Genomic DNA, 144179 nt, shown 5'->3' with positions numbered 1-144179 from the left:
AATCCGGAATCCCAAGGTATCCCTTGTGTAAGTGCTGACCTGACTGAAAATGTGGATATAACAAAGGAACTTGGAATCATCAACTTGTCAAATCATAAACTTTCTGAACCAGAATTAACCATCTTCTCCAAAGGCCTTACATTCTGCCCAACCACCAAATTGGATAATTTACAATTATTGTCAGATGTGGAGGATTTCTTCAGGAGACTAAGGCTCAAAGAATATTTCCACAGTAATGAAAGGAATCCTAGGACAATGGAGTGCTACAGAAAGAAAAAGAACAGCTGCTTCACACATCCACAAGGACACAACACCAAACTGGACACCTATATTGACAGTTTTAGATTGCGAGCTACATCCCTGATATCCACCCAGCAAAAGAAAATTCTGTACAATCTTTCACCACTAGGGCGAAGGGCTATACATGATTTGCGCAATAATCAGGCCATCACCATCAAACCAGCAGATAAAGGGGGAGCAATTGTTGTGATGGATACAAACAAATACATACAAGAAGGCCAGAGGCAGCTGGAAAATGCCATCTACTATAGGATACTGGATTATGATCCGACCCAGGACTTTACAAAGCAATTAAAAGGTCTCATTAAAACACTTCCAGCCCATCTACATTCAGAACTTATAAATGCGATTCTGGATCATCCAGAAATCGGGGACTTCTATATGCTACCCAAAGTCCACAAGCCAGGAAATCCAGGCAGACCCATCATAACAGGTATGAACACACTCACCGAACAAATCTCAGGCTTTGTAGAAAAAAGTTTAAAACCGTTAGTCAAGAATACTGCTAGTTTCCTACAAGACACAACTGACTTTCTGAACAAGATCAACAACATACAGCAATTACCATCTAATACACTTCTAGTGACTATGGATGTAGTATCCCTGTATAGTAATATCCCTCACAAGGATGGATTAGCTGCATGTCACAGATCCTTATCATCCTCACCAAACCATGAATACACTGCTGAGGATGTTGCACAGCTCATTGAATTCATACTTACACACAACTACTTTACTTTCAATAAAGACATCTATCTTCAATGTATGGGTACTGCGATGGGAAGTAAAATGGCACCGCAATATGCCAATTTATTTATGGCTGACCTGGAGGAACAATTCCTGACCAGCGTAAAACAAAAAACATACAGATACTATCGCTATATTGATGATATTTTCATCATATGGACAGAAGGTGAAGAATACCTAAAACAATTTTACTCATTAATCAACAATTTTCATCCATCAATCAAACTAAAAATGTAATAATCAAACACACACGTCAACTTCCTAGACACCACAGTATACATCAGGGATGATACGCTGCACACCTCAATATGCAGGAAACCCACTGACAGATGCAACTACCTCCACATTTCTAGCTTCCCCTACATCTCTTCTAACATTCTGCTAAAACATTGTGATCAGTACTGCTTGGACCTGAAGAAGGGGACATTCCCCGAAAGCTTGTCCTCAAAATTGTATGTTAGTGCAAATAAAAAAAGTGTCACGGACAGTACTCAATTGTTTCAGGGACATATTAAAAAAGTAAAAGTGTTCATACAGTATATACTCAAGTAATATATTGTAATACTTCTATATATATATATTTTTAAAGTTTTTTATATGTTTGTGTGTTCTTATCATCTACTTATACAAAATTTGTATTTGTATAGTATGGTATAATAATGATTTAATATGGTTTTGTATATGGCTTTATTATGTACAGTATAAGATGTTTTATCAGTAATGAATATTGAAATGTATATTGAATACATATAGTATATTAGGTAGGTTTATAGATTTATGTCAGCATTATAGAAGTGAGGTATTAATTATGGTTTTATTAATATTTAATATAGAGTGTGGTACATAACATATCGCAGGTAGGAACAACGTTATCATTATAGAGTGTTTGTATGAGGAGTAATGATTCCTATGTTGCAATATAAATGAACGGAGGAAACCATATATACAGTATGGCATGGAGATTCCCCAAAGAGATTCAAACAGCAGAGTTGTACTATTGTAAACATTAAATATGAGGTTACCATGGCAACTCTACAATAAAGCTGCACATAAGTACTGGCAAGTAAACATGTGCATGCTTTTGCTTCTGATGCATTCATTAGGTAGAATTTTTGTTTGTTTTCATTTTGTTGGTCCTTTTTGTTTTCAGGATTAGCTTTGCTTCTTCAGAATTTGTTTTTGTATATTCATTATATCAGGTGGATTCAAAAAGTTTCAAACAATTTCAATAAGCCTTTATTCTTTTTTTGAATGGATCCAAATTAATTGTGAACAATGGCTTGTTGTTAAGGAGTGGGGGGCCTCGGCATCCTTAACAACCATGACTCATCTTCTCTCAGCAGGATTACCCACTGACTGCAGAAAGTAAACAAAATGCTGGCATTGAAAAAATTACAAAAAAAAACCCCAGCATGGTGGTTCCCCCAGTTCATACCAGTCTGGTATGGATTTTGAAGGGAACCCCACACAAAATAAAAAAAATGGTGTTGGGTCCCCCTTAGGTCTAGTATGCATTTTAAGGGGAACACCTGCCAAAATATAAAAAATTGTGTGGGGTTCCCCCCAAAATCCATATCAGACCCTTATCCAAGGACACAGCCCAGCAGGCCTGGAAAAGGAGGGGGTGAGCAAGCGCCTGCCCCTTCCTGAATCATAGCAGGCCACATGCCCTCAACATGGGGGGTCATTTGATGGAGGGAGACCCCCACCCAAAGCACCTTGTCTCCATGTTGATTGGGTCAAGGTCCTCTTCCTCACAACTCTGGGCAGTGGTTGTGGGGTTTGTAAATGGGTGGTTTATCGGAATTTGTAATCCCCCTTTAACAAGGGGGCCCTCAGAATGTGAATGAGCATGAGATACATAGTACCGCTACTCATTCACCCAAAAAAGTCAAACATAAATAAAAACACAAGCACAGTTTTTGACAAGTCCTTTGGTAAAAGAAAAGTCCTTCGAAGTAGATCCGACTCTATGAGGGAGAAATGTGGAAGAGGGAAACCAATGATGTCAACCTGTCTTAAACCAGAGCCCAGCTGCATTGATACTTATCTTAAAGGGACAGCATATCTGTATATTTGTGGTGCACCAGTTTTAATGCTTATGAAGTTGTGAGTGATATTTTCATTTGTTTAATAAAAGTAGTATATATATATATATATATATATATATATATATATATTAGCAAAAAAACCTAACAACTCATCACATACAGCTGATCCCAACAGTTTACTTAGTCAAATGACCTGAGCAGTCATCGGCTATATAAGGGAAGGGGATAAAGATAGTGGTGATATCATGGCCATACTTAGTCAATGTCATTGCTGAGATATGGCCAGTGGCTATATTTTGGCAGTGATGTCACTGCCACCCCCATACCTTTGCTTAAATGGGAGGGATGCCCCGTGACATCAGTGATTCCTAGGGAGGAAATCACCAGTTTGCTCAACATGTGTTCTTATGTCCACACTCTAGTCCAGGGGTAGGCAACCTTTGAGAGCAGGAGATCTACCTGAACAACATGAAAAAGATCAAAGATCACTGTGGTTCAGCACCATTTTTTTAAATTACATTAACTAGCAAGGCCTGACTAATTAGTTAGGAAAACTTGGAAAAATATAATACTGTAAACAAATGTTACTGTGAAATTATAAGCTCACATAACCATAATAGTGAACAGTGCCAGTCAGAAGAGCAGTGGACAGTATCAGTAGGGCAGTGGATGGTGTCAGTAGGGCAGAGGTTGGTGTCAGTAGGGCAGTGGACGTTGTCAGTAAGGCAGTGAATGGTGCCAGTAGTTTTTTGTAAATCATTTAAAATTGTATTTTATACATATATTATTCTACTATTTTGTTTAGGAGCCCTGTTGGGCGACTTTGGTGAAATGGGAACACACGGGGGGTCAGCAGAAAAAAAGAGAAACAAGGACAGGATGGGGCAGTGGGGAAAGCATTTTCTGGAACAGATCCCCTGGATGTTCTTCCTGAAGCAGCCGGAATGCTGGTGGGAGGGATAGGAGAAGAGGCTGGTGCTGAGGGAGAAATAAAGGGGATCATCAGAAAACAGGTATTTTAAAAATCTGAATTATCAGAAAGTAGTTAGGGATTTGGATTTTACTGCCCCCGTCCCCTGGCTCTCTAATTCAGCTGCCTAAGTAGCCTTATGCTGGCACCAGATTTGACCAAAGTAGCATATTGTGCCCCCTTCACTTCACCTCCCCCCACAGTACTGTCCTCTGCTCCCTATATCAGTGTCCTCTGCAGTGGTGTATTTAAGTTTTGTGCTGCTCTAGGCAACACCAAAATCAGAGGCCCCCCACCCTCCCCAGCAGAGAGAGCCTGACACCGACCAACAACAACCCCCCCCACCGGAGGAGAGATCCTGACACTGACCAACAACACCCCTGCCCCCCCATCCAAAACAGCCTTCCACTAACACCTACCACCCCTTCCCCCCACAACAGAGAGAAAGACACTCGCCTTCACAGCTACGGACATCCCCGGGAACGAGAGTCGGGCTCTGCTTACAACAAAAAGCAGCCCGCAGCCTCTTTCAGATCCCAAATTGTCCCCATGCCTCATATGTCCCTTCTTCCTGGGGGGGTGCTGCCCCCCTGAAAAATGCCACCCTAGGCAAATGCCTTGCTTGCCTTGTGGTTAATACACCCCTGGTCCTCTGCCCTCCTTTCCCTCATAGAAGTGACCTCTGCCCCCCTTTCCCCATAGCAGTGTCCTCTGCCCCCCCATAGCAGTATCCCCTGTCCCCCCATAGCAGTATCCTCTTCCCCCCATTTCCCCCATGACAGTGTCCTCAGCCTCCCCACATTAGTGTCCTTTGCCCTCCCTTCCACCCCATAACAATGTCTTCCCCCCCTTTCCACCCATAGAAGTATCCTCTGCTTCCTTAGCAATAACCCCCACACAAGCACAAGCAGTGTCCTACCTGCACGTGTACACAGAGGAGAACGCTGCACAGTTCTGGACGGAGGGTGGGAGTTACCAGAGTTACCGTTCTTATTACAACCCGTGTATTGTATTGTTACTGTCTTGTCTCATGTTCTGTCCCCCTTGCTATTGTACAGTGCTGAGCAAACCCTTTGGCACTATATAAATACTGTATTATAATAATAATAATAATAATTAACAAGCTGGTGACTGGTTGCTAGGACCATTCTGCTAGGACAGACACCTAGCAGATGGGGGTCATTAATGCTTTGAACTGTTAGTGGTCTACCTGTCACCTGCCTGTAGTCAACGGGTAGACCACGATCAAAGGAATCTTATATGAGCATATGAGAAATCCAGTGGTACAGACTATACACAAGCTGTTTAGCTAAATCACATTGGGGTGTATGTAGTCTCACCTGTCTGTGTCATCCAATATCTCAATACTTGATGTTACCTCAATATATGCACTTCTGGTCTGGGTTGAGTGGTATGTTTATTCCACCTTTCTGTCCTCAATTAACTTCCGTAGTGTGTAGAATGCACTATATGCCATTCTCTGCAGCCTTGAACTGTCACGATCATGCATAGGCAGCCTCCATTCTGACCACACATCCCGGGACCAATGTTAACCAACTGGCCTCCTGCGAGTGACAGGTGGCCACATGTGATGTTGTAGAAGTAAATTGATTGTGGAGGGGATTGCTAATAATCAGTAAAAGCTTTTAATCTACAAGTACATTTATGTTATCACAATGAAAATGCTAAGTATAACAACAAGGTTCATAGTTGATAATAGACTATATTTGAGTTATGTTTTGTAAAATTTCCAGGATTACTGTGCTCTTGTGTCCAAGTTAAATTATTTTCTGGTTAACAAAAATAGAATACACCACTACATACAATTGTTGTTTAATAAAGCTGGTTGCTGAATCTCACAGTAGTCACTCTTCATGCTTTCCACATTCTTTTATTGTCACAGCACTGCTAGAAAAATTCAGTTCAGTTTAGCAACTTTGCTTAGCAACCTGGCATAGCATACTTTTTCATACTTGGTCTCAGCTGCAATTAACTCAAACTGTTGTGAATTTCAAACCAATAGCAGGTGAATGACAGTTAGCTTAGGGTAAATATGCCCAATGTGCCATGCCAATTTTGGGAGTGTTTTCTGAAAATGAACCAGCATGTACTACACTCATAATCACAGAAACAGAAATTATATTTAAAGTGATCCATGGGGAAGCAAATGCAAACTAGGAAAGGCATTATTATTCAAAAGTGAACATATCTTAGCAATATTAGGATAGATAAATGTTTATATTTACTACATTTTAATTTAATATAATTAACTTCTATCATGCTGATATCCATATTAGTGCATTTGCAACAACACAGTTGAATGCTGTCCAAGATATTCTTTTTAATTGGCACTGACAGGTCATTTTTCAGGACAAGCTTTTGAGGTTAAGCCCTTCTTCTAGGTCCAAGCAGTAACGATACATGGAGGCTCAGAGATTTTTCTAAACCTCTGTTTATGAGCAAAGCTTGGACCTAGAAGAAAGGGTTAATCCTGAAAGCTTTTTTTGAAACATTAACTGTTAGCACCAGTAAACTAAAGTACTAATCTGTGTTCTAGTTAACTATGAAACTTTTATCAGACTATAAACCACATGAAATGTAATATACAGTAATTGCTAAACACCTTCTTTGCCTTGTTATTTACAAGAATTTCAAATGTAGAGAAACAACACAGTAGCTATGAGGCTATTGCTAGTTCCATTGAAAAGCTAAGCATCATATTTGGATTGAGGGCGAGTTTACGCTAATACAGTGATTATTGTGAAACTATAAAATTATGTTTGTGATGTAGGCTGGTCATATCAGTTAGACAGGTTTCTCTGTTCTTCCAAATACCTCTGGGGCATGTATGTTTACTGCTGCTCAAGGTAGAGAGACTTGCCAAGCACAACTCCTCCTGTAGGTGCTAGCCCAGCTCCAGTGCTGCACAGATGAGAACAAAAGACACCCAGTTGTTTGCACTCCAAACAATCCACTTTATTGAACCAAGCTAAAACCAATACAGACAGTGAAAATACAGTGAGGGATTGCCCACTGTATTTCCACTGCCTATATTGGTTTTATCTTGGTTTAATAAAGTGGATTGTTTGGAGTGCAGCTGATTGGATGTCTTTTGTTCTCATCTATGTACCTCTGGGGCATGTTGTTGATAACTGTTGAACCTCTCAGTAGAGCTGCTAGAGAATAATTTCCTTTGATAGGGTGACAGTGCTGTTCCTTCTGCAGTGAAATATTGAAGCGTTTTTACCCTTGGTACTGCTGCAGCTTCCTACAAAGCTCTGCCCACAAATCTTTAGATTGACAGCACATTACCCTATCTGCAGAAGCTTAGTGAAATTATGTAAGATTGCTCAGTACACCCCTCCAATTCCTAAGAACTGTCTAGCAGTATGTAGGAAAAAAATCCAGATTCCTGGGTACTTTTACCTTTTAAAAGATCATTTATATTTATTTTACATTTCTTTTAAGACATATAGCTTAACAATTTGTACTGAAAATGCAAAAGCTTTAGCTGGACTGAATTACAAACAGTTGGTGATGATCGCATATAACAATGTACAGTTACTATAAATGTAAGGACAAGTAATATAACAAATAACTACAGAAAACAAATTACTGGCATATAGCATGAAGAAATTATTGATAATAATAGAATGCATTTGTTAGACTATAAAATTTTCATCTTAAATGTTCTGGCTGTATAAACTATTGTACTCAATACACACAAAGTTATCATATGGAACTTTTATTGCTATTGTATTTTATTGCTATTGTTCCCTGGTCTCCTCCTCCCATGCCCGCCTCCAGGACTTCTCCACGGTGTCACCCATCCTCTGGAACTCCCTGCCCCAACCCATCAGATTATCACCTACTCTCCTCTCCTTTAGGCGCACCCTGAAAACTCATCTCTTCAGGGAAGCCTACCCCACTCCCTGCTAACTTGCTGACCTCCTCCACTCTTCCTACCACTCCATCCCCCACAGCTATCTCCTCCTGTACCACTATCCCCTCCCTCCTAGATTGTAAGCTCGAAAGAGCAGGGCCCTCAATCCCCTCATGTTTTGCATTGTATTGTTATTGTTCTGTCACATGTTCTGCCCCCCTTTGTAATGTACAGTGCTGAGCGTACTATTGGCGCTTTATAAATACTGTATAATAATAATATTGTGCTTTTCTTCAATATAATATCATTATTGGACTGGTGGAAATAATATAACAAAAGCAATTAAAATAGAATTTCTGGGGTCATTTATATTACCAAAATTCAAACAAAGTAAATTTGTCTTCAGTGTTAAATCACTTAAAGTTCATTATACTTATTCATCATACTTGCAGAAATGAAAATGCAGCATTTAGCTTAACTACAATGAAATATGTGATCTTTTACATTCAAGAGTTAAAGCGGGAGCAACTAGTCAACTAATTAAAATATCACCTCTCCTCCAAATAAGGGACACTTTAAGGCATAACCTCCCACTATGTATCTATGACTCTAATTGCAGTCACAAGTGCAGACTTGAAGGGGAAAATTCTAATTAATTTCTCAGGGAACAAATACTAAGAGGGCAGCATATTTCAAACACGTAATGCAAATCCAACTATACTTCTTGGTCTGAAAGTTTCAGCTAGCAGTTAATTACTACAGTGTCTCTAAATGTACAGGTGACTCTCCAAGTCCTATGTCAGTAGTCTTGTTTCTCTTTACTTAGCTCACCACGTTCACTTGCTATTCTTCCATAATTCCATGGTTGTGCCATAATGCAATATAATATAGAGATGTGCCTGAATATTTTCATGGTCTGTCTAATCTTTTGAAATTCGCACAATTCAAGAACCCATCATGATATAGGAACTGTATAAAGTCCCAAATCATTCAGCCCATCTCAAATAGATATTGACTTTAACATTATACTTATGCCATACGCAGTTAGGATCACTTGTTGTGGGCATGCTTCCCTGTTCCTGTTTGACCGTTTCATGGTGTGACTCCTTTGACCCCTACATCATCCTGGGAGTTGACAGTGTTTATCATGGCACCACCTCACCATGTGAGAGAGCTTGTAAAAAAAATTCAATCTGATATGTGTCATAGATGTTTACACAATATATAGATTATGTCTAATGATAATGTTTTTTCATTGTATTTAGTGCAATATTACACTACAGTCCTGTCCTGAGGAAATAGCTTTGTGCCTGAAATGTTTGGACAGATAAATACTAAAAGCATGCTCCATGCATACTTCAGCACATTCTGTACAAGGTCATGAAAATTCCAATATCGTCTTATTTACGCTTTTTTTATAGTGTTCTTTCTCTACATATGGACTGTTCTAACTTTTGTTTTCTTTGTTTATACCATCACTGAAACATGTTTTATGTCATTTAGGGCCCTTAAGGGCTTCTAAAAATAAATCTGTAAATAAACTTACATTATTAAAAAAATTAGATATATTTTTTTTGTTTCCTTTTTGGGTTAATATACATATTTTTGCAGGTGGATATAGAGTGGGTGTCCTATATTGACTGTTTGGTGATTGCTTTTAACTGGGAAACTCCAAGCAAAAAAAAAAAGCATGAGGCCCTCCTAAAAATCTACATTGGACCCTTATTTGACCATGCTTGAAAGGAAGGGGATGAGTGTGCAGCCCATCTCCTGAACCATACCAGGCCACATACCCTCAATATGGGGGGTACCTTTTCCCCATGTTGATGAGGACAAGAAACTCTTCCCTACAACCCTATCTTGGTGATTGTGGGGGTCTGAATTAACAATAATGAATTTAACAATAATGGGACACACAGATACTGCCCCCCCCGGGTAGTTTAAACACATTTTTACATTTTTTTTATTTGTAAATTCACCACTTCACAGCCAGGGTCAGGGCATCTCCCGTTTATGTTTTTGGCATTTTGACAAGCCATTTGTTTGACAATCTCTAGCATTATGGCCTAGAAAATGGAAATTACTGTTGTTTAACATTCAGCTCCAATTCAGTGGGGTTTAAATTCTGCAACCAAACTTTAGTCATGTTCACTGAACCTTCCCCAAACTGAACCCAGGTAAGAAAAAAATATACAGATTAGCAGCCCACCTTTGTAGTCCTTATTGGATAGGCCACACTTGCTAAAGGAGAGTGCAAACAGATGGCATGTAGAATTTAAATATACTATCTTGTTTTAAAAACTAACGATAGATAAAGATTACAGATATTTAGCCTGTGCGATATTAATCCACTGACCATTGACACATTTGACCCATTCACTTCACTCGTGCCAAATGACTGCTCCTGGTGCCTACCACTAAAGAAATCAAAGGGGTGGGGTTCCTAAGTGACAAAACTGACCAAAAATTGACATCACCAAATTTGGTAAATTATGTCACCTGGAAGACCCTGTTTATATTTTGTGGTAAGGACTAAGAGTTGACATTTGTTTTGAGCTGTTAATGGTAGGGGATGTGTTAGCTGTCAGCAATTTTTCTTCTTTTGGCAGGTCAGCGTTCATTGTTCAATATGATTGATATAAATGTGCATCCATGGACAATGAGACTGTTAATGGATTTACATCATAGGTAATCAAGGAGGGAAAGAGACACTGGTTGTTAGGACACAGGTTGGTGCCAACTACCTAACAATCAAGATCCCTGAGTAGAAAGTTTCACATTTTCTCTATTGGTCGTATTTTCTGTAACTCTTTTGTTTAAATGTTCTTACGGCTTTGAACTTTTAGGATTGAATGTTAGTATGAAACCCATCCCTGTGAGCCTACCCCATGACCTCCTCCTCCAAAACACCACTATGACAACCATATTTCTTCTCCTCATGTGCCTCCTGTACCTATTGAGGCCTCATAGGAATGGTATCTGGATAAAGCAGGCCCTGAGACATCACGGAGTCTTCTTATTCCACTTATTGCTGTGCCTCCAGTGCTCTCTCTATAGTACCACATTATCTGCTCCAGCAGGATGACCACAGGAATTGAGATGCTGATGCTTGCATTGTCACAGCTCACCAATCTAGTTGCCTCTCCAAATAGTGCAATATGGTGCATACATGATACCGTATGTGAGTAGACACTGATGTGAGGAGAACTCCAGCTGCAGAGAGTGAAAATTACTACAGTGCAGCCAACAGTACATGTGTGGTACAAGGGATACACAGCTGAGCTCTGGCGAGCAGATCAGTAGGTAACAGTGCACTTCACCCATGGAGCTCTGCCATCAGGTGGAATAGGATGGCTGCTCCCTTGGCCTGACTTTGGATGACATTCTGCCTTGCTGATGTTGTGCCTGTCCTTCACATTATTCCTCTGCTATATCTGGCACCAAAGTATGGTCAAACATTTTATCATCATTCCCTTTATCTTCATCATTGGAGCCAATTTGACAGGTTCAGTAGGCTTCAGCAGCAGGAACATCTGTGCTAACTGGTTTTCCCTGACTGTCGCACCTGACACTATGTTCCCATTGCTCTCCTTATCAACCTCAAATGCAATTAACTGATGTGCAACTTGTTGTAGTAAGTGGCTGATACTGGGCTAAATGGGGCAACATCAGGAGTAGCTGTGAATGAAGGAGTTAGAGCATGAGGGCTTGAACAGCCACTCCACCACATCTTCAGGGTATACTGGGTGTATATCATATCCAGTGCCACAAAAGAAATGTACAGTTGACCTGCCTCTAGATGCTGCATTCCCGTTATTGCTTTGGCCAGTGGATATGGATGCTGTTGGCTTCCTGATAACTACATAGGAACCACTTCTGCCTTCCTTTGGGTATACCAGACATGATGTTGTTGCCTTGGGGCTTTTTACATACTTTTATTAGCAAATATGGCAAGAGTTGTACATGGGGAATGCGGTGCTTTGGTGCACTGGAAACTGTGGTGCCTTTGTGGACTAAATTGTATTACAATAATATGCAGTGCTCCATTGCAAACAAAGTGCAGCATTGTGGTTTCAACACTCACTTTAGGTAGCCTGTTTTTGATGCTGGTCCTGTAAAGGAATAGACATATAACCCTAACAAAATAAAAATATAGAGCTAAAGGCCAAGAAAAGGAAAAACACTAAAAAACCCAAAGAGCAACATAAAAGATTACATGCAAAATAAAACCCCTTAGTAAATAAAAACCCTGAAAAAAAGGAAACTCTAAACACAATTGGATCTTATGAAAACACAGTGAATGCAGGTGAGCTTAAACTCCAACCTCTGCAAAGTATCACTGTGAATATTACAAAGGTGTATATAGCACTGTATAGCTGTGTAGCACACTACACTGGAAAATCTAACTCCGCACAATTCTGTCAGCTGGCCCTTACACTAAACTTCCACATAGGACTGCTGGGACAGCAGCCTTTTATAGTGTGTGGGCTGCAACTTTGTACAAAACCATCATTGGCCAAAGCCTTACACCGGACCAGAAGTTATAGTGCAGGACTTTGGCCAGTGATGTTGGCAATGCATAAGGGGATGTTCACGGAAGCAATGCCTGCTAAACATTCCAAAAGTTTGGATTTTGTCTGAACAGCCAAATCTCAGCACTAATTTAAGTTGGGACTGAACTCTCCAGTCATCCCTAAGAAAAACAAATACAGAAAAAAAATACAGGTAATCTCTCCAATACCTACTTTTTATCTGCAGGGACATCACACTAGGTTTTTTCCCTGCAGATAAAGTAAATTATCTCTTGATCTTGTCAGACATTCAGTGTGCTCCTAACTTTCTATGATTGCTGTGCTTAAATGCCAACCAATATTATTAGCCCCACTGCTTAAAGGGTAAATTCACCCTTGGAAAATGTTACTTGTTCCATCCATTTTTATGGTGGAACTTGTAACATGTTCCAGCAGCAGATTGTAACATGTTCCCTAATCTCTGCCTCTATCTGACAGCGGGTGGGAGATCCTCTCCCTTCATCCGCTGTCACAACTTGAAAATAATGTGGCCGTGTGGAGCTCACATGGCTGCGACATTCATTCACAGTTTACTGTGAATAAATGTCTACAAGTATACAAGTACCATCAGCCATTGCAGCTGATGACTTCTCACTGAACTGCAAGGGAGCTGGTGAGCACTCTCATAGTCTATTAAGCTTCCTTCTCTTGAGTAACTGCCTGCCTATATAAGGTATGGCAGACAGCTATGCAGAACGTCTGTCTGCCTGCTGATCATTGGTGCAATGCTCTGCAGGCACCTGAGAAAAACAAAATGTCCATTTATTAATTTTTTTAAAAGGTAAACATATCCATTAAATGCTAAGTTCACCTTTTGTAAAATAAAATAAATAAATGCACCACTATAATTTTCCATGCATAAAACTTAGTAAAAAGGTAAACTTATCCATTAAATGCTAAGTTCACCTTTTGTAAAATACATTTAAATAAAATAAAATAAATGCACCACTATAATTTTCCATGCATAAAACATAGTAAAATGGTTAGTACACTTACCTTGCCCATATGCCATCCCTCAACATTGCTGACAAACTTCATACTGACCTGTTTCCACTCCACTAAGATTTAAGTGTAACCTGCTCAATACTGAACAGTTTCTTTATGAAGATTCCCGCTCTTGGTTCCTGCTCTGCATGTGCTTGCAGGATACTATCTTCATTCAGTTTAGAATAACTGCATATCTCTTGCCTTCACAGGAAATAAACTTTGTATTGGTATAAATGGAGTTTGTGGTAAGATAAAAAATTATGTTTTAAATAAAGTTAAATAAGTTATGAGTATATGAGGTTTTAGTGATTTTGTTTACATCTACTTTTATTTAACCACAAGCCTACAGGGCACTTATACCCCATTCCTGCCAGGCCAATTTCCAGCTTTCAGCGCTGTCACACTTTGAATGACAATTGTGCGGTCATGCAACACTGTACCCATATGAAATTTTTATCATATTTTTGTGACAGATAGAGCTTTATTTTGGTGGTATTTAATCACCTCTGGGTTTTTTATTTTTTCTTAAACCAAAAACCACTGAAAATTAAAAAAAAAAAACTAATTTTCTTAGTTTTTGTTATAAAATTTTGTAAATAAGTGATTTTTCTCCTTCACTGAAGTGCACTAATGAGGCTGCAGTGATGGGCACTGATAGGCTGCACTGATAGACATTGATAGGTGGCACTGATGGGCACTAAAGAGGAGGCACTAATAGGTGGCACTGATGGGCATAGACAGGCATCACTGATGGGCACTGAAAGGCATCACTCATATATGGCACTGATAGGCGGCACTGATAGGTGGCACTGATAGGCGGCACTGACTGGCACTGTTGGGCGGCACTGATAGGCAGCACTGATGGCATTGATAGGCGGCACTGATGCACACTGATAGGTGGCACTGACTGGCACTGATGGGTGACACTGAAAGGCAGCTCAGATGGGCACTGATATGTGGCATAGATGTGCACTGGTAGGCACTGATATGTGGCATTGATGTGGCACTGATGGGCACTGGCAGGTGGCATTGATGAGCACTGACAGCTGGCACTGATGGACAAAGACAGGTGGCACTGCTGGGGCTACACAGATCATCAGGGCACACTGATCATCAGTGCCCTGATGATCAGTGTGCATGTCACCTCCGAGGAATGCTGATTACCGGCTCTCTTCTCCTCACGAGATGTCAGCGTGACAGTCCGTGAGGAGAGAAATGCCGATAACAGGCATTTCCATGTTTACATGTGATCAGCTGTGATTGGACACAGCTGATCACATGACCGAGCCGACATCTTTGGCTCTTTCCGTTGATTGGTGATCCGCACCACCGATTGCCATGCTGCACGCTCCCGGAGCGTTTCGAATGGGACGATGTCCTCCCAGAACGAGAGAACCGCCTTGCGCCCGTCATTGTACTATATGGCGGGCGGAAGGCGGTTAAACAAAAATTCTTCCTGAGACAATCATTTATTTTCAATAAAACAATTATTTACTCATGAAAACTAGTGTTAGATGTATTTAACCTCTTCCTGCTGCGGCCTGTCAGTGAGTGGGCTTTTACGTCGAGCGGCCTCATTTATACATCTGTATGTAAACATTTTACTGTGCTGAGAATGTGTTCCCTGCACACTCCCAGCACAGTAACTAACATGTCACGGAAAGCACCCAGATGCATACTTGCAATCTGGAACTTTCTGATCATATGACTGCTGTGACAGCCAATCACAACAGTCACATGATCGAAATTTACACCTCTGCCTCCCGGCATTTGGATCCACTTAAATGGACAGAAAGTGGTGGCAGGAAGGGGCTATTTACTGGCTTCTCTCAGCACAACATTTATAAAAAAAAAAGAGGTTACAATGAGAAGGTAGGATTAGGATCAGGGTTTACCCTTTGGGGTCTACTTATAAATGTTTTTCACACATGATTTACTCATGGTTCATACATTTTTAAAAATAGATTCTGTTGAAAAAAATCTGTGTATTCTGGGTGAAAGTTAAGTGAATCTTGTCTTAAGCTATTTATAAATAGACCCCTTTAAGTATACAGTAAGTGTTGGCTAATAAAAAATAAAAAAACTGACATATAATTTAAGTAACAGTGGACTCCATTCACTAAAGCAGATTGCATGCGGCATTTGGGTGATCTGACACGTTTTCGCCAAATATCGCATGTAATGCTGAAAATATCAATTCACTATCTTTTTATGCAGTATTAACCTCAAAAACACAAATTGTTGGTAAATACCACATAAAATGGCATTAAAGTAAACTCATTAAATGAAACAAATAAATAAAAGCATTAGTTAAATAAGTAGTGGCCCAGGCAGGCGATATTGAGGGAATGTAAAAATATAATAGCCAATTTGGAGTAGTCTCTGCCTATTTGGATCAGTTCTTTCAACAGTAATGCATAGAAGCAAAAATATGGATAGAACAGAAATGTTATGTTTAGTAAAATATATTTATTTTCTCCATTCATTTCATCAGATTTCAGAGACTTTTTGTGCACAAACAAGTATATGCATCATTTGCTGCTTAAACCTCCCAATATCTCAAAATATAATAATAAATGTCCCAAATATGATACAATGTACATGCATATATTCTTACAAAGGTGTGGAACTTGAGCTGTTAGGAAAGGGATGTCATCAATTTGAAGATTTGACAAATGGATACCAGAGTGACACTTTCCAGAACATCAAAGATAGGGGAGATTTTGTAAAACTAGAGAGTAGGTAATCTGGCACAGCTGTGCAAAGCTGCCAATCAGCTACTAGATGTAATTGTCATAGTTTAATTGAGCAAGCTGAATTTAGATGGTGATTGGTTACTATGAACAGCTGCACCAGATTCTCTGGCCTCAAGTTTTAGTTATGCCGGCCATACATGGGTCGAAATTTGACTGATTTTTTATCCGAAAATCGGACCTAAGACTAATTGGCCAATTTTCGCTCTGTTAGTAGGTCAATGGCATCAGTCAATTTTCGTGGCTCGTCCCCTTTTCAGTGATCAGGCATGTTGGAAAATTTGTGAAAAACGACTGATTTTCGACTCAATGATGGTCAAATCGTACGATCGTTTTTCCGAAAAGAATATCCGCATAAGCTGTGACCTGGGAGGAACAGAAGTTTTGCCTGTAATATGAGGTGAACTTTATGACTTGGTCAGCCGATTTTCGAAAACATTGATGGCACCATCGGATAACCGAGTTAACAACGTTTTCGATTTTCGGACCAAAAATTGTTCAGAATTTGTCCGTTGTATGGCCTGCATTACTCTCCCCCAGTGCCTGTTCATTAGCAAGAGAAAACAGACATGTTCAAAGATATAGCAATGAATTTGCCAAATATCACTGCAAAATTGATTTTAAAGTGTGGCTAAAGGCCATTGTGGATACATTAATTGAGGGTAAGAACCCCCATCAATTGTTTTTTGCCATTTGTTTCCCATTGGGGAGATTTCCCCTCTGTTAGTGTTCCAATGTCAACCCAAAATGTGGGATTTTATTTCCCTTTTAATGATAAGAGTGATTCTCTCTAACAGGGGCATAGACAGCAATAAAAACAGGTGTTCTAATGTCTCTCCGCTGTGACTATCCCAGTGGATATGTTGTCATGTGATAAAATACTGATTCATATAAAGCAATAAATACTGAAAACATTGAGGAAATAATACATGCCTCATTTTATGAGTGTTTTTAGTTAATTGCAAAAAAATATTTTGCAAAACGCTGGGAGGTATTTTACCATGGATCTTAAAGCGGTAGATACTGTTTTGAATGGAGCCCAGTATGCTTAATAAGTTTTAAAAAGCAGAATAGCACAAATTAATGAGAAAAATATATTGCTAGGCTTATATTTTCTTAGGGTTCATATAAGTGGGTGTCTGTGTCAAACATAGCCCCTTTCACTTGAACACAGAATGAGAAAAGGTTCCATATTCCTTCCTTTGCTTGAATTCAAATTCTCTTCAATAGGAAATGCTGCAACTGAAGAAACAAAATGCAAAGTAGGTTAAATGAAGCCTCTGTCACATAGTCAATGGTAACGTGCTGGACTGCATTTAAGGTGCTTTTCAAAAACACATCAAACATAGGCAAACAACACACATCTACATGACCCCTTATTTAAATACACTATTAAAATGGTAATATTTATATAGCTTCAATTATTTTACAATGATGTATCATTTATGTGAAGCTGAATGCAACCTGTTTTATGTTAGCTGTCAATTCAGACTGGGGAGAGGATGAGAAAAATCTGCTTGCTTGTCATTCAGTAAGATTACTCATCAGGGAGACTGAAGAGTGTAGAAAAAGAACCTTAAACCCATATAACTATGATAAGAAATAACAAGCCATTTATAGCAACACGTGCTTATGGTTTACTGTTCCACTAAATAATGGAGAATTTTAATTCCTTTTAATTAATGAGTTACAATTTACATGATATATTCAATATATCCTCAATAGTGGTGTGACCCTCCTGCGCTCCAAATATAGTGTTTTAAATAATACACATAAAATATATGAACCCCAAACAGCTGCTAGCATTAAATCATATACCAGTGATCAAGTGAATATAAACCATATAAATGCTGCGCTACATTCAAAATTAAAGGGAATGTGGAATCCAATAATATAAATCAATATAGTGACAATATTATGTAAATAAATATATAAGTGCTTAATGATAACAAAAATTATCACATCAAACACCCCAAAAAAATTTATAAAAACACAAACTAAAATCTATACGCATGTGCATAAATTACACATACATATAGTTATATCACACGTGCAAATGTGAAGTGAAATAATGGCTTATTAAACGCACAGAAAAACAAATCTATAAATGTTGAAGGTGAAAAAAATGTGAAGTGAAATAATTGCTTATTAAACGCACAGAAAGTCCAATTAAATGTTGAAGGTGAACAAAAATGATAACGGTGTTTCCAATAATACTGCAAAGTGACCACAGGTGAACCAAATCGTGCAGGTATCTGAGTGTAGATAGAGCTTGTGAATCCAACCACCTTCTGGATTAGCCTCTCACCTCATCCCTTCGACCCTTGCGGATCAAAGAGCAATAATGGATCCCTCTCACAGATCCTCCAGGCACCACAGCCTTCCAGAAACGCTTTTCAAATTTCAATAATCCCACTCAAGCTCTTCTCCAGGTATAGGTGAAACATCAATCCCTCAGAACAAAAAGAGGAATCCTCCCATAGTGTAGTATATTTATTTGTTTATACCATAGGAACATAGGAACATAAACTTGTAGGTAGAAAATTCCACTTACATAGCAGCCAGTCCACATGAGACCCTCATGCTCTCAGATGAGGATAAATCTGTGTTGTTGGGTGTACAGCTGAATAACAGGTGTACCAAGATGGCCGCCACGCCGGAAATACGTCACCGCGCTTACGCCGACGCGTTACGTCACAATATCACGTGACTTCATCAGGGCTGTCAATCACAGTGACGATAGCTCTTTATATACCCGGCCAGGATAGAGGGAACCACCCACATCAACATTCCATTCAGCCTAATCACAACTATACTTCCTGCAGCCATTAAACTGAAGACCACTGGGGACTATTATGCAAGGATGCCAGATTTACATCTATATTAGGCACATTTACACAGAAAAAAGAGGAATATGTAATAATGCACCAGAGAAACATAGCAAAAATATAATCGATTCTGCAGCAGGCACATTTACACAGGGAAGAATATAATAATGTACCAACCTGCAATGTAGGTTATATTAAACAGAAACAACCTAATGCCCATTCCCTTTTATAATATTTTAATTAATTATTTAAAAAATATATAAAAATAAATAAAAAATATATATATAAAAAGGACCATATCTCACATAATTATAGACCAACAACTAATGATCCATAACCATGTATGCCAATATACAGCCCATACCTATTATTATATAAATACAATTAACACAAAACGGAAACATACATATACTTCTGCGTATAAGGACGCATACGTATATATATATAATCCTACAGATTAAATAATCATAAAAAAATTAAAAATTAAATTAAAAGAAATATTTTAATATTTCATTAATAAGAATATTTTAATTATTTTTGAAATAATTTTTATATATAGAACAGAGAATATTAATTTTAGTTGATAACTACATCCTTCACCAGCACTTAAAGGACAACTCCGAAAAAAACTCACACATATATATACTATCTGAAAGCATGAGTTTACATGATCAAAATTAAAAATAAAAATAAATATAAAAAATCTATACCCATAGCACCACCTCAAATTACCTCAGAAATCAGAAATAAAACAGTTTACATCAAACTCGATATTCAAACCATTAGGGAAATAAGTATGCATACTATAAATCCACTTGGATTCTAATTGGCTCAAAGTGCGCACCTTATGACTGCCTCGCCAATGTCTCTTGTATTTTGTAATACCCCAAAATTTTAATTCACTAGGGTCTTTGTTGTGACATTTGGCAAAATGCTTAGAGACGCTATGCTTCGGGAACCCCTTCTTAATATTTTGTACGTGTTCCCGGAGCCTGACCCAAAGTGGTCGTTTAGTTCTCCCTATATATTGCATTCCGCAACTACATTGCAGCGCGTACACAACTCCCTCTGTCCTACAAGTAATACATTCTTCAATTTTAAATTCTTTCTTGCTCACAGATGAAGAAAAAGTCATCAATTTCTTATTCTTGCCTTTTGTAGCTTTGCACGCATAACAGGTTCTACATGGAAAAAACCCATTTATATCCAGAAAGGTGACATTCTTTTTATTGGGTGGATCAAGAACGTTTTTAACGATTTTATCTCTTAATGAAGGGGCTTTTCTATATCTGAAACTGGGGAAATCTGATATTATCTCTTTCAGGGCCGGATCAGCTTTCAATAATGACCAATTTTTTCTAAAGATAGTTTCCACTTTCTTATAATGGACATTAAAGTCTAAACATATTACAAGCTGATCTTTCTGTTTCTCATTTTTCTCACGATCTACCAGCAACACGTCTCTATTAGTGTTCCCAACTTCAATATATCCTACTGTCTATGCGTTTGCTTTCACACAGTATATTCATTATATTCCATTGCTTTTCTACACCCAAAAGCAAACTTAAAAACACGTGTAATCCCAACTAACTATATTATTATTAATATTTGTTTTGTCAATAATTACTCATATAAAGTAGTGGTCAGACACCATTATTCATTTATGTATGTATTTATTTATTTAATAATGTATATAGAACAAATATAACTGTTGTCCTCTGATAAAAGCCCCTAATTGGAATTAGACATAATTACACTCTATAAGATACCCAAGGCTTTTCAATCTTTAAATAAATGTAATAATTCTATTTGAATTTGACTCTGCCAATTTATAAAAGGATTTATGAGCTGAAAGCAACACATTTAAATGCCACCATGGCACGGGGTAAGTATTTTGTAGAGATTAGTTAAGCATTTTAAATGAAAGTAATAATAATTAAGTGTAAAGGTTTATAATTCAGCATAAGAAAGAAGGGAAAGTTGAGCTCTCACCACTTCCTCTAAGCTTCCCTTTGGATGCTGTGTTAAGCTGTCTGGTAGAACAAAAGTGTTTATTATAGGTTTAACATTAATTGAAAGCCAAGAGGAAATAGACTTAGGCATTAGACAGGAGCTGAAACTGATGTGTTAGAACTGAATGAATTCATCATTAAGATTTTTTTCTACTAGGCAAATAATCAAATAAGCTAGTTAATGAGTTAATGTTGAAAATATTTATCATGTAATTTTACATTACGGTAACTGTAGTAGCATAAAACAGAGACATATTTTTATCACAACAACATATCCTTTTTCTGGTCATGATCCCAGACCATATGTTGAAATTAATAAACAGCCAATACCAAAATTAATCTTCATGCTCAGTCTCCTTGGAAATGCATTTTTGCCCAGTTGTTAACAAGGCAGATGCCATGTATAACATTGTATGCTGATCCCCATGCCCCATGGCAGCCTCAGGCTTAACACTTCCATATGCATGACACCTATTAACATTCCTTTAAATAGTCGGTCCCAGCAAGAGAAGCAGCTTTCTCAAGCCATTGAGTACAGGATTTCATCTGAGCATGCTCATTCAGCGGAGATAATCATTGGAACCAAGCTGACTTCTTGCAGAGAATGTGACTCCACTCTCAGCAAGAGAGCAAATTGAAAATGACTCGGGGCAAGGTTTGCTAAGCTGGAAAAATGAATTAGATACACTCCTAAGACTAACCTGAAAAGATTACATTTGAAGGAGAAAGAGAACTCTGAAGAGCTGAATTCTGTTTGCACCTGGGGATTGGAAATTGTCTGTAGCTTTAAAATAAGACCTCCCCGTGTTTCACTTCAAATCAATGTGTTTATTGCCATTTTGCTACAGGAATACCACAAATTAACCTATCCAATTGAGTTGTCTTATAGCTAAAGAACAGTTTTATAAGAAGACAGCTCAATATGATCAGTTTTTATTAAAAATGCATTTTAAGAAGTGCACGTTTCTGTTCTTGGCTCTGCATATATTATATTATTGTTGTTACCTAACAAAAAGAAAGTCTTCACAAAGCAGGTATATTCTGAAATGCTATTATACAATAATGAAAGGTTCATTTAACATCCTTTTGTAGACTATCAAAGGTCATCTTTACGCAGTGTAACTAATGCTGAATAACATTTCCCATGATGCTTAACCATCTGAAGGTTTACTGAACATGATGAGAGCTTTTCTGTTTTTAGAGACGTTTGGCAGGTGGTAGTGAGCAGTGCAAGGCAGTTGTATGCATTTAGATTTGAATCATTCTAGAACCCATATTAGACTGGAAAATGTTGACTTTTTCATTTTGAAAAATAAGACAATTTCAGACCATGTCATAATGTCACCTGGAGCATGTCACCTTATGCAACTCGCACTCAAATTGTAAAGATATTTGAATGTCACAAGAAATAGGACAATGAGAGGGGTGATCTTACTTCCTGGATATATTGTACTATATATTCAGTTACTGGAAATTTCTAATACAGATTTAGAATATTTTAAAATTGCATTATCAGGGATGTTACATGGTAAGTGCCACTATTTTTTACAATATATATATATATATACATACATATGTTACTTAACAAAGAAAACATCTTCCCATTTCATGCTGTCAGCAATGGCACCACATGGAAGAGAAATGTCACAAGGCCTGAGAGAGAAAATCATTTCTTTACATAAGAAAGGTGAAGACTACAAGAATATCAGCAAAGCTTTACTTATCAGTCAGAAAAATGTTGCAAAAGTGATACAAAAATTTAACAAAGATGGAACTGCAACCATCTCACAGAGGTGTCCAGGCCATCCACGAAAGTTAACATCTCGACAGGAGCATCTTCTGATGAAAAAGGATTGAATAAAATCGCAAATGCAAGTTCACTGCAGTTAGCTAAAGAAGTAAAAAGCCAAATTGGGGTGATTGTTTCCTGCGACACAATATAACGTACACTGCAGAGGAATGGCATGCATGGGTGTCGTCCATGAAGGAAGCCTCTCCTAAAGCCCGTGCAAAAAAAACATTTTACCATGACAATGATCCAAAGCACACATCTAAGGCCACTGTTGCATTTCTGAAGAAGAATGTAATGAAAATGGCTTAGTGGCCAAGTATGGCTCCTGATCTGAACCCAATTGAACACCTATGGGGAATTCTGAAGAGACTAGTTGAGCATCACTCTCCATCCAGCATTCAGGCTCTAAAAGAGGTCATTCTTCAAGAATGGAAAAGATAGATGTTGCAATATGTCATCAACTTGTTCCTTCCATGCCTGGATGACTTGGTGCTGCCATACAAATCATGGAGGTCATACAAATTACTAGAAGTAGTAGTTTTTGTTGTGGGGTGTATTCATTTTTACATCAACTAACTCAGTTATGTAAAAATTTTGGAAATTGTTCTTGTGTTCATTGAGATATTGACTAAAATCTTACTTTTCAAAAGGGGTGTACTCATTTATGCTGAGCTCTGTATATATATATATATATATATATATATATATATATATATACACTGTACTTTATATATATATATTTATATGCTTTATGCACCATCCTGAGGAAGTGGTTAGTAAAGTTCCACAAAACGTGTTGACTGTGTTTTTATAATATTCTGTGAGCAATAAATTTTGAATTCATGAAGAATTTACTGCTCAGCTTTTTCTTCAGATTTGGACACCTATGACAGCACAACGTTCCCATTTTTGGGCTCAAAGACTACTATTAGAGATGAGGGAATCGAACCAGGCGAAGTGGAATTCGTTTCGAATTTCAGGAAAAATTCGATTCGCGGCGAATCCGAATATTAGCATACTTCGGGTGCGCGAATCGGATTTTTCCCGATCAGCCGGCAAAAGTGTCCCTGCAGAGAGCTCCGCTATTTCTGACAGTTCTCTGACAGTTCCTTCACATGTACAGCGGTTGAAACATTGTATCTATTTGTTTCCATTTAGGATACAGATGTTTTTATTCGGAAACAGATACAATGTTTCAACCGCTGTAAATGTGAAGGAACTGTCAGAGAACTGTCAGAAATAGCGGAGCTCTCTGCAGATACACTTTTTGCTGTACTGGAATACTTCTTCTTTTCATTCTTCTTTTCATTCTTCTCATTCTTCTTTTCATTCTTCTTTTCATTCTTCTTCTTCTTTTCATTCTTCTTTTCATTCTTCTCATTCTTCTTTTCTTCTTCATGAAAAGAAGAATGAGAAGAAGAATGAAAAGAAGAATGAAAAGAAGAATGAGAAGAATGAAAAGAAGAATGAAAAGAAGAAGAAGAATGAAAAGAAGAATGAGAAGAAGAATGAGAAGAATGAAAAGAAGAATGAGAAGAATGAAAAGAAGAATGAAAAGAAGAAGAATGAAAAGAAGAAGTAGAAGAATGAAAAGAAGAATGAAAAGAAGAAGAAGAATGAAAAGAAGAATGAGAAGAAGAATGAAAAGAAGAATGAAAAGAAGAATGAGAAGAATGAAAAGAAGAATGAAAAGAAGAAGAAGAATGAAAAGAAGAATGAGAAGAAGAATAAAAAGAAGAATGAGAAGAATGAAAAGAAGAATGAGAAGAATGAAAATAAGAATGAAAAGAAGAAGAAGAAGAATGAAAAGAAGAAGAAGAATGAAAAGAAACATTGTATCTATTTGTTTTATGGAAACAAATAGATACAATGTTTCAACCGCTGTAAATGTGAATATCAGAGAACTGTCAGAAATAGCGGAGCTCTGCAGATACACTTAGCGGAGCTCTGCAGATACACTTTTTGCCGGCTTGGAATTCTTCTTATTTTCATCCTACTTCTTCTTCTTCTTCTTCATCCTCATCCTCATCCTCAGAAGAAGAAGAAGAGGATGAGGATGAGGATGAAGAAGAAGAAGAAGAAGTAGGATGAAAATAAGAAGAATTCCAAGCCGGGAAAAAGTGTATCTGTCAGAAATAGAGGAGCTCTGCAGATACACTTTTTGCCGGCTTGGAATTCTTCTTATTTTCATCCTACTTCTTCTTCATCCTCATCCTCATCCTCTTCTTCTTCTTCTGAGGATGAGGATGAGGATGAAGAAGAAGAAGAAGTAGGATGAAAATAAGAAGAATTCCAAGCCGGCAAAAAGTGTATCTGCAGAGCTCTGCTAAGTGTATCTGCAGAGCTCCGCTATTTCTGACAGTTCTCTGACATTCACATTTACAGCGGTTGAAACATTGTATCTATTTGTTTCCATTTATGGAAACAAATAGATACAATGTTTCAACCGCTGTAAATGTGAATGTCAGAGAACTGTCAGAAATAGAGGAGCTCAGCAGATACACTTTTTGCCGGCTTGGAATTCTTCTTATTTTCATCCTACTTCTTCTTCTTCTTCTTCATCCTCATCCTCATCCTCTTCTTCTTCTTCTGAGGATGAGGATGAAGAAGAAGAAGAAGAAGAAGTAGGATGAAAATAAGAAGAATTCCAAGCCGGCAAAAAGTGTATCTGCAGAGCTCCGCTAAGTGTATCTGCAGAGCTCCGCTAAGAAATAGCGGAGCTCTGCAGATACACTTTTTGCCGGCTTGGAATTCTCCTTCTTCTCATCCTTCTTCTTCTTCTCATCCTTCTTCTTCTTCTCATCCTTCTCCTTCTTCTCATCCTTCTTCTTCTTCTCATCCTTCTTCTTCTTCTCATCCTTCTCCTTCTTCTCATCCTTCTTCTTCTTCTCATCCTTCTTCTTCTTCTCATCCTTCTCCTTCTTCTCATCCTTCTTCTTCTTCCCATCCTACTTCTTCTCATCCTTCTTCTCATCCTTCTTCTCATCCTTCTCCTTCTTCTCATCCTTCTTCTCATCCTTCTCCTTCTTCTCATCCTTCTCTTTCTTCTCATCCTTCTCCTTCTCCTTCTCCTTCTTCTCATCCTTCTCCTTCTCCTTCCTCATCTCCAAGGGCATTTAAATTAAAGGTACAGTGTTCTGCACTAATATAAAGGCTCTCTGAAGCCTAGAAACCCTTTTTATAAGTTAAATTCGCAGCGAATAAATTCGCATCGAATCGAATTTCTTCCTCAAATTCGGCGAATCAGCCGAATCAAATTTTTGAATAATTCGCTCATCTCTAACTACTATCATCTTAAAATTTATCACACAACAAATACTTTATCTTTGTTTTAAAGGATAAAGTTTTACAACTTCTGTCATTTTTTATTAATTGTTAATATTCGGAAGTACATTAGAGAAATTTAAACTCACTGGCTGTCCTGGTGAAACCTTTTTACCAGACAGGAAGTTAAGGGAAAATTTGCAGCAAGCACACACAAATCTTAGAGATGTTCCAGCCTTATCCTACTTAACTAAGAAAAACATTTTTATTTATGTCTGTGTTGCTGTTGGAGAGTTCCCCTCACGTCTTGTGTGGTAAAATTGTGCCCCAACAACCATTAGAACAGTGGTCCTAAACATTCCCAAGTCTTTACAAAATCAAGAAAATTTTTTTTTACGTTTACGTAAAGAATAATTTATTCTACCATCTGTGCTTCAGCGTCTTAAACTAATATATCATCATGGGTTGTACTTGTACTGTTATGTTGGTTTAAAATATCTGCTATCCATGAAAACAGCTTAGCTTGTAACTAATGCACTCTCATATGACTTTCCTGAGGTTTTTCAGCAATGCTGACTGAGAGTATACTCCCTGTTTTCCTCTTTAAGCACAAGGAACAGAAGAGCACTTTGGTAATGTTTCTGTTTTTATATCCCTTGTGGTTTTCTCCAATGTGCACAATGCATGTCAACACATCTACTCTATATACATCGATCAGTCATAACATTATGACCACCCACAAAATATTTAGTAGGTCCTCTTTCTGCTACATGGACTCAACTATTTTATTTATTTATTATTTATTTCAGGTACTTATATAGCGCCGTCAATTTACACAGCACTTTACATATATATATATTGTGCATTCACATCAGTCCTTAACTCTCAAGGGGTGTACAATCTAAGGTCCCTAACTCACATTCATATACAAGGGCCAATTTAGACAGGATCCAATTAACCTACCAGCATGACTTTGGAGTGTGTAAGGAAACCGGAGAACCCAGAGGAAACCCGCAGGCACAGGGAGAACATGCAAACTCCAGGCAGGAGGTGCCGTGGCTGGGATTCGAACCAATGACCCTAGTACTGCCAGGCAGAAGTGCTAACCATTTAGCCACTTTGCTGCCCAACTAAAAGGTATGTTGTTGTATGTGGCACCAAGCCATCAGTAGCAGTTCCTCTAAGTCCTGTAAGGTATGAGGAGGGGGCCTCTGTGGAGTTTTTCCGGCACATCCCACAGTTACTGTGAAAAAAATGAATCAACTCAAAGAAATGAAAACTTTACATTAAAGACTCTATAGAGAAAATATAGTATTAATGTATTGTACCCAATAACAACTTCAAGTACATAAGCCATAGACTCCAGGTTCATGTTACAGGTTGTCTCTTAAAGGTTCATCTTCTTTCAACTGTCAGTTTGTAAAAAAATGTTGGTGCAACTTAAATGTATGTAATGTACAGTAGTGTTGGTCATCTCCATCTAACAGTCAACGTGCACACTTCTTAGTTCAATGTTATTCCACTAGAGTGTGTGCATGAGAAACCTCCATAAACCTGGGAGGGGGGCCCCAAGGTTTCAACAGAGTTTAATCCAGCATTATTCCTGACAACTGCAGACCAGGAACATTCCACAAGAGCTGCAGTTTTGGAGTTACTCTGGCCTAGCCCTCTAGACATTACAGTTTGTGAAGTTCCTTAAAATCCTTATGCCTTCCCATTTTTTCTGCTTTCAACACAACAACTTCAGGGACAATACTGTATGTTCACTGCCTAATATATCAAACACAGTTTTATGTGAATTTAATGTGGACCCCCTTGAAGTCCTGAAAATCAGTTTTGTCCATTTTAAAGGCTATTAGGAAAGAGATTGCCAAACAAAAGGAATATGAAAATAAGCACTGTCCTAAAGGAAATGGACTAAAGGAAAAAAACAATTAAACCAATCTTCAGCTGTTTTTATAATGTCCCGTAAACTGCAATGCAAAAGAAGCATACATGTCTCTTCTCCATTAGAAAAACCTGCATGTTAGAATTTACAGTTTCACTTTAGAGCACAACATTAAAACACACAATTAAAACACACAAACACACCGAGTGTAGCTTGGTGTAATACTTCAGTACCACAAGCGGTATCCCCGAGCTACACTCGGGCTTACCATGCGGCGTTGCTCAGGGATTCCCTGCAGTGCTTACCTTGTCCTTCACTCCCACGATGCGTCCCCGGCTTCCGTTTTGCGGTCCCTGTGAGCGTCAGGATGCATGGGACGTACGGGGGCTGGAACCGGCGGCAAATGTAAAAATTTTAGAAACTGTCATTTTCTAATAAACGAATATGACATAGTAAAACATTACTGTTTCAAATCATTTCACATACATTTTGTCCCTACTGCTTTGTCCTGTGCCCTGCCTGCATTTTGACTGTTCTTTCTGTCTGGAAACTTAGAAAAGTCCATGGAGTCCAAAAAGCATCCCTTTAGGTCAAAATCAGTTTTAGACCAGCTAGAGAACAGCGATAATAAATCAGAACCACTTGCAGAATTGAGTGATAATGATTTGTGGGGAAATTTGTCATCAGACACTGAAAACGATTCTGCAACTTTGCTCAGCGATGTGCGGACTTGGCGCTATATTTCAAATTTCAGTGTTTTTGGTTTGATTATATTATTGAATTAAATTTATTATTATATTATTGTTGTTTATGATTATTTATTAAATTATAATTTATGATTTCGAGTTTCTAGTTTATCCTAACCGGGATGTTTACTAGACTCTTGTTCGGACAGATATCACTGAGTTATTCCTAAGAATTACAGGCCTACAATGTAAAATGGCAAATTTCCATGCAAAATAATGGTACCGCTTTCAACACCAAAAATCTGAAATAATCATACTGCCAGGGAGGTTAAATGAAGAAGCATCCCTAAAGCTTTTTAATTCCATTCACATTCTGTCTTAATCTGACATCAGTAAAGTGTATCATATCAGCGAGCTACATTGATTCAATTTCTTATCATTTACAAAAGTTATTATTTGATTCCTTTCCATAATAGTTCCTGCAGGGAACTGGGTACAGACTAGAGTACACAGCACTTATTAATAGTTATTGTTTACACACCACTGTATGCTTCTGATGTCATGTCTGTACACTGACTGACTAGGGAATATTTTTTTTCTTGTTTTTTTTTTTTACAGGGGAGAGTAGAGCACAGCAGTGGTAGCAGTAGTAGTAGTACTATTTTGATAAATGAATTGAAAAACCTTTTGTTCTGCTACTTAAATAATCTGTGTAACCACGGCTGCCAACATCTATACAATATCTCACATATGTTTAAACAAAATAAAGTTGTTGATTTACTAAAACTGCAGAGTGCAATATCTGGTACAGTTGTACATGGTAGCCAATCGGCTTCTAGCTTGTTCAATTAAGCTTTGACAAAAAAACTTGGAAGTTAATTGTATTCTATGGAGAGCTGCACCGTATTTAGCTCTCTCGAGTTTTAGTAAATCGGCTCCAATGTGTCCATATACAATAATATCTCTAAAATGATCTTCACTGCCTCCAATAGTACATACTTATTTCACTTATTCACCTCCTGGGCAAACACCCTCCATCAGTTGTATTCTCACCCTATATTTATGAATTATATATGTAATGTAAGGTTATGAAAAGCTTGTGTCCCTTTAAACAGTATACTTTATATTCCAGCTCCTTTTTTTCCTTTTCCACAGCAAGTTGTGTCTGGTCCCTTTAAATGCAATCCTCTTTCCCTCAGCAGGAATTCTTACTCCTCTGTTCCTTCAGGATATTAAGGGATTACCACAAAAGAGAGAACTACATAGTGCTTTATCTTAGAAAAAACTATTTATTTATTCAAATTTTTTATACATACATTACATTACAATGTACATAAGTGCACTACTTGTAAGCAACCACACAATTCGGCTGATTCTAGATTCTGAATTTTCGGGATCCATACAACGTGCTGAAGTCATCCAAAAACTCAATTTCAATGAGTTTCATCACCAGGACACATGACTTCCTAAAAAAAAAAAAAAAAAAAACCACACCACAAACAAGTTTTCTGCCCAATGATGCTTTAACAGAATATGCAGTTTCATACTTTTAAATTTAATTTTACCTAATAAAGGACAGAGTAACATGTAACCCTGAAACTTGTTAACTTCATTACTATGCCTATGGAAAGTAGAACATAGTAAAAGTAAGCTAATTGGTATATAATGATAAATCCATATGTGTGCAGTGCACCCATATACATTGGCTGTAAAATATAATGAGTTTTCTCTGACCCAGCCTGGTGAAACCCAACACCCATCTATAGACACAAGAATAAAAAGAAAAGAACTTTGTCAGCTAAAATGTTAAAGTTGTAATCAATAATACCCACATACCAGGTAAACAGCACAATATTCAAAAGGTGGTTTGTGATGTTGGTTACCACTGACAAATTCCACAGTCCACAGCTTGACTATTTTAACTCCCAGTGTAAAGTCCTAACACTCAACCGGCATGAATGTTGTCAGTCGTGTCATGGACCCACTTTCACTGTGGATACAATTGCAATACAGTAGAACTGGAAAGATCTAATCACTGGTTTCCTTGACTAATGAACTGTATTCCCACAAGTGAGAATGGAATCATTTGGATCCAGGAAAGACAGATAAGTGGCAGTAGATTGATCCTGATGTCAGCTTAGCAACTGGTTGAATGATCTATGGCAACACTTCTAGGGTAACAAGTCTGTTGTGACACAGGGAGGCACAATCTGAGCACTGGATAAAAGTCACACAGCCAAGCTGTTAAATATGATGGCTATCTAAAATTGCAATGAAGGCTTGATGAAAGCAATGTTGCTGCAGGAATTTCAGACTTGCAGTCACTTGGGTTAATATATTAAAGAGAATTTGGGTGTTCACTTTGCAATTCAATTTTCCTTTCCCTTGGTGAATAAGGAGAAATACTTCTGACTTCTCTCATCCAGTCATGTACAAGCAAAAATACAATGTTTTTGTTTGTTTGTTTCATTACTGTTCTATTTCCCTTGCATATGATTGGGTATTCTTTGTGAAACTAATTTTAACTGTATTCAATAAGCTAAGGGAAAGGTCCCTGGCAAAATGAACAGCCTAATTACCTTTAGTATATCTATCCAACTGTATCTTACATTTAAATTTCAACTTCTCTCCACTGTAGTTTCCTGCTATCATTTAGTACAGAGCACCTGATTTGGATGCTGTCCCTTTAAATCACTTGGCAAGTCACTTCCATCCAATTAAACAGGCAGCATAAATGCCCAATATTTATCAACTCTTCGATCTCCTGGACTCACTATACAGGGGTTGAACAACCTACAGTCTAGGTAAAATGCTGCTTCCTTCCTCACTGCAGTTCTCTCTAGATCAGTGTTTCTGTTTACAACTATGATGTCACTATGCTGATCTTTGTGTAATTAGAAATAGAGGGGAGTTGTTGAGCGGCAGCCATTATACGTGTGACTTTTTGCTGCATTTCTCACTTGTGTTGCACCTATTTCACCCCTGACAAAGCCAGTAATGGCAAATCATGTTGGGTTTTGGGATTTTGAGTTTAGGGAAATTTGAATAGCATCTTTAGTTTTATTGGTATTATTGGAGAGTTTGGGGAATGTTGAGACCTTTTTAGAACAGATGGATTATTCCACAGAGATACTATACAATAAAGGCTCATTAGAATGTTATCTTTTGAAGTTGTAGATTGTTTTTCATTTGCAACTTTAGAAAGATGAGAATAGATTTCCTGATTTGGAGTCGGCTGGAATGGAGATTCTTTAACAACTTATCCCTGCACAGTTTAAGCTACAATGTTTGAGAGCTAATATATATATATGCAATAAAAGACCCAGTGGGTTAGAAGCACATCACATTTGCTTTTATACATTATTGCCAATTGCCACTGTAAAGTCAAGTTATAGGATTTCAGAAAATCCAGATTCATTCTGTTTTGTTAGTGTGTCTACTTAGCTGCAGTCTTAGATAACAGTCTCCTTTCTGGACACAGTGACAGGCTGCTCCATGTGTCTCTTTTTCATTCGCTGTCCCATAGAGGTGAAATGCTATCCTATTTCCATGTAACCTGAAATCTGTTGCTGGCAAACTGCTTTGGAACAGATTGGCCTCTGCTGGCAGGACTATAGTCTGTGTGATATAAACATCTCTGCCACATAACAGGTAAACATATCAGTTTTGCAAAAGATAACAAATATCTTCTCTGTTCCCAAATATCAACTATTTGTAGGCATTAAACTGTGTCTGCCATCGCACATTCCTTTATAACTTCTCCCCCCACCCTTAATCAGCGAGGACTCACAACACATATATCACTTTTTGATACAGGGAGTCGCCTCTAGCTCTCTCATTCTCTCAAAACACAGCGTTCGGCGCATTACCAAATATGCTCAACGACTTCTTGGGAGGGGATCTCCTGGCCCGTTCCAACATCATTTTCCCACCTCTTTTTTTTTCCATCTTTTCTCCATACTAGTTTCCTTCTCAACTTTCTTCTCCTTCTGTATAGATCTACCTATCTTCTCTGCTCCTTCTTCTTTGATTATCTCCTCTTCATACGCTTCTCTCCTACTTCAACATTCACATCTTACGCATGACAACTGACATACACTAAGTACCCCAGTTCCCATTCAAAGTTCTGTGGTATGTCCTGCACTTCTTATCTTTGGATATATCATAGCTCACCATTACACATCCCCTACACACTCTACTGAATCACAATGCCTCCCCTCTTTTGTCTCATCTGCTTTCAGAGTTTCTGTTCAGAGGTTCTAACTGCTGACATTTCGTGAATCTTTCTGATCAGTTTTCTATGCAAAATATTGTATTGCTCATATTGGTCAATTTGTCAGTACTGTTACAAAAGTTACTTTGTTGCCAGGATGCATCCTTGGAGTGTTTCATCCGCTCAGTTTATGTAAATTAAAAAACTCAAATAAAGCTTTGTTAAAAAAAAAAAAAACTGTGTCTGCAGTATGCTACAGTGTCTCCCAGACTATTTCTGGTTTGTTTATTGCTCGGTGTTCCTCTGCAGTTAAACCTGCTCATAGAGATTCCTGTTTGTCCCTCTTTGCATTGCTACTTACTCCTAGTTGTCCCATATGTCTACTGTATGTTCACCTATCCCCAATGTCTGTGTGTTTCTATGCACAACTGTCAGCTTGGACTGTAGGTTGTTGAACCCCTGTACAGTAAGTCCAGGAGATCTAAGAATTGATGAATACCAGGCATTTTATACTGTCAGCTTGGATTGCACTCTCTACTGTTCTGTGATTCTTGCAAATAATTCTCCCTGTGATCAACACTGCAAAGTATTCTCACCTGTTCCCAGCATTTAGTTCCCAGTAGCTGAGAACTGCAACTTGTGGATTGCCTGCAGCACAATCCATCTCCACCTTTTAGGAGCTCTGGAGAAGACCAGGGGGTTCTCTAGACTCTGTGCCTCAGCCCTTCCAAGGGCCCTCACCTTGGCTTTACGTGAAGGAAGGCTAGGTTCTCCCCCACCAATGCCAATAGGTACCTTTCCTGTCCTAGACTCCTCCTATACCTCAACTGTATCCTGTATACCTGTATTCCTTGGGAACTTTGTGCACCTCTGTGTTCCTCATACATATTGTTAGTGTTCCTGTACTCTACTTCTGTAAAATACTCTTGAACTTCAGTCTACTCTTGAGCCCAGCACCCCAGTGCTATAAGTATCTCTTACTAGTATCTCTTACTAGTATTCTGTGTCCTGTCTTTAAGACCAGTATCCCAGTGCTGCACTATACTCCTGCCAGTGCTGTGAGCCTGTATTCTATGCTTTCCAAAATCCTCATCTCTCTGCTTTCCAGTACCAGCTGTATTACCCCTGATGAAGCCAGGTGACCCATGACACAATGCATAGGGCATAGCCTGTGAATTGTGGACTGGAAGTAGAGTGCACAGAGGTACCCCTGCATACTTTATGATCTGCCATGCAATTTTTATAATATATGAGTGCGGTTTTATATTATTAATTTGTTTTTACTAAAATACTACACAGTCGGAGGCTGCTTTAGCCCCTTTTTTTAACATGTCACTGGAGCATGTGTAAGTTATCCTGTATATGAAGCTGCCTTAAAGGGACCAAAACTTGACTTTTCCTGCATGAGCTCTAAGGTTGATTGAGGCACCCTAAAGGACAGGAGGAGTGTACACCTAAACCTGAAATACATAGGAGCCACCATGGGACCCACTGGGAGAAACACATGCATTTACTGACCTTACATGTATTGTAGGTCACTCTAATGAGGTGAGCACAGCATGAACACAGTGGTGGATGAGGGCAGGTGTAATCACTCACATTGATGAATGAAAGCTAAAGATTTTTTCACACCATCACAGAATATTTATGAACTGATAACAGCAATTTGAGATTGCTTAGGAACCTTATTAGTGTCGTTTATTTTACATAAGCACCAGTTATAAGTTGCAAATATATGTATTTATTTAATTTTCAATTGATTGTTGGCATATTGCTTATCAGGTCAGCTGTAGCTTGCACAGCTCAATGCATTTTGTTACTGACCGAATTTTTTCAGGAAAGAGGCTTCCTGCAGATGGCTGACAAAATGCATTGAGATAGGGCTTCCAGTAACATCATTTCTGCTCAGCAGAACACATGCTGGCTCCGGGGTTGAGCGGAGCAGCAGCAGTTTTCCTGAATGAGTTAGTCATTCTGAGCTCTGGATGGGCACCTTACTATTGTGAGTGCATTTCTTTTCATTTTATATTGGGCAGATTTAACCGCTTCCACGCTGCCCTATAGCAGAAATACTGCTACAGGGCGGCACGGGTGTGCAAAGACACATATATACACAGGATTTTGCAGTTCCGGGTAGGGGGCGTGCATGCATACGGCCTTGGCTGTCAATCACCAGGTTCTGGGTATCTCCAACGGGGGAGAGACCTTGTCAGCCCCTGCACACTGCTTTGTATGGCTCTACAGAGCCATACAAAGCAGTGTGCTTACAGTGGAAAGCACTCACAAAGCTTATTGTGAAACAGCACACAGTTGACCCTTTGATCACCCACATGTTAACCCCCTCCTGCCCAATGCCATAGGTATAGTGTCCATGCTTTTTATTAGACCACTGTATTGGTGTCACTAGAGATGTCAGTGACACCAAGTCAGTTCCCCTCAGTGTCAGAATACCCGCCACAGTCTTGCTATAATACCCTCGTAAAAAAATAAAATAAATACAATCCAGTATATATATATCGCCATTTGTAAAAGCTACAACTTTCACATAAACCAATTAATTTACATTGGGATTTTTTTTTAGTAAAGACATGTAGAAGAATACATTTTGGCCTACATTTATGATTTATGAAATTTGATTTTTACATTTTTCTTACCGGATATGTTTAATAGCAAAAAGTAAAAAACATTGTTTTTTTCTCAAACTTGTCAGTTTTTTTTTGTTTATTGTGCAAAAAATTCAAAACGCACAGGTGATCAAATACCACCAAAAGAAAGTTCTATTTGTGGGAGAAAAAGGACATAAATTTAATTTGAGTGCAGTGTTGCATGACCGTACAATTGTTAGTTAAAGTAACGCAGTGCCGTATCACAAAAAATGACCTGGTCTGGAAGGGGGGTAAATTCTCGAGGGCACGTGGTTAATAAATGCAAAATGATGCTTTTATTGGTCTGTGTTTCCCATACTTCAAACGTATAAGATTGGATACTCCCGTGGATGGATTTTGTGCCTGTTGGGGGTGACCTCTTTTTGGAGGAGAAAAACATTACATCAAGAGCTCTGATAGACCTCCTTTTTTGATTATAAGGGGTCAACTAAATATGGAGAGTGGGCACTTCTTAAGGGGGCACTCTGGAGCACTCTTCTGATTTTGGGTATTGAAGGTGATGAAACGTTAGCATCTAAAGGCACATGGTTGAACAGATTAGATATTTTATTCACATTCTTCAGCACATAATACTTCAGTTACAGACTTTATGTACATTTGATTAATTGCATTTTGTTTCATGTTCGACTCACGTTATTGAGAATTGTGGAAGTACATTTTAGGGGGTTATGTAAAATTAGGAGATTGGGTAAGGTGTCCCACTACTTACACTGTCTATGCCAGCATCCCAATAACAAGAAAAAATAAAATTACAGATATCTCCCTGGGACTTTGTATGGAAAAGACGTGTGTACAACAATATAAAATAATAAGTCTTTATTACAAAAATTTGATAAAGGAATCAACATATTCATTAAAATTAAACTGCAGTACAGCAATTTATAACTCAACAAATGGATAACATTTTGCAGAATACATATAACCTGACAGTCTGTGATATATCAACTGGCAAATGGGCTGTCAAGCTTGCACAATGATGATAAACAGACAAATCCAACGTGTATTCGGAACTCATGTTTCCTTCTTCATGGAATGTCAGGTCTACAACTTAACAAAACATCAAATAGATACATATAACATGGTAAACAATATTGAATTCAAAATATACAGAAATATCTGATTACTCAGGCATTACTTACAGATTTATTTGCAAATATTGTTTCCAGGGTGGTTACAAAAAACTAGGGGAAGATGCCTCCCTGGTATCACATCTGAGGGGGAATGCGCCTCAGTATACCGCACATAAGCAAGGACCGCACTACATTAGTCAATAAGTGGAGAAGTAGAAAATCTATAGAGTTTAATGGAGTAAAATAAGATTAAAGGGGTCCACTGATTACTGGTCTCCTCAAGGGAACTAAAGCATATGTAGCCCAGGGGAAGAGGTTGGTGCAGAAACTATACAGAAATGTCCTCATCAGTAACAGGATATTATTATTATTATTGTAATACAGCGCCAACAGTTTGCTCAGCGCTTTACAATATAACGGGAGACAATACAGCAACAATACAGTTCAATACAAGAGAGAAAGGAGGGTCCTGCTCCTTGGAGCTTACAATCTAGGAAAAAATAAAATGTGGGCAAGCCAAATACAATAAAGGGGTAAAATCCCACACGTGTGAAAGAAAAAAATGCTCAGAGATAATGCTCACCACTTGTAGTATTGTGGTATCTTGTTGGACTGGGCTATGCTCATCCAGAAAGAGGCCAAGGACATAGAATAACTAGTTTAAATACTGGTTGCATAACGCCTATATGCCAATGGGTGTCCACATACAATTGACACCAAATAAGGTATAAGGGCTGCTGGCATGCCAAACTGGTCCACAAGGGAATAGAGCGGAAGGCCAATTCCATCCACACAGTAGCTAATGGTAAAAACACCACACTAGCCCCTAGTGTAAAGGGGGCCTAGTGCAGCTGCCCAAAACCACTGTCAGTGAACCAATCAGTTGCAAGGGGAGCCTGGGTTTGCTGGGTGATGGGCATCGGCCACACAGCAGCCTCCACTAGTGACACCTAGAGATGACAAAGGAGGCATCCACCCTGTAAATATAAAAAGTCTATATTTGTACAAAGTAGTATTACATAAACAATCATCATGCCTGTACAGTGAAAAGAACTGATGGAAAATAAAAATAAAAGGCACAAAAAATTCATGAAGCATGACAAAAAAAACAATAGAAATTACAAATCTCTTTCACAACCTCCAGAGCAGAAACCTGGTGGAAACGGTTTGAAATTGAAGGCCTCATTTAGGCCAGGTGGATTGGTAGCATTGAGATCATAAATCCACCTCAGCTTCTGCTGTAGGAGGGACTTGTTAAAGTCCCTCCCCCAGGGCTACGGTGGATATGAGCCAGTGCTAAAAAGAAGACTTTGGGGAATATTTCCCCATGAACGTAAGCCACAAGGTTACCAAGAGGCTGCTCAGGATCACTCTTGCGCATGCTGGTGACATGTCGGTAGACCCTGTGCCAAAATGGCATCTTGGTCTTCCCAACATAGCAACACCCACACGTGCAAGAGAGCAGGTAGATGACACCTGGGGTTTTGCAGTTAACATAATGTCTGGAAAAAAAGGTTTTGTCATTGAAGATTCTAATATGCAATCATGTGTCCATGAATTTGCAATAGGAACAAGGCCGAAAGGGAAAAATCCCCCGTCTTTTGCATGGATCTCCCTTGTTGGCCACCTGTGCTCATTATGAACCAGTCGATCACCCACTGAGGAACCCCTCCTGTAGGTAATGGCCAACGCAATGGGCATATAAGGGGCCAACCTGGGGTCCATAGTGAGTAAATGCCAGTATTTTTCTACAATCTATCTGACTTGTTTGTGTTATGTGGAATAGCGGGTAATGATCTGTAGAATGTCTTCATTTTTTTTAGCTTTAGCTGAAAAAAGAAGATTATGGAGTGTAGTTGAACATGTTCTCTTATAAACTCTTTTTAAACGTTTTGGTAATCTTTGTCTCAAGAGGTCAGCTTCCTTTTTGACATTAGACATTTTGACATTATGCCATTAGAACAGTCATGTCTGGCACAAAAGTACTGACTGTAGGGGATGGAGGCCACCAATGCTTTTGGATGAAAGCTGGTGGTATGCAATATGGAATTCCCAGATGTTGGTTTGCAAAATAATTCACCAAATGGCCATTGGCTGTTCTTTTAATATGGACATCTAAAAAAGTAATTTACCATGTTACAGCATATGTATCTATTTGATGTTTTGTTATGTTGTAGACCTGGCATATTTATACCCTGAAGAAGGAAACATAATTTCCAAAAAAGTGTTGGATTTGTCTGTTTATCATCATTGTTCAAGCTTACATGGGCTGACAGCCCAATTGCCCGTTGTATCATAGACTGTCAGGTTGTATGTATACTGAACAATGTTATCCATTTTTTGAGTTATGAATTGCTGTACTGCAGTTTTTTTTTAAAGAATCTCTTGATTCTTTTATCAATTTTTGTAATAAAGACTTATTGTTTTACATTGTTGTACACATGTCTTTTCCATACAAAGTCCCAGGGCGATATCTGTATATTTTTAAATTTTAGGGAGTTAGTGTATTTGTTTTGCATTATTAACTTTATTAATTCAGCACTATATCATTGTGAATTTGGCTAATATGCAAACAATGAATTCATTGGGACATTAAGATTAGGTAGGTGTTTTTTTTTCACACATTCACACAGAACTTTCATTAACTAGCACAGCTCTATGTTTTCTTTACTACTTATTTTCTATTATGCATTGCTCAAAAAAATTTAGAGGAACACTTTTTAATCAGGGTATAGCAACAAGTCAATTAAATTCCTGGGATATTGATCTGATCAGTTAGGTAGCAGAGGGGGTTGTTAACCACTTGCCGCCCTGCACTGCATATATAGGTGTGCAGGGCGGCACTGGGGCGCAAAAGCACGTTTTAAAATGGGCTCCTCGCTCCCGATGTTTTCGCCGGCAGGGGGCGCGTGCGCGCTCCCGCCGACCCACGGGTTACACCATTTGATCCCGGAGGGATCAATCATTCGATTTCAGCCAGTGATGTCTGGCTGAAATCAGATGATCGGTCCCTGTCCTATCCTGTCCTGTGTTGACAGTTACACAGGACAGGATATGATGTCATTCTTCTCTGCCTGGACACATTCCGTTCCAGACAGAGAAGAAGACATACAAATTGTGAGTAAAACAGCACATACCCACAGTTAGAACACTCTAGGACACATTTAACCCCCGATCGCCCCCCCCCCAGTTAACCCCTTCACTGCCCTGTCACCAGTGTCACTGATCAGTGAACCGATTTTTACTGATCACTGTATCAGTGTCGCTGGCGACTTCCGATAGTGTTAGCGCCCCTCCCAGATAGCGCCAGTTTGCCTGCCAGTACACCGGTAATCCTGTTTAACCCCTTAATCCCCCCTCAGTTAACCCCTTCACTGCCCTGTCACCAGTGTCACTGATCAGTGAACCGATTTTTACTGATAACTGTATCAGTGTCACCGGCGACTTCCGATAGTGTTAGCGCCCCTCCCAGATAGCGTCAGTTTGCCCGCTAGTACACCAGTAATCCCATTTAACCCCTTAATCTCTCCCCCCCCAGTTAACCCCTTCACTGCCCTGTCACCAGTGTCACTGATCAGTGAACCGATTTTTACTGATCACTGTATCAGTGTCGCTGGCGACTTCCGATAGTGTTAGCGCCCCTCCCAGATAGCCCCAGATAGCGCCAGATTGCCCGCTAATACACCGGTAATCCCGTATAACCCCTTGATCGCCCCCCCCCCGAGTTAACCCCTTCACTGCCCTGTCACCAGTGTCATTGATCAGTGAACAGATTTTTACTGATCACTGTATCAGTGTCGTTAGCGACTTCCAATAGTGTTAGCGCCCCTCCCAGATAGTGCCAGTTTGCCCGCCAGTACACCAGTAATCCCATTTAACCCCTTGATCGCCTCCCCCCCCCCAGTTAACCCCTTCACTGCCCTGTCACCAGTGTCATTGATTACAGTGAACAGATTTTTACTGATCACTGTATTAGTGTCACTGGTGATTTCCGATAGTGTTAGCGCCCCTCCCAGATAGCGCCAGTTTGTCCGCTAATGCACGGGATTTTTTTTTACCAAAAACACGTAGCAGAATACATTTTGGCTTAAATTTATTACTAACTTTGAGTTTACGATATATTTTTTATAGCTGAAAGTAGAAAATATTGTTTTTTCTCCAAATTGTCGTGTTTTTTTTGTTTATAGCGCAAAAAATAAAAAGCGCACAGGTGATAAAATACCACCAAAAGAAAGCTCTATTTGTGTGAAAAAAAGGACGTAAATTTTGTTTGGGTACAGCATTGCATGACCGCGCAATTATCATTTGAATTAGTGCAGCGCCAAACAGCAAAAAAAGGCCTGGTCATTAAGGGGGGTAAATCCTCAGGAGCTCAAGTGGTTAATCAGTTTCAGCTGCTTTAGTGTTAATGAAATTAACAACAGGTGCACTAGATGGGCAACAATGAGACAATGGTTTTACAGGTGGAGGCCACTGGCATTTTATTTCCTACTTATCTTTTCTGACTGTTTTTCACTATTTTTGCATTTGGCTAGGGTCAGTGTCACTATTAGTAGCATGATGCAATACCTGGACCGTACAGAGGTTTCACAGGCAGTCCAATTCTTCCAGGATGGCATATCAATACGTGCCATTGCCAGAAGGTTTGCTGTGTCTCCTAGCACAGTCTCAAGAGCATGGAGGAGATTCCAGGAGACAGGCAGTTACTCTAGGAGAGCTGGACAGGGCTGTAGAAGATCCTTAACCCATCAGCAGGACCGCTATATTCTCCTTTGTGCAAGGAAGAACAGGATGAGCACTGTCAGAGCCCTACAAAATTACCTCCAGCAGACCACTGGTGTGAATGTCTCTGTCCAAACAATCAGAAACAGACTTCATGAGGGTAGCCTGAGGCCCTGACATCCTCTACTGGGCCCTGTGCTCACTGCCCGGCACCATAGAGCTCGATTGGCATTTGCCATTGAACACCAGAATTGACAGATCCGCTACTGGCACCCTGTGCTTTTCACAGATGACAGCAGATTCACCCTCAGCACATGTGACAGATGTGAAAGGGTCTGAAGAAGCCATGGAGAATGTTATGCTGCCTGTAACATCGTTCAGCATGACAGTTTTGGTGGTGAGTCAGTGATGGTCTGGGGAGGCATATCCATGGAGGGAAGCACATACCACTACAGGATAGACAATGGCACCCTGACTGCCAATAGGTGTCAGAATGAAATCCTTGGACCAATTGTCAGACCTTACGCTGGTGCAATGGGTCCTGGTGCACGACAATGCCCAGGCTTTTGTGGCAAGAGTATGCAGGCAGTCCCTGGAGGATGAAGGAATTGATACCAATGAATGGCCCCCAGGCTAGCATGAATAATAATAAAAATAAAACACCTCTGGGATATGTTTCAGTTCATCTGACGCCACCAGGTTGCACCTCAGACTGTCCAGGAGCTCAGTGATGCCCTGGTCCAGGTCTGGGAGGAAATAACCCAGGACACCAACCGTCGTCTCATTAGGAGCATGCCCTGATGTTGTCAGGCATGCATACAAGCATGTGAGGGCCATACAAACTACTGAGTACCATTTGAATTGCTGCAATGAAAATTCAGCAAAATGGACTAGCCTGCTGCATCATTTTTTCACTTTGATTTTCAAGGTGTCTTTGAATTCAGTCCTCTGTAGGTTGATAATTTTCATTTTCATCAAACGATGGGGCATCCTTACATTCCTAACACATTACAAAGTCCATATCAATATAGATATCCAGCAAGGTTTTTTTCCCCATTGAGATCTCATGTATTTTCAAAGTTTTCCTTTAATTTTTTTGAGTAGTGTATAAAATTATATTACTTTTTAACTCTTTTTCAATAAGAATTAATTTTGGCACAGGTCCATAAATATACATGACAAACCCTTTTTCTGTTCACATCTGTAATATTTGTTGGTTAGAGTCTCGTTTTATACTGTTTCCTCTGCATAATGTGAATATTGGAATTTTGATTGCATTAGACCAGAATAATTTCCACCTTTCCAGGCTCAGCTTTTGTCCTGTATATCATTCCCACTGTAGCATATAGATTGGAAAGGGTTTTTCAGGCAGTGAATGTAGAATGCAATGCATATGTGGGCATTGTGCAGGATAGAACACACTTTTACGATTCTAAAAGGAGAATATACTGCTTGGGCATTTTCCTTTGCATGTACTGTTCACCCATATAACAGCATATTTGAATATGTGACTTGTGCATTCCTAACATGGTTTAAGCTATGGACTATCGTGGGTGTGACAAATACATAAACACAATGGTATTAAAGTGGTAATAAACAGCAAGCAAATGTTTATTATATTGCAGCTTACCAGTTCCTAGATGTGGTGGCAACTATGCTCGGTGTTAATACCTATAAATGTTAGTATCTGGTTATATTTTGTGCATTTAGGAATGTATCCAGCACTATATATATATATATATATATATATATATATATATATATATAAATATAAATAGCATGCAGTCCTACTTGAGAATTCCACCTCTGTGTGCTTCTATCTCCCTTGTGTTCACACTTCATTCCAGTGCACTCACCAGGGTCCTTAACTCAATAAGTGGATCTACTAGTGCTTTGTATTAGATTTGGGTATTCTAAGTATTGTTTGGGTATTTGTTGCACTCTTCGTTCTTAAAAAACACCTTACAGTAGAATTCCCAGTGTCATAGCCGCAGCTTACCCAGGACAGTTACACTGCCCTGCGCAGAGGAAGATAATTCACATTATAATATAATCCCATTTATTAGATCAATTAAACAATGACAATTGTACTTACATTCAAGTAGAGCAAACAGTGTCAAAGCCAATCTCCTTTTTAAAACAAACCACTGGGCTGGCCAGAACTATTTTTTGAGGGAGTCTATTCCATATTTTTTCTCTTGCTCTGAAGAAGCCTTTACATATGCAGAGGTTTAATCTCTAGACATAAAGCGTGCCACTATGTCCTCTGTAATGGCCTGAGAGTGAATAATTCAACACCGTGAAATGATCCCATGGTGATGTCAGGTGCCAGTGGGGCAGGAGGGGTATAAACTAACCATGTCTCCGGTAATCGTTTTCGGGAGCACATGGATAAAGCTTGAGTCCAGACAGTCATTGGAACAATACTCAGCTCTTTCTGTAAGTTTGTGGACCTCCCAGCCACCTACTTCCTATGATCCATTAAGATGGGACTTAATTATTGATGTTTTATCTTACTTCTTTCTCTGTTTTATATTCTGACCTAGTAATTTAGTGGCTGAAATGGAAAATTCTCTTACAGTTCTGTTGTTAATGTTAGTCTTGGGAAGCCCAATTGAGAAACTATTTATCAAGCTTTATATAAGGTACTTAGCATTTTCAACCATGGGGTGTTGTACTAAATAATAGCCCACTGTATATCTTTTTATGGGCTAGTTTTTCACTTATATATTTATGTATTTCTTTTACAATTATCTTTACAGTTAATTGAAGTTATTCCTTATACTCCACCTGTAGCCATACTAATGCTACTTAATGGGTGCATGATTGGATGGTTATATCCCGGATCTCTGCAGTTTTTTGGCTTTATTTCTACCTATGCTGTATTTTACTGGTGAGATGTCTTTCAGCAAATTTACTTCACTTTCATACTGCTGTGGCTACATAATGATGCATGTATATGATTTATTGTCTGCATTTATTTGTCTCTATCTGTTTTTGATACAGCTTGCGGGTTGTAGTGTTAATTCTCCTGAGGAAGCCATATTCAAGGTGAGACATGCTGAGCTGACTACATCAAGCAGATTTTTTAGCGCTAATAAAGTATCGGATGATATAAAAAATCATCAACTATATTTGTATGATTTTAGATTTTTTTATTGGATTGATATGTCTTGTATTATTAATAAAGAAATATGTTAATAAAATAGATATTTTTATATGTATGCACTTTTCTTTGTCTGGCACCTAAAAAAATCCCAATATCTTTGTATTTGTTATGATAGTACAGGGGTGGCGAACACGTGACTCTCAAGCCGCGTGCGGCTCCTGGCCAAAATGAATGCGGCTCTTTGCCTCTTATCATATTTTGTATACTGTGGCTCTTTGCCAAGTTTCATCTTTCTTTGGGGAGGTGGGGAGCGGGTACCTGAATTTGACAGGTACCCGCTCTTACTTCTTTGTTTTTTGATCTTACCTGTTCCTCTATCCAGCGGCGCGCTGTCTTCCAGCTTCTGTAGTGTGGGCACTGGGCATGACATGCCAAGTGCGCATGCGCAAGAAGCGGTGCTTTTTGTGAATGGTAAGGCGGTACCTGGGACACATGACAGATCCCAGAAGCCGCCGGACCAATCACAAAGCGCAAGTGCTTCTCGCTCATGCGCACTGGGCACCCGGCTGTCATGCCGAGCGCCATTACAGAAGCCGGGAAGACAGCGTGCGGCTGGATCGAGGAACAGGTAAGATCAAACAAAAACTCTGCGGAAGTAAGAGCGGGTACCTGTCAAATTCAGGTACCCGCTCCCCACCTCCCCACCTCCCCAAAGGTCAGCAGTCATCTGTACTGTCCGCAGTCTCTGGTCATCCCTGTGCTGTCCGCAGTCTCTGGTCATCCCCTGTACTATCCGCAGTCTCTGGTCATCCCTGTGCTGTCCGCAGTCTCTGGTCATCTCTGTGCTGTCCGCAGTCTCTGGTCATCCCTGTGCTGTCCGCAGTCTCTGGTCATCTCTGTGCTGTCCGCAGTCTCTGGTCATCCCTGTGCTGTCTGCAGTCTCTGGTCATCTCCTGTACTGTGTCTGCAGTCCATTAGTTCAGAATTTTTTTTTTCCTGTTTTCTGCCTCTAAAACCTAGGTGCATCTTTGTAAGGGGAAGAAAGTGTTATGGTGAATAATATGGTTTTAATTATGTGTTTTTGTGTGAGTGTTTGTCTGTTTTGGCAGGTCACTGCGTGGTGTGGCTCTCTGACTTTCACAGTTTAAAATTTTGGCTCTTTGTGTCTAACTTGTTCGCCACCCCTGTGATAGTAAGTCAACATCAAGTTCACTATATGGACCACTTATGTATTTATGTGTACATGGTGATCATATCCCTACTTAATTGCCTCTTCTCAATACAGAATGCATTCAGTTGCTTATAAAGTGTTAGCAGGAGCTCTGCTTCAATGTTTTTAGTGCATATCGATCTGCTAATCATTTTAAAGAAGCCCATAGAGGAGTCATGGCTTGATTCCCCTATCCACAAACTCAATCTGGATGGGGGAATCCTCCCCTCTGAGCTATTGTATTTTGATAGTGGGGAGACTGCCCTGCTTTCAGAATACACTGATCAGTGTTGCAGGCTATAGCTGCTGGCACTGATTGAGTTTGGGAAATCCGACAGGCTGGTTGTACAGAAGTCAACCTACATCCATTCTGCTCATACATGGATCAAATTTTGTTGGTCCCCATGAATCAATCAAATTTCAATCCATGTATGGCTGCTTAACACTATCATCCTCTGACACTGACAGTTCTGCTATCCAAAGGTCTAGCACTCTAACACAGGAGGCGTGTTACTGGCCATATCACAAAAAAAAATGCTTAAAAAAGAAAACTAATGCAGCCACTACATCTAATGACTGGTAAGCTGCAATATATTACATTTTACGTTTTGGATGCAACTTTATACCTATTTGCTTGGTTGTAGTTAGAAATTAGTAAATATTATGAAATTCAATCACCTGTTAGTTCCCCAGCTAGTTCATATGACTGCCACATTTTAACCTCCCTGGCGGTATGATTATGTCAGGAATTTTGTACCAAAAGCGGTACCATTTTTTTGCATGGAAATAGGTATTTTATTTATTGTAGGCCTGTAATTTAGGAATAACTCCCTGAAATCTGTCCGAGCAAGAGTCTAGTAAACATTCCGGAAACACGAAATCATAAATTATAATTTAATAAATATTCATAAAAAATAATAATATAATAATAATAAATGTAATTGAATAATATAATCAAACCAAAAACACTGAAATTTGAAATATAGCGCCAAGTTCGCACATCACTGAGCAAAGTCACAAAATCGGTTTCAGTGTCTGATGAGGAATTTCCCCCACGGATCATTATCACTCAATTCTGCAAGTGGTTCTAATTTACTATTGCTGTTCTCTAGCTGGTCTAAAACCGATTTTGACCTAAAGGGGCGCTTTTTGGACGCCGTGGACGTTTCTAAGTTTCCAGGCAGAAAGAACAGTCAAAATGCAGGCAGGGCACAGGACAAAGCAGTAGGGACAAAATGTATGTGAAATGCTTTGATACAGGAATGTTTTGCTATGAAATAATTGTTTTAAAAAAAATTAAATTTTTTGAAAATTTTCAAATTTGCCGCCAGTTCCGGTGCCCGTACTTCCCGACGTCACAGGGACCGGAACACGGAAGCCAGATGCCGGCATCGGCTGCAGGAGATGGCCGGGGATGCTGCAGGGGACGCATCGTGGGAGTGAAGGACAAGGTAAGCGCTGCAGGGACTCCCTATGCAACGCTGCATTGTAAGCCCGAGTGTAGCTCGGGGTTACCGCTTTTGGTACTGAAACTTTACCCCGAGCTACACTCGGGAATACCGCCAGGGAGGTTAAATAAACTTTTTTTTTAGAGGATTTAATACAAATGATAAAAAGCTTGCTACCCTCACTAGTGAATTATTATTCTGTGCTAATACGTTTATGAGTATTAGGAGTGGCTTCTACCAACAGGAAAAAGTAAACATGCTACCATAGGGGTTATTTTACTATATATGTAAAGTGCTGCATAAAATTGATGCATTATATAAGTACCTGAAATAAATAAATAAATACATATTATGAAATGGCTAAGGGCATTTGCAGTTGGCACCAAAAAACCCTACCAAAAAAGCTACCAGCGAAAAGCTCCTAGTAACAAGAGATACACAGGTATTTTTATTATTATTATAATATATGATTTATATAGCGCCAGCAGTTTGTGCAGTGCTTTACAATAGGCTGAAATCAGCATAACAAGATGGCCACAGGAGTTCAGGACCCCTTCTTTGTTTATTTCACTCATGCGCTTTAGGTTGGGCAGGTACCTCAAAACATTAGATTGCTGCTGATTAGCTCATGATTCGTCTACTTCAGTGAGTCAAAGTGATGGTACAGGTATCTGGGGGAGGTTTTTATATGAAAAGTTACTACCCCTTTCTCATTCATCATAAACACTAGCATATTAAAAAAATAGAAACAACGCCATATTTGTATTATTGTATTAAAAATAAAACGAACCTCCACAAATGTATTTACACTTTTTGTAAAAGGGGTTTAAAGCAGAAGCTTAAATAAGATATTTCACCAGAAGACAAAAAGCTTGTTAAATCCCATAGGGGATCCTGTGCATATAGCACTTGTCCCCATTAAAATTCTTAACAGCAAACTTACATTATCAATGAACAGGCAGGAAACCAGATTTCACAAGACGTGGAATCGATGGATTAATTTTACACTTTCGAGGAGATATCAGACATTCTTTTCTTGACATGGTGGTGTAAAGCACGTTCACTTCCGCTCCCTAAGTGTTTTAAAAGACGTGAAGAAAAAATTTTGGTGGGGCTCCGCAATGCATCCCCGCAAGTGACATATATTTATTGTTATTATAAAGATTATTTTTCTTTTGTGTATTAATTATTAGTTTTAAGGGTCCTGAGCTGAACAGATCTATTAGCCTTATGTACAGTATGTATGTATGTATTTATTTGTTCCTTATCTATTCCTTTTGTATAGGCATCATATGCTATATAGGATATAAGGTCGAGAAGTATATTTATTTCAGGTACTTATATAGCGCCGTCAATTTTGCGCTGCGCTTTACATATATATATTGTACATTCACAATAGTCCCTAACCCTCAAGGGGTGTACAATCTAAGGTCCCTAACTCACATTCATACATACACATACTAGGGACAATTTAGACAGGATCCAATTCACCTACCAGCATGTCTTTGGAGTGTGGGAGGAAACCCACGCAGGCACAGGGAGAACAAGCAAACTCCAGGCAGGTGGTGCCGTGGCAGGGATATGAACCAACGACCCTAGTATTGCCAGGCGGAAGTGCTAACCATTTAGCCACTGTGCTGCCCAACTACACAACACAAGTGTGTTTTTAGATTTTTGATTTGTTATTTATTAAGGCTCAAAATTGTTTGTAACTTTTTGAATTGTCACTTTAAATAAAGAATTATATAAAAGAGGTAGTTTTAAAATGCTTGCCAAGCTCTGCAAGTTATCTTTGTTAGGAAAGTATCCCAAGTGGTTTTTGGATGGGAGAGGGGAATTACCATGCACATCACACAATGCTCTGAGCTCTCCTTACTACCAAATGAGTAAATATTCATCAGAAACGTGTTTTAAAATCAAAGGATTGGAAACTCCTTATTGATGTAAGAAATAGAAGCTCTGAGACTGGACTGGTATTATAAAAATACAAAAAATAATTAAAAAAATCAGAACAGTGAATACTAAACAAAATAAATCAGTTTTTTGCCATTGTTAGCCATAACTCCACCCCTCCTGAAGTCCAAAAATATGGGTACGGGCATGAACTTAATACAAATATTAAAGCTGAATCCCATAGGATCCCATGGAATTGTGTCAAATAGCCTGGGGAGCAGAAATGTAATTTTTTTTAATTTTATCTCTACAAGATAGTTCCAACAAGATATAGAAACACATAAAAATAGATTTTCATGCATTATTATAACATTCTATATTTAACTAGATGGCACCTTAAATGACATCAGTGTTGAAAATAGAAGTAACAGTGGGTTTATCTAGGAAAGGCAAGTCCTTTTATTTTCTTTATTTGAAGCCTGGTAAATGAATCCTCTGGCAGTGACAGGATGATGCCTTTTAAAATTGCACTAACCTTGAAAATTGGCTTTATTGGTAAGAGAGGTAGAAACTAGTCTTGGGGAATCTCTCTCTTGCCCAAGGTTAAGAGGTTTACCCTGACTTTGATAAACTATCCACTCTGTCCAATGAAGACATCATTTCTAAGCTAAATGGTGACTATGTTCCTTTTCAGAATGCATCATGCAAGCTATATTTGTTGCCTTGCTATGTCAGATACTGTACATGTAGGAATATGCCTCCATATATTCTTTATTTTAATATCAAAAACTCTGTATACACTATATCTCAAAGAACACAGGCAAAATCTGACACCAAAATGACATAACACAGACTAAATCATGAACAATTCCCCAAGGCAAACTGAAATATGTTAAACTAAGTAGCGTGTTTGTTTCCCATTCAACTATCCAACATGTTTTCACACTGCTCAGTAAGTTTTACACATTTTTTTTTCTTGTTCCCAAGAAAGCTATTTGATATTCTGGAGAGATTCTACATCCAAATTGTCATCATGGTTCTGTAAATGTGTTTAGCTATAGCTGATTGTTATCCTTCCTTCTTGTACATGGTTAGTGTTCCTATGTTCTATTTTTAAACATTCTTGATGTGTTGTATTGTTTCAAGCAAATGTAGTCAGATAAATAAATTACATTCTCCGTCCTTCCATTTGCATTCCAGAGCTTTTCTTTCGGAAAACAGTTTTTTTTAAGGTGCTCACTATTTAAATAAATAAATAGATAGACCTGATAAATATTCAGGAGGAAGCTGGCAATACAAATTCAAATTAAATGTTTGCACATAAAACAATAGCCTGCAAATAATTACATACATAACTGGGTTGTTAGCATAATAAAGTGTATTTTGCACATATTTTATGCAAATAGTTTAGTCTTGTGTGGGATACTTTCTACTCTGCAAACCAGATGGATCATATATAGAGCATAAGTAAAATCAAACCGCTGGTAAGCTAGGGACTGTTTCATGCTTGAAGGCAAAACAGTAGTTACTGCTGCAGGTTTTTTAAATCTGTCCTCAAGCATTTCACCTGATCCACATCTATGATACACTTCACTATATTTATGTTCCTTAATCTGCTGATTTTTTTTCAATTAAACTGAAAATAAAAAAGTACTGGCAACCTGAATTATAAGCAAGTGGGCCCCCTTCCATTCTTATAACAGTTTTTATTCCTTTTCCTTAAAAAGGGGCCTCTAAATTAGGACCCCAACTCAAAGCATTATCCTGGGTTTCTTTTTTAACATCCAGTGCCCTATATTTTATTACCAAATTAAAAAAGAAAAAAGCGCCACTTACAAAACACACCAAAATTTCAGCAGCAAATCCCACCCAAAATAAATTTTGGCAACAATAATCCTAATTAAAAGGTATGCGCTAATAACAAACTTATACAAAGGTGTACAGTGGGGCAAAAAAGTATTTAGTCAGTCACCAATTGTGCAAGTTCCCCCACTTAAAAAGATGAGAGAGGCCTGTAATTGGCATCATAGGTAGACCTCAACTATGAGAGACAAATGAGAAAAAAAAATCCAGACAATCGCATTTGCTGATTTGGAAAGAATTTATTTGCAAATTATGGTGGAAAATAAGTATTTGGTCACCTACAAACAAGCAAGATTTCTGGCTCTCACAGACCTGTACCTTCTTCTTTAAGAGGCTCCTCTGTCCTGCACTCATTACCTATATCAATGGCACCTGTTTGAACTTGTTATCAGTATAAAAGACACCTGTCCACAACCTCAAACAGTCACACTCCAAACTCCACTATTTTTTATTTTTTTTTTAAGTCCGCAAACGTGCAAACTAGAACAAAAAACCCGTAAGTGTTTCACAAAAAAGTGCAAGTGCAAAAACACTACACAAAAAGTGCACTTAGGGGTGTGCTTTGTCCTACCCCCAAAGGGGTTGGACCACTACCCTGATCCCCCGGGGCACGAAGCTCCTGACATGGACAAGGTTCCCGTTTGGTCCTCCTGGCCAAAAGGCCTGGAGGACCACCTTTCCTTATGTCCAGCCGAAGCCGGACATCCAGTACTTGGTCGGGGGGCTCTCCTGAAGAGAAAACCCCCCAGGGACAGAGGAGGAAGGAACCAAAAGGCCACACATCCTCCCCCTAGACTTCAGGGCAGGCCCGAGGACCCACACCCTCCATCCTGTGAGAAAAACACACACATAAGTAAAAGTGACAAACGTGGGGTGAGAAAAAATAAATAAATAAATAATTAAATAAATCTATAAAAATAATAAAAAGTGTCGTGCCCAAATTGTGCACTGACCAGACCCTGAGGCCCTGAGGGAGTTGAAAGTTGTGCTGCCCAGCGACAGCCCCAAAACATCACTGCTCTAGAGGAGATCTGCATGGAGGAATGGGCCAACATACCAGCAACAGTGTGTGCCAACCTTGTGAAGACTTACAGGAAACGTTTGACCTCTGTCATTGCCAACAAAGGATATATAACAAAGTATTGAGATGAACTTTTGATATTGACCAAATACTTATTTTCCACCATAATTTGCAAATAAATTCTTTCCAAATCAGCCAATGTGATTGTCTGGATTTTTTTTCTCATTTTGTCTCTCATAGTTGAGGTCTACCTATGATGCCAATTACAGGCCTCTCTCAGCTTTTTAAGTGGGAGAACTTGCACAATTGGTGGCTGATTAAATACGTTTTTACCCCACTGTATATCATCATCCAAAAAACATTAGTGTTTTAAATAAATAATTATAGTGTCCAAACATAAATTAGTGTCCAGAAAATATATATATATCTTCAGTGACTTGAACCAATTGTGAAAAATCCACCACCAAAGGAGAATAAATGAACTCACCAGAGCTAATGGCTGGTCAGATTATAAACCAGCAACAGGGCTTGTGCTCTGGGAGCAATGAACCCGATGTCCAAATAGATATGGTGATGTTTCAGATACTTCCAGATAATAATAATCACAGACAAACAACTTTGCAGCCCAAGCTCTTATGATGAACTTCTCCACTCTTTCTCATACCTCCATGAGAGCATGTAGTACACTCAGGGACAAAAAAGAGAACATAATGCTGCAATACGTTTTTTTCATTTATCTCTTTAATAAAAATGCTATAAGGAAACTCACAAACAAGGTGTCCAACAGACACCAGCTTCAATCGCAAAAAAGGGGTGAGATACAGTTAACGCTCACCGCGAATCTCTCCCATACAGCACAGAACAGCTGGTTTATAATCTGACCAGCCATTAGCTCTGGTGAGTTCATTTAATCTCCTTTGGTGGTGGATTTTTCACAATTGGTTCAAGTCACTGAAGATATATATATATATTTTTTGGACACTAATTTATGTTTGGACACTATAATTATTTATTTAAAACACTAATGTTTTTTGGATGATGATATACACCTTTGTATAAGTTTGTTATTAGCGCATACCCTATATTTTATTGTATTTAAAGTAAAGTCTTGTGGTTTAGCCACTAGAAAGATAATGCATAGTGGTTTTGCATGTATTTAATCTAAATGTTTTCTATATATTAAAGGTTAGGTATGGCTTTTTTTACTATCCAGCCCATATACACCTTTCCAGTTTTGCTAATTTTAAACGTATTGTAATGATTGCCATTGTTAATCTGTTGAACTTGGTACAGAGATGAACTGTGGGTTTTCAACTGCCTTGAGCAATGTTAGGCTTTAAATGTTTTGCTGTACCCTAAAGGAGGAAAGTGCTGCCTCCAGCAAACAAGGAACCTGTAAAGAAAACGACATTAAAACTAATAGAGGAACATAGGGGACCTTGAGGAAAATTGTAAAGAAAGGTGAATATATTTATTCCTTGTGAAGAAGCAATAAAGTGGAGGGAGTACTATCACATTGTATAACTATAAATGGTCTATACAGCAAACTCAGGAAAAAAAGTTGTCACCATGAAAAGTGAAACAAGAAAAAGCGGTTTGACCTCTGCTTATAGGCAGGATTCTTCAATGTCTGTAAAAATGATTATAGCTGATTGCTACTAAGATTTGTCCCAGTATTGCCTAATGTTAATCCAGGAAGTTATCTGATAATCTTTAGGGATCAGGAAGGATTTTTTACGGGTAGAAGCAATTTGGGTCACACTTCATAAGAAGTTTTGCCTTCCTCTGGATGATCTGTAAATCTAAAACTTAGATTTTTTAAAATATATGTAAGTCTCTCGTTCTGTATACACCGCATTCCAAATTATTATGCAAATTCTATTTAAGTGTCACAAAGATTAAATATTTTGTTTTTCAGTTTAACTCATGGATGGCATTGTGTGTCAGGGCTCTTTTGATCACTGAAAACAATCTCGGACACCTGTGATAATTAGATTGGCCGGTGAGCCCAATTTAAGGAAAAACTACTAAAGGAGGGTGTTCCACATTATTAAGCAGAGCACCATTTTCAAGTAATATGGGGCAGAAAAAGGATCTCTCTGCTGCCGAAAAGAGTGAAATAGTTCAATGCCTTGGACGAGGTATGAAAACATTAGATATTTCACGAAAACTTAAGCGTGATCATCGCACTATTAAGAGATTTGTGGCTGATTCAGAGCACAGACGGATTCGTGCAGATAAATTCATAACAAACACTAGCTTATTTTGTGATGAATCAGTCTTGATGCTGATTGCATTGTCTGATATATGCAAATAGCCCATTATGATCTCTATGCGGAACTCCACCATAAAGATGTAAAATAGAAAATAAGGGAACATTAACATTGGATCAAAACTTTTCTTTATACAATTTCAAAGATGCGTTCTCACCATTCAGTGTGAAAATCCCCTGTACGGCTTTGATCTGCTTCAGTCATGCAGTCCTGCCAGAAACTGTCAAACCCTTTGTGCTTAGTACTTAGTACTGGCCTTTATAATCAGGTCTAGTTTATAGTCATTTCCTGCAGGGAGCTTAGCCCATCCTAAATCCCTGTAAATAATGGATGAGCTATGAATTCGCTGGTCTGATGCAGTACGCCACATCCTGCGCCATGTGTGCCATCCCAGCAAATGACCAATCAAAAAATATCAAAAAATATCAAAAACCAATCAGCACAATCAAATAATAAAATCTAAACCAAAGCAATTGTAAGCTACACACTAAAGGTACAATCCACAATACCCCACTAAAAATTGCAAATATATCAAGCACAGTACAATAGCAATACAACAAAAAGTTCATAAATAGTTGTATAACAAGAACCCCCAAGGATATTCCAGTGATTCACAATTATTGAGGGTATTCACACATCCAGGTGTAAAGGTGCTCTGTCCCACCACCAGAGGAAATCAAGGCCACTCAACTTATCAATATGACCCTTGAGTAAACAGAAAGGTCATATCACACTTTTTCCCCCTGTGGGGATCAAATTCGATGCCAGATCTTCAGCCTCCTCAGAATATTAGCTATATGTCCATCAAAATATGTAATCATAAAACATAAAAAAGGAGCCACACCTCTGATGTCACCCGCAGCTTTTTTGAGATCGGCTGTATGCCACTGTAACTACACACACTATTTCTATGCACTGCTTTCTTTTTTTTTAAGTGTAATTTTATCTTATCTTTTGTCACCCATCCTCTGGAACTCCCTGCCCCAACCCATCAGATTATCACCTACTCTCCTCTCCTTTAGGCGCACCCCGAAAACCCATCTCTTCAGGGAAGCCTACCCCACCCCCTGCTAACTTGACGACCTCCTCCACTCTTCCTACCACTCCATCCCCCACAGCTATCTCCTCCTGTGCCACCATCCCCTCCCTCCTAGATTGTAAGCTCGAAAGAGCAGGGCCCTCGATCCCCTCGTGTTTTGCAATGTATTGGTATTGTTCTGTCACATGTTCTGTCCCCCTCTGTAATGTACAGCGCTGAGCGAACTACTTTATAAATACTGTATAATAATAATATTAATAATAGTAAATTTTGGCAAGCAGAGAGCATTATGTCTGTCTTGCTTTTATGATTACATATTTTGATGGATACATAGCTAATATTCTGAGGAGGATGAAAAAGTCGCATTGGATTTGATCCCCAAGGGGGAAAAAGTGTGATATGACCTGTTTACTCAAGGGTCATATTGATAAGGTGAGCGGCCTTGATTTCCTATGGTGGCGGGAAGAGCACCTTTACACCTGAATGTGTGAATACCATCAATAATTGTGAATCTCCGGATTATTCTTGGGGGTTCTTGTTGTTATACAGCAATTTATGAACTTTTTGTTGTATTGCTATTGCGCTGCACTTGATATCTTTTCAATTTTTAGTGGGGTATTGTGCATTGTACCTTTAGTGTTTAGCTTGCAATTGCTCTGGTTTAGATTTTGTTACTTGATTGTTTTTGGATATTTTAGTTTTGTAATTTTTTTCACTCCCATTTGGCTGCAGTTATGAATGTGTTCCGTTTCTTAAAACAAAGAGAGATAAAACTTGATGATATCTTTTCTGATGTTAAAGCAATAGAAAAGGATGATTTATCCAATGCCTTTAAAAAGTTTGGCTATGTGTTTGAATAAAAGATCAAAGTATGGTGGGACATTCCTCCTTTGAACAATATATCTCTTCTAAATTGGTTTCTCAACGCTTGAGATGTGATTTACCACCTAATGATGGCCTTATTGATGATTAATCCACAAATGAGTGGTTTGAGTTTTTAATAAGAAAGGCATTGAGTTGATGAAATTCCTTCTCAAGCGCAAACAAAGGAAAATGCGGTCTTTAGAAATACAGAATGAAGAAATGAAGGATCACATTGAACCTTACAAGGACAATAAAGATTTTCCCAAGTTATCAGGTGATCTTAAAAATAAACTTGTTAAATGGGATAAGGAAGCACAAGAAAAAAAAAAGAAAAAGTACATGAGGGACATTAGTGACTTTGAAAATGATGAAGTGTTTGGATGGCAGAGTAATGTGATTGATCCTGCTCCATCTCCTATTGTAGAAAGTCTTAACTTGGGCCAACAGACCCCCAGAATGCCCCCTCTGAGGATTGGTTTCTCATTTTAACCATCAGAGAAATGTCATTCAAGAAAATGGGAAGAATGGACAAAATAGAATCCCACCTTATAAGAACTTTAATAGGGGGTTTAAAAATAAAATAAGAACCAGAACAATAATAGTAGGGCTAATTTTGAGTACTGTCCCCCTTATCTTGGGAATTCGTAATGGGGTCCTAGGGTAGGCCAAGCCGAAGGATCTTGGCAACCTAGGAATCGAACTCCAAGGAATCCATATCAGTATAGGAGGGATTCTCAACGTTATGAGAATGGTCCCTTTCCCATTGGTAATATATTTGCCCCTCTACAAAATAGAGACTACGAGGGCAGGAGGGATTTTTTAGGGAGTCAGTATCTCCCAAGGGGGGAGATCCACAATATATACCAGCTGGAAATACATTTCAAACCTATATTAACATTCATAAAAATGTCACCCTTAATGTTAAGAAATAATTTTTATCTAATTCTGGTAATAGAATTCACTCAGGTTGATGGAGTTCATTCTAGTCTTAAAAATCGATCAGTGTTCAACCCTTTCAATATTAAAAATAAGCATATTGAAGTTTTTATTAATATGGTTCTTAGTGATCTGGATGGTTTGAAAATCAAGAAGGTTAGATATACAGATTCTCTTAGGAATGGTATCAAATCTCTAGAAGCCAAAAAAGAGGTGATAATTCATCCCATGGATAAGGGAGGAGGGTTGGTTTTCGCAAGTAAAACTTATTATAGGGAAGAAGTGAATTGTCTACTGGAGGATAGAGGACAGAATCCTGTTTTTGAATATAAGGAAGAATTACATAAACTGATTAGTAAAGGAAAGAGCAGGGGTATCCTCAATCATAGGGAGGTGCTATCCTTGTACCTATAGCATGCGGAACTCTGATTATTTCTTACCTAAAGGTCATAAGGATATTGAGAATCCTCTGGGCAGGCCAATAGTGGATTGTATTGACTCAGTTACTGCTTGGCTAGGGCAATATATTGATTTCTTTTTACAACCCTTGGTGTGTGATACTAGAGCTTTTTTTAAGGTTACAAAATATATTATCCAGGTTTTGGAAACCCTTTCTAGTACACAAAAGAGTATATTAATAACTGCAGATGTCAGCTCCCTTTATACTACATAGGTCACCAAGATGTCTTAACTTCAGTTGAATGGACTTTGGAGAGATCCCAGTTAGTAAGGAGACATAAGATTTTTTTATTAAAGTGCTTAGACTTTTGTATTTGTAAAAACTATTTTTGGCATGATCAGCAATTCTTTTTGCAAATTAGGGTAGTTGGAATGAGCGCTCATTTCGCTCCCAGTGTAGCCAATATTTTTATGGCACACTGGGAGAAGGAAGCAGTCTTTAAGGATTGTCCCAGTCAGCTAATTTGTTACAAAAGATATATAGATTATCTGTTTATGATATGGGAGGGGGATATGACCAACTTAGAGGGATTCATACAGAAACATAAAAATAATTAAAAAAATTGTTTTGTCTTGGAACATTGATTTTCATTATAAGGTCTTTTCAGATCCAGAAATTTACAAGGATAATGGTTCCTTTAAAACTAGGAATTATTTTAAGCCAACTGATAGGAATGGCTATATTCCACTTGATAGCTGTCACCATTGTACTTGATTGTGTAATATACCCTGGGGACAATTCATTCATCTGAGATGCAACTACTCCTCAGAGGAGGATTTTTTATCAGTCTCAGATCTTTGCTAAGAGATTCCAACAAAAAGGTTACAACTGTGGAGTCATTAGTTAGCAGATACGAAAAATTAGGGGTATTGATGGAGATACTCATATTTCCAATCCTTAGGTTAAAAATACTAATAATGAATTTAAAATGGCTCTAGATTATAACATCCAATATAAGAAATTTGAAAGAATCATTAAGAAACATTGGGGCATATTTAAAAAGGATGATATTAGGCCCTATTTTTCCCCCTCATCCATTATTCATTTTAGAAAGGCACCTAGTTTCGGAGATATTGTTGCGCCAGGGGTAATTGACCCTCCTCTAAGTAATACAAATAGAAATACAATATTTCCATTTTTAGTAGGCTTTTATGGCTGTGGCTGTTGAACAGATTGTAGACATTCTAAAGTGAATAATAGGAAACTTAAATAATTCACTTCCACAGTAACCAATAAAAGTAATTCAATTAAAGATCTTATTACATGTAGTACCCAGGGGCGGACTGACCATTTGGAAACTTGGGCACTGCCCGAGGGCCCAGGGTCAGTAGGGGGCCCCATGAGATGCCCCTGGTACCTTTTTCATAGGTTTTTTTGAGTTTGGGTAAGGACACAGGGGCCCCATGATCCCCTATCACCCATGAGTTGTCAGTCCGCCCCTGGTAGTACCCAAGATGTTGTCTATATGTAGGAGTGCGACTGGGGTCTTCAGTATGTAGGCAGAAAATCAAGACCCCTTCAGGTACGATTGGAAGAACATGTCAATAACATGGAGACACCCATAGTGTCTCCAAACATTTTAGGAACTTTCACAATCGAGACAAAAAAGGTTTGAAATTGTGTGGAATAGAAAAATTTAGCAGACATTGAAGGAGAGGGAACTTTGTAAGACAACTAAGTCATCATGAATCTTTTTGGATTTAGGAAACTAGGGTTCTGACTCCGCTTGGTTTGAATGTTGAATTTAATTGAAACTGTTTTATATCAGATCAGTAATTACTTTGTGGAACCCATTTATATATATGTCTTTGATGTAGAAGAAAGCTGCGGGTATTTTTAGACATATTTATATATATATATATATATATATATATATATATATATATATTTATATATTTTTTAGGAATTTGGCTTGGCTCTTTTTGTGTCTCTGGCAGTTGAAGTAGTTAATTGTGTTCTACGGGGTCACCACCGGCCACTTCCATTTTTACTTTTGTCTTGTGAATATACATGTAGATTGATCAGTTATTTATATTTTTATTCTGGTATACCAATCTTGTATTGGTTCTATAAATTCCTGTCTCCCCAATGGTGTAGTATTTTGCACCTTTCTAGTTCATTTGGAGACATTGGTGGTCCGCGGGTTGCTATGGTAGCTTTATGACTATTTATGAGATGGATGACAGTGTGGCGCCACTCCCACTGACAAAGTCTCATAGGATGTATCACATACAGGAGGAGGACCACACCTCTGACATCACCTGCAGCTTTCTTCGGATCGGCTCTATGCCTCTGTAACTATGCATGCTATTTCTATGCACTGGTTTAGTGCCATTTTATGTAAGTGAATTTGTATCTTATCTTTTAGTAAATTTTGACAAGCGAGCACTATGTCTGTTGTGCTTTTATGATTATATATTTTGATGGATACATTGCTAATATTCTGTGGAGGCTGAAAATCTCGCATTGGATTTGATCTCCAAGGGGGGAAAAAGTGTGATATCAGCTTTCTGTTTACTCAGGGGTCATATTGATAATGTGAGCAGCCTTGATTTCCTCTGGTGGCGGGACAGAGCACCTTTACACCTGGTTGTGTGAATACCATCACTAATTGTGAATCACCGGAATATCCTTGGGGGTTCTTGTTGTTATACAGCAATTTATGAACTTTTTGTTGTATTGCTATTGCGCTGCACTTGATATATTTACAACTTAAAATAAAGACCTTATTAACATAAATTAAAAGCATATGTCCCAAAAATAAATGATAACCCAATGATATAACCACTGAAACTAAAGCCCATTTTTTTTCAAGGGAAGAACTACAGCAACAAAAAAAACACGTTTTTTTTAATGCGATAGTGGCTAAACGTAAGCTCAAATCAATTTCAAAATAAAATGAAAGACAGAAAAAAAACCCGACAGAAAAAAACCCAACAGAAAAAAAGACAACAAAGTGTTAAACATAAGTTCAACTTGAGCATCGGGTGTTCGTGTGTTTTGCAAATTGATGTTTGTTTTAAAGCAATGAGAAAATCTGAAGGATCAGAATTTAAAGTTTGTCCCCAACTAATGAAGTTCTAACACTGAATGTATTTTTGTTCTGGATATACCATTCATACCTAAATTAAATGTTAAATAAAATTTCTTATGAAGTACTTTCCAAGTACATTTTTCATGGCATTGATTGTACTGATGAGAATTTTCACACACATTTCCATAAGAATGTTCTTTCGAAAATGTATTTGATGTGGACATCTTTTAAGATATCTATGCAAATGTCATAAAATGGTTGATCTGTGTGTGAAATCTTTGGAAAGCATTTTTTTCTCTGAATTTCCATTTAAAAAAAAATAGCTTCATAAATTCTTAAAGAAAAAAAATTCTGAAATAACAGCAGATTTTCACAGTGCAAATTGGAATGCGTGGGTGAATTAGGAAAATAGTTTGCAAAGTGAATTTTCAGAATCTGCATATCTCTAATCAGCAGTTCATAACATGCACGTTGTTCCTAACACTCTGTTTTTTCTTGCTGAAAACAGGTAATGTTAATTTAAGTAAAAAACTTTAGCATATGAATGGGTAATCTATGAGTAAGGCTTATGTTTGTATAATTATATTGCCCCACATTCTGATGCTTTTAACATGCCTAAAAGTGGAGACAGCAAAAGGTACTTAAAATGTCAAAATTGCAATAAATGTCCTTTAATGAAAAATGTGAAGTGGAACCATTCAAACATTTTTACAGTCTAAAAAAGAAAAAAAATGTAGTTATGGCAACAAGATTGGTAATGTTAATTTACAGGAACACAGCCTGTATGTGTGAAATAGGAATGGGATACTTAAAAATAATACATCTAACCTGTTGTCTTTCAGAATGTGATGTTTTCCATGTAAAATTCCTGATAACCCAGCTAGTAAAAACAATGGGATAGGATTTTATCTCTTTGCAGTATATACACAAGCAAATTGGGCTTTTGTATTTTCTGCCTGTATCTTCAACATCTCTGTCTTGCTATCTTTTTTTGTGAATGGTTCTTCTGACATACAGTTGTGACCAAAATTATTCAACCCCCAATGCTGTAAAGGGGTTTAGGGACTATAGTGTACATTTGGAATTGTATTCAGAATCAAATCCTACAAGGACGTTGTAACTACCCAAATGCAACTAAAATGACATCAATTGTTTATGTAATACAGTAGTAAATGGTTCTTATGTGGTTTCTTCATTGCCACAATTATTCAACCCCTTAAAGACTACCACTCTGAAGAACAGAGGTTCATACAGGTGCTTTCCATCAGGTATTGAAAACACCTGTGGATGTCACCGAGCAGCAATCAAGCATAATAAGCACCAATTAGGCAGCTTTAAAATGACTGTGATACTCAGCTCCTTCTAGACATTTACTGGTGTGGTTACAAACATGGTGAAGGCAAGAGAATGGTCCAGGAAGACAAGAGAAGAGGTGATTTCTCTTCACAGGAAGGGCAATGGCTATAAGAAGATTGCAAAGATGTTAAACATACCAAGAGACACCTTAGGAAGCATCATTCGCAAATTCAAGGCAAAGGGCACTGTTGAAACGCTACCTGGTCGTGGCAGAAAGAAGATGCTGACTTCGACTGCTGTGCGCTACCTGAAGCGTAGAGTGGAGAGAAGTCCCCGTGTGACTGCTGAGGAACTGAGAAAAGATTTGTCAGATGTGGGTACAGAAGTTTCAGCCCAGACAATAAGACGCACACTGCGTAATGAAGGCCTCCGTGCCAGAACTCCCAGGCGTACCCCCTTGCTGTCTCCAAAGAATAAGAAGAGTCGACTGCAGTATGCCAAAAGCCATGTGGACAAACCACAAAAGTTGTGGGATAGTGTTCTGTGGACTGATGAAACAAAATTAGAACTGTTTGGGCCCATGGATCAACGCTATGTTTGGAGGAGGAAGAACAAGGCCTATGATGAAAAGAACACCTTGCCTACTGTGAAGCATGGTGGAGGGTCAATCATGCTTTGGGGCTGTTTTGCTTCTGCAGGTACAGGGAAGCTTCAGCGTGTGCAAGGTACCATGAATTCTCTTCAGTACCAGGAGATATTGGATGGAAACGTGATGCAGTCCGTCACACACCTGAGGCTTGGGAGACGTTGGACCTTTCAACAGGACAATGATCCCAAGCATACCTCCAAGTCCACTAGAGCATGGTTGCAGAGGAAAGGCTGGAACATTTTGGAGTGGCCATCGCAGTCACCAGACTTAAATCCGATTGAGAACCTCTGGTGGGACTTAAAGAAAGCAGTTGCAGTGCGCAAGCCTAAGAATGTGACTGAACTGGAGGCCTTTGCCCATGAAGAATGGGCGAAGATACCCGTAGATCGCTGCAAGACACTTGTGTCAAGCTATGCTTCACGTTTAAAAGCTGTTATAACTGTAAAAGGATGCTGTACTAAGTACTAAGATTGAATGTCACTTGGGGGTTGAATAAAACTGATAATGCTGTGAGCACAGAAAAGACATTTGTGGTTATTTCATTATAACTGTTATGTTATATTTGTCTGACCTACAAGTGCCTCTTTAATGTAAATGTAAGCAAGATGACTGAATGATCAAAAGCAATGTCAAACTGGCCAAAACACTCAATTTCAGTGGGGGTTGAATAATTTTGGTCACAACTGTAGGTTGTCTTGAGGAATTTATGTAATGATTTATGAAAGGGAAATAGTTTTAGAAAGAAACATTTATTATGTTGTCCATGGGTGTCTAGTACCAGCCTTACAACCTTGATGATATGTGTATAGTTTCTTTGAACATGCAGATAGATTATTTCTGTATAGGGTTTGATTGACTGCTACAGAAAGCAATTTTACATGTTATTTTATGATCAGCACTTACTCTGTTTACTTGATATTTGATTAAAAGGTATATTGGAGCTGAGATCGCATAGATGATGCCTAGATGTTCTGTATATGTACAATCAAAAGTGTGAGTTATAGTGAAACTATGAGCAAACAATAAATATATGATGCAATTTGTCATTATCATTAATCCAGCAGTTTTTGTTTTTCTGACTCCCTGTGTAACAATTTCATTACATGTTAATCTGGCCAGAGAGTCTGTTATATTTCAATGTCCTTTAGCAGACCAAAATGTTCAAAAGTGGCAGTAGAGGATTGAGTCAAAAATGTAACACTGGCATTAAAATGTTTTCTCCGGAATTAATTAGTCATTTGTATAAAGTCATCTTTACTAGTCAACCTAACACTACCCTCCTCACAAGTTGACAATGCTGCTGTCAAAAGGCAGCTATGATTCTTCTCCTTAGATACAATGAAGGGGTGAGGGTAGCCACCATAAGACAGGAATTGTGTGCCAGGCTGGATCATAAGGTAAAAATAAAGGGAAAAAGCCTATTAAAGAATCCCAATACAGCCATTGGATTTAAAGACAGGTAAGCTACAATATACTAGAAAATGTATTACAAATGTATCTAAAATTAATTAATTCAAGTTACCTTTTGTATCATACAGTTTTCCCTATTATACAGACACTTGACAGCAACATATACACTTTCACTTTGTTGGTTTATAGCAGGATATAATTACTTTTGAACTCTTTTGCTGTCGAGCAGGGGTGGACTGACCATTTGGAAACTCGGGCACTGCCCGAGGGCCCGGGGTCAGTAGGGGGCCCCATGAGATGCCCCTGGTACCTTTTCCATAGGCTTTTTTGAGTTTGGGCAAGGACACAGGGGCCCCATGATCCCCTATTGCCCGGGGGCCCCATGAGTTGTCAGTCCGCCCCTGTGTCAGAGTCATTATTTTTTGTGCACATGTAAAAATGCACATTTTTTGTTTGGAGAAAAGGTAAAACTCCTGAACATTATATATTTTTTAAAGGCACAGACCCTGGAGAATACAATATTGGTAGATCCAATTTTTAACACATTAATACAATATTAGCCCAACAGTTTATTAAACTCTTATTTTCTGTATAAAGTACACTACAGTTTAATGGCACACAAATGCAATATACTACCATTTTTAAATATAATATTAAAGATAAGGTCGTGCTGAGTAAAAGAATATGAAACATGTCAAGCCTTTAAACTGCATGGGCCGGTGAAATTAAAAGTCTTTACAGGTCATTAGTTTACAGTTAACCATACATTATTGCCCTAGAATTATTGATCTCACTCTGGTGTGTATGGAATGGGGGTCACATGGGGGACACTCATTCTGGGGGTCCATGGATGTGATCCAGCAGCTGTACAGTAACTGGACCAGTTTCAGCTAAATTCAACAGTTGGTTTGTTAACTTTACACACATTCCTAGTTGATGCAATGTGCGTAGAACTCCTGCTGCTGTGGATGTAAGTACTGTATCTGTGGCAGTAATAGATTTAAAAGCATATATAAACGTAAAAGCAAAAATGTGATACTTTGAACCAGGGGTGGACTGACCATTTGGAAACTCGGGCACTGCCCGAGGGCCCGGGGTCAGTAGGGGGCCCCATGAGAGGCCCCTGTTACCTTTTTCACAGGTTTTTTGTGAGTTTGGGCAAGGACACAGGGGCCCCATGATCCCTTATTGCCCGGGGGCCCCATGAGTTGTCAATCCGCCCCTGCTTTGAACCATACTAGTTCTTAGATGTAGTGGTTACATTCAATACCTTTTTCAGATGATTTTTCTTTATTTTCACCTAGTGATCCTGCCATTAATACACTTTCTAATTTAGAGTGAAGACACTCATTCAGGGCAGAGTATTTGTAATTGAGCAACATGTCAGGTAAAATCAATAGCTTTTTTAGTGTACTACAGAAATGTGGCAAGAGCATGCCTCTGTTCGATTTATGGACTGGTTGGCCAAACAACTCAAAATGTTCAGGATATGTAGGACATCAAATTTGAAATTCTGGTGTATTTTTTTTTTTCAAGTCCCCAAAGGGGAACTACATAAGCTAAATGCAACAAATTGTAAATAAGGGGGGGGGGGGAAACGTGTACATCATTGTGGAGGAGTGGTTTTATGCAGCTTCTAGAACATAGGAAATATGTTATCTTTAAATTTACAATGTTGTGCTGCACAATCTGTTATGGAATTACTATGGGTCATTTTTGGGACTCCAACATGGATTTGCAGTACATAGTTTGCTCTATATGGCAACATTTTGTTAAATACTTTTTTATACACAACATCACCAGCACTGAAAATTTTTTTTTTTTAAAAGAAATGTCAATCAAATTAAAAGGTTTTTCTTGCAGTATTTGCCACAACTTTGGCCAATTCAGCAAATATTATTAGCTATGCACTGATCTGTTACCCAACAACCTGTTATTTAAACACAGGAAAGTTTTTTTTTTTGTAGTTGTAAGAAGGATAGCGAGCTGAGAAATGAACTTCCCAACAGGCATCTCTCACAGTACCCAAAATTTAGAGTTTTAGCCCTCTGGGGTTGTGGGTTAAAAAGTAGTGTGTGAACCTAATTTTTATAGTATGGCATTGTAAAGCACAAAAAGCTGTCTTGCTAACAAAAGTTAGAATGTGAGCTTTTGGGTATACTGTATATGGGTAAAATTTTTCAATTGGGTATTACAGACTGCTACTCAAGTGGTAAGACAAGTCGCTGGAACCAGGGGCAGACTGACCATTTGGAAACTTGGGCACTGCCTGAGGGCCCGGGGTCAGTAGGGGGCCCCATGAGATGCCCCTGGTAGTTTTTTCACAGGCTTTTTTGAGTTTGGGAAAGGACACAGGGGCCCCATAATCCCCTATTGCCAGGGGGCCCCATGAGTCGTCAGTCTGCCCCTGGCTGGAACACCTATAGGCCTAGAAAAAAATAATCAGAAACACAGAAGAATTATTGGAATAATGTTATTGTCAATGTTGACAGAAGCAGAAAGAACAGTAAATTATAGAAATAGCAAAAGAACATTTGCATTCACACCTGGCCATACCATAACAGGAAAGGGCCTTTAAGTCCCTATCAGAAGATACATTTATTAATGATTTGTGGCAAAGAAACAATAAAAGGATGACATAAAAAAGATTAATAAAACACTGTTGTGATGTAGGAAGGAAGCATTGATTCTACCAGATGTTAATCCTTGCAGATTCAGAGGTGACAAGTTTGGTAGGCTGGAGTGGACCTCTACAGCAGTGGTAACTGTCAATAGGGAGCTACTAGCAGATAAAGATACTGTGGAAAAGTAAACCCCATACCTGGCTGATCTACATCAGTAACACAATGATCCTGGCACAACCTGTAATACCTTGCTGGAGCAGAATTTGACATTTCAGGATGACCAACAGTAAGCTTAGATAGTTGCCTTGCTTGATTTAACAACTTAGGATAGCCATCAGGGTGTGTTGCTGGTTTTCTAGAGAATGATGCAGGCCACGTGCCTGAGGAAATCTTCCAGCTTTGATGCCTCGCACTTAACCACTTGCCTACTGGGCACTTTCACCCCCTTCGTGCCCAGGCCAATTTTCAGCTTTTGCACTTTGAATGACCATTGCACGGTCATGCAACATTGTACCCAAACAAAATTTTTATCACATTTTTTTAGACAGATAGAGCATTCTTTTGGTGGTATTTAATCACTACTGGGGTTTTTATTTTTTGCTAAACAAACTAAAAAACTGAACATATTGAAAACAAAATTTTTTCTTAGTTTCTGTTATAAAATTTTGTAAATAAATAATTTTCTCCTTCACTGATGTGTGCTAATGAGGCTGCAGTGCTGTGCACTGATAGGTTGCATTGATGGACACTGATAGTCAGCACTGATGAGGAGGCACTGATGGACATTGACAGGCATCACTGGTGGACATTGACAGGCATCACTGATGGGCACTAAAAGACAGCACTCATTTATAGCACTGATAGGCAGCACTAACTGGCAATGATAGGCGACACTGATTGGAACTGTTAGGCGGCACTGACTGGCACTGATAGGCAGCACTGACTGACACTGATAGGTGGCAATGATAAGCATCACTGACTGACACTGATAGGCAGCACTGACTGGCACTAATAGTTGGCACTGAAAGGTAGCTCTGATGGGGACTGATATTTGGCATTGATGTGCACTGATATGAGGCATTGATATGCACTGATGGACACCGGTATGTGGTATTGATGGCCACTGACAGGTGGCAACTATGGGCACTGAAAGGCAGCACTGGGGCTACACTTATAATCAGGGCACTGATGATCAGTGTCAAACAACAAAAAAGAAAAATTCCCAGCTCACACTTGCTAGCCAGCCTGCAAACAAACCGAATGACAGAGCCTCATCACGGCACCCCAATATTCTGTAGTTCCTAACTCTTCAAATTTTAAGAGCCCCCATAGTATAGGGACGTGTATTTAATGGATAGACCAAGGGCAGGTGGACCTGAGGGAGCCCACCCCATCTTAAAGGTATAGGAGCGCACTGGACACCCAGCATGTAGCACAATGACAGCTAAGGTGTCCAGCGCGCAACCGCGACCAACAATTCAACAATACAAAAAACGGCCACTGCCCCAGTCTATAACTGGCCTTTACAGCAAGAAGCACATGGAAGGGTAATGCATGTCAAACAACAAAAAAGAAAAATTCCCAGCTCACACTTGCCAGCCAGCCTGCAAACAAACCGAATTACCTGTCTAGCAGTATGCATTAAAAACAGGGGTTTACTTAGCACACATTTGCAAATACATGTGTAAGCTACAGAGCCTCGTCACAGCACCCGAATATTCTGTATTTCCTAATTCTTCAAATTTTAAGAGCCCCCATAGTAGAGGCACATGTATTTAATGGATAGACCAAGGGCAGGCTGGACACCTTAGCTGCCATTATGCTACATGCTGGGTATCCAGTGCGCTCCTATATAGGTGAATCTCAAAAAATATTTTAATTTTCTGAGATTGTGGATTTGGGGTTTTCATGAGCTGTAAGCCATAATCATCACAATTATGACAAATCACAGCTTGAACTATCTTGCTTTGCATGTAATGAGTCTATCTCATATATTAGTTTCACCTCTTAAGTTGCATTACTGAAATAAATGAACTTTTGCAAGATATTCTAATTTTTCGAGCTTCACCTGTACTTTTAAGGAGGGGTGGGCTCCCTCAGGTCCAGCTGCCCTTGGTCTATCCATTAAATATATGTGCCAATCTGCTTCTTCTGACTGCTCTGAGCATTCATTGATTTGATTAGGATTAGCTCCAGAACGTTTACTGGTTGTAGTCAGATCATAAGGAAATCAGTCGTTTATACAGTATACTCTCCACAAGAAGAAAACTATTGAAATGAGGATCCCCTCTTCAGGTAAATGATTTCTAAAAAAATTGAATGGGGTATAGAGGAAGAAAATCAACAGCCAGCATAATTATTGCTCTGACTTTTAACTCGCTTTGTAATATTCTGTAAAAAGACGTTAGTTCTTTGTGTAATGGATAATTTTTCTTGGTAAGAATGGTTTTATACTGTATATACCTTTGGATAAATGTCATTCCTTTTTTTTTGTCCTGTATTTTTGTTTGTTCTTGGTATAACCTACTTTCAGGACCCTGGTGCAAATATATTCTTCTCCCACATTTGGAGTATGCCATCCAGTTCTGGTCAACAATCCATAGGAAGGGTGTGCTGGAACTGTTGAGTGTCCAGAGAAGGGCAAAAAAGCTAATAAGGGGACTGGAGGACTTCAGTTACAAGGAATGACTACAAACACTACACTTATTCCCCCTCTAGAAGAGACATTTTAGAGGAGATATGATAGCGATATATAAGTACCTTAATGGTGTTCCCAGCATAGGAAGAAAACTATTCAGCTTCAGGGAGCCTAAGAGGACATGTGGCCACTCCATGAAACTGGAGAAGCAGTTTAAGCTTAACTTCTTGCCGACCGCGCATAGCCGAATGACGGCTTCACCGCGGCCGGCCAGTTCTGAGTGGACGTCATATGACGTCCTCCCAGAACGCGCTCTCCTGCGCGCCCCAGGGGGCGCGCACCCGGCGATCTCCGTGATCGCTGTGTCCTACGGACACAGCTGATCACGTGATGTGGTGAAAGGCCGATCCCACCGGCCTTTTACCACGTGATCAGCGGTGTCCAATGACACGCTGATCACAGGGAAATGCAAGTGCCGGTTCTCGGCTGCACTTTCCTCACGCTGTCAGATCGTGAGGAAAGTACTGCCGAGAACCGGCAGTTGTCAGAGCGGGGATCGGCACCGATCATCAGGGCACTGATGATCAGTGCCCTGATGATCGGTGCCCAGCAGTGACACCCGCAAGTTCCGCCCAGCAGTGCGCCCACTAGCCCCGCCCACCCGTTCCCAGCAGTGCCCCCACCTGTGCCCAGCAGTGCCCCCACCTGTGCCCAGCAGTGCCCCCACCTGTGCCACTCTGCAGTGCCACCTACCTGTGCCCAGAAGTGCCACCTACATGTGCCCAGCAGTGCCACCCACCTGTGCCCACCCACCAGTGCCACCCACCTGTGCCCACCAGTGCCACCCACCTGTGCCCACCCACCAGTGCTGCCCACCAGTGCCACCCAGCAGTGCTGCCAGTCAGTGCCACCAGTCAGTGCCCAGGGGTTGTGCCAGTCAGTGCCGCCAGTCAGTGCCCAGAAGTGATGCCAGTCAGTGCCGTCTATCAGTACCCATCATCAGTGTCACCTATCAGTGCCGCCTATCAGTGCTGCATATCAGTGCCGCCTATCCGTGACCCCTAATTAGTGCTGTCTATCAGTGCCGCCTATCCGTGCCACCTCATTAGTACTGCCTATCAGTGCCCTTTAGTGCTGCCTATCAGTGCCCATCAGTGCCGCCTATCAGTGCCCATCAGTGCCGCCTCATCAACGCAAATCAGTGAAGGAGAAAAAATACCTGTTTGAAAAATTTTATAAAAGAAACAAATAAACTTTTTTTTTTTTCAAATTTTTTGCACTTTTTTTAATTTATAGCGCAAAAAGTAAAGCGCCCAGTGGCGATTAAATACCACCAAAAGAAAGCTCTATTTGTGAGAAAAAAATGATCAAAATTTCATATGGGTACAATGTTGCATGGCCGCGCAATTGTCAATCAAAGTGCGGCAGCGCTGAAAGCTGAAAATTGGCCTGGTAAGGAAGGGGGTATAAGTGCCTGGTAGGCAAGTGGTTAAACTGCGCATGGGGATTCTTTACTGTTAGAGCACTGTTAGAACTCCTTTCTAAAAGCAGTGGTGTCCATGGAAAGTATCAATAGTTTCAAAAGATGAGCATCTTAATGAATTCAATATTCAGGGATATGATATTGACTTAAACACACATATGTGCACACACACAGAGAGGTTGAACTGGATGCACTGGTATCTTTATTCAACCTTACCAGCTATGTAACTATGTAACTATGTAACTATGATATTGCTTCTTTTCTTAGTAAACTGGAGTCAGTGCCTTGCATCCCTCTTGGTATGATCAAGTTTTTGACCTTCACTGGAAAAGTTTAAAATCCTAATAGTAATGGTTACTTGACAGGATGATCACTGCTTATGCCAACTGTCAGATTGCAGGCTGAGCAGGATCAGAGAAAAAACTTTGGCAAGGATGTTTTGATGCTTGAGCATCAAAACGGCAGGGGTGTCAAACTGGCGGCACTCCAGCTGTCCCATCATGCCTCTGCCTTTTGGAGTCATGCTTGTAACTGTCAGTCTTGCAATGCCTCATGGGACTTGTAGTTTGGCAACAGCTGGAGGGTCGCCAGTTTGACACCCGTGCCCTAAGGGGTGTAAAAATCAGTGGGTGACTATGTCCACCATGCTTTACCTATAACTGAAATTCTTTTTGTGAGATGAACATATTGGGGTTGATTTATTCAAACTGCAGAGTGCAAAATCTGGTGCAGCTGTGCATGGAAACCAATCAGCTTCTAACTTCAGCTTGTTTAGTTTTGAAAAACCTGGAAGTTGATTGGTTTCTATGTAAAACTGCATCAGATTTTGCACTCTCCACTTTGAGTAAATGAACTTCATTGTGATTTTCCAGCAACTGCTCTGTTTTCTCTAAAGAAGAAAGACCCAAATGTTGTATCCAAAAAAACCATAGGGGTTGACCTCATATTGCATATTTCAGCATTTTGCATTTTGTAAGGGTTTTTTTTATATTGCAACCATTGTCCTTTACATCTCGAATGGTATTTTTTTTATCATTATAAGAATACTTTTGTTATGCCCTAAATATAGTATGCTAAATCACACTCACTTTGAGAACTGTAAAACTATTTAGAACAAAAAAACAGAATTGCCTTTCATTTAGTGAAACTACAGACACTCAAGGTTCTATGATCAACTATAAACACTTGGGGGTCATCCACACTAGTCGCTGTTAAGGCACGTGGAAAACAATTGTTTTCTATGTGCCTCATTCATACTGCAACACAGCCCAGAGGTGCAGTGCAGTGAGCTGCTGTAAAATGCAGGCATGTGCAGCAGTGCACAGGTAGGCACCACATGTCACTGCACATCAGCACAATGCATTGCACAACTGTGTGGGGACATGAATGAAGTTTTTGGCACTACAAAGAAAGTTAAAAAATGGTGAGATGCCAAGCATAAATGGGCCCTAAAGGTTTTCTTTAAATGTTGTGCTCACAGAAAGCTCTTTCTGCCTGCCTTCCTATCTACTGTATCTACCTAATTATAGTGCTAATATATTGAAGGACTACTATGTCCGTTTAGTCCAGTGAAAACACAATACATTCACATCAATCACCCAGTTACGTATAGGGGAAATAAAAAAAAAAAGAAAATTCTCTTATAGAAAACTGAATGGTTGAGATGAATACAATTACACTTGACAATTGTTCAAAATTAAGATCATCTATCTATCTATCTATCTATCTATCTATTTATACATCTATCTATCTATCTATCTATCTATCTATTTTTATTCTTGTACAACTTCCATGAAAAGATGTCATTTTTTTTTTCTACAATTACATTTCACATATTTAAATGTTGTGATGAAGAAGGATTAACTTTGAGCTACAAAGAAAATCCCCATATGTTTCTGGGCACGATGATATATGTTTAAAAATGATGAGCGAATTTTATTTTAGTAAAGCAGTCAATGCCATGCATCTTCCATTAGTTAGAAGCAATATCATGTTACACTTGGAATACACAGGGGACTGTAATCAATGTCTGAGGGTCTGTTCAGAACATTTTCATCTTCACTTGGCAGCTGTGAGGTACTTGGGTTTCAAGCTGCGCAGTGATTTTAAAGGACCACCTATATGTTTTAAACTACTTCTGTGTACACTGGATCAATTGTGGGCTGTTTGCCTACTTCATCAAGAGATTTTAATAAATAATCCTTTCTTTAGAAACTTCTGTTTCCTGTTCTCCTCCCTTTGTCGCTGATTGCCAAGCATTGCTGCAGATGCAGAAGACAGATGAGAACATTAAATCTCACAAGAGAGAAAGATCAAATAAGCAGCCAAGTCATAACTCATTTGCTGGACAGAAACTGAAATGGTGTCTACTCAGTGAAACAAAATGTGCTAATGTACAGCGAAATGCAGTATGTTGATTATAGACAAATGATATACTTTCATTTCTCTAAGATAAATAGGTAAGTCAGCCATTCAAAAGGTTTTAGACAATTTAACTGATGTATGTCTGTATTCTATGAATTGTGGAGACTGGCCTATGAGAACAGCTTGTATGTCTTCCTGTAATAGACATTGATGGAATTACTAAAATGATTTAGGTCAGGGTGACTAATCTGCTTGACTTTTTATCTTGTTCATCAAAGTAAAATGACTTCTTCCAGACTGCAATATGTTTGAGTAAGATTATTTGTTTAGCAGCTGGGACATATTTTCTGTGTATATTATTTGTGGATATGAGTACCTGCCTCTTTTAGGTTTGGCATAGATAGGGAGATGCAACATATTAGTCATGCAAGCATTCATTGTTTAGTGATACTGTAAAGTATCAGTATGCAGCAAAGGATCTTATGTTGGTGAAACAGGACAGAAGTTGCAAACAAGGATGAATTTGCACAGACATACCATCAAGGAACATAAAAAAGATGACCTCTGCACACCTGTAGGACACCATTTCACACAACCAGGCCACAATATGGAAAACCTCAATGTTTTGGTTCTGAAAGGAAAATTCAAATCTATCCAGGAAAGAAAAACATTTGAACTAAGAATGATAATTCTATTTGACACAAAAGATAACAGCCTTAATTTGGACATGGGATTCTTCAACCATTATCCGACAGTTTTATGACTATCTATTAGCTGAAGCTTGACCCCCTCTGTGTGAGTGTAGTATTCCCCCGCCTCGCTCTTGATGTATCTTATCTGTAGCTTTTTTTTTTCTCAATCCCTTCTAAAATTCTGCTTAAGCTTTGTGATTTGTAATAGTACTGTTTGGACTTTGAAGAAGGGGACATACCCCGAAAGTTTGTCCTCAAAATTGTATGTTAGTGCAAATAAAAAAAGTATCAAGGAAAGTACTCAATTGTGATACCGTAAACAAATTGCAAGCACATTATTGAGGTGTTTGTTCAAAGAAATTAACCTTACATTAAACTGGACAGCTTTATAAATGTAAGTAGTATAAGTACCTGATTTTGACTTGGTATCAGAATTGTGTATTCCAAGTACAGCAGAGCTCAGAAAGAGGGAGGGAGAAGCAGTCAATCAAGGGTTATCACTTGCTATTACCAGATGTGCTGTTGCTTTCCTTGAAATTTTCATCCTTCACCCCCCCCCCCCCATCTCCACCACCATCACCTCTTCCACAGTAATCTTCCAGTTCAACAGGATTTAGTAAAACAAGGGAAAGAGAAACTAACTATGCCTATCCTTTCCACATCCCTCCCTCCTTTATTGATAATTCTGTACTACAGCTTCTATTTATGAAATCTGATCTAAGAATGGAGGATAGGCAGATAGATTGAAGATCTGTCCCCTCCATTCATACTGTAGCTCATGCTTCATTCAAAGAAGCATTCTAGCAACATTTTGCCAGTAGCTTACATCACTTCCTGTGAGACGGAAGTGCGCTAATTAGACATGAATATTTGCCCGGTGACTCTAATTATTGATTCCTGATATAAGTGGTAAGCCCTATGAGTAAGTCAGGATATGACAAATGTGTCAGGGCATGACGGTGTGGCAGACCGGAAGTGCCACAGATCTGCAACCGGAAGTGACGTGACAGTGTTCTGCCTGACAGTTCTGGAGGTGGTGAGAGCACCATGCGGTATCTGCTGGTCACAGAGACATACTATTTGGGCTTGTTTATGTTTTTAACATTGTAAGTGCAATACTTGGAGTAAATAAATCTATCTATCTTGGGTAATATATGTACTATTGGAGCAGATTCTTTGTTCTTTTCATGATATGGTGGAATGGAGTTTTGGATTATCCTGGCAATCAATCATTAAGTGGACTGTCCTTGGAGGAACCTCCTAGTCACACTAATGGTTATCCTCTTGAGTATGCTATAATAAAGGCAATATCTGGTGAGTGCACAGCACAAGGTTATCTATACCTTACCGTTTTTCATCAAGTGAAGTTGTTTCATCACTGGACTTTAATATCTTTTTCATCTTTTATCACGGGACTATTTTTTACTTTATACAGTTGTGGCCAAAATTATTCAACCCCCACTGAAATTGAGTGTTTTGGCCAGTTTGACATTGCTTTTGATCATTCAGTCATCTTGCTTACATTTACATTAAAGAGGCACTTGTAGGTCAGACAAATATAACATAACAGTTATAATGAAATAACCACAAATGTCTTTTCTGTGCTCACAGCATTATCAGTTTTATTCAACCCCCAAGTGACATTCAATCTTAGTACTTAGTACAGCATCCTTTTACAGTTATAACAGCTTTTAAACGTGAAGCATAGCTTGACACAAGTGTCTTGCAGCGATCTACGGGTATCTTCGCCCATTCTTCATGGGCAAAGGCCTCCAGTTCAGTCACATTCTTAGGCTTGCGCACTGCAACTGCTTTCTTTAAGTCCCACCAGAGGTTCTCAATCGGATTTAAGTCTGGTGACTGCGATGGCCACTCCAAAATGTTCCAGCCTTTCCTCTGCAACCATGCTCTAGTGGACTTGGAGGTATGCTTGGGATCATTGTCCTGTTGAAAGGTCCAACGTCTCCCAAGCCTCAGGTGTGTGACGGACTGCATCACGTTTCCATCCAATATCTCCTGGTACTGAAGAGAATTCATGGTACCTTGCACACGCTGAAGCTTCCCTGTACCTGCAGAAGCAAAACAGCCCCAAAGCATGATTGACCCTCCACCATGCTTCACAGTAGGCAAGGTGTTCTTTTCATCATAGGCCTTGTTCTTCCTCCTCCAAACATAGCGTTGATCCATGGGCCCAAACAGTTCTAATTTTGTTTCATCAGTCCACAGAACACTATCCCACAACTTTTGTGGTTTGTCCACATGGCTTTTGGCATACTGCAGTCGACTCTTCTTATTCTTTGGAGACAGCAAGGGGGTACGCCTGGGAGTTCTGGCACGGAGGCCTTCATTACGCAGTGTGCGTCTTATTGTCTGGGCTGAAACTTCTGTACCCACATCTGACAAATCTTTTCTCAGTTCCTCAGCAGTCACACGGGGACTTCTCTCCACTCTACGCTTCAGGTAGCGCACAGCAGTCGAAGTCAGCATCTTCTTTCTGCCACGACCAGGTAGCGTTTCAACAGTGCCCTTTGCCTTGAATTTGCGAATGATGCTTCCTAAGGTGTCTCTTGGTATGTTTAACATCTTTGCAATCTTCTTATAGCCATTGCCCTTCCTGTGAAGAGAAATCACCTCTTCTCTTGTCTTCCTGGACCATTCTCTTGCCTTCACCATGTTTGTAACCACACCAGTAAATGTCTAGAAGGAGCTGAGTATCACAGTCATTTTAAAGCTGCCTAATTGGTGCTTATTATGCTTGATTGCTGCTCGGTGACATCCACAGGTGTTTTCAATACCTGATGGAAAGCACCTGTATGAACCTCTGTTCTTCAGAGTGGTAGTCTTTAAGGGGTTGAATAATTGTGGCAATGAAGAAACCACATAAGAACCATTTACTACTGTATTACATAAACAATTGATGTCATTTTAGTTGCATTTGGGTAGTTACAACGTCCTTGTAGGATTTGATTCTGAATACAATTCCAAATGTACACTATAGTCCCTAAACCCCTTTACAGCATTGGGGGTTGAATAATTTTGGCCACAACTGTATATTTTTTATGTCACAGGACTTTTATTTTGAGATATCACAGCATGGGTTGTATTCATTAATTTTTAAACACATTTTTGTTGTCACGGAGATAATAGTCAGGATATGTATTGATGAAGGATATACAATGCATGGGTGATGATAAGAGATTTATCACTAATGTTTCAATTATAACACTGTGAAGTGTATGTGCCGCTTGTAGTCACTAAATTGGTGTGAAACGTATATTTTGATCTATTTTGAAGTAAGGTATAGTGGCAGCAATAAATTTTCACTTTTTTTTATTATTTATTCTTTATTTTTTATAATTAATTTTTTGCATGTGGCGCGATAGAGTGACATTGGATACATCTTCAAAGTGGGCACTTATATACTGTAGTATACAATTTCCATTTATGCCCATCCATTTGAGTGGAAGCCCATTATGGAAGTTGATGAATTTAAAATCTTTGTTTTACTCTAAATATGGAGCTTACAAAGAAAAAAAAAATGAACTGCAATCCTATTGTCCACAGCCCTATTCACCCATTTACCATATGCTATTGTATGACCAGGATACTCTAAAATAATTATGAGATTCCTGCATTTTATCAACAATAAACCCTGAATCCTCCCCAAAGTCACACGGGCTTTACAAAATGAGACCACTTATTTATTTATTTTATTTATTTCAGGTACTTATATAGCGCCGTCAATTTACGCAGCGCTTTACACATATATATATATTATACATTCATATCAGTCCCTAACCCTCAAGGGGTGTACAATCTAAGGTCCCTAACTTGCATTCATACATACAAATACTAGGGCCAATTTAGACAGGATTCAATTAACCTACCAGCATGTCTTTGGAGTGTGGGAGGAAACCACAGTACCCGGAGGAAACCCACGCAGGCACAGGGAGAACATGCAAACTCCAGGCAGGTGGTGCCGTGGCTGGGATTCGAACCAATGACCCTAGTGCTGCCAGGCGGAAGTGCTAACCATTTAGCCATTGTGCTGCCCCTTATCATTCATTTCCCCCCAGATTTTTTAAATGTATATCTGTATTGATTTATCACTCATACGTTTTACAGGCAGGCTCAAATCAAACATTTCCCAAGTAAATGTGTCAGATGTGAAGTTATATAAACTTTGAAAGAGGGCCACAGGGAAACATAGTCACCTTGAGCCCTCTGGATACCCAACCTATATGGGCGGCAGTGGAAAAATAATGTGGGACCTATGTCACCCTTATTTCTTCAGGGATACCACCTCTATATGAACAATTTTTATACTAGCATGCCACTTTTTAGACATCTTTTGCTTCAGCAAAATGTAACTGGGAGTACAGTGTGACCAAATCACAAAGGCTTTCCACAAAGACTGGCCACAACAAAGTTGAAAAGAGGGGAGTCAACAAGTTTTTGTACTGTGGAACTCTTGGCCCTTAAATAGAAGAGTAAGTGGGATAAGTGTGTCCTTTTCTCATCCGCCAAAACACCTCAGTGGAAATCCAGGGAAGGCAAGGAAGCCATTTACAACTCGTTTGTCATTTAAAAGTCCACAGAAAGACCTGACGTCTTCCTTAACTACACAGGAGGTTATAACAGCCCTTATCTACTAGCAAGGCCCTGCAAACCTTTAATTTGATGCAGTTAGCAGGCTTACTGAGAGACACTTCCTTGATATTCCAGCCCCCACTGGTGTAGGTGTTTCTCTTATGTGTAACTACCTGCATTTTGCCTGTATCTGATGTCCTGTGTACTGATCGTGTGCCTGTTTTCTCAACCATGTTTCTGCCTACTGACTGGACTGACCATTTGCCTGAATACTGACTATACCTTTGCCTGCCTCCTGAATTGACCCTGGTCTGTTTATCGACCACATTTCTGGCTTCTGCCTGGACTAATTCATTGCTTTCATACTGACCACATGTCTGTCTGCCACCTGAATTGACCTTTGCCTGTTAATTTACCAAATTTTTGTCTGCTGAATATGTCTCTGCTTGCTGCCTGTAATGACCCTGCTTCCTGGACCAATCATTTGCCTGTTTTCTGTCCAAGTCTCAGTCTGCCACCACTACTGACTCATTTGCATGTTCTACTGACCATGTTCCTGCAAGACACCAGTTCCATAAATTCTATGTGGACAACTGCAAGGGTGGAACAACATCAAGAGGCAGTGGTGTAGAGAAGCACATCCTACTAACAGCAGTGAAGGGATGGATGACCCTGTTTTTGGCCTAATATAAAGGGAACCATGTGGTAAAAAAACTAAATGGCCATATTTCTTTGAAGACTTTGGCATTGCGGACTCTATGCCCTGATAGAACATTTCAACACCCTCTCTGCTGCTATCGTACATATAGGCTGAAGTGGAAGTGTGGTAATACCTCTATACTGTATATTCCTATGATGTGCCCCCACATTCAAGGGTAGGAAATGCTGCTGGTCTGACTCTCTGACTCTTATGTTGTATGCTCACATTGGTGAAGAAGCACAATGTTTGAAACAGCTGAAGTCTGTACTTGTAGGCTGCAGCTTCCCCAAATTGTATGACACTATGTGTAATGTGTTGGTGATGAAATACCTTGGGCAGGAAGCTGTGTGCTATAAGAAAAGTATAATACCAATGTGATAGCTTGTCTGTAAATATTTGAAGAGAATGCAATATTTTGATTTTGTTTGGCTTTTATGATGTTTTGATTTTTGGAATTACAAATAAATTTTAATTCTTCTGTCTAGTTAAATGCCTAAAAAGTCAATTTTCCCTTTCCTTCCAAAATAACAACTATGTGGACAACTGCACTACTGGATCCACAGGTACTCTTTTGTTCACCCTTTGTCCAGTCTGCTGTGCTTCCTGGCCAGTGAACATAACATTGTGCTATTGTGGGTGTTTCCACTGTCCTGTGGCTCCAGGCTCTTCAAAAGTGTGATAAGTATTCAGGATATTAGATGCTTAACGAAACCATAAAACAAAACAGAGGACACATCAGCCTAGTGCATTATCCTCAAAACTTGACTATATTAAGAAAACAGTGGTAAGTAATATACACTGCTCAAAAAAATTCAAGGAACACTTTGAAAACACATCAGATCTCAATGGGGAAAAACATCTTGCTGGATATCTATACTGATATGGACTGGTAATGTGTTAGGAAAGTAAGGATGCCCCATTGTTTGATGGCAATTAAAATTATCAACCTATAGAGGACTGAATTCAAAGACACCCCAAAAATCAAAGTGAAAAAATGATGGTGCAGCAGGCTAGTCCATTTTGATGAAATTTCATTGTAGCAACTCAAAATGGTACTCAGTAGTTTGTATGGCCCCCATGTCCTTGTATGCATGCTTGACAACAGCTGGGCATGCTCCTAATGAGACAATGGATGGTGCCTTGGGGTACTTCCTCCCAGATCTGGACCAGGGCATCACTGAGCTCCTGGGCAGTCTGAGGTGCAACCTGGTGGCATCAGATGGACCGAAACAAGATATCCCAGAGTGTGGGGGCCATTCAATGGTATCAATTCCTTCATCCTCCAGGAACTGCCTGCATACTCTCGCCACATGAGGCCAGGCATTGTTGTGCACCAGGAGGAACCCAGGACCCACTGCACCAGTGTAGGGTCTGACAATAGGTCCAAGGATTTCATCCCGATACCTAATGGCAGTCAGAGTGCCATTGTCTAGCCTGTAGAGGTCTGTGCATCTCTTCATGGATATGCCTCCCCAGACCATCACTGATCCACCACCAAAACGGTCATGCTGAACGATGTTACAGGCGACATAACATTCTCCATGGCTTCTCCAGACCCTTTCACATCTGTCACATGTGCTCAGGGTGACCCTGCTGTCACCAGTGAAAAAAACAGGGCAACAGTGGTGGACCTGCCAATTCTGGTGTTCAATGGCAACTGCCAATCAAGCTCTATGGTGTGGGGCAGTGAGCACAGGGCCCATTAGAGGATGTCAGGCCCTCAGGCCACCCTCATGAAGTCTGTTTCTGACTGTTTGGTCAGAGACATTCACATCAGTGGCCTGCTGGAGTCAGGCCCAAAGTGGCACAGGTCGCCTGTAGGAGTGCTGTTTGGTGGTCCACCCAGAAACACAGCTGATGTACAGAGATAGGTCTGCAGACAGGTGGCGCCTGTGTGAGGTATGCAAGCCCTTCTGGGATTTAGAGGTTTACTGGATAGCCAGTTCAAGCCAAGGTCAGGTACCAGGTGGGAATCAGAGCAGACATAGTCAGATGGGATAGCCAAGGTCATACACAGAGAAGCGAGAGAGAGAGTATCCGTAAGCCAAGCAGAGGTCAGATCAGGGGTTAAGCAGAGTAGACAGGTTCAAGAGCAAGCCAAGTCGGTATCAGGAAATCACAGGTCACAATAACACAGGAAACAGGAACAAGGCACGGGGAGCTAGAGATCATCCAGCAACTTGAGGAAGTGATAAGCCTCCTTATAAAGGCCGCCTGGCACCAAACTGAGGCTGATGCGTGCTTCTGCGGCCATGCAGGGTACTGGCAGAAATGGCAGATCTTCCAGAACTTCTGCCGTGAACAGGACTCTGACACCATTCCTGTTTTTGGGGTTGTCTCATTGTTGCCTATCTAGTGCACCTGTTGTTAATTTCAATAACACCAAAGCAGCTGATTAACAACCCCCTTTGCTACTTAACTGACCAGATCAATATCCCAGGAGTTGAATTGACTTGTTGCTATACTCTGAGTAAAAAGTGCTCCTTTAATTTTTTTTGAGCAGTGTACGCATAAATCAGCTGGTGAATAAAAGCTTGTCATAGTAAAAACAGAAACTTCCAGTCCACGGTGCATCACGTCACATAGTGCAACGATCACTAAATGGCAGACCGCAGTCTGAGAATGGCCCCAGCAGCACTCCCTTCTGGACCGCCAGCCCACCAGCCTGCTGGCCCACAATGACAGATCCGCTGCTGATCAGGGCGGTCCTCACGGCAACCAATGACATCACGTGTGTGCCCTGCCCCTTGCAGCTAACTGTCTCTCCGACTCCTGCTTCCTGCTTGTACACAAGCATCCTTCAGCAAGGATCCCGGCACAGCTCCTGTCTGCCCTCAAGGTAGGGAGTAGTCTTACAGTGGCACTCTGATTTCAACATTTAATGTTAAGGTGCACTCTGATGGGCACAACATAGCATGTGCCCATCAGAGTGCCCCTTAACAAAATATACCCATCAGCATGCCCCTTATTTTATGTTAAGGGGCACTCTGATGGGCACATTTTATGTTAAGGAGCACTCTGATGGGCGTCTTTTATTTTAAGGTGGCACTCTGATTGGTACATGTTATGTTAAGGGGGCACAAATGGGTACACACTGTGGAAAGGGGCACTCTGATGGGCACATGTGATGGAAAAGGGCAGTCTGATTGGCACATGTGATGGAAAGGGGCACTCTGGTGGGGAATATGATGTAAAGGGGCACTCTGATGGGGAAATATGATGGAAAGGGGTACTTTGAGTGTAAAGAGGCACTCTGACTGGAATACCTGATGTAAGGTGACACTGTGATGGGGATACCTGATGTAAAGGGGCACTCTGATGGGAACAACTGATGTAAAGTAGCACTCTGATGGGCACAGCTGATGTGATGGGAATACATGATGTAAAGTTTCACTCTGATGGTGACACCTAATGAAAGAGGAAAACCCTATGCAGACCTCGGCCAGAAGAAAATATTGGTGACTGGACCCCTGACATAATGGGACATATGCCTATCCAACAGGCTAATGCATTTCAAGGCCTTTCCTCTTCCTCAGAGCTTACGTAGATGAATACGTTATGCCCCAAGAAAGTTTTAGGGTGCTCCTTGGATTTTGGGCCTATTTATGTGGCTAGGCTGTGAAAAAGTCTCACACGTGGTATCACCGTACTTGGGAGGAGTAACAGAATTTGTTTTGGGGTGTAATTATAAGTATGCTTATGCTGTGTGATAGAAATATCTTAATTGTCAGCTTTTTGTGAAAAAATACATTTTCATTTTCTTTCCTGCATTTTCCAAAAACTTGTGCCTAAAAATTAAATTTTCAAAAGACTCATTATGCCTTTTAAAAAATACCATTGGGTATTTTTTTTTAAATGTGATCATTTTGTGGGTTTTTCCATCATCCAGGTGCTCCAAGGTCTTCAAAAGTGTGATAAATAGTCAGGAAATTAGATGCTTAACCAATGCCCCTAGAAACCCGTAGGGTGCTCCTTGAATTTTGGATTTCTCTATGTGGCTAGGCTGTGAAAAAAGTCTCACACATATGGTATCCCCATACTCAAGAGGGATTGTAGAATGTGTTTGGGGGTGTAATTCTAAGTATGTCTATCCTGTGTTTGAGCTTTAACCTGTATAAATGACAACTTTGTTAAACAAACAAAAACAATTATTTACTTTTATAATTTCAAGACGTTTGGCAAAAATTACAACTTTGAAAAACTCATTATGCCTCCTAATAAATACCTTGGGCTATCTACTTTCCAAAAAAAGTGTCATTTGGGGGTATTTATACTGTTATTGCATTTTAGGGCTTCAAGAGATAGATAGGCATTCAGAACATCAGGATCGATCAATTTTCAAATATACAGTATATACCACACTTTGTGGACTATGTAACTTTCACACAGACTAAATAATATACACCTGTTACTACTTTTTTAAACCAAAGAAATATAGCAGAATAAATTGTACCCTATATGTATGAAGAAAGATCATTAATTGGCAAAGATTTATAACATAAACTATTTATTTTTCATAATTTAAAGGCTTTTCCCCTTCATATAGCAAAAATAAATAAATAAACAAACAGTGGTGACTTCACAAATAGAAAGCTTTAAAAAGAGCAATGTGAGGAAGATGAAGGCTTATTCAAATAGCAACAGGAGTGATTCAGAGGACAATGAGACCCTCACACAAGTAGATATGCACCCTTGGGGGTATAAACAAACAACTGCACACATGTTTATACAGACAGTAAAAGGCTGATGAATTTGTACATAATCGGCATGATGTGGTGATATTATACTATATTTATTGTAAAAATATCTTTACACATATAACAGACAAATTAAATTATTGCCACTCATTTGTAAGAGATTGATTAAAGAATGTGAGAAATCAATACATTTATTCATCAACTGTAGGAAAGCCGGGACCCGGTGATTGACATCCACGGCCGCACACCCCTTACCCCGAAATGCAAAATGACACATATATATGTGATTCTGCACACAGGTGCCGCCCTGTAGCAGTATATCTGCTATAGGGATGTCCTTAAGCTGTTAAGGGACTGAGATTGAGCTCTTCAGCCACATTTGCAGCAGTTGTTTTCTCATTCTCTTACAGTCAGTTGACCATGTCGACCATGCTTATGTTTATCAGATGACATTTTCTTGGAAACTGTATATGCCCTCATAACTTTTGATACTGCACCTCACAACACTGCAAATAAATTGGCAACTTCATTCACAGAGGCACCAGATAAGTGGGCACCAACAATTTGACCTCTTTGAAGCTCAGTAAGCTGTGACATGACTCCGTATTACAAGCAGCGCATGCAGTGAATTACAAAAGTGAGGTTTCCCACCTGTTAGCTAGGTGTCTTAACACACAGCGAAAGCAAAAGAGTGTTACATCACTTCTGATTTCAACGCAAAACATGTCACTTTCACACCTGTAAATCATGTAGTGTTTCATTTTTTTTAGTCCAACCCATGTAAATGAAAAGGCTGTCCATAATCCAAAATCATTATAAGGTCACCCTACTCTCCAGCCCATATTTTATGTGAGCTCACTACTGAAAGCTTACTAATCTATAACAGTAACACTACATCTTACTAGCTGATTTCAAAACAACCTGACAGAGGTTTCAAAGCTGTACAGTTAGTATTATCCAAAATGGTTTGCTAAATGCCATTTCTGCCTTCTCAACATCTTCAAACAGCTATAGGCCACGTATGCTCAATATCAGCCCCATGATCTGCTATGGCTATACCTTCAACCTTGTTTGGTACACAGTGATTATTCAAGGAACCACACTTATTTGAATGTAATATAAAATATGTCTGTGCCTAGTCACAGTCCTGAAGTGCCTAACACATTTTGCTTTAGATGAAACCAAAACACATATTGCACGCAGATGGAAAAATGTGGATTGCTGACATTATTAATTAATTGAGTTTGTCATAAATTTGACAGGAATATGTTACATGAGATGAGCATTTGCTAATACTAAATGTATAACAAAGGGCCATTAAAAAACAAAAGTTGTACAAATTAGAGTTGTTGGCAAAAGAGATCCCAAAACTCCATAAAACCTAATTTTGATGATTTTTGGGTTCTGGTATTCATGAATATTGCAGGCAGCAGAGCAATTCTTTGCTAGCTCACTTTTTCCTTGGTCTGAACTCATCATTATGCATACAACAATAGGCCACCTATTCTGCTGAGCCAAATATGACTGGCAGTGTCTAGTCAAATACACACTACTCTTAACTGGATATAGAAAATGCATGGGCCAAATGACCATCAGTCAACTCTGCTTTGTCATTTATACCTACAGGCAAGCTTATGATAGAGCTTACCTGTAGGTTAAATGCATGTTTAGCAGATATTCGCATGTTTGCAAATATTGACAGTCTGAACTGAGGGCCCAGTGAATGTGCCATCAATCCAGAGTTCTGTGCTATGACCTTCACTCCTGTGCAAATGGTGGAAGTGACATCATCATCGCTCTGCCATTCTGGAGCCCACGAACCCGGAAGGAAGACCGTGTCAAGATGAAAGTCCTGTCAGTGATGACAGCGTGTCACTGGAGGACTTTGTTTTACAGGTAAGACTTTCATAATGTGCTAGTATGCAATGAATACTACCACATTATGCCATTAACTTGTATGGGGACCGGATTGTTTTTTTTTAGACTTTACTGCTGCTTTAACTGCCTAATAAATGTTGTTTAGCATGGGACCAAATCACGTATTGCAAGCAAATGGAAAATGTGAATTGCTGAAATTATTTATTAATTGATTTGGTCATACATCTGCTACATGAAACAAGCATTTGTAGGTCTAAGGGATCTGTTTTTAAAAACTTTGCAGTGTGAATGTCTTACTATTTACTCAGAAAGCACCCATAATACCTGTAGTTTTGCAGTTTGTGTGAAATGTCAGTTTCTGCATGTTGCCTTTCACAGTGTGAATGTAACATTCAATCCGAACAGAAAATAGGTTTAAAAACATTTGACCAGCAAAAATAAATTATATACTAATGGGTGTATTTGTAAAATAATGGGAGAACCATTCATCCTGTGAAACTGCATGTACATTTGTTTTGTGTGAATAGGGCAAAAATAACTGTTATTAGGCAGTTTTCACTCCAGTTCAAAATGTTTTCATTAATAAGAGTGAATCAGGAAATTACCACATTGTGACTACTAGATGGAGTTGATTGTAATATAAAATAAATATTGAAGGGTAATGAACCAGCTATTGGAAAGAGTGAACTGCTAATTAGACTTGATTCAATGTTGCAGAGACAAAAGTCTGTTGCTTGACAAATTTACCAAATCTTTCACAGATCGCCTAAAGAAAACAGAGTTCTGTCTATGCAACGTTGCATCAATTCTGTATAGCAGTTCCCTTTCTGCAATTCCTAATGCATTACAATGTGAGTGGTGAGCACAGGAATCTCAATGCACTTAGCAGAGATTTTCCTCACACTATTTCCTCTTCTGACCAGATGACCTTAGCCTATTGTGTTAAGTTATTGATCATATTAATCAAATGTTCTTTACCTCTTCTGGTTGAATGTTCTTAAGACTCAACTATTGGTTGAGCTAGATGTCTTTTTTTTAACCCACCTAACTATGTGTCTATGTAAATGTTTTCTCTTGGGACTGATTGTTAGGGAATGTCACATTTGCTCTTTAAAAGGCAAGAAATAGAAAGTGACATTTGACACATATTACAAACATTGCAGGGATTACTCTCGACTTTTGCTGAATGATAAAATGTTCACACAGCAATTATAAATAAACCCTTATGTGTAATTATAAGAAATTTGTTGAAATAGAATTGGCAAAAATAAAAGCTGCACAAACTTATAGTTGAATAAAGTTGAACAGCAACCTTTCAAGTTTCACAATTACAATTTTATGCTGATTTACCTTCCTTCAATTTTAATTAATAAGCCCCTAAATGAATGGGCAGATCTGTGGTTTTTTGACAGAAAGTACACCTTAAAGTATTTATTAATTATATAAATACCTATTGCACATAAACAGAATAATTTGGAGCGTGGCACAAAAAAAAAATCTTGATTAACAAATGAAAGTTAAGGGGGCACTCATGAGCAGCTGAATATGGATGATGCAGACTAGATTTGCTTCACATCACATTGATTCATTTGAACCACACTTGGGACCCCTCTTTGTCTGTCTTCACAAGACCCTTACAATATACAGCTGATTGTCTATTTGCCAGACAGGTGCTATTCCCAATCTCTTGACCAGATCATTGCAATACCAGCAGGCCAACCCTCAACAAAGCCTGCATGCATGGTGCCATCACCTTTGAGGGCAGCTCACTCCCATCTCCTAAGATCACTACTAGGGAGGAGGAAGCTTCCATTGGTGATGAAAACTTCTTGCACTGATTCAAATTAGTTCTCCAAGGGGAGCTAGCAACCTCTTCAGAGCACACCACTTTGGTTCTCACCAAGAAGATTCATGAACTGGGCAGTCAAACAGACCTGCTGGAAAGGAAAATGAACGACACAATAGCTGTACTCAACTCATGTGAGCAAGACCAAAGATCCCTGTGTGTCAAACGGGATAAAGCCCCTCCTCATGTTGGAGGATTTTTAAATTGTGCGTGGTGCAGGAACATTTATATAAGGGGTCTTCCAGAATCCATAGAGGACCTACAATCTACAGTCATGGCCCTGTTCCAGTAGCTACAACCCACAACACCTATCACACAGACAGAATGCATTCAAATTCACTGCACACCTAGACTGCAAAGACCAGGCCCACTGAGGAATTTCATCATCAAACCCACTTGATACAAGACCAAAGATGCCATCTTCATATCACCCTGGAATAAACCTGCTCTGAAGTTTCAAGGACAAAAACACCAGCTGTATGCAGAACTCTCCTCACCATTCAGAAGCAGAGAATCATCCTACCTTGCATCTCAGTCTTGAAGAAAATCTACAGCTCTTACTTTAGGACTTCTCCATTAGAATTGGCTCCAGCATGAACCTTGACAAGACCAACACACTCCCCAGCAGTCCGTTCACACAATTCTGATTCTTCCAATTCTCCCTGAAGATTCTCAAAGTTCTGATGGCACCTCTCAGATTATTTTTTCCTGTCCATTGTTTATTGCATTTTTCTACTCAGCTATAAAACATGTGTAACTTCACCCAACTCACCACTTACTTTTATTATTACCGCCCCTCTTCCCCCAAAGATGTATGCTCCTTTCCCACCTTTTGCTAAAATGCCCTAAGGCAGATCGATTTCTCGCAGCCCTGGGATATATTTCCAAACTGCCAATAATAGATTCTTCCATTTTTAATCCTTTGGCTCCACACAACACAGCATGTAATCTTTGTTTTATGGGAGGCTTCTCCCTGCCGAGATATACCTTATGCCTGGTTCATGCAATCTTCAACTTGTGATATGCATGGAACAACACAATGGAATTAGTTGAGTCAACTGATAGCTGTTTAAGTCTGTACTGTATCCAGTCTGTACTTTAAGGCTGCACTGAATCCCTCTTTTGGTATGTTGGAGATTTTACCCCTTTCATTTATCCCCACACAATGCTCTAAATATATGTCCTTTCTTCTTTTATGCTGTTCTTTAGACCATTGTTGTGCCTATTTAAAGTGGAACTTTAACCATAACAACTTGATAGAAAAAATGTTCTTTAGCAAGTAACACATACTCCATATTAATAATTACAGTATGATGATGTAGCACCCTATAGTGGAGCTAGAGAATTTGAAAAATTTAAAGCCTCACTCAGTAGTTGAAGTGAGCATATCTGAGTGAGGCTCAAGTCCAGGTCAGTCCAGGTTAGGCTGGATGACTCAGCAGGTTGGCCTCAATCGTCTTCACCTGGTTCTGGAGGTCCATGGAACCTTCCAGAAGCTAGTGGACAGAGGGGTGGAGACCTAAAGCTGCATATTCATGGGAATCTGACCAATCCCAGACTGGAGGTCCTGGTAGTGTCGCAGACTGGCCCTTGATATAAGCAACCCTCTCAGCAGGGGTCTGAAGTTGGGTGGAAGATGGATTACTGAAGGTGCTGCTGTGTAGCCTGGGAGGGGACCCCTGAGAAGGGTGGGGGGATCAGCCACCAGGCTGGATCCTGGAGGTAAGGAAAGGAAGCTGACAGAGGGAGTTCAACTGCCCTACAGTCCACCAGGGAAAGACAGCCTGCAAGCGGGGACAGAAACTGGCTCTGTGAGAGGCCTGAACACCGTTTACCCAGAGCTACAGGATACAAAGGCAGTGTAAGTATTGGGTGCAATACCTAATCAATTCTCCCTAGGACAGTGCTGCATGCCTGTCTTGGAATCTCTTGCTCCAGGGTACTCTTCAAGAGACAGATGGATGGGCATTTTCTAAGCTGGGGTCTGAAGACAGTTCACTTAGAGGAGATTAGGTGTTCCTTACAGAGACTGTGCTACAGGTCCAGATCAAGCTGGTCTTATATAAGGGTGCAGTAAAAAATGTCAGGGTGCAGAGGATAGGAGGTCAGCAGGTCAGCGTGCAAAAACAGGAATCAGTAGTGGAGTGTACTGGGGGTCAGAAGGAAAGAGGACAGGAATTAGCAGAGCAAAGGGAGGGCAGGGATAAGCAGTTGTAGGGCAGTGTACAGGGGGTCAGCATGGCAGAGGACAGACCTATCATCAGTGGAATAGGGTCTTTGACATCCAGAATAGGGAAATATATAGATTTCTTCTTGCAAACATTGGTAATAAAAGCTCCTGTATACCTAAAAGACACCAAACTGATATTACATGAATTAAAATATATCCATATTAAAGACCAGACCTTTTTAGTCAATGCTGATGTGGCTTCTCTCTACACTAATATCAATCACTTATATGGAAGGAGAGTGGTCCAATTCTTTTTATTAGATTAGGACATAACATCAGCACAAAAGGATTTTATTCTATCTTTATTGGATTTTGCCGTGTCACACAATTAATGTTGGTTTAATGGTTCTTTTTATTTACAGCAGAAAGGAGTCACTATGGGGGCTAAATTTGCCCCCAGTTTGGTTAAACTTTGTATGTCCAGATGGGAATTAGATACTATTTTTGATAAATGAAGGCATAACTTACTTTTTTTTACAAACGCTACATAGATGATATTTTTTTGCTATGGAGAGGTGATGAGAATTTTTTAAGAAACTTAATTTTCCATCTGAATATTAATAGTTATAACATTATTTTATCCTTTATGGTCAGTAAAGTGGAAGTTCATTTTTTAGATCTTAATTTGTGAATAAAAAATGGAGAAATTTATACCAAGTTGTTCTTCAAATCTTTTGATAGAAACAGTTACATCCCCAAGGGACAATTTTTGAGAATGAGACATAATTGCAGAGACCATATTGATTTTGTTCAGAAATCTCTGGTGTTGAAAAACAGATTTATAGAAAAGGGTTATAATGTTAATACTCTTGATCAAACTATACAAGAGGTTACTAGGATGGATAGGGAGTCATTACTAGCCCCAAGCACTAGAAGAGAAAATAAGATGTTGTGTCCTCTAATTACAGATTTTTCTGTGCAACACTCACAAATAAAAAAGATTATTCAAAACAGAAGAGAAATATTAAAATTAGACCCTATTCTTAAAAATGTCTTGCCAGACAAACTGTAAATAGTATTTTGGAAGACTGCAAGTTTGAGGGCTCATGTACACTGCAGCTGATAAACTCGTGTTTAGGAGCTGTTCAGCGTTTTTTTCATCAGCCTCTGAGCTCACCCTAATGTTTTCCTATGTGTCCATGTACACATCTTCATTTGCAGACGTTTACAGGCATTTGAGTTTACAGTCGTTTTTTTTAACGCAGAAAACTTGCGTTCAGCAGTCAATTTTATCAGCGTTTCAAACGCAGAATGCTTGTAAACGCGGCAAATCGAGTTTATAAGCGTTTGCGGCTGAATTATTTTTACCTCTTCTAGTTCCCAATGCTGTCCAGAGCCTTTTTTCATCATGAAAAATGCATTCAAAGCATTTTCTAGGTACTCAGATGGACAAAACACTGAAAGCAGGATGTTCCTACCAAGCTTGTCACACATTGTAATGACCAATTCACACCTGTCAGGGATCTCCTCGATCCCTGCCGCGATGGTCCCGGCGCAGGCGCAGTGCACCGCCCTGTGCAGGGACACGGGCACTAGGTCCGGGCCGGCCACGGCGTTCGAGTTCGCGCATGCGCAGTAGAAGCCGCGGCCGCCCGCTGGGCACCAATGGCAGCGCAGGGCGGGATATTTAAATGGCCCTGAGCTGTCATTCAGTGCCTTCTGGTCTTCCCTGCATCCTGTGATCCTGTGATCCTGTACCCCTTGTAAGTTTTGACCCGGATTGAACCTGACCTTGCTGCTTTCTCCTGCTCTGACCCTTGCTTTGCCTGACCTCTCTCCTGGATGCCCCCTATTGGATTTGACCTGCTGTTGTTGACCTGGCGTGTGACCCGACCATTCTATGCCCGCTGCCTTGTACCTTGCCGTCCTCTCTGTTACCGACCCGGCCCGTCTGACCTTGCTCATCCATCCATCCATCCCTTGCAGTGGGGTCTTCCGACCTCCTCACATCAGACTCTTCCCCGTGGGAGCCCCTTGCGCATACTACTACCACTGACGGGCGCACCCAGTAGTCACGACCTGGTCTCAGGGAGCTCCAAGTCCATCCCCACCATCAGGGGCCCTGGTGAACAAGCACCCTGGGACTTAGATTCCGTGCGCTGGGAACGCCTATTCAGTGGAGTGCTAGTAGTACCGCCGGGCGGTCCCTTACAGTACCAGAAGGCCTACTGTAAGGGACCGCCCGGCGGTACTACTAGCACTCCACTGAATAGGCGTCCCCAGCGCACGGAATCTAAGTCCCAGGGTGCTTGTTCACCAGGGCCCCTGATGGTGGGGATGGACTTGGAGCTCCCTGAGACCAGGTCGTGACTACTGGGTGCGTCCATCAGTGGTAGTAGTATGCGCAAGGGGCTCCCACGGGGAAGAGTCTGATGTGAGGAGGTCGGAAGACCCCACTGCAAGGGATGGATGGATGGATGAGCAAGGTCAGACGGGCCGGGTCGGTAACAGAGAGGACGGCAAGGTACAAGGCAGCGGGCATAGAATGGTCGGGTCACACGCCAGGTCAGCAACAGCAGGTCAAATCCAATAGGGGGCATCCAGGAGAGAGGTCAGGCAAAGCAAGGGTCAGAGCAGGAGAAAGCAGCAAGGTCAGGTTCAATCTGGGTCAAAACTTACAAGGGGTACAGGATCACAGGTTCACAGGATGCAGGGAAGACCAGAAGGCACTGAATGACAGCTCAGGGCCATTTAAATATCCCGCCCTGCGCTGCCATTGGTGCCCAGCGGGCGGCCGCGGCTTCTACTGCGCATGCGCGAACTCGAACGCCGAGGCCGGCCCGGACCTAGTGCCCGTGTCCCTGCACAGGGCGGTGCACTGCGCCTGCGCCGGGACCATCGCGGCAGGGATCGAGGAGATCCCTGACATTGCCCCCCCCTACGGGCAGCCTCCGGATGCCCACCCGATCTCTCCACCACGGGTGATCGCGAAAAAACCTCCGGACAAGTCTGGGTGCATGGACATTATGGGCTGGTTCCCAGGAATTGTCCTCAGGGCCATAGCCCTTCCATTTGATAAGGAATTGGGTCTGGCCTCCCCTCCTTCGACACTTCAGGATTGTTTCAACCTCAAACTCTTCTTCTCCCTCGACCGTTACCGCTTCCGGGGGTCTAGATTCCCGGTCAGGGAAGGCATCTGGGACCACTGGCTTCAGCAGGGACACATGGAAGACCGGGTGGATCTTGAGCGTGTCAGGGAGGACGAGTTCGTAGGCTACTTCATTAACCATCCGTTTAATGCAGAAGGGGCCTATAAATTTGGGTCCCAATTTCTTTGACGGGCAAAGCATCTTTAAATTGGACGTCGCCAGCCAAACCTTCTCCCCAGGCCGCAATACCAGATCTCCTCTCCGTTTCCTGTTGAATGCTTTCACCCAGTCTTCCTCCCGGATTTGGTTTCGGAATGCCCAGTACCAGCAACACAAGATGTGGTAACGTTCTTCGCTGCGAACAATAAGAAGCTTCAAGAGGCCATCAGTCGGGCCCAGGAAGACTACAGGAAAGCATTCAACAGGAAACGGAGAGGAGATCTGGTATTGCGGCCTGGGGAGAAGGTTTGGCTGGCGACGTCCAATTTAAAGATGCTTTGCCCGTCAAAGAAATTGGGACCCAAATTTATAGGCCCCTTCTGCATTAAACGGATGGTTAACGAAGTAGCCTACGAACTCGTCCTCCCTGACACGCTCAAGATCCACCCGGTCTTCCATGTGTCCCTGCTGAAGCCAGTGGTCCCAGATGCCTTCCCTGACCGGGAATCTAGACCCCCGGAAGCGGTAACGGTCGAGGGAGAAGAAGAGTTTGAGGTTGAAACAATCCTGAAGTGTCGAAGGAGGGGAGGCCAGACCCAATTCCTTATCAAATGGAAGGGCTATGGCCCTGAGGACAATTCCTGGGAACCAGCCCATAATGTCCATGCACCCAGACTTGTCCGGAGGTTTTTTCGCGATCACCCGTGGTGGAGAGATCGGGTGGGCATCCGGAGGCTGCCCGTAGGGGGGGGGCAATGTCAGGGATCTCCTCGATCCCTGCCGCGATGGTCCCGGCGCAGGCGCAGTGCACCGCCCTGTGCAGGGACACGGGCACTAGGTCCGGGCCGGCCGCGGTGTTCGAGTTCGCGCATGCGCAGTAGAAGCCGCGGCCGCCCGCTGGGCACCAATGGCAGCGCAGGGCGGGATATTTAAATGGCCCTGAGCTGTCATTCAGTGCCTTCTGGTCTTCCCTGCATCCTGTGAACCTGTGATCCTGTACCCCTTGTAAGTTTTGACCCGGATTGAACCTGACCTTGCTGCTTTCTCCTGCTCTGACCCTTGCTTTGCCTGACCTCTCTCCTGGATGCCCCCTATTGGATTTGACCTGCTGTTGCTGACCTGGCGTGTGACCCGACCATTCTATGCCCGCTGCCTTGTACCTTGCCGTCCTCTCTGTTACCGACCCGGCCCGTCTGACCTTGCTCATCCATCCATCCATCCCTTGCAGTGGGGTCTTCCGACCTCCTCACATCAGACTCTTCCCCGTGGGAGCCCCTTGCGCATACTCCTACCACTGACGGGCGCACCCAGTAGTCACGACCTGGTCTCAGGGAGCTCCAAGTCCATCCCCACCATCAGGGGCCCTGGTGAACAAGCACCCTGGGACTTAGATTCCGTGCGCTGGGGACGCCTATTCAGTGGAGTGCTAGTAGTACCACCGGGCGGTCCCTTACAACACCTCAGACCTCTCCCACCCTTGGAAACAAAAGATATGTTAATGACCATTCACACCTCAAATTCCTCATGAAGACCCCCTGCCAGGTGGCCTTAATGACTCCCTCCACCAGACACCTTTCCCACCCATGGAAACAGAAGAAATGTTAATGAGCAATTCACACCTAAGCTAATTTCAACACATACCTCTGTCTCTGCTTTTGCTCTCTGTATTTCTCTGAAATAGTTCATAATTGACCACTTTTCAATGCATTCTGGGCATTTGGGAGGTTCTCCTGTGCTTATCTTTAAAAAAACGCTTCTAAACGCAAACGCATATAAACACGCATAAACGCGTTATTCGAAAGCGGCTAAACAGACATTTTTTAACCTATGCTTTCCAGCATTCAGTTTCCATCATTTAGAAGTGTCCCGTGTACATGGGGCCTGAGAGACCGTCTAGCCCCTAATATAATAAACCCTCTGAAGGTCTCTTTTTTTTACAAAAATAAAAAGGTTTCTATCCCAGTAACAAATGTGTAATTTTGTACAGTGGATGGGAGTAGGAAACATAAAATTACATATTTCTCCTCAGTTAACACTGGCAGAGAATACCAGATTAATATGTTTATTTCTTGTGAATCTAAACATATGGTGTACTTACTGGAATATCCCTGCAAAAAACAATACGTGGGTAGAACCAAGAGAATATTTAAAGACTGTTTAAGGGAACATATGTTAATAATATTAATGAAGGTTTTAAATATCACAGACTTTCTGCTCACTTTTGAGAATGTAATAATAAGGACCCTAGGGGTCTGAAATTTGTGGCTATTGACAAATAGCAACCAAATCGGCTGGGTTGTCATCACACTAGGGAGGTATCTAAGTTAGAATTCGTAGAATTCAAAATGGCTTTATGAATTGAAAATCTTGCTGAAGGTTTGAATGTTGACTGGGATGTCAACTGTTTATTGATATCAGTTAATATTCAGTTTTATTAATATAGTATGCTTATGGATCAGGTTATTTTTTACAATATAGTATCTTTGAATTCTCTCTTCGATAGTATTTATGTTATTTTTATACATATTGTTGATATTGCACATCTTATTTATATACAGTATATTTATATATTTTTGTGATATGTGGCGCATCCAGACTTCATAATATATTTTTTTCTATATGTATAGTTTTTATATATTTTTTATTCATTAGATTATCAGTTTTTTATTTTGGACTTCATTTATATAGCGTCCATTTTATATACATATATTTTTTTCCTTTTTTCTTTTCTTTTTTACATATTTTGGTCTGATCTTTGTTGATTTTATATGCATATATTTTTAACCTTTTTTTTACTAGGATTCACATTACGGTTCCAAAATGTATACCTCCCCCCCCTTCTTTTGTGGGAAAATGGCAGACGTGTACCTTTTCTGCTTCTAGTCCACAATAAAATGGTGCTGTAACTAGAAGTGATGCCATAGACCAGGGGTAGGCAACCTGCGGCTCTCTAACTGTTGTGGAAGTACATTTCCCATGAGGCATTGCAACATTACAAAACTGACAGTTACAGCTATGACTTGCAGAGGCATGATGGAACTTGTAGTCCTGCAACAGCTGGAGAGCCACAGGTTGCCTACCCCTGCCATAGACTATGACAAAATGGCACTATAACCGGAAGTGATGTTGAATACTCTGGGCGGAACCAGAAATTATTTTATGAAGGTCTGTCATGGGCTACAGAATAATGGCCACTACATACAATGTAAACAAGCTCCTGAGGATGCACATTCGCATGAAACAACTGTAGGTCCTGAGGTCCTGCCACTACTCTGTAACAGATTGGCGATTGTGGATGTAAGTGAAAGTAGCTGATTATATTTTTAAAAAATGTAAAGGATATGTTTTTAATTTGTTATTTGTGATTGTAATCACCAATAAATACTGCACTATAAATGTTTTCTTTGTTGCTGGTGGTTCGATTTGGATGGAGTGTCATATATTCTGTGTGTATATATATATATATATATATGGATGGACTATGAGATATACGATTTAGGAGAGAAACAACTTCACAATATATACGAGATTGAAAGAATGGAGTAATAAATCACTGGAATGAGAATTAGTACAGTATTAAGCTCATTAGGCTTTTCTATTTTTATAGGCAACAATATATTTTGGTGAGTGTGAATTTCTACTTATAATGGAGGTACGGCACTGTGGACAAGTTTTATGGTGAATGTCTGGATATAACTTCTTTTTGGATCACCTTAAGATTGGACATTTGTTACATTGATGGTTTTGGAGTACCATACTTCAGTCACATATACAGTATCTGGACAATCTTAAATAATTTTAAATAATAATAATTTTATTTCATATTTAAGCGCTGCATTTTTATTTTATACATTTAAAGACTGTGCCATTCCGACTGTAGTAGAAACTTCAGGATCTACCTTTTTGTACAGAATTAGGAAGTTTGTCCTCTTGAGTTATTGTTGCAAGTCAAGTTGGGCATCCCATATACCCCCAAACCCTATCCAAGGTTTTTATCCCCTAAATAAAGCAACAAAAACAGGTTCATGGACTAGTTTATGACTCTGAGTGGAAGTCTGAAAATGTGTGTTGCCTGGCTGTGAAGGAAAAAGGGGACCCGATACTCAGTGGCACCTTTGGGGGTAAGCGCTACACTACCAAAATGAGTGTGTGATGGAACTTTCCTCCAGCAATGTTCCTGTTTGTTCTTGCGGGAGGCTGCCATTTTGCTGAAGCCCAGAGCAGCAGTAAATATTTTGGCTATCAGCAGATCGGCATCTAAAAATTCATCACAGTGCCTAAAATAGAGAGCAACAATGTTCCCAACTTCACCGAAATGATTCTTCTCATGATATGGAGGCATATCCTAGGATTCTTGTCACTCTATTCTTGTTGGCATCTACAAAGCCTTCGATATGGTAATGTGAGACTACATACACTACATCCTGGCTCAGTGGTCCTTTGGTCAGGCCTTTTATTCTTGATTATTGACCATATATCAATCCTAGATATCCCGGGTAACATATGCTAGTTCATTTTCTGAGAATATTAAGGTATTTTGAGGTACTAGTCTTGTATCACCAAATCTTTTTATTATACTGTAACTATTGAACCTCTGGCCATGTTCGGGAAGATATAAATATTGAGGAGATAGAAATTGTCAGTCTCTGCCTCAGCCCAGCGCCTCTTCCAATTGTCGTGACAACCCCCCGGCACCCACAGGGATGGGAGCCACCACACATCAGCCACAGGCCAAACCCATAAAGGAGGCCCTAGTTCGAGCTACATCTAAGATGGTGACCACTCCTGCATCTGTGACATAGACACAGCCATATGCAGCCCTACAGGCTGCTCATCCCAGATCCCGCTGCACTTCAGATGGTGAGTCAGATTCTGACCTGGGGACACCTGTACGCTCTCTGACCTCTGACCTGAAAAGATGCTACACAGAGCCCTGAAACAGACCTCAGACCTCATTACTGACAAGCTGACTAAAGAAATCTGTGACCTGGGACAATGCACATCTGACCTAGAACACAGGGTTGATTACCTGGACGCCAGTTTCCATACCCACTCTGATGAACTTGAACTTGAGTAGGGCCCGCAGCTCAAACCTATGTATCCGTGGCCTCCCGGAATCTATCATGGACATCCTTTCCACGGTCATGGCCCTGTTCCAAGAGTTGGCCCCGGCAATACCCATTGAACACCTTGAACTAGACAGAGTTCTGGCCCCCCGATGCGCAGACGGCCCACCACGTGGTATTATCGCCAAATTTCACTACTTTTGCACAAAGGAGCAGCTTCTGCAAGCAGCATGAATTGCTGGACCTTTAACCTTCCAGGGCCATACCTACTAGCTATTCCAAGATTTGTGCCCAACTACGATTACCAAGCATAGAGCCATGAAACCCCACCTCAAGGTCCTTCAGCAACATGGCATAGCATACAGATGGAGCTTCCCATTTGCAGTTTGATTCTCTTTCTGATCTTGGGACTACACCTACAGGACCCCTGATGACCTACTTGACACGCTGCGGAATCTCCAACTTTAACCCCAAGCAGCCACTGCAGATGGCTCTCAATGACGGTCAGCTTCATACTCTGACTACTGCAACTCTCTACTCACTGGCCTACCCAAGTGCAGGCTCTCCCCGCTCCAGACCATCCTGAACTCAGCGGCCAGACTCATCCACCTCACCACCCGCTCCACCTCTGCCACCCCCCTCTGCCTCTCCCTCCACTGGCTCCCGATTGCCCATCAAATTTAAACTTCTAATCCTGACCTACAAAGCCGTTCATAACACTGCCCCTGACTACCTCACCAACCTGATCCCCAAGTACCACCCTACCCGTACCCTTCGCTCCTCACAGGACCTCCTTCTATCCTGCTCCTTGGTCTCCTCCTCCCATGCACGACTGCAGGACTTCTCCAGGTCCTCCCCTATCCTCTGGAACTCACTGCCCCAATCTATCCGACTGTCGCCTTCCCTCCCCACATTCAGGCGCTCCCTCAAAACCCATCTCTTCAGGGAAGCCTACCCCACCCTCACCTAGCAGCCATTCTCCCTCATTCCTCCCACCACTTCATCCCCCTCAGCCACTTCATTCCCCTCAGCCACTTCCTATTGTTCTAATACCCCCTCCCTCCTAGATTGTAAGCTTGAAAGAGTAGGGCCCTCTTACCCCTCGTATGCTGTCTGTTTTTGTTGTACTGTGACATGTATTGTCCCCCCTATTGTACAGCGCTGAGCAAACCCTTTGGCGCTATATAAACTCGATGTAATAATAATAATAATAATAATAATAATACTCTCCACAAAAAAGCCACCCTTCCCACTCCGCCATGGGTCAAATTAGCTCCTACAAGTGAAGTCGATATTCCTCTCCAGCTCAATGGACTGATATTTGCAAGTACACCTGGATCCCCTTTATTGCCCTCCATTGAGATGAGTCTTCACCTAAGACCATCTTCCTTGGTCCCACTGTCGATACTTGATGCAAATGCACTTCAGCCTCCTTGCTGGCTATGGTAGCAACCCCTTAGCCTGACTTAGCCTACAGGCTGTTCACTGCATGTACAAAACTTGAGGTTTTTCTGTTTGGTCTATTGTTACTGTTATATATGTTTACAGAATCATCATTCGACATGTTAGGGAGGCCTGGGCCTGATGGTGCTGACGGCATCCTACAACTTAAGCATTTTTTCATCCATTATAGGCTGAGATGGCCGGAAGTGCTGCCGGGCCCTTGGACTTTCTCAACATCTCGGGAGCCTAGGCTCTTACTGATCCAGCGGGAGCCTACTAACATATGTTCGTATTTGGGCTGTCTTCCCTCCTATGTTTGTCACTGCATACCCATCACTAATCCATGCAGTATCGGGTTTTGTGGATATCCTGGGGACCAAATATTTGGCCTTTGCTGCCCTATTTCTTTACTATCAGGTTTTGTTTACCACTCTCTCTCCCTCTCTCACTCCCCCGCCATCAAGGCCCTGAAGGCATAAGCACCCAGGCCCGGACGGCTTCTCTGCTGCCTTTTATAAGAAATTTGCTCACCTTCTTTCCCCAGTCTTAGCAAACGCCTTCAATGCTATCACAGTCTTCCTATCACATTTGGCCTGTACTCGCAACATCCCCACATGCTACCTGTTTTTGGATATTAGGAAGGCCTTTGACATGGTCTCATGGCCTTACCTCAACTTCATTCTATGTCACTGGGCTTTTGGGACTACCTTTCTATCATGGATTTTCTCCCTGTACTGTGACCCATCGGCCTGTGTAAGAAACTTGGGACACAAGTTGGCCGCATTTCCAATTCTACGGGGCACCCACCAAGGTTGCCTGCTTTCTCCGTTATACTTTGCCCTAGCCATTGAACCATTGGCCCTCCTGATAAGAGCCGACCCTGATATACATGAACTTGAGTTGTTAGGTTCTCATCATAAGCTTTGTCTCTTTGCTGACAACGTGCTCCTCTTTCTCACCTCCCCACTGACTTCCACTCCGACTTTACTCTGACTCCTTCAGAATCTTGGCCACATTTCCGGCCTTCACTTTAACCCCCAGACGTCCATAGCATTAAATATCTCCCTACCCCCTCAGGAGATGACCAACCTGCAACAGGTTCTGCCATTTACCTGGTCCCAACACTCCATTCCATATCTAGGCGTTAAACTGAGCCTTTATTCTGCCAATTACCTACCTATGCTAGCCCACCTTACTAGCCTCATGACCAAATGGTCCTCCCTGCCATTGGCATGGATGGGTAAAATCACAGTAGTAAAAATGTCCATTCTTCTCATAATCCTATACTTGTTCAGAGTTCTGCCTGTTCCAGTGCCAGCACACTTCCTCTGCATTTTGCAGCAACGAGTTTTCGTATACATCTGGGGTTCCATCCACCCTCGTATACCTTGATCAACCATACATAAATCCAAGCTTTTGGGCGGTCTGGGTCTCCCAGACTTTACCTAGTATTACCAAGCTGCGCATCTTGTGCAATTGCCTAAATACCATGCTGTACATGAAAACCCCTCAATGGGTTGTAATTGAATCGGTTAATTGTGACCCTCTCTCAGTCACTAACCTAATATGGCTTAGGCCTCCAGATTTTCAGCCGCCTTGTAATCCAATAACGTCTCATTATGTTTTGCTCTGGGGCAAACTAAAGTCCAGCTATTCTCTCCAGTCACCGCACAACCCCCTACTTTCATACCTTCGGAATCTGGCTTTCCCCTGGCCTGGTCCTCTCCACACTTCTTCATGCATTGTTCTTCAGCAAACTTGCTCCGCACCCATCACTTTTTGACCAATAAGGGCCTCAAGTCCTTTTTTAACCTCCTGAATCCCACTCTATACTGGCATAGGAAATCTTTAGATATCGCCAGCTGAAACATTTTTACGCCCTGCTGACTGCTCAACTCCATTCGGCCCAATCTATGACATTTTTTGAAGGCTCTTGCTATAGGGACCCTCACAGAAGAGGCCTTATCTCCACCCTCTATATCTTCCTTTCAACCCCTTTCAACCCCTGAGTCTTCGCCAAGCCCTACCTATGTCGCTAAGTGGGAAAAAGATCTTGGACATCAGTTTAGTTCTACAGATTGGGAACGCATCTGTTTGGCTAACAAATCCTCCTCACAGAACGTAATAGATGTAGAGACTAATTACAAAGTGTTGACCCAATGGTACTTGGTCCCGATGAGGATTACTAAATATATGCCCAGTTATTCCGCTAATTGTTTTTGGGGCTGTGCGGTGGTAGGAACATATGTTCTTATTTGGTGGTCTTGCCAGGTAGTCCAAGCTTTTTCAGCCAAACTTTTTCATATGCTGTCCTTGCTCTTTGCAAAGCCACTGTCGCCAAACGCGATCATAGCCCTATTAAACCTTCACCCTCCATCCATATCTAAATCCCAATTCAAGCTTCTCCTGCAAGTCACCACGACAGCTAAGCAAATTATGGTCAAATCATGGAAGTCACCATCCCTATGTAGTCTAGCTTTTAGAAACAAGGTAACGCAAGATATGATTCATGCCAAAGTGGAAGCAACCATTATGTCCCCAAATTCCTAAAGATCTGGAACCCCTGGGTGGAAAGTCTTCTCCTGCCAAATGTTGACGATTCTCTGCTCCTCCCTTAACATTTTTTTCTTTAGTCTCACCCTATGACGGTACTACGTAAAATTTCCTACACTGGTCAGGTCCCGAAATACCCCTTCTCTTCTGGAAGTCAAACACCCCCTCTCCCCCCTCTGTTCTCTTTCTTGGTCTCCTTTATTCTTTCCTTCCTCTTTCCAACCTGCTCCCATTTTTTTCTCTTCCTTCACTTTGCATGGAACCTATAGGTAGTTCTGAGGTGCAGTACACCCTAGTTAAACCATAAGCATGCTTTACCCCCCTTTGTATTGAATTTTTCCCAAATGTTTCATTGTGATTCCCAGTTGTATGTTTTCACATGACACTTTTCTCCTTGCCTTGCAACATGTTCTCCAATACTTCTGTATATGTATTTACATGTCCTAAGCTTGTTTCTAGCTTGGAAAACCAATAAAATGTTTGAAGGAGAAAACATTAAAATCAGTGGCACAAAATATCACTTTCCCCTAAACTTGGTCAACCTCCTACAGCTAGATTTCCCATTTCAATGGGCCTCAGAATGCTTAGATTACCTGGGTGTAAAACTCACACATAAGAATCATTCTATTCAGCTAATTACCCCCTACTATTTCAAATATTCAAATAGATGCTGTCTTTCTGGATATCCTTCACACCCAAGGCTATGCAAAACAGTGGTGTCATGTGCCATGTATGAGGACATAAACACCCATGTATATCCTGCAAAGCTATATTGATCCATAAATGAGGTGGTCTAGGTGTCCCTAATTTAACAAAATACTATGAAGGATCCCAAGTAACCCACATTCCAGTTTTACACATAACTAAATTCCCTCCACTGTGGGTGTTACTTAGGTCCCAAACTCTCATCAAATCAAGGTAATTTCTCTCTCTTGAATAACTTTTCCTCCTAGCACTCACATCAGTTCCTAACCCTCAAGGGGTGTACAATCCAAGGTCCCTAACTCTCATTCATACATACACATATTATGGCCAATTGTGACAAGAGCCAATTCATCTTCCAGCATGCCTTTGGACTGTGGGAGGAAACTGGCGTACCTGGAGGTAACCCACGCAGGCACAGGGAGAACATGCAAACTCCAAGCAGGTGGTGCCGTCATTGGGATTTGAACCAATGACTCTAGTACTGCCAGCCAGAAGTGCTATCCATTTAGCCACTGTGCTGCCCATGATGTGCTTAAGATTCATAAAAAGTGAATTACGCAATGTACAATCATGAAAAGGTGTGGGTGCATTTGAAAACCAGTAGGTATATCGCAGCTTTCAAGATAAGTGGTTTCTGTGGTTTGAGAACAAACCAAACCTTTCTCACCTAGTAAAGGGAGTATTTATTCCTTTCACAATCCTTTTCAAACATAGTTAGTTTGAGAGGCAGGCAGAAGAGGTAGTCACCTTGGGTGCTTCAGCAGAAAATGGTGCAAAAAGGTCAAGATCTGCAGTCTATGCTGCTGATGTAGTTCATGGCTCAAAGGGGACACACTGTGGCCTTTTCTCCCTGTGTCACTGCTGCTTCCAAATAATTTGATGTCAAGTATAGTCCTTGGAGGTAATGTAAGTATCAGTGAGAGAATCTGCCCTTGAATGTTTTAGGGTTTGCTGAATCGTGTTTGAAATTTGGAGAACCTAAAGAGAAATGCCATTTAAATATATGAAAGGCCAATCCTGTTATTGAATTCTTGCCATTTTTAGGTCTAATAGGCAAGCTACTGTTCAGATAAAGATACGGGAAGCTGGACATTACCATATGGGACATTTACCAATGCAACAAAAACTTACCATACAGCTGGGAGGGGGTCTTTTCCTTTGGCTTCTAGGAAAACAATAAAATTAAACAACAAAAGACACTCTTGAGAGATGCTCTAAAGCTCTACACAGTGTTATGGAACAATATGAATTTTATAGATGGTCTTATTGGCAGGGTACATTGGCAGTGTAATACTTTGCTTCCAAGTTGATTATTTTATTTTACAATTAGCTTGGCCTCCATACAGCAGCAGCACTGAAATCTGATTTATTTTAGTTTGAAAAAACGTTTTTTAGGTACGTTTAGGAGACTGACATGATTTCTTTCAGCAGGTGGTAATAGGCCTACTTATCCTAGAAGTTAGACGTTGTCCAGTAATTTGCATAGGCTGTCCATGTTCTGGCTGATGCAAAACTATACTGCTGCTGGCCATTTTCTATCAAATTTTCCTTATGAATTTAAAGAATGCAAATAACAATGCAGTGTAAAATCACTCAACAGCAGGAAAATTTTAATGAGCTAAACTATGCTCAAATGTATTAGAGAAAAAGATCATAAGCTTTGGCTTTACCACAAGAAATCAAATGCTGCAGAATATACAATTGTGCAAAATTATTCAGCAGCAGGACAATGTTTTTTTCACAGATAATATGCCTAACCAATACAGTGGGGCAAAAAAGTATTTAGTCAGCCACCAATTGTGCAAGTTTTCCCACTTAAAAAGATGAGAGAGGCCTGTAATTGGCATCATAGGTAGACCTCAACTATGAGAGACAAAATGGGAAAAAAAATCCAGACAATCACATTGGCTGATTTGGAAAGAATTTATTTGCAAATTATGGTGGAACATAAGTATTTGGTCACCTACAAAAAAGCAAGATTTCTGGCTCTCACAGACCTGTACCTTCTTCTTTAAGAGGCTCCTCTGTCCTGCACTTATTACCTGTATCAATGGCACCTGTTTGAACTTGTTATCAGTATAAAAGACACCTGTCCACAACCTCAAACAGTCACACTCCAAACTCCACTTTGGTGAAGATCAAAGAGCTGTCGAATGACACCAGAAACAAAATTGTAGACCCGCACCAGGCTGGGAAGACTGAATCTGCAATAGGCAAGCAGCTTGGTGTGAACAAATCAACTGTGGGAGCAATAATTTGAAAATGGAAGACATACAAGACCACTGATAATCTCCCTCGATCTGGGTCTACACGCAAGATCTCACCCCGTGGGGTCAAAATGATCACAAGAACGGTGAGCAAAAATCCCAGGACCACATGGGTGGACCTAGTGAATGACCTGCAAAGAGCTGGGACCAACGTAACAAAGGCTACCATCAGTAGCACACTACGCCGCTGGGGACTCAGATCCTGCAGTGCCAGACGTGCCCCCCTGCTTAAGCCAGTACATGTCCGGGCCCGTCTGAAGTTTGCTAGAGAGCATTTGGATGATCCAGAAGAGGATTGGGAGAATGTCATATGGTCAGATGAAACCAAAATCAAAATAGAACTGTTTGGGAGAAACAGAACTCGTCGTGTTTGGTGGAGAGAGAATGCTGAGTTGCATCCAAAGAACACCATACCTACTGTGAAGCATGGGGGTGGCAACATCATGCCTTGGGGCTGTTTCTCCGCAAAGGGACCAGGACGACTGATCCATGTACAGGACAGAATGAATGGGGCCATGTATCGTGAGATTTTGAGTGCAAACCTCCTTCCATCAGCAAGGGCATTGAAGATGAAACGTGGCTGGGTTTTCCAACATGACAATGATCCCAAACATACCACCCGGGCAATGAAGGAGTGGCTTCGTAAGAAGCATTTCAAGGTCCTGGAGTGGCTTAGCCAGTCTCCAGATCTCAACCCCATAGAAAACCTTTGGAGGGAGTTGAAAGTCCGTGTTGCCCAGTGACAGCCCCAAAACATCACTGCTCTAGAGGAGATCTGCATGGAGGAATGGGCCAACATACCAGCAACAGTGTGTGCCAACCTTGTGAAGACTTACAGGAAACGTTTGACCTCTGTCATTGCCAACAAAGGATATATAACACAGTATTGAGATGAACTTTTGATATTGACCAAATAAATACTTATTTTCCACCATAATTTGCAAATAAATTCTTTCCAAATCAGCCAATGTGATTGTCTGGATTTTTTTTCTCATTTTGTCTCTCATAGTTGAGGTCTACCTATGATGCCAATTACAGGCCTCTCTCATCTTTTTAAGTGGGAGAACTTGCACAATTGGTGGCTGACTAAATACTTTTTTGCCCCACTGTATATGCCTAATTTTTAATTTAACAATGGGGATAAGGGAGTGCTGTGAATGTACATTAAGTGATATAATGTAAGATGGTTATGTGCACATTGTTTTTGCACAATTTTGTTTTCCCTAAATGATGCCACAGTGCGCTGTGAACAAATGCACCTCTAAGAAAAAGATGGTCAGTAATGAATCCTGCAATTTAAGCACTCCATACCAATAAAAGGCCCTACCAACATAAGATATAAAACCACAAGAAAACCCCAAAATACCACCCCTGGAGCAGTTTGACCTTAAAAAGACCCTATTATCTTGTGAAAAAAAAATTACTATAAAACAAGTTAAAAAATACAACATGAAACATGTAAATGGCAACGACACAATAATAACCCCTGAAACAAAAGCTCATTTTTTTAAATGAAGCCTTGCTGCAAAAAAAGCAGTTTGCCTATAATAAATGGCCTATCAACATAAAACAGCAAGCAGTAACATTCTGCACAAAAATTCACCAGGCTCACAAATCTCAAACCCAAAGGATTTTTCACAAACTAAGCTGCATACTCAAACTTCATCCCTAAATTTAAGTGACCAGAAACAATTTTGCAGCAAACTGATCTTTTAGTCTATATCAGGGGTGTCCAAACTTTTTTGGAAGAGTGCCAGATTTGATGAAGTGAACATGTGCGAGGGCCGACCATTTTGCCCGACATTCTGATGAACCATTAACATTAAATGCAAATGAACTATTTTATGCAAAAGTTTATTGAAAACGGCATACTTTTCATTTTGTGACTTGGATGACAAATCTAAACAGGTGTTAAATCACTCTGCCAGCACAGGGAGAAGGAAAGCCCAAATCTCGCGAGATCTCGGAGGTCGCGAGATTTGGGCTTTGTTTCTCCTTGCACTGTCTGATGACGTCAAGCGATCCTGAGCACCAATCCATTATAGCCCAAATTGATACCGTATTTTTCGCTCCATAAGACGCACCTGACCATAAGACGCACCTAGGTTTTAGAGGCGAAAAACAGGAAAAAAAAATTCTGAACCAATGGACTGCAGACATAGTACAGGAGATGACCAGAGACTGCGGACACAGTACAGGAGATGACCAGAGACTGCGGACACAGTACAGGAGATGACCAGAGACTGCGGACACAGTACAGGAGATGACCAGAGACTGCGGACATAGTACAGGGGATGACCTGAGACTGCGGACACAGTACAGGGGATGACCAGAGACTGCGGACACAGTACAGGAGATGACCAGAGACTGCGGACACAGTACAGGAGATGACCAGAGACTGCGGACACAGTACAGGAGATGACCAGAGACTGCGGACACAATACAGGGGATGACCAGAGACTGCGGACACAGTACAGGAGATGACCAGAGACTGCGGACACAGTACAGGGGATGACCAGAGTCTGCGGACACAGTACAGGAGATGACCAGACACTGCGGACACAGTACAGGAGATGACCAGAGACTGCGGACACAGTACAGGGGATGACCAGAGTCTGCGGACACAGTACAGGAGATGACCAGAGACTGCGGACCACAGTACAGGAGATGACCAGAGTCTGCGGACACAGTACAGGAGATGACCAGAGTCTGCGGACCACAGTACAGGAGATGACCAGAGACTGCGGACACAGTACAAGGGATGACCAGAGTCTGCGGACACAGTACAGGGGATGACCAGAGACTGCGGACACAGTACAGGAGATGACCAGAGACTGCGGACACAGTACAGGGGATGACCAGAGACTGCGGACACAGTACAGGAGATGACCAGAGACTGCGGACACAGTACAGGAGATGACCAGAGACTGCGGACACAGTACAGGAGATGACCAGAGACTGCGGACACAGTACAGGAGATGACCAGAGACTGCGGACACAGTACAGGGGATGACCAGAGACTGCGGACACAGTACAGGAGATGACCAGAGACTGCGGACACAGTACAGGGGATGACCAGAGACTGCGGACACAGTACAGGAGATGACCGGAGACTGCGGACACAGTACAGGAGATGACCGGAGACTGCGGACACAGTACAGGAGATGACCGGAGACTGCGGACACTGTACAGGAGATGACCGGAGACTGCGGACATAGTACAGGAGATGACCAGAGACTGCGGACATAGTACAGGGGATGACCAGAGACTGCGGACAGTACAGGAGATGACCAGAGACTGCGGACACAGTACAGGAGATGACCAGAGACTGCGGACACAGTACAGGAGATGACCAGAGACTGCAGACATAGTAAATAATGGTAAATGGTAGCCCCAGTAGTAATTCCCTGCACACCACCTGGGATCCCTCGGCCCACGTTCCGGACCCCACAGATGAGCTGCCCAATATATAACTTACGGCCCTCCACTAGTGATTCTGCGAACGCCACTGAGGACTCCAGGGATCTGTCGAGCGGGAATTGACGTCATCAGCCGGCACACAGAGAAGGAAAGCCCAAATCTCACGAGATCTCGGACGTCGCGAGATTTGGGCTCTCCTTCCTGCGCCAGCTGATGATGTCAAGAGATCGCTGGAGTCCTCAGTAGCTTTCAGGGAATCACTACCGGGGGCCGTAAGTTATATATTTGGGTAGCTCACCTGTGGGGCCGTTTCAGTCCGGAACGCGGGCCGCAATTGGCCCGCGGGCCGGACTTTGGACATGCCTGGTCTATATGATAAGGGGATGTTTTGTTTAGCAAAGAGAACACTAGTGACTTTTTGGTCATATGTTTTGTAGGAGCAAGATTTCACTGGTTAGTCATGTTTCTATACCTATAGCCAATTTTTTAATTTTTGTATTGAGTTGGGTAGAATTTATATTTTTGTCTGTGACCCTGCTGTGGAGATTTTCACCCACTCTATGTCTGTGCTGTCCCAATAAGAAATAATGGGGGTTGTCGTCAAAGGACAGGAAAGCTTGAGAGCAATTATAACTTTGACAGAAGTGCTATCCTGCCCTCTATGTGACATTTTTTTATATTTCTGTCCATGCTGAAAAAGTGTCCCTTTACTTCATGTGTAAATGGTAATAAACCCTTACAGAAGATATAACTCTTCATTACTCTATTCAAAGTAAACAGCACACAGTACTTGGTATGTATTTACATTACAAACTTCCAGAAAAATGTATTTAAGAGGCACTGGGATTTAAATGCTTATTCCAATCAAGAACAAAAGCAAGCAAGCAAGCACACAGGCCTCGCTCATTGGGTACCTGAAAGGAACTCAAAGTATACAAATGTGCTCCAAATCACAAAGCTAAATAGTCCAAAGTGCCTTTAATTGTTTGCAATACTGTCAAATTAAAATGTCAGTGTATTACAAACAATTATAGTCTTATTGGACTCTTGCACTTTGTGGCTTGGCACCTTTTTTACTGTTTAATAGATCACCAAAATCAAGAGGAAAAGAAATGAGCAAACATTGATTTTCTTATTTAGTCAAACTTCTTTGTTTATTTGAACAATACTTTAACCACTTGCCCTCCTGAGGATTTACCCCCCTTCCTGACCAGGCCATTTTTTGAGTTACTTTACCTGACAATTGCGTGGCCATGCAACGCTGCACCCGAATGAAATTTACGTCCTTTTTTCCCCACAAATTGAGCTTTCTTTTGGTGGCATTTGATCACCTGTGCGTTTTTTTATTTTTTGCGCTATAAAGAAAAAAGTCTAACAATTTTGAGAAAATAAAAATATTTTTGACTTTTTGCTATTAAACATGTTCAGTAAAGAAATTTTAATAATCAAATTTCATCATAAATTTACACCAAAATGTATTCTGCTCCACGTCTTTGCTTAAAAAAATCCCAATAAATGTAAATTAATTGGTTTACGTGAAAGTTATAGCTTTTACAAATGGAGGTATATACACTGAGATTTTTTTTTTTTTACTAGTAATGGCAGCAATCAGAGACTTATAGCGGGACTGTGGGACTGCAGCGGGCATTCTGACACTGGAGGGGAACTGACTTGGTGTCACTGACATCTACAGTGACACCAATGCAATGATCAGTGCTAAAAAAAAGCACTAACACTGTACTAATGGCACTGGGCAGAAAGGGGTTAAAATGAGGGACAATCAAAGGGTTAACTGTGCTGGGAGTGTTTTACTAGGGGCGGTGTGTTGGTGCTTCACTGTAAGCACACTTTTCTGGATGGCTGTGCTATGCACAGCCATCCAGAGCAGTGTGCATGAGCCGACAGGTTAGTAAACAAAGCATCCCTCCACCCCCTTGGAGAGCCTCGGTTATAACCGGGCGCTGGCGTGTAATCACTGGCCGGGACCTGGTGATTGACAACTGCATCCGTGAATGGTGCTCGCATGCATGCACCCCCTGCGCACCCCTGCTGCCCTGTAGCAGTATATCTATTATAGGACGGTCAGGATGTGGTTAAACTAGAAGTGTATATAAGTGTTATTTGTTTTTCCTACCTTAACATTTATAATCATAATATTCTACCATTTAAACAGATCTACAGTATATATATATATATATATATACAGTATATATATATTAGAGAAAAATCTGCTTATGTGTTCTCCATCTACATATAAGTTAATACAATTGGTGCTTTTGCAGTAATACAGAGCATTCTCATTTTATACATCTAAATAAAGTAAGATAACTCAGGGCAGATTTCAAAGTTTAATGTATGTGTCCTCCTTTAAATTGGTAAACTGTGATCTGAATCATATATTTTCCAAATGTATACCATATGCATGTCATTAGAGGCAAGAAAATTGACTTTATAGCAAATGTTAAAAGACCGTATTTTACACTTTCAACTACTTAGTGTATGATACTTTAAAATGGGTCAGTTGCTATTCTGTTACCAAGTGTAATAGGATTCAATGAAGTCTCATTGCAACTATATAATGCACTTTATGGTAAGTGCTATGCAACAATCAATACGCTGCTTCAAATATAAGAGATACCGGCATGATGTTAGTGGCTCAGGGTATTTACCAGATGGGTTATCAATTCATGGTATTATGCTAAATTTTAGATTTTTACTTTTCAGTCTTAAAGGCTAAGTTCATCTTTCTGGGCAGAATTTCACTTTTCATAATAAATAGAAGTGTTTTCTAATGTCATTTCTGGCCCAGCCACCCCAATGTGCTTATTTCTCACTTATCTCATCTATAGAAGCTTTGAACTTTCATCTGTCTGAATATTTGAAAATGTTTTTTTGATTCCATCACTTCTTTGCTGCATCACAGTGCATGATAGGGATTTTTTACCACTCTGGACCACACCGCCCTCATTACTATACCACCTCTTGCTTTATTTTCACCCAGTTTCTCTACAATCTGTAAAATCTCTTTAGATCTGGTCCTCTCATTCTATAGTTCTGCTAAATCTAAAGGAAGTTGTATAATCAGATTGCATAGTTTAGTCATCTTTATACAAGTACACAGGAAAACAGAGTGGAAAGAGACACTCAGCTGTCAGACCCCATTCACATCATTTTTTGTAGCAGAGCTTGGTGCATTTTTACCACACTTTTTGGTGCATTTTCTGTGCCTTTGATTGTATGTGTGCACACAAGTGGGTGGGAGCCATCTCCTGGAAGGGGGGGGGGGGGCTAATGAGGTCAGCTGGTGAACTCCTTCTTGTGTTCTAACAGTTTTCATGCCCTATAATCCTTGCAGGAAGTCATGGAGACATGGTCATGGAGTCATGGTTTATCATATAACACTCTGGAGCCTGAGGTAAGAGCTGGTGTACGATATTATAGAAAGGTTTTTATTTTCTGTAAAAAAAAGTACATGAGTGGTGTATCGTTACAAAGGGAAGTTAGAACTGAGAAAAACAAATGGTGACCTTAGTCTTTAAAGAATCATTTTTTAAAATAAAAACTAAAACGAATTAGCAAATAGAAAAAAAACCCATCTGAACCAGCTATATACTGAACATCAAAGTATTTTAGTAAACTTTACTTTAAAATTTGTACCCTTATCTTTGTACATAATAAGATGAAATGTAGCAAAAGTCAACCTAATGACACACAGTATAGAACATAGGTTTGATATTCATAAACCCTGGACTATAGGCTGGCAGCTTCAGGTGATTGAACCCTATAGCCCTACATCCCTGTAACCCTACCCCGTTACATCATAGGTTGCACACTTCACCACCACTTACATCTAGAGCTCTTTATAAGGTGCTAAAGTACTTCCTTCCACCCTTTTGCCCTGAAGACTTTGCTACAGCATGGTCACCACCAGATTGATGTGTAGTTCTTCATGGGCACACACACTCTGTTTCCACACCTAGTTCATGAGTACCCCACAAGGTAATGCTATCTGTAATTACAATGACAGATATCAGGTGCAAGGTGAACAATTGTTCTGCTGAAAGCCTGCAGAACATTCAAACTGAAGCTTCCCTTGCACTGAACACCATCGATTCTAGCTCCATTTCAGGCATGCAACACACAGCCTACCTGACCAAGGCAGATTTTTCTGCAACTATTAGATAATTACAGCATTTCCCAGTGCTTCCAATGCTGCCCTTGTTTCCTCAATTTTGCATACCGGTCAGGTGCTAAAGCATAGGAGCCTGCCCTTGCTCCACACTGCACTAGAACCTGATTAGAGAGGCCACACACCAATAACATTTTGTAATTCCAAGTGGTTTTTATCATACAGACAAACAGCTTACACCACACACTACAAATCTTCCTCCCCAGGCTATAGGATTCCAACTCCAACGTGTTCAACCTGTAACCTGTAAAAAGGCGTACAACCCTTCCAGCCCTAGTTTTCCCATCAGTGTTGCTGGCATAGCATATTCCCTGCTCACATACATTCATTTATGTTTTTTCTTTTTGCCCAACCCTCCCTCTCACCAAACCCATTGGGTACTAATAGATGTGGGCAGCACAGTGGCTAAATGGTTAGCACTTCAGCCTGCCAGTACTAGGGTCATTGGTTCGAATCCCAGCCTCGGCACCACCTGCCTGGAGTGTGCATGTTCTCCCTGTGCCTGCGTGGGTTTCCTACGGGTACTCCGGTTTCCTCCCACATTACAAAGACATGCTGGTAGGTTAATTGGATCCTGTCTAAATTGGCCCTAGTATGTGTATGTGTATGTATGGATGTAAGTTAGGGACTTTTGATTGTACGCCCCTTGAGGGTTAGGGACTGATGTAAATGTATAATATATATGTAAAGAGCTGTGTAAATTGACGGCAATATATAAGTACCTGAAATAAATAAATGTGCCAAGTCTAAAAAGGCATTTCTCATTCATGAACAAGTAGAAAGGGCAATCTATGAGTATTGGGACAATAGAGAAAATATTTCTTACATCTCCATGCTGAACACTATCCAGTAGAAAACGAGTTCAGAGAAATGTGGACTGCTCTGGTGGTAGACCTTGCCATCTCTGTCTTAAAGGGTTAGTTTACCTTTTAAAAAAATTTAAAATGTGAACTAACAACCTATATCCTCCCCACCTACTCCCCTGGTCCCAGATTTATTGACTTCTATGGGTGATGAGCTGTCAGTGCCCATGCAGCCTGTGTAATGGTCTGGGTATTTGAAATCTTCTTCTTCCTTTTCTTTCTGTAGGACTTCAGGGACCAATCATAGAGATTCTGATTGGTCAGCACTGGGACGTGATGGTGCTGACCAATTGGAATTGTTCTAACCTGTCCTGGAAGCCTGTTTACACTCAAAAGCACAGCTCTGCAACCAGCTATTGCTGCAGTTTCTATTTGCCAAACTGAAGCTTACTGGACAAGGGCAATATGCAACCAACATGATCCTGTATTCCAGGAACATATTTTGTTTGAGCAGTTTTGGAAATTACCTTCTGCTTCACACTTTTGTGTTTATGCTCTAGAACGAATCACGAATGTCTCTTAGAATTAGAATGGTATTATAATAGCTCTTATTTCTGTTTATGTGCACAGCCTTGTCAGCTGAAACTGAGTGTAAAAGATCCTTCACATGTATGCCATTTGAAAAAGGATGTCTCTTTAGTGAGGCACTCAACAAATTTGTTAAAGATGTCACAGGAGGAAATGTTCTTCTTCCACAGTGCAAGGTTCCAAAACCATCTTTCTTAAGTGATGCTACCTTCTTCAACATGCATAGCACCTCAGTTTTCTACCCAAAAGTTAGCTTCAAATCCCTCCTCCCAATGAAGATGCACCCTCCCACCTTAAAGGGGGAGAACATTTGTTACAGATGGTTGTTCTCTCTTTACCTTTCAAAGAGGTGCAAAACTCTATACCCTCACCTCTTTTTTTCTCTCAAATCAACCAAAATCTGCAGTCTACAGTCTCTTTTCCCAAGATGTGGTTGTTCTAATACCTCAGGAGAACATGTTAGCAGGATTCTATTCATACCTGTTCACTAGGGATAAACCAATGTTCAGTCCAAACTTAGATTTGGACCAAACTTTGGCTGTTCCTCTGAACACCCAAATACTGTATGTGCCCATTTGGCTCCCTGTACAGCAGAAGATGAAAATCATATCTAGAAGCAATATTTCTTCATGTTAAATATTTTTATTAATTTTAAATACTTTACAAATACAAATGAAAAAAAAAACATATAAAACATATATAAAAATATTTTAAAAAACATATATACAGAAAAAAGAAAAAAGGGCATTAACACTCATACATGACACAAAAGGAAAGACAATGGCAAACATATAGCAATGTGTATAACCTAAATCCCTATTCTATTTTCACAACATCCCTACTTGTTCCCCTAAAACAGGGACAGAGGGAGAGGTGTAAGTCCCTCAAATCTGAGTATGTGTGATCCGCCTAGTCTTCTACCACTTCTATATATGACAGCTTCCTGCTGTCACTGGTTCCTAGGCTATGGGTGCCTGCACCTGCTGCAACCCTAAGAACCACTGATGTCACCGGGTATCGCCACCAATTATGCAAAGGGACAGGGACAACAGAGACATCACTGCCCAAATATGGCCACTGCCCTTATTTGGGCAATGACATTTATAAAATATGGCTGTCATCACCATCCCTTCCTCTTCTCTTAAATAGCTGATGACTGCTCAGGGAGTACACCTGGGATCATGTACATATTTTTTTATTTTCCAACAAGCAGGCAGGTGACAAGTCTGCAGACACTAGACATCATAATTGATGCTTGATTTACAATGATGGAATTTTTTGTGATGATTCATATTATTTTAATGAAGGACCTGTACAATTTTTAGATGTCTTTATTTCTAGGTTACAATTCATTTTTTGTGAATGCATATGGGTATGATGTACCCCATACTTATTCATTTGGGTGGGGGTAATATCTGGAGACCTCCGTATTATTTAGCAGAAATTACAGATTCTGATAAGCCCACAGACTCCTACAACCACTATCTAGGTTGAGGGGGGGGGGAGTCCCCTTTCCTCATCAGCATTTGGACAAGGTGCATAGTCCCCCATGGTGAGGACTAGAGATGAGCGAATCGAACCTGGCGAAGTGGAATTCGTTTCGAATTTCAGGAAAAATTTGATTCGCATCGAATCCGAATTTTAGCAAACTTCGGGTGCACGAATCGAATTTTTCCCGATCAGCCGGCAAAAGTGTCACTGCAGAGAGCTCCGCTATTTCTGACAGTTCTGACAGTTCATTTACAGCGGTTGAAACATTGTATCTATTTGTTTCCATTTAGGATACAGATGTTTTTATTCGGAAATAAATAGATACAATGTTTCAACCGCTGTAAATGTGAAGCAACTGTCAGAAATAGCGGAGCTCTCTGCAGATACACTTTTTGCTGTACTTGAATACTTCTTCTTTTCATTCTCCTCCTTCTTTTCATTCTTCTTCTTCTTTTCATTCTTCTTTTCATTCTTCTTCTTCTTCTTTTCATTCTTCTTCTTTTCATTCTTCTTCTTCTTTTCATTCTTCTTCTTCTTCTTCTTTTCATTCTTCTTCTTCTTCTTCTTCTTCTTCTTTTCATTCTTCTTCTTCTTTTCATTCTTCTTCTTCTTCTTCTTTTCATTCTTCTTTTCATTCTTCTTCTTCTTCTTTTCATTCTTCTTCTTCTTTTCATTCTTCTTTTCATTCTTCTTCTTCTTCTTTTCGTTCTTCTTCTTCTTCTTCTTCTTTTCATTCTTCTTCTTCTTCTTTTCATTCTTCTTTTCATTCTTATTCTTCTTTTCATTCTTCTTTTCATTCTTCTTCTTCTTCTTTTCATTCTTCTTCTTCTTCTTTTCATTCTTCTTTTCATTCTTCTTCTTCTTCTTCTTCTTTTCATTCTTCTTCTTCTTCTTGTCATTCTTCTTCTTGTCATTCTTCTTTTAATTATTCTTCTTTTTCTTTTCATTCTTCTTCTTTTCATTCTTCTTCTTTTCATTCTTCTTCTTCTTCTTTTCATTCTTCTTCTTCTTTTCATTCTTCTTTTCATTATTCTTCTTCTTCTTTTCATTCTTCTTTTCATCTTCTTCTTCTTCTTTTCATTCTTCTTCTTCTTCTTGTCATTCTTCTTCTTGTCATTCTTCTTTTAATTATTCTTCTTCTTCTTTTCATTCTTCTTCTTCTTTTCATTCTTCTTCTTCTTCTTTTCATTCTTCTTTTCATTCCTCTTCTTCTTCTTTTCATTCTTCTTCTTCTTTTCATTCTTCTTTTCATTCCTCTTCTTCTTCTTTTCATTCTTCTTTTCATTCTTCTTCTTTTCATTCTTCTTCTTCTTCTTTTCATTCTTCTTTTCATTCTTCTTCTTTTCATTCTTCTTCTTCTTCTTTTCATTCTTCTTTTCATTCTTCTTCTTTTCATTCTTCTTCTTCTTTTCATTCTTCTTCTTCTTCTTTTCATTCTTCTTCTTCTTTTCATTCTTCTTCTTCTTCTTTTCATTCTTCTTCTTCTTCTTTTCATTCTTTTTTTCATTCTTCTCATTCTTCTTTTCATTCTTCTTTTTATTCTTCTTCTCATTCTTCTTTTCATTCTTCTTCTTCTTCTTTTCATGCTTCTTTTCATTCTTCTCATTCTTCTTTTCAGTCTTCTTCTCATTCTTCTTTTCATTCTTCTTCTTCTTTTCATTCTTCTTCTTCTTCTTTTCATTCTTCTTTTCATTCTTCTTCTTATTTTCATTCTTCTTCTTCTTCTTTTCATTCTTCTTCTTCTTCTTCTTTTCATTCTTCTTTTCATTCTTCTTTTCATTCTTCTTTTCATTCTTCTTCTTCTTCTTTTCATTCTTCTTCTTCTTCTTTTCATTCTTCTTCTTCTTCTCATTCTTCTTCTTGTCATTCTTCTTCTTCTTCTTCTTCTTTTCATTCTTCTTCTTCTTCTTCTTTTCATTCTTCTTCTTCTTCTTTTCATTCTTCTTCCTCTTCTTTTCATTCTTCTTCTTCTTCTTTTCATTCTTCTTTTCATTCTTCTTCGTCTTTTCATTCTTCTTTTCATTCTTCTTCTTCTTCTTTTCATTCTTCTTCTTCTTCTTTTCATTCTTCTTCTTCTTCTTTTCATTCTTCTTCTTTTCATTCTTCTTCTTCTTTTCATTCTTCTTTTCATTCCTCTTCTTCTTCTTTTCATTCTTCTTCTTTTCATTCTTCTTTTCATTCTTCTTTTCATTCTTCTTCTTCTTCTTCTTTTCATTCTTCTTCTTCTTCTTTTCATTCTTCTTTTCATTCTTCTTCTTCTTCTTTTCATTCTTCTTTTCATTCTTCTTCTTCTTCTTGTCATTCTTCTTCTTGTCATTCTTCTTCTTCTTCTTGTCATTCTTCTTTTCATTCTTCTTCTTCTTCTTTTCATTCTTCTTCTTATTCTTTTCATTCTTCTTTTCATTCTTCTTTTCATTCTTCTTCTTATTCTTTTCATTCCTCTTCTTCTTCTTTTCATTCTTCTTCTTCTTCTTTTCATTCTTCTTCTTCTTTTCATTCTTCTTCTTCTTTTCAGTCTTCTTTTCATTCTTCTCATTCTTCTTTTAATTCTTCTTTTCATTCTTCTTTTAATTCTTCTTTTCATTCTTCTTCTCATTCTTCTTCTTCTTCTTTTCATTCTTCTTCTTCTTCTTTTCATTCTTCTTTTCATTCTTCTTCTTCTTCTTCGTCGTGCCCCGTGACTGCCCAAATGAGTGAAGTGTGCGGTGATTCTAAGATCGACGGCACTCATCTGCATGTCATACTGACTGACAGTATTATTTCTCTTCCCCAGCAGACTCCAAGGGCATTTAAATTAAAGGTACAGTGTTCTGCACTAATATAAAGGCTCTCTGAAGCCTAGAAACCCTTTAAATAAGTTAAATTTGCGGCGAATAAATTCACATCAAATCAAATTTCTCCCGCAAATTCGGTGAATCAGCCGAATCGAATTTTTGAAAAATTCGCTCATCTCTAGTGAGGACATAAGGCCTGGTATGGTTCAGGAGGCGAGGTACACACTTTTTTTTCATGAGATACCTCCTTAAGATTTATATCAGGCTCACATAGTCTGGAATGCATTGGACTTTGCAATTTTTGTCATTCTTGCAGTAGAATATGCTACAGCAAAAGTGACATTTAGAAAGAAAAAGTATGTTACAGTTTAAATTGGCAGCAAATAACATTCATTTCCAACTTCTTTTAAATAAAACACAAACAACTCTCTAAAATATGTGGCAGACACTTGCACGAGTCCTTGTGATGTGAAGTTGTAAATGACATGGCATTAAAAAACAATAAAGTGTGATAGTTCAAACTATCATACTACTAAATATATCAAAATGTTAAGAAAGTCCATAAACGTTTATTAGGTTTTCTTCTTTTTTTTTTCAATGTTCTATACTTGTGTTTTTATTGAGTATATAAGTATTGATCAAATACAGACATCTTTGAGTATGCATAAGACATAAAAAAAGAAGAGCAAAGAATATATACAGTATCTTGTTCAAACACTTTATTAGATTTTAAGGGTGTGGGGTTAACAGCAAGGTGCAAATGTAATTTGCAGTATAAATAACAAATACAAAATACGGGCCACAGGGCCCGTAGAGGTAGTACAAACATTACAAATGCACGTAAAAAGGAAAAAAGAAACCCCGAATAAAAGTAGGGAGAAGAAGAGGGGGGGGGAAGAAGGAGTAGAGGTGGAGGGGGAGAAAGAGGCAGAGTGTGTGACTTCCAAGAAAGAAAAGAGGGGACAAGGGACCAGACCAAGGTATGAGATAACCTTTTGGGAAAGAAGGGTATTAGGGAAGGAGCAGTGATTCATCAAACCCCAGTGGGAGAAAATGGTCAATCCAAGGGGACCAAATTAACAAAAATTTGGGAACAGTATCTGTGATGGCAGCCTCCACTTTGGGCAAAGAATATATATCAATGGGAGGTTGCAACCTCCTCAAATGTTGGTTTGGCATTAACAAGCAACCAAATATTCACTGATGTGTACAATTAAAAGTATTATTATAAAGCAGTGTAAATAATAAGAGAGAGAGAGGAAGATATTAGGGAAGTATAAAGAGGCCTAAAATAATCAAACTCATTTTGGAGTAATGGATGATTTGGGGTTTCGACTTAGGGCCTATGGTGGACCGAATAGGTTGAAAGTTTGAAATGTAAGAGGAGGGAAGAAAATTCAAAAGGTGAGTAGCATCCATGCATCTGGTAACAAATGGTATGGACTCAGCAGATGGCTTTCACAAGGGCTGGGGGTCAGGGGAATAAAGAGCATAAATGGTAGTGGGATAGAGATATCTCTAGGATTTGTGATAGCCTAGAATTACTGACGCTGGGGTGCTCTAGAATCTATTAACCAATAGTGCCAATGTTTGAAGAATTTAGGTAAGGTTAAATTAGATTTAGCAAAAAGATATTCAGTAAAACAGTGATCGTTGAGGATTGAAATAACAGCTTGTAATGTGCGTGGACTGGGGTTTTTCCAGGCACGGGTTAGGTATAGGCATGCTGCTATTAAGTTGTGCGTCACAAGAGGGTGATAAACACTTGGCCATAAGTGTAGCCCCAGCCCAAAGTGAGCCATCCAGGAAGTTAGATCAATGGTGACATTAGATATCTCATGTACAGTATAAGGGTAGAAACTATATTCCAAAATAAATGTATATGTAGGCAGTTCCACCATACATGGAGAAGCATTCCTTTGAGTCCACAGTTCCTCCAACAATTTAGTGAGCAATTGGGACATGTATTTGCTAGGCTCATTGGGGTGTAATAGCATTGGTGGTATATTTTCATCATGAACTCCCAGTGGGTTATATATCTTGATAATATAGAGGGTGTACATAATACTTGATACCAAAGAAGAGAGGGCACATTAATTTGTTGGGAGTTTTCCCAAAAGATCATAGCAGAAGACTTAAGGTTGGAATCGAGTTGTACAAGTAGGTTGCATATGAGAGAGATTCCGCAAGCTTTAGGTTGTGCTGAGTTGTAGAATGAGAACAAATCTCTGGCCATAGTAGCAGGAGTGGTAGGTATTTTAGATATGATGTGCCTGATGCGTAGGTAGAGATAGAAGTCCTTGTTGTGCAGGGAGTATTTTAATGAGAGTTGTTGGAAGGTGAGGAGTCCTTGTGGAGATAGGAGGATTCCAAGTTTATGAATACTGGCTGTTGACCACTGACAAAGCAGGAGGTCAGCTGATAGAAGTTAGAACAACATCAGGGGAAGTTTTTGGAATTTTTGGATATGAAGACCTCCAGAGGATTGATAAATGGATTTCTAAGTCGAGATGGTAGCATTGACAGTAGAAAATAAAAAGCGTGCTGGATGCTAGCCTATCCAAAGGGTGCTAAGAAGTAGTTTAGGGTTGACAGCTAGTGCGGTTGCTTCAATCTGGGACCATGGAGTAGATAGCTGTGGTGACCACCCTTGTTTAGTTTGGTCCAATAGAGCTGCTTTGTGGTAAAGATTAATGTCCGGTGCTCCAAGCCAGTTGTAACATTTTGGGGTGCACAACATGGAGGTTTTTAGACTAGGTTTTTTGGAGGCCCATATGAAGTTGGTAATGAGTTTCTGTAGCTTTAGAAGGTTACTAGATAAGATACAGTAGGTATGGGTAGAGTTCTAAAGAAGTAGAGAGAATGTGAAAGGATTAATATCTTAGCTAATGCTTTGGTTATTAAATGCCCTTTACACTCAATAATATTTGTTTTTATTAAATTATTGGCACTACTAGCTTCTGCTTATGTGATTTTTGCTTGTTTGAAAGGCATGTCTTTTTCAGGCAGTTTTTTTTTCTTTGTAAATGTCAGTGCTTCTGCATAAAAGTATCTCTTCACAGGTAGGATTAGGGCACCCCCAGAAGTTCTTTTATTAACTTCACTGAGACTAGGGGAATACCTGGCATCCTTAGACATCCAAGATGCCCATCTGCCAACTCCCATTTACTCACATCATTGGACACTTTCTGTGCTTTGCAATAGGAGACAAACACTTCCAATTTGTTTTGCTAGCATTTGGCTTATCCTCTGCAGCCAAAGTATTCACAAAGATTCATGTACCTATTCTTACCCTTTTAAGAACATTCATAGCACTATACAGATACTTCAGGCTTTTGGCTGAGTAATCAACTTTTAAAAATCTTCTCTTCAACCTTCCCTTCACCTGGAGGTCATTCTAGATACAGACCAAGCTATTTTTCTTCCAGAAAAAAACTGGTATTTCGCAGATCTAATTCTCAGATTTTGAAATCAAAGAAACATTCCTCTGTGAGATTCTCTATAAAAATTTCTGAGCCCCATAGTCACCTTTTTTGAGGCTATTCCATTTGCCCTTTTGCATTCAACATCAACTCTCTTTGTGGATTTCCAGATCAGTTCAGGAAACATGGTATCAAGAGAAAGCCAAACTCCATACAGGGGCGGACTGACCATTTGGAAACTCGGGCACTGCCCGAGGGCCTGGAGTCAGTAGGGGGCCCCATGAGATTCCCCTGGTACCTTTTTCATAGGCTTTTTTGAGTTTGGGCAAGGACACAGGGGCCCCATGATCCCCTATTGCCCGGGGCCCCATGAGTTGTCAGTCCGCCCCTGACTCCATATCAACATCTCGGAGCTCAGCATGATAAAAATATGTCCACAGCTGTGGCCTACATCAGTTACCAAGGGAATACCAAGAGTCATGCAGCCTTGAAGGAAGCAAGCCTGATCATCTCATAGAAGGGAAACACTATCCACTGTTCTCTGCTGTTCAGATTTCAGAAGTGAACAATTGGAAGGTGAATTACATCAGTCAACTATGCTTGGATCAAGGGGAAATGGGCCCTTTACCCCAACATCTTCAACTTGATGTCAGAGATGAGGGACTCTGGATATGGTTATCCTTACCTACAGGTTCCAAAAAAAGTTATCTCTGTATCTGGCCAGAACCAAGGCATTAGATGCTCTGATTATATCCTGGACTCAGCTCAATCTAATCTGTTTATTTCTTCCAGTGCAAAATAGAGCGTGAGAAAACAACAGTGATTCCCATTGCACCAAACTTTCCCAGACAATCACAGTACACACACTTCTAGGAGATAGGTCAGACCTTTTGTATCAAGGACCCCTGTTCTAATCTTTTTCTCAGTCAATGTAATGGCAAAGCTATTGAAGCCCAGGTCTTGAAAGACAAAGGGATCACTGAGTTCCCTCCCACATTTCTAAAAGCAAGAAATGCCACTTCATTTAATTTTGCAGCACATCTGGATGATGGTAGATACAGACTGCCTTCTGATGGCAAAATGTTTTCTAGTTCAGGAGGGATCTATCATTCATATTTGATGCAAACTGAAATGTTTTACGACTAATACACTCATCTCTATGTAGAAGCAGCCAGAGTGCTACTGCCGCTTTCCAACCATTTCTTGTCTACGAGTACATACTCCAGTGATGGCTGCATGTCATTTCTCATGCCTGATTGCTGGATGTTAACCCTTGGATGATGAGGTCTACTGGTGCATTAGGGGAGCTGAGCGTTGTGTTTCCATAAACTGGAGCTGCTGGTTCATGCAGGCTGGATCACAATCAAAGACTACTATTGTTGATGTGTCCTTGGATCCTGGTGCCAAACAACCACTTGTATGGCCTCTGTAGTGAGAGTTAATGCATAAAGGTGAGAATTTGCCCTTAAGGAGACAGTGCATGCCTTCACTTGGAATAATTTTTAGCACAAATATTCAAACTTTTCCTGGACTTATTGGGTTTCACATTGATTTGGGAACCTAACTTGTTTATGAATGTGTATTGTGTATGTTAATTTAATTAGCTATATTTGTTTAGTAGTTGTTCACTTTTTCTTGCATTTATCACTAGGGTGTGTTAATCACGGAAGCAATATTTTTGTAATATATATATATATATATATATATGTGTATATATATATATATATATATATATATATATATATATATATATAGTTGTGTTCAAAATAATAGCAGTGCGTTGAAAAAAGTGAATAAAGCTCAAAATCCTTCTAATAGCTTTTATTTCCATTCACACAAATGCATTGGGAACACTACACATTCTATTCCAAATCAAAACATGAAGAAAAATATATCAAATTTGTGTTGTTCCTCTGAAAAAATGGAAGAAAAGTGAATATTAGACTGTTCAAAAAAATAGCAGTGTTTGCATTCTTCTTTACAAACTCAAACATTCACTATATAAACTGAAAAATGTTTGAAGATTTTGCTTTCCTTTGAATCACTTAATGAATATTTAGTTGTATAAGCACTGTTTCTGAGAACTGCTGTACATCTGTGTTGCATGGAGTCAACCAACTTCTAGCCCCTGTGAACAGGTATTCCAGCCCAGGATGATTGGACTACATTCCACAGTTCTTCTCTATTTCTTGGTTTTGCCTCAGAAACTGCATTTTTGATGTCACCCCACAGGTTTTCTATTGGATTAAGATCCGGGGATTGGGCTGGCCACTCCATAACGTCAATCTTGTTGGTCTGGAACCAAGATGTTGCACGTTTACTGGTGTGTTTGGGGTCGTTGTCTTGTTGGAACACCCATTTCAAGGGCATTTCCTCTTCAGCATAAGGCAGCATGACCTCTTCAAGTATTCTGATGGATTCAAACTGATCCATGATCCCTGGTATGCGATAAATAGGCCCAACACCGTAGTATGAGAAACATCCCCATATCATGATGCTTGCGCAACCATGCTTCACTGTTTTCACAGTGTACTGTGGCTTGAATTCAGTGTTTGGGGGTCGTCTGACAAACTGTCTCCGGCCACTAGACCCAAAAAGAACAATCTTACTTTCATCGGTCCACAAAATGTTGTGCCATTTCTCTTTAGGACAGTCAATGTGCTCTTTGGCAAATTGTAACCTCTTCAGCACGTCTTTTTTTCAACAGTGGGACTTTGCGGGGGCTTCTTGCAGATAGCTTGGCTTCACATAGGCGTCTTCTAATTGTAACAGTACTCACAGGGAACTTTAGATCTTCTTTGATCTTCCTGGAGCTGATTGTTGGCTGAGTCCTTGCCATTTTGGCTATTCTTCTATCCATTCGAATGGTAGTTTTTCACTTTCTTCCATGTCTTTCAGGTTTTGGTTGCCATTTTAAAGCATTTTCAATCATTTTAGCTGAGCAGCCTATCATTTCTGCACTTCTTTATATGTTTTCCCCTCTCCAATCAACTTTTTAATCAAGGTACGCTGTTCTTCTGAACAATGTCTAGAACGACCCATTTTCCTCAGAATTTCAGAGAGAAATGCACTGTAAGCAGCATGTACAACATTTGCTGCCTTCCTTCCTTAAATAAGGGCAATAATTGCCACCTGTTTTTCAAAGAATGAATGACCTCACTAATAGAACTCCACACTGCTATTATTATGAACATGCCCCTTTCAATTAGTGATTCAATTACACAGAATCAGCACCATGCATGTCATGACTGTTGGGTCTGTTGGATTTCTATTACTCTACTACACCTGCTAGTAAATTATTTGCCATGTAGAAATATCATTTCTACTAAAAACAGTGATTGATCAGGTTAGTGATGTCTGACTGCTATTATTTTCAACACAACTGTATATACTAAATATAATTATTTTTATTGATGATTTTACAAATTCATATTTGACTGCTACAGTCTACATTTTGGCCTAAATTTATTAAGAAAGATTATTTGTTTGCAAAATTTTATAACAGAAAAGGCATGCGTTCCTAACATGCAATATACTGTATATATGCAATACGTACAAAATTTAAAAGTTATTTCAACATGAACCAAAGTATGCTTAATAAATAAAATGTTTGAAAACAAGTAAAAAGGCTAAGCCAGATGCATGGCTCCATTTATTTTGTTTGCGTATGATTCCTATGAGAAAATGCTCTGAAGCAAGGCTTGAAGAACTTCAGTTGCTCTCCTTTATAGTATTAGGATGATGTACAGTTCTGACAGATGAAAGAGATGCTATTTGATGTTCTCTATTCTCTGACCACATTCTATTTAGTAAAAAATGTAAACATGAGATTCAGGGCTCCTTTGCTTTGTTACTTATGCATTATTCACACAAAATACTTTGCCGCTAAAGTAAATAATCCTGCCACCTATTCTTGCGCATATAGTGCATTTATATCCTTATTTTACCTACTTTTATAATTAGGATCAATTCTTAATGGTACGTGAACATCAAGACTTGGATCAAGATGCATGGAGAAAGAACAACCGAGGCTATATCAATATGAGTTTTCTATAGTTACCTGGAGTTCAGTTTTAGTCTGTTACGGAAAGGCTAATTTACAGTAAATTAATTTTGGAAAAAATTATGGAATAGCGCTAATACCATGTGATAATTGACATAAAAAAGAAAATATTAAAGAACTCAATATTAAATGGGTGAATACATAAATTGTATGAATAAATATATAGGTGTACAGTGGTTCACCTAATGTGTATCCCAACAAGAATGTGACTAAATATAAGTGATTGGTGATTTAAGTGAAACAAATATTAACCAAATATAAATACATGTGATCATAAATGAACAATATTTATAAATCATATAACACAAAGTCCCAAATGTATAACTGTGATGAATCAATCTTTGACTGTGAAAATTAATACATGCTCAAATGCTTCAGACCATCTGTCACTGTCTAGCGTGCACGCTTACCTCCAATCTTTGACCCTCAAGGAGTCATAAGGCATAACAAATCACCAGTATAGTTCCACGTGGGATGAATCTCACTCTCTGGATGGACACAGGATCAGCTTCCACACAGCCCACGGTTAATCAACCATTACAATGGTAAGGCACCTTTACATAACTCCTCCACTCTCCCAATGGCTCATAAACAGGGAATCAGAGAAAAAGCCACCATAGTGTAATAGTGTAAAGTTTATTATACCATACACAAATGCCAAAGACTTACTCACACATTAAAAACAGGTCATAGACCCACTAGGCATGAACTGTATAACCCACAGTCAGGGTGCTTGCATAGGGAGTCCAAAGACGGCTGTCGTCCGTGTGTAATTGCGTCACCACGCTCTAGTCTAAACCACCATCACTGTACACCTATATATTTATTCATACAATGTATGTATTCATCCATTTAATATTGAGTTCTTTATTTAATATTTTATTTTTTATGTCAATTATCACATGGTATTAGCACTACACCACCATATCTACTTATGTTTCATCTATCCTAGTCTAGTTTGGTGTCAGCAGCGTTTTTGTTTATAAATCTTTGGCAGCATATGAGTCCACTCCCCTTTATTTAAAATATGGAACAGACTTTCAGAGAATCTAGTTCAAACCAACTCTGTAGTTTTTTTGGGGGGCTAGATATGTTTCTAAATGCATAGAATATAACTTGTTATTAACATTTAATGGTAATAACACCTTACATTTTCATCTTGATAGGAGCAGGTGCAGGTGCAGGCTTAAGTTTCTGTAGATGCAGGTTTTTAACCATTTCCTGCCTGGCCTATTGCACAAAAGCTCGTCCCTCCAGGAGGACACCATATGACGTCCACCTGGTCACATCCCCAGAGTGCGCCCCCGGCGGTGGGCAGCGCGCTGATCTCTTTTCGGCTGTGTCCCATGGATACAGCGTTTCCCTGATGCGGGTAAACAGCTAATGAAATTGGCTATTTACCCTGTGATTCGCTGTGTCCTATCACAGCCAATAACAAGTATAAACAAACAGCGGTAACTTGCTGTAATCGCTTCTCCTCCTCACACATGGATCCTGCGTGAGGAGGAGAAGAGGAACAGTGAGTTACTACATTCAGTACTGTGCACCACACTGCCTGATTGTCTTCACATTGCCTGATTGCCTGTCACAGCTGCCCATCAACCTACTTGTCGCCAGCCCATCAGCATACCTGTCGCCAGCCCATCAACCTACCTGTCGCCAGCCCATCAACCTACCTGTCGCCAGCCCATCAGTGTACCTGTCACCAGCCCATCAGTGTACCTGTCACCAGCTCATCAGCCTACCTGTCGCCAGCCCATCAGCGTACCTGTCGCCAGCCCATCAGCATTCCTGGTACCTGTCGCCAGTCCATTTGCGTACCTGTTATCAGTCTGCCAGTGTACCTGTCAGCACAGCCCATCATGTACCTGTCAGCACAGCCCATCAGCGTACCTGTCAGCACAGCCCATCAGTGTATCTTTCATGCAGCCCATCAGTGTAACTTGCGTGCAGCCCATCAGCATACCTGTCAGTACAGCCCATCAGGGACACCTATCAGTGTACCTGTCAGCACATACACCTGTGCAACCTGTCAGTGTACCTGTCATCAGCGCAGCCTAATCAGAGTGCCAATAACAGAGCCGCCATCACTGCCATCCATCAGCAGTGTACCCATCACAGCTGCCGGTCAAGCAATATATTCCCAGTAAAAGGGCCAGGTATGGACTGAAGCTCAACAATCTCTGTGAAAGTGCCATGGGATATTTGCATGCCTTTCGTGTGTATGAAGGCAAAGACTCCCAGCTCCAGCCCCCTGGGTACCCAACCTACATTGGCACAAGTGGAAAAATTGTCTGGGACCTGGCCTTTCCACTTTTGCAAAAGGGGTATCACATCTACCTAGACAATTATTACACGAGCTTGACCCTTTTCCGCCACTTGTACCTTGAGAAAACGATGGCCTGCAGTACCACACGAACACACAGGAAGGGCTTCCCACAAAATTTATTGAACACAACTCTACGAAGAGGGGAATCTGCAAGTCTGAGGAACAAGGAAGTGTTGGCCGTGAAGTGGAGGGATAGGAGAGATGTTTATGCCCTGTCCACTATCCATAATGACACAATGGTGGAAATTCATGGAAGACAAGGTCCCATCCAAAAGCCAGAGTGTATCCACAATTATAATCAATTCATGGGGGGGTGGATTTAAATGATCAGATGCTGCAGCCCTATTTATCAACGAGGTCCCTCTACTGGTACAAAAAAGTTGCAATATAGCTTTTCCACGTGACCATTTTAATGCATACATCACCTATCAAAAATCAATGGAAAGGCCCACCACCTTCCTAAGATTTATAGAAGATGTCATCACTGCCCTATTCTATCAGCAAGGATATCCACCACAAAGCATTCGCTCTGATTGTGGCAGCAGACATCATGAATGCCATTTCCCTGAGAGTATTCCACCATCAGAAACAGGGAGAAGACGCCGAAAAAAATGTAAGGTATGCAACAGAGGGGAAGTTAGGAGAGACATCAGTTTTCATTGTCCCCAGTGTCCCTCCCAACCAGGCCTATGTATCAGAGACTGCTTCCGATGTTATCACACGTTAGTAAGATATTAGTTCCACATATTTTTAACAGGCTGAAATTTCCCCATTTTTACTATCTGTGCTGATCTCTTGCCTGCTGTCTTGATTGACCATGCCTCTGCCTTCCACCTTAACTTGCCTTCTTCCTGGATTGACCTCGGCCTGTTAAATCGACAATGTTTTTTGCCTGCTGCTTGGATTGATCTTTTGCCTTGCTACTGCAGTAATGGGATTCAAGATTACACAGGGGTATCATATATGTGAGGGGCTTCAGAATAGAGAAAAAACTGTTTTTGGTTTTCTCCAGGTTTTGTAATTCCTGAAACAGGGTTTGTTTGCCTGGAGGCTTCAAAGAGATTGGGTGGGATGAAACCTCTACCCCTGTGCCAAGGTCATAAGCCTGATGTTACTGCCTGCTGCCTGAACCAATACTTTGTGACGATCATATCTCTGTCTGCATTGACTCAGGACTTTTTATGGACCATGTTCTTGCCTGTTGCCTGGACCAATACTTTGGCTGTGCTGACCATATCTCCTCTTGCTACCTGTACTGACCCAAGACTTTTTAGGACCATGTTTCTGCCTGCTGACTGGACCAATACTTTGGCTGTGCTAATCATATCTCTGCTTGCTGCCTGTACTGACCTAGGACGTTTTATGAACCATATTTCTGCCTTCTGCCTAGATCTCAGCCTGCTGCCTGTTCTGACCCTGGCTTGTTTACGCACCATATTCCTGCCTGCTGCCTGGGCGAATCCTGTGACTGTTGCCTGCTTCCTGGTCTAATGCTCTCCTAAAACCACAGGTAATCTTTTGCTTATCCTTTCTTCAGCTAGGCTGTGTAAAACTCTCACATGTGGTATTGTCATGTTCAGGAGGAGTAGCAAAATGTATGTTTGAGTATAGAAGAAATATCTTATAAATTAACAGCTTTGTGTAAAAAAAAAAACACTTTTTAATTTTCTTTCCACATTTTCCAAAAACTTGTGGAAAAAATTACATGTTCAAAAGACCTAATATGCCTCAAAGAATATAATTTGAAGTGTTTGCTTTCCAAAATGGGTCATTCTGGGGGTGTTTCCATCATCCTAGTGCTCCAGGGCCTTCAAAACTGTGATAGGTAGTCAGGAATTAGATGTATAATTTAAGCCACTTTTATGCTCCTAGAATGCATGAAGGTGCTACATGGATGTTGGGTCTCTGTATGTGGCCAAGCTATGGATAAGTCTCACACATGCGGTATCACCATACTCAGAAGTGCAAAATGCATTTTGGGGCATAATTCTTGGTATGTAAATGCTGTGTGTTAGAAATATCTTAGAAATTGACAACTTTGTGTGGAAAAAAAGTTTTAATTTATCTTTCCACATTTTCTAAAAACTTTTGGAAAAAAATAACATGTTCAAAAGACGCATTATGCCTGATAAAATATACCTTGGGATGTTTTTTTTCCAAAATGGGGTCATTTTGTGGGTGTTTCCATCATCCTGGTGCTCCAGGGCCTTCAAAACTGTGATAGGTAGTCAGGAAATTAGATGTGTAATTCATGCCCCTTTTATGCTCCTAGAATGTGTAAAGGTGCTACTTGGATGTTGGGTCTCTGTATGTGGCCAGGCTGTGGAAAAGTCTCACACATGTGGTATTGCCATACTCAGAAGGAGTATCAGAATGCATTTGTGGGCATAATTCTTGGTATGTACATGCTGTGAGTTAGAAATATCTTATAAATTAACAACTTTGTGTGAAAATAAAATCTTTCATTCTTCTTTCCACATTTTCTAAAAACTTTTGGAAAAAAATAACATGCCTGATAGAATATACCTTGGGATGTTTGCTTTCCAAAATGGGGTGATTCTGGGAGTGTTTCCATTGTTCTGGTGATCCAGGGCCTTCAAAACTGTGATAGGTAGTGAGGAAATTAGATGTGTAATTTATGTCCCTTTTATGCTCCTAGAATGTGTGAAGGTGCTACTTAGATGTTGGGTCTCTGCAAGTATATCTATGCCAGGTGTGAGAAATAGCTTGTTATTTTGACAATTATGTGTGAAAAAAATAACAATAATTTCTTAATTTTCCACAGAATTGTGGGGAAAAAATTACAACTTCAAAAAACTTACCATGTCTTACTAAATACTTTGGACTGTGTATTTTCCAAAAAGGGATCTTTTGGGGGCTATTTGTACTTTCCTAGCATGTTAGGGCCTCAAGAAATGAAATGGGCCATCAGTGCTTCAGGTGTGATCAGGTGTGATCAATTTTCAATGATTGGTGCCATAGCTTTTAGACTCTAAAACTTTCACACAGACTAAATAATATACACTGATTTGGGTTTTTTCACCAAAGTTATGTAGCAGCATACATTTTTGCCTAAATTTATGAAGAAAAATTACTTATTTGCAAAATGTTATAATAGAAACAAAGAAAACCTTATTTTTTTCAAAATTTTAGTTCTTTTTATATTTATAGTGCAAAAAATAAAAAACCCTGGGGTGATTAATTACCACCAAAGGAAAGCTCTATTTGTGTGTAACAATTGCATATGGGTACAATATTGCATGACCGCCCAGTATTTATTCAAAGTGCAACAGCACTAAAAGCAGAAAAATGGCCTGGGCACGAAGGGGGTAAAAGTGTCCTGTATGTAAGTGGTTATTTAATTTATTTTTCTTTAGTGGTTGGACTCACTTGAAATGTTTCTTTTTTCAGTTTGAATAACTATGTAACATTTATGTAACTCATCTTCAAAGCTTAAAAGAGATACATGGGCTATCAGTACTATATGGCTCCAGAGAGCTGTCATGAAAGCTCATTTAGTTATTTCTTTCATTTTTTGTTTTACTCTTGGTGGACTTTTATCTTTGTGATCTAAGTTTTGGCCATTGATTAAAAATGCCCCCATGGGAATAAATGGGATATATGTAATACAACAATTAGATAAAGAAAGAATGGTCCTTGATAGTCAGTGAAGCCCCTTAGCAACCAATTAGATCTAAACTTAAACTGAAGAATGGTAGGGTGAACGTCTGAATTTGACTGGTTGTAGAAGGCCAGAACAGACAGCCTAAACATGTTGTTTTCCCAATGTCACTTTGATAAAATATTGCAATTCACTTTTCTATATTCAACAAACATGTAACATCTTCCTTCTTTACCTTGATAAACAATAAAGTGTTGGACATTGTATTTAACATCATGAAATATTCAGTATTTGACCATGTATTAACATTTTTGTAAAGACAGTGTGACCTCATAACTACAGTTTCTATGCAAGAAATACAATGAAGCATTTTGTGAATTCTCCACCAAAGCTAAAATCAAATATTTTAAAGGTATGCAGCCGGAGTGTGAAAGCATTCTTTGATCTTCCATCTTGTTGGATGTTTATAAATGCATAATGAAAATACTAAGAATGTGACTTCATAATGCATAACCCAAATTTGTACTAACATCTCCTACATTAAATATATTAGTTACCATTCTTTGCAACATAACAGAAGGGGCTATAGATTGAATTCATTATAAAAAAATAGGGGACATTGGTATTTCCATCGCCTGTCTTGTTTTGTAAAAAATAACTTTTATTAAAGGATACCAGTGAAAAGGAAAAAATCAACTGCTATTGTTAAAGTAAACATAAAGCTTTATTTTTTTTTTTTTATTAAAATAATAAACATACCATACTCACCTGCTCTGTGTTCTGTGCTCTAGTTTTGCACAGAAGAGCCCCAATCCTACTCTTCAGGGGTCCCCTTCCGGCACCTCTGGCTCTTCCCTGGTGAGTGCCCCCCTAGGAAGCAGCTTCCTATAGGGGCACTGGTGCCTACTCAATCCCAAGCCAAGCTGTTTGCATCTATTCAGACACACAGCCTGGCTCTGCCCCACACCTATTCTCTGCTTGTTGACAATGTCTCCTGCTGCTCTCAGCCAAACCTGTATAAGTTTGGAGAGGGCAAAATAACTGCTACAGGTGTGTACAGCACTGGATAGAGGTCAGGCTCAGGTGAGTATTAGGGGGGCAGAGGGGAGCTATTATTAAAAGGATTTTTTTTTCAAATGCAGAGAAAGCATTAAGGTGTAAAAATACACTTTCCTTTACAACCACTTTTAATTCTACATTGTTGAAACTACTTTTGGGCTGATTGTGTCACTTCCGATTTGCCAAATCTAAGCCGTGGAATGCAGGAGCATTCCAGAATCACCAGCCTCATACAGCACCACATCTTTGTACTAGCATCTTGCAAGGGCAATATTTGTTTTTATGAAAGTTAATAAATTATATACCACTGTGAGAACTTCCCTCTTTTAATATCACATTATATGGTCCATGTGGAGGAGAGGACCTGACATTGGGAGGGAATTATTGGATTGGCAGACAACCCATCTATACAACACTTTGAACCCAAGTAGAGAAGAGCTTCACCCAGAGCATTTTTTGACCTGCTTATTATAAGAGGTCAAATAATTGTGGTGAGTATAATTGTGGAGGGGGAGCATGAGTGGATTCACCAGTGTGGTTACATAAGATTTAATGGAAGTTTGAGTTCACCATTCATTTTACTTAGGATTGTATATATTTCAATGTGGAAGGGACATTATAATGCCAATATAAAAAGTGGTTTGACTGGTTTGGACTTGCTCACAGCTCTGCATATCTTAATGTGGAGGGGGAATTATAGTCCCAATATAAATTTAGCATAAACAGCTTTTGGAATGGTTTAAACTTGATTATGGTACATTTTTTTGCACAACAAGGATTCAATGTGATTGACACAATATTCTATTATATATTTGTGATTGAAGGAAGGTAGCACATGTGATTCATGTTTTATTCACATTATTTATTGATGGCATTGGACACATTGTACACAGTTTTCTTAATAGGGGGAGGGGTATTGTAGTACACTTCCCTTCTGTAAAAAAAAAAACAAAAACAATTATATGGCACTTATGGAATTTGTGTATATCTGGCACATGGTATAGAAGTATTGAAAGGGAGCTCAAGCAATTGGGATGATGCATACTATAGTACGCCATCATTTTTGCACTTTTCTCGTTCTTTTTGGACACATATATTTTTACAGTACTACACCACTTATTGATTTTACTTTTGAAAATACTAGTTACATGGCTGTCATGTTCATTCACATGCTTCAGTATTTTCTTAGTCATGAATCTAGAACAAGTATGAGGAGTCATGACTTTCCTCTGACTTTGCTAGCTGCATGCTTGTTGAAGATCAGTGACTTAGAAAGCAAGGTCAGCACGGTTTTTTTTTTTTTTTAGTACAGATTTCCTTCGCATTATTCTTTATACTATTGGTGAAGAAGGAAGGAAGACTGCCAGAAGGAAGATAAAATGGATTCTCTGAGTAGCCACAGCATTATAAATCTTCTTTCCAATGGAATGCATTAAGAGGGCTCAATCCTTTGGGCCCGATACCATGGGTAGGTGGCCGCCCCTCCTATTTTAATAAAAAAAAAAAAAATATATATATATATATATATACACACACATATATATATATATATATATATATATATATATATATATATATATATATATGAAAGGTTACTGTGCCTTTAAATTTTAAAGAGAGTTTGGGCGGGAAAACAAGTAGCACGTGACCTGGGAGAAAATTAAAGCAGGTCACATGACAAGTGTTTTTACAAAGTCAGCTGGTTGGTGATACAATATATTACACAGGATATTGTTTTCTAAGCACATATGAAAGGGGTTCCACTGCCAAATTAAAATCAAAGGTAAAAGTGGACATCCCTGTCTTACCCCTGCAATACATCTATTATATTGGATATTTGACCACTTGTTATGAACCTTGTATTGGAGATCTGATACGAGTTTCCCAAACATTGCAAATACGTGCCCTTAAAATCAAATCTCATCAAACTCTCCATAATGTGATCCAATTAAATGCTATAGAAGGCAGCTGTCACAAAGACCAATGCTCCCCTTTATGGACTTATTATATTTTTCATGATCTTTTATATTAAAATTGTAGTCAAATACCATCAAGAGCTTTTTCATATTACTCAGTAAGGAATGGCCTGGCATAAATCATGCTTGCTTGTTATGTACCAGATCTCCACATTTATTCCCTAAGGGCTTTGCCATAACATCCATCATAATTTTTAAGTCAACATTCAACAAAGATATGTGTTGATAGGAAGTAACATCTTCTAGGTCTTTTCTCGATTTCACTATCAATACCTTATTAGTCATGGTAAACTCTCCTGAAAATTGCATTGCTTCCACAAATAATGAGTTTTGCATTTCAGTTAGACTAAAGATAATCTCACTCCTCAGCATTTTATAAAAATCTTAACTATATCCATCTTGTGTAGAGGTTTTAAAATCTAGGAAAATATGATAATATCCCTTACTTTTGTGTTTTACAAAAGACTTTACCTTTTCTATTTGACTGGATTTTAGTTTTTTAAATGGATTCATAAACGTTTAAATTAAATTCTCTGAATGCTTTCTTCATACAGTATCCTCATGTGTGCATACAACCTGGCCACCATTTTATTTTCTTTTTACTGGAGATGAAATTATTTAGCTGTTTGTTTTTAAAGAGGAGCTTTCCTGGTACTGTATATTACCATTCCATAATATTTAAAAGTGTTGTTGCCTGGAAATTATACATGACTCCCATGGCAGAGCCCATCTACCTAGGTTGAAATCTTCACTTAGACTCCTTCCCACCTGAACAATGTAATTATTGGGGTATGATCTGAATATATTTTTTTATGATGAATTTAGTGTTAACTTTATTACCAAAACATTTCCTGACACCAAACATTTTTTTGACATGTAAAATATATCTCTTCTATATGATAAACCCTCCATGGGTCAAATAAATCCAGCTGAGTTTTAACATTTGTTATAGTTGTTACCTCACAAAAGATTATATTACACCTATACCTGTTTTAAGTGAACCTCTTTCATAGTTACATAGTTACATAGTTAGTCTGGCTGAAAAAAGACAGACGTCCATCCAGTTCAACCATGGAAAAAAAAAGTTATAATCCTATACCCACAGTTGATCCAGAGGAAGGCAAAAAAAAAACAATTTGCACCTGCTGGAAAAAAAAAATTCCTTCCTGATTCCCTGAGAGGCAATCGGATATTCCCTGGATCAACTTTACCTATAAATGTTAGTATCCAGTTATATTCTGTGTATCTAAGAAATAATCCAGGCCTTTTTTGAAGCAATCCACTGAGCTGGCCAGAACCAACTCTTGAGGGAGTCTATTCTACATTTTCACAGCTCTCACTATGAAGAAACCTTTCTGTGTTTGGAGATTACATTTCTTTTCCTCCAGACGTAAAGAGTGCCCCCTTGTCCTCTGTGATGACCTCAGGGTTAATAGCTCTACACCAAGTTCACTATATGAACCACTGATTGTATGATGTAGATCATATCCCCCTAATCTCCTCTTCTCAAGAGAGAATACATTTAGTTCCTCTAATCTTTCCTCATAGCTGAGCTCCTTCATGCCTCGTATCAGTTTAGTCGCCCTTCTCTGTACTTTCTCAAGTTCCCCAGTGTTCTTTTTGTGAATTGGTGCCCAAAACTGAACTGCCTATTCCAGATGAGGTATTACCAATGATTCATACAGGGGTAATATGATATCTCTCTCTCTGGAGTCTATACCTCTTTTAATACTAGAAGTCGCAGCTTGGTCTTGCATGCCATTATTAAGCTTGTGATCTACCAGAACCCCCATATCCTTCTCCACCATTGAGTCCCCCCGTTGTACCCCCCCTAGTATGTATGATACATGTATATTCTTAATCCCCAAGTGCATAACTTTACATTTATCAATATTAAATCTCATTTTCCACATAGTTGCCCAATTAAAAAGTGCATTGAGGTCGGCTTGTAAGTTGAAGGCATCCTGTAAGGACTTTCAATTTCCTAAATTATATTTCAAAGGTCTGGATTATATTTAAGTCCCTGGTTAAAATGAAATCACCTTTTCCAAAACCCACATTTTTTTGAACCAGGTGGTAATAAACGTTTCCATGAATAAAGTCCACCCAAATTTCATGATACACGACTAAATTCCACCCCTTTAGTTCCCATAGTTTTACCTACAAGTGCATCCCTGAATATACATTGTATGTTGTTTTACTATGATTCCAGATTTATGGATATGGATATAAAGTCTCTATTCCTCTGACTGTAAATGCTGCCTTTCTTTTACTTGTGGAACATTACAATAAAAACAGGTTAAACTAATTTAATCCCCTAATCCCAATTTCTAGATCATTTCTCTACTTTCCTAAATCCTCTAAAACTTTGTCTGATGTAAGAATTTATGACGTATAGACATCCTCAAAGGGGACTGGTCCTAGATCCAAATCCAAATTTTTTTGGCTGGATATAATAGGATAAACCTTTATTCCCATCTACCAAATGTTACCAAATGGAGAAAACTGTTTCCTTGTGTGGCTACTTCAACTGAATACTCTTGGAATAAAAGTAATCTTGGCATCTCAAAAAAACAATGCTGAGGTACTTCTATAAACTGAGAATGTTTCAATATCTCCAGTAAGTTCAATAATCTAAAGATAACTGTCTTAGATGTTTTCCTCATATGACCTATTCTGTGGGCTCCTTCTGTTTTATTTTTTCATAGCCAATAACTTTGATGATATACTAAATTCCTCAAATATATTACTATTGGAATGTCAGATGATGTAGGGTTCAGTGGAAAAAGGACTGATTTCTTGAGAAGGACCAAGTTACTTTCTTCTGGGTCAATATAAGATCAGGTGTGATCAGGAAGTGATTTCTTGAGAAGGATCAAGATACTTAATTTTGGATCAATAAAAAAATCTGATGACTATAATGGACTAAGCAAGTGTAGTGCTCCCTCGAATGAGCCACAGAACAAATACACCCTTTTAGACTAACCTGGGGAAAAGAACCCAATGTCAATGAGTTAGCCAATCTGTAAGGAATTACCCCTAGTAACAAATTAGACAACACCACATTATGTGAAGCAGTAATTCTACTGAAATAAGACAGCTTTAACAAAGATAAAACAACCCAACTAGTGATTGAAAGAATAAAAATACCCCTAACACTATACAGAGACCTGCTCTGCTATGTATAATGTTAAAAGAAAGGCAGTGGATCATCTTAAACTATAACAGGGGAACAAAGGTTGCAGTGATGGCAGCTTCACAATGAACAAAAAACAAAACAGCAGAAAAATAATAATTGAATGGAGAAGGAGATTCAGGAGTTAACTAGAGCTGAGGAAACAAAGGGTTAATGAGAAGTAAAACAGAAGAACATTTTATTGAAAAAAAAACAAAAAACTTTTTATTACTTGGTTTGCTGTCATCATCTGCAGATCAAAGTTCTTTCATTTGATATGTAGATGCATGAACAGAATAGATACAAACATAATTGTTACTTTGTATCTTTATATTTCACCTCTGAACTGTGTTGGTGATAAACACTGAGTCAGATTGCTTTTTTTGACTAATATGAGTCAAGAATTGCTGAGGAATGTAAGGGGGGTCCTGGCAGCAGGGCAGGATGATTGGACATGCTACACATGTCCTGTGAATTATAATGACTTGTTTTCAGTGTGTAGCACGTCCAAAGTCTTGAACTAGTAAATGGTGATCATCAATATTATGATCAGTCAGTTTTTAGCAGATGTTAAAGTCACTATGCCAGTATTGAGAATCTCTAAGCACCGATTCATATCAGTGCGACACAGTCATGCAACTTTGAGGTCCGACTATGATGCACGACCTCATTGTCACTGCTGCAACCCAGTGTTACTTGAATAATAGAAGACAATGAAAAATGCAATAAAGTTGCACAAAATTGTGTAGGTGTCAGGAGCGTCTAGCACTCCTGATCCATCACAGCTACTGGTCTCATTCCAGCATCCTGGTTTTGGCTGTGAAACAATCTCCCTGCCTGTCCAACTGCAAGTTGATTGATGTGGCCACTCTCTGGGTGGAGAACAAACCTGGTTTAAGCCAGCCAAGCCTGCAGTCTCATGCTGGTGATATTGTGTTTGTAACACATGCTGCAAGATCCCTGTTTGTCAGCCTTGCTGTTTGAATTCTAGCATTGATGACCTCTTATCAGATATCAACTACTCTCTGCCTGTCTGCCAACCGCAAATACCCATTTGCTGTTCTCAGTTTGTGCCTGCCCCAGCATGTTAGCCAGGCACTATAGTATTGTGTATAAATCCTGGGGGCAACCAAGTACCGACAGGCCCACTTGCCTTATGGAAAAGGGGGATGCTATAGGTGAAGAACACAGAAGCTAACTATAGTGTCTGATCACCTGTGTCAGGGGTAAGCGTGACAGCATGACAGCAGAATGTGATACTAATAGTGTTTGCATAAGTAACCTCCATTCTCAACAGCAGATCACTATTGCGCCATAGTCACTATTGGAAATCATTAGGGCACAAAACCAATATTAAACAAAAAATAAAGTTCTTTATAACACCAAAGCCACTACTGAGAGCCTCAATAAATGTCACAAAGATTGTGATATTGGCTTATATCTATACAAAATCTTAGCAACACATTAAAGCCACAAAGCACTATTGAGAGACTTGGATAATATTCACAAAAAGATATTGTGACTTTCAGTCTGCATAAGGTCTTAGCATGTCTTTAAGGCCACAGGCCTGGTATTGAATCTTTTCACAAAATTTCAGCAAATCTTTACAGCCATACAAATAGTGGGAAAAGGTTGACTCATTAAAGCCGCAAAACCACTGGAAGTCTTATATAGTACTCACAAAGGTTATGATGTAGTTTTCAGTTTTGGCAAAGTCTCAGCAGATCTTTCAAGTAAGAAAGCAGTGTTGAGAGTATTTAAAAGAATTCACAGTGATTATTATGCAACTTTCAGTTTCAATAAAGTCTCAGCAGGTCTTTAAAATCACAGCATTAGTTATAAAATTTTTACAAAGTCTCAGCTAGAATTTAAAGACACACATTTAGCAGAGACTGGTATGTGTGAGAGGGGAGATCTTATATAGAATCTCATTAAAATGCAAATAATATTTATTGTACCACATGTCAAGGCTTATCTTGTTGATGCCTTTTTTCCTCCTATTCCTGCCCTGCCTTCTAGACATGTGCAGAATGAAAAATGTGTTTTGTTACAATTCAGATCAATTCATTGAGTTATAATTGTATTGTGTTGCATTCATTATGAAATTCATTTAATTTAGTTTTGTTTCATTTCGTTTTTGACCGAATTCAAAATGTTTTCAATGGAATTGAAGCATTCAAATCAAATTCAAATAAAAAATATTGAATTGATCCAAATTCATTGTGAAGAATAAATGGTTCTGTGCTATTTAAAATTTGAATTTTGGAAGAGAACGTTCTTTCAATTTTATTCTAACCTATTCTATTTTTTCTATTCTATTCTAATATTTTATATTTATTCTATTCTTTTCCACTCTATTCTATTGTTTTTATTCTATTCATATTTTCTATTCTATTCTTTTGTTTTCTATTCTATTCTGTTTTATTCTACTTTTTTCTTTTCTTTTGTTTTTTATTTTAGTTTTTTTTTTAATTGAAATTTAGGAAGATGTCTATATTCTTTCTATTCTATTCTATTTTTTCTATTCTGTTCTCTTTTTTTCTATTCTATTCCTTTCTTTTCTATTCTATTCTTTTATTTTCTATTCTATTTTATTCTATTCTATTCTTTTTGAAATGTTTCATTTTGAAGTATGGCTATATTGTAACATTAACCACTTGCCCTCCAGAGGATTTACCTCCTTTCCTGACCAGGCCATTTTTCACGATGCAGCAATGCGGTACTTTAACTGACAATTGCATGGTCATGCAACACTGCACCCAAATTAAATGTATGTCCTTTTTTTCCAACAAATGGAGCTTTCTTTCGGTGGTATTTGATCTTCTCTGTGTTTTTTTTTTTTTTTCGCATGATGAACAAAAAAATACTTTTTGCTATAAAACAAATCCAGTAAAAAAATTAAAAAAAAATCAGATTTCATCATAAATTTAGGCCAAAATGTATTCTGCTACATGTCTTTGCTAAACAAAATCCCAATACATATAAATTAATTGGTTTATGAGTTATAGTGTCTACAAATGGTGGTATATATACTGGAATTTTTTAATTTTTATATACTAGTAATGGCGGCGATCAGCGACTTATTGCAGGACTGTGGGACTGCGGCAGGCATTCTGACACTGGGGGGGGACTGACTAACTGTTGCTGACATCCCCAGTGACACTATTGCAGTGATCAGTGCTAATAAAAATCACTGACTCTGTACTAATGGCACTGGGCAGGAAGTGGTTAACATCTGTGGTGATCAAAGGGTTAACTGTGTGCTGTGTGCTGTTTACTGTGTGTGTGTTTCACTGTGTCAGGACATCTGCTATGCATAGCAATACAAAGCAATGTGCAGGAGCTGACAGGGGAGAGATCTGTATTTTTTACATACAGATCTCTCCCCCATCAGTGATACTCAGCAATCGCTGGGTGCCAGCGGCGAATCACCAGCCAGGACTCGGTGATCGACAGCTGAGGCTGCCAATGGCTGCATGGGTAGGGCAAGCGAAGCACATGCGCCCCCTACCCGTAATTGCAAAATCACAGATTTCTGCTATAGGGTGGTGGGAAAGTCGTTAATAAACACAGGGGTTGATTTTCTAAAACCGGAGAGTGCAAAATCTGATACAACTCTTCCAGGTTTCTATGTCAAAGCTTAATTGAACAAGCTGAAGTTAGAAGATGATTGTCTACCATGCACAGCTGCACCAGATTTTGCACTCTCCAGTTTTAGTAAACCAACCCCAATGTCTTTGAAGGAAATCAGCAATAGTCATCAATATGTTTACAGTTTGAATTTGATTTCCAATTCAATTTGATTTGGTTTGTTATTTCGGATTAGTTTAAATTTGTTACTATTTTAATTTGGAAATTCAGATACATCCGAATCTCCAAATAACTAAAATTTCATCTGATTTTCGATTCAGAATGAAATGAACTGCATATGTCTGCTTTCTGCACCCTTGACTGCCTGCACCTAATACCAAGTGTTTCTTTCCCCAACATGTAAGATGTTGGCAATCCAGATCACCAAGTGCCCTTTCAAGCACCTCTAGACAAATGCTGGGCTGCTGTTATTTTCACTTTAACTTGCTACAGAATCCTAGACTCTTTTCCAGTCATGGCGGATTGCTCTGGGTTTCCTCACACCTCACATTACTACAGCTAGCATGGGAACACACCACACCTCTTTCCAGCCCCCAGTAGCTGTGGCTATAGTTCTCTAAATTTCAGCTTTAACCTCAAGGAAATACTATTTTAGAGTACAAGATGTGAAAATGTGGAATACAATCTAGGTCAAGCTAACTCTGTTGTTTGTTTTAAAAAAGGCTAGATGTGTTTTGAAATTCATGGAATATATGTCTATTCGTTCATTGGTCAAAATTGTGGCCCACATTAACCAATGTAAAAAAATTGTTAGTTAGACAATACGTAGTGTTGATGTCTTCCATACAAGTGGAAGTGATGCAGTGTGCGTGTGACCTTGTAGCCACGCTCTTCCGGCCAGAACGAGCGATATACATAACAATTAACAGCAATGAGTATAATATAGTTTATTACATAAACTATATACATAAATAGTGATACATAAAAATATAATATGCAGAATTCTGCTTTCATTATCACATTAGGCCAATCTACTTTTAACATTTGGATTTTTCATTTATGTTTATGAAGATTCCTTGGACATAAACATCCGGGTCATCTTCTGTTTCCGCTCTTGCGTGATAGCGCTTGATAGATGTTTTTTGTACGATCGTCATACCACTGCATAGAAAATCGATCGTTCATATGCGAAACGACAACATTTTTCATTGTTGTTCAACCGGATTTTTTTGTTCACAATATCGTTATCGGTTAAAACATCCTGCTCATCAATGAAGAGAAAATCATTAAATCAGTGGTTCCACTAAATTTTTCGGGCGATTTTCTTATCGTGTATACGGGGCATTAATCCAGAGACTGTTTGCTTTATAGCAGCGGTTCTCAACCTGGGGGTCGCGACCCCTTTGGGGGTCGAACGACGCTTCCACAGGGGTCGCCTAAGACCATCGGAAAACACATATTTCCGATGGTCTTAGGAACCGAGACACCGCTCCTCGCCGCCGTCACCGCCGTCTCCAGGTGTGGGCGGGATGACATGCCGCCCCTGTCATCTGGACACACCTCGAGATCAATCCTCGCCTGTGATTGGCCGCCGGCACTGTAGCTCAGGAGAGGCACACAGGCGGCCAATCACCGGCAAGGAGGTGGAGCTTGGAGAGGAGGAGCCGAGCGGCACCGCGAAGATCGAGCGAGTGAAGAGGAGGAGAGCGGCCGGAGAAGGAAGACATCTGACAGGTAAGTGTCGGTACCAAGGGAGAGGGAGGGAGCGAGCGAGCCCAGGCTGGAGCAGGGGTCTGCAAGGTAAGTATCATTGGTGTCAGTGGGAATAGTGCCCCATCATTGGTGTCACTAATACCAATGATGGGGCACTATTCCTCCCACTGACACCAACGATGGGACACTATTCCTCCCACTGACACCAATGATGGGGCACTATTCCTCCCACTGACACCAACGATGGGGCACTATTCCTCCCCCCACTGACACCAACGATGAGGCACGATTCCTCCCCCAAATGACACCAACGATGGGGCACTATTCCTCCCCCACTGACACCAAGGATGGGGCACGATTCCTCCCCCCACTGACACCAACGATGGGGCACAATTCCTCCCCCCACTGACACCAAGGATGAGGCACTATTCCTCCCCCCTACTGACACCAAGGATGGGGCACTATTCCTCCCCCCACTGACACCAAGGATGGGGCACTATTCCTCCCCCCACTGACACCAACGATGGGGCACTATTCCTCCCCCCACTGACACCAAGGATGGGGCACTATTCCTCCCCCCACTGACACCTATGATGGGGCACTATTCCCCCCACTGACACCAATGATGGGGCACTATTCCCCCCACTGACACCTATGATGGGGCACTATTCCTCCCCCCACTGACACCAATGATGGGGCACTATTCCTCCTCCCACTGACACCAATGATGGGGCACTATTCCTCCCACTGACAGCAATGATGGGGCACTATTCCTCCCACTGATACCAATGATGGGGCACTATTCCTCCCACTGATACCGATGATGAGGCACTATTCCTCCCACTGACATCGATGATGGGGCACTATTCCTCCCACTGACACCGATGATGGGGCACTATTCCTCCCACTGACACCGATGATGGGGCACTATTCCTCCCACTGATACCGATGACGGGGCACTATTCCTCACACTGATACCGATGACGAGGCACTATTCCTCCCACTGACACCGATGACGGGGCACTATTCCTC

The sequence above is a fragment of the Staurois parvus genome, unplaced genomic scaffold, assembly GCF_062004578.1.
Source record: "Staurois parvus isolate SC_StPar_1 unplaced genomic scaffold, SC_StPar_1.0 ptg000153l, whole genome shotgun sequence".
In the NCBI taxonomy this organism is placed as follows: Eukaryota; Metazoa; Chordata; class Amphibia; order Anura; family Ranidae; genus Staurois; species Staurois parvus.
Note: the sequence above shows the minus strand (reverse complement) of the source record.